The following is a 116,709-nucleotide window of genomic DNA, read 5'->3' on the forward strand; positions in this document are numbered from 1 at the left end:
AAGCAGAACTGCCAGGTTCCATACCAAAGAAACAGGTTAATTAAAGGTGGGCAATACTGGGGATGTGGGTGGGGAGAAAAAGGTTTGCTAACCTAAGGATACGATAACCCTGAAAGGCGCGCCTTCTAGAACAAAGGTAAAATCACTAGGACAGATCTGTTAGGATTTTCCTTTCCCTCTTAGAGTAGGGTACTGATCTAATCGGGAGTTTTGAAGTGTGGAGAGCAGGAGGGGGGAAAAAAAGGAAACGAGAATTTTTAATTTCTGAAACAACAGCTATTTATCTATTGCACGCACCACTGTATTATGCAAATCAACCTTTTAGAAAATTTAGACACAGAAGGGAACAAGACAGTTTCCCTCCCGGAGAGATGAAAAGCTTTTTGGCTCTTAAGTCTTTGATAAAAGGCGTACATAATTCTTGTGTCTACTGTACAGAATACTGCCTCTAGCTGGATTTCTGAACTCTGAGTTGCTATCACTCTGCAATCCAGACAGGGTTCAACCCTCCATCTTATGCACCTGCATTACAGGACTTAAACACATAATCCAAGAATTTCTTACACTAATTTATACATTTTAATTGGTTGCATATATTAACATGTACTATAAGATTCTTTTCTAAGAAGCATTACATAATAAATGGATACTGTAAAAAGATCTGATTAGTTAAAAGTAACAAGCATTAACAGATACATACAAAACAGCCTAATCAGACTGGGTGTGAGCCTGTAATGAAACATGGGGCACCAGCCTTCCCAAGTTGTAGCCTTCACAAGGAGGGAGGGGTGAGGTGGGGTAAAAGACCACAAGACCATTAAAAAAATGAGATAACTAATTAGACACAGATTAACTGTAAACAGTTCTCTCTCTCCAGTAGACAAAAAGAGTAAGCTTCCAATGCCGACTCCACACCAGAACAGATTTCCAGGCCAGCCTGTCCTGCTGCCATAGCTGAGGGCTGAGATGGGGGGTGGGCGGGCAGACCCCGAGGGAGCTGTGTCACAGGCGTGGGCTCAAGCTTGTCTGCTTGTATCAGATCTGTGTGTGTGTTGTGTTTGGGGGTGAACGTGTTTGGTGGAGTTTCTTTTGGCAGCTGGATATGAGAGATCAATTTATGTTTTGTTTTGGAAGAGGAGAGGGGGCTTGTGTTTGAAGGCCTAAGTGTGTTCTTGGTTTGTGAAGGACTCTGTGCTCTACTCTCACTGCCCCTTCAGCAACTGCAGCCATCTGCTGAGGTCCTGGGCCGGTCGTTCTTGTCCAGTTTGATGGGTTCAGGGAATTCGTTGTACAGCTCCACCTCCGTTTCCTGGACAGGGAGAGAGAAAGGCTGGTTACACTGGGCTTTAGGGCACAGGGGGATTCCAGTTCTCAGCTCTGGCACCTTCCAACAGAGGTGTGCTTTTGCTTGGGCACAGTGGGTAGGGAGTGGAGGACTGAACATGAGCAAGCAGTGAAGGGAGGCTCTGGCAGAGCTGCTCAATTCAAAGGGTGAGGGAGAGGAAGACCGGTTTATGAAAACTTCAGATCAACGTAAAAAGAAAAATTCAGCTAGGAAGAGCAGCCTTCTATACTGAGAATCAGATAAAAGATGACTAATATTCTCTCTCAGATTGCAATTGGGTGGCCCTGGGGCCACGTGCAGCTCACTGATGCTTTCTGTATGGTTTATAGGGCTACAAACACTCAACAAAAAATTACATGTAAACATGTTCTAGATTTTTGGCTTCTCTCAAAGATCTGGCAATATTCCCGCAAGGCAACATTGCGCTGGAGCTGAGTGCCAGCTGCGCTTTCAGACACAGAATCTTTCTCCAGTTCCCCATTTCTCACTTATTTTTCCGGACCTATGATCTGTTTCCTACTTCTTCCAAAAGTTCAGGCGAGCTGCATCTCTCACATGCTGCCTGCTTAGAAACACAGCTGTAGGTAACCCATGGGGATGAATTTTACCACCCTCTGTGGTGGGAGATCAGAGTAAACTGACTGTGGTTATTTTGGTGGGACTTTTAACATATTTCCAGTGAGGAGCTAAACACTGAGCACCTACATGCCAGGAACTGTTCCGGACTTTGGAGATAAAGCAGGGAATGTTTCAATTTATTAGAAAGTTCTCCAGGAAAAATTATTCCATTCATAATACAGATAAAACTCCTAGGAATACATTTTCAAAAAAAGTCTTATTTGAGACATTATTCACACGCCATAAAATGTACAATGCAATGGTTTTTAGTATTTCCCAAAATTGTGCAGCCATCACCACTATCTAATTCAAGGAACATTTTCATCAACCCAAGAAGAAACCCTGGCTTGTTTCACTCAACACGATGTCATCAAGGTCCACCCATGATGTTATACAATTATTAACAATGCAAGGTGTCAATAATAGGGTATACGGGAATCCTGTACTTCATTCATGATTGTTCTCTATAAACCCACAACTTCTCTCTCCAAAAAAAAAAGAAAAATTGTAAAATTTTATTGAGAGATATAAAACAAGACCTAAAATAATAGATAAACACAATGCAATTTCAATTACAATCTCAACAGGGTTTCATTTTGGGCAGGGTAAGGGAAGAGTTGTCATTGGAACAAAACTCTTAATCTAAATGGAAATGCCCTCAAATAGCCAAGAAATGATTTAAAAAAAAAAACAAAAAAACACAAAGAAGACTAGTTAGGGGAGTCTTGCCTTATCAGAGATCAGAAGATAATATAAAGCCAGTCAAACCAGGATGACACTGCACAGGAACAAACATCAATGGAACAGACTGGGGAAACCAGAAATAGATCCCAATATATATGAAAATTTAATACAGCAAAAGTATTATTTCAGTTAATGGAAGAGGGTTTACTTAATAACTGGCTACTAATATTTGAAGCAACTGCCTATCCCTCAGGAAGAAAGTTAGGTGCTTACTTCCTGTCATAAGCCAAAATAAATTCTAGCTGAAATCAGAGACAACACAATCCAGACTAACAGGAAACCTAGAAATGTAAAATGACATAACTGACCGAAAACTGCTTTCATATTATGTCCAAAGGATACAGAAAGACAACAGAATAAACCCTCACATACCTATGGCCAAGTCCACTCAGTGGGGAAAGAACAGCCTCTTCAACAAATGGTGCTGGGAAGAGTGGATAGCCATACACAAAAGAATGAAATGTGGACCCCTGCCTCACCCATACGCAAGTTAACTCAAAATGGATCAAAGACCTAAATATGAGAACTAAAACTGTAAGACTCCCAGAACACAGGACCTTATGTTAGGGTGATGGTTTTTTAAGACTTCACACCAAAAGCACAAGCAACAAAAGAAAACATAGATAAATGGAACTCCAAAATTAAAAACTTGTGTGTGCCAAAGCACTTTATGAAGAAAGTAAAACAACCTACAGAGTGGGAGAAAATATTTGAAAACCACTAATCTGATAAGGGTTTAGTATCTGTAATATCCAGAATATATAAAGAACTCCCAACAACTCAACAACAAAAAGACAAAGAGCCCGATTTAATATATGGGAAAAAGACTGGAATACACATTTCTGCAAAGGTATACAAATGGCCAATAAGCACATGAAGATACTCAATATCAGTAGCCAACAAAGAAAAATGCAAATCAAAACCACAATGAGATCCTAGTTCACATATACTAGAATGGCTACAATTAAGAAAATGGAAAATAACAAGTGTTTAGAGAGTGTGGAGAAACAGGAACCGCTGTACATTGTTGGTGGGAACATAAAATGGTATAGCCGCTGTGGAAAATAGTTTGGAGATTCCTCAGAAAGTTAAGCATAGAATTACAATAAGATGTGGCAACCCCTCTTCTAGGTATATAACCAAAAGAACTGAAAGCAGGGACTCATAAACAGATATTTACCCACCGATGTTCAAAGTGACAATATTCACAACTGTCAGAAGATGGAAGTAACCCAAGTGTCCATCAACCAATGACTGGATAAACAAAATGGGGAATATACATACAATGATTATATTATTTGGCACTAAAAAAGAATGCAGTTCTGATTCATGTGACAACGTAGATGAACCGTGAACCGTGGAGACATCATGTTGAGTGAAATAGGCCAGACACAAAAAGACAAATACTGTTTGATCTCACTGATGTGAAATAAACAGAATATGTAAACTCATAAAGTCGGAAACTAGAATACAGGTTACTAGGGGCTGAGATGGGAGAGGGGAATGGAAAGTTAATGTTTAGTTGGTATGGGGTTTCTGTTTGTGGCGATGGGCAAGTTTTGGCAATGGATGTTGGTGATGGAGGTACAATTTTGTGAATGTAATCAACACCACCGACTTGACTATTTTGAGAGTGGAAAAAATGGGCAATTTTAGGTTGTATATAAGTAACGAGAATAAAAGAAAAAACCCACAGATTGGTACAACCCAAAAGTGAACCCCAAGGTAAACTATGCGCTACAGTTAATAGCATAATTATAATAATAATGCTGTTATCATTTGCTACAAAGGTACCACACTAATGCCAAAGTTAATAGGGAAAACTGCATGTTTGTCAGGGGGGTGGTTTATGGGAACTCTACTTTCTGCATGATTTTTCTGTAAACTCACAACTGCTCAACTGCTCTAAAAAAAAAAATATCATGTGACTATCCAACTTCTATTTCAGTAGCAAACCCTTTCTTGAAATAAACTCTTATGTAGAACCCAAATAAATTTCTTTAAAAAATTAAGTGGAAAAAAAAAAAAAAGACAGCAGAATTGGGAAAATCACTGGCAAAACAAGCAAAGAGAAAGAGCTCTTTGAACTGACAAAAGCCCAGGCCAGCACTTCCTTCTCAAACAGAAGCACTGGCCACCGCAGCAGAGAAAATCCAAATGGCCACACCTATGGAGACAGGGCGAGGGATTTAAGAGGGACTAGCAGCTAGGAGGGTGGCAATTTACATAATCAAAGATTCAGTTACAGCTGAAACCTATTGCTTGCTGGTATGAAGGCAGGAGGAAAAAAACTCACCTGGCTGGGGAAAACTACTGAAGTTTATCGCCCTTGGGGAAAGGAGCCTGGCACCAGCTTTTATACACCTTTCAATCTTACCCCTGTGGGGCTAGCTTTCAGAAATAAAGGCACTATTATAAGGTTATAAGGACAAGAACTCCAAGAGTGCCATCAGTCAACAGGGAATGGCTGGGAAAAAATCCCCCTATTTGGATGTGGAGTCCCAAGAACATCAGAAAAAGCACACTAAATAAAACGAGGTGTGAGGGTGGATTAAAGAAGTGGAAAGAGGGAGGTGCGACACTGTCCAAGTCTGCATCTTAGTTCCATTCCACCCTTTCAGTGTTGCTCAGCAGGGCTCTCCTGGACTGTAGAGTACTGTCCCTCTCATTATAGAACACCTAGCCCCCACCCCCACTCCCCATTCCAAACACATCCTTGCCCACAGGGCCAAATGCCCTGTCCTGCAGAGAACCACTGCCTTCCATAAACCCAGTTACCTGGAGCTGGCAGAACCTTTTGTCCTTGTGTGTTTGGGCACAGTTTGCCCCAAGTGTTCTCCCTACGTCCCCTGCAACCCGTCTCACCCCTGAATAACATTTACCCCCCACCCCCTACACACATACTGGGTGGGACTAATACAGGACAGATGATGCTTCATGACCTGCCTTAACTCACCACTGGCTCTAACAGGGCTTCTAAAGCAAAATAGCCTCCCTGCTTCCAGGACTATTACATACCAACAAGATGGGACTTTTCTAGGGGGAAAAGTTAAGTGAACAACATAAGGAGAATGCAGGGAACTTTTATTCAAGGAAAATAATTCCTAGTGCTTATCAACCTTTCCTGCATCAAATATAACCATCTGAATGACAAAGGTAAACCCATCTCATTTAATCTTTAAAATCTAGCCTGTAATGCACATGAGGGAATGGAAGCTCACATGCAGCCAGATTTAAAGATTGTTAGTAGAGCTGGGATTCAAATTCACGTATATCTCTTCCTTAAGCAGCAGGAACAATTTGATCAGGGGCCTCCTCAGGGCCTGATCTCCTAAAAGCATGTAAAGATAATAAGAACATGTCTAGGCAAGCAAGAGTGGCCACTTCACTGCCCCTGCAACTTTTAGTTTATTCACAAACAAGGAGAATTTCTGGAAGCTTAAGTAGAACATGTCCTTATTTTCCCAGATGAACACATAGGTTTTTCTGGCTGCACAGAAAAGAGAGCTGGCTAGGGAAGATTATGGGTAAGGCATCTGAGTGGGGCTGGATGGGTGTTTAGACAATCACCAGAGATAGCCAGACAGCCCTCAGGGACCTACCTGTTTAAGAGCATTCCGTGCAATTGTCTGGAATGCCTGCTCCACGTTGATGGCCTCCTTGGCACTGGTCTCGAAGTAGGGAATATTGTTTTTGCTGTAGCACCAGGCCTGTGCTCGCTTTGTGGCCACCTGCAAGAGGAAGCAGGGCACAGGTGTGCTCACAACAGCGGCAGTTGGCACTGAATCCAGGTACAGCCAGGACCATTCCTAGGCACAGCTGGCCCAGGTGTACGGGCAGACTCAGGGGAGAAGCATGGGGGCGGGAGGATGACCTGCAGACTGCAGACCCCAAGGTGTCCTGCTGACCAGTATGTGGTATAGCTAGAATTCAAACCCAAAGCCCCTTCTGTATATAACCCAGAACACTTCTGACCCTTAGCTAATTCAAAGCAGACTGTGAAGGGGGCATAAGAAGCCCAGACCAGGAAAACTAAGAGAGAAATGAGTTGTCTTGCCCAGAACCCCAGCATGGAAAAATATCTGGCAGCTTGGTCTTAAGGCGTGACAGGCTCTTCCCCATTTCTGCTAATATGGCAACACCTGTGGCATGCACTCACGTGCCATGGAACTCTGTAGCTGTCATGGGCACCCGAGTCCTCACATCCTAAAACACTCCTCCCTTCCCCCTAATTCCTAGCCCATTGTCAACCAAGAGGTAAGGGCAGGCTAAGTCAATAAGGAAGGGGAGAAAAGAAAGCAACGGTCAGAAATAATTCCAGCTCTATTAGAGGCAGAGTCTGTTTCCAAATGTAGCAAAATGTTAAAAGTGGGTAAATCTGGGAATTTGGGTAGGGGTTCTCTATGTTGTTTTTGTATTATTTTTGCAACTTTCCTGTAAGTTGGAATTATTTCAAAATTTAAAAATAAAATCAAAGCCCTATTTCCAACAGAAATACTATTTCAAAGTAAACCACAGCAACATAACTCAAAGCCCAAAACAATCTTCTGCACACATGGAGATCCAGGCAGGCCATCGAGGCACGAGATATTTGGAGTTGGGAGGGCACTTGAGAAATACAAAATTTATTCCCTCCTTTAAAGTGCAAAAAGGGAACTGAAGCCAAGAAAAGAAAGGCAATGGACCAAAGTCACAGCCAGTTAGGGGCAAGCCTGGGGATTTAAGCGGGTCTCCTGGGCCCTGGTCCTCAAAGGCGGCTGGCCTTAGTGCAGGTCCAGAGCGGTTCACCATGCCACCGGCACCTGCCAGAACCTTTCCAGGCTTAGCACAGACCTCTCCAAATTCACAGAGGCACCTCAGAAGCAGGTCTCTCCGATAAGAGAGGAAAACACTGATGGGCCAACTAGAAAGCCACCATTTCCCAATATTCCCTCAAACTGATATGTCCTGAGGCTTCCGGGTGCACTGCCATCAACTCAGGAGGGATGGCAAGGTGTCCTCATGATGAGAGTGACAATTCACAAGCCAAAGAGTTCTTCCAATTTAAAAGTGCAAGCGCCAGGCTTTAAATTCAAGTCTGCCTTTAAATCCAGAAGGCAAAAATGTAAAACACCACACTGCCTCAAGAGTGCCATCTCACTTCGACCAACTGGGAAGGCCAGTACGGGAAAAGCCACAAAATGGATTTGCTACTTTGTTAGCATAACTTCAAGGGAAACGCCACGTCAGACTTCTACAGTCCCTATTTTGTCACTGGGAAAGCCAAGATGGTATGCCCGTACTAGGTGAGGGAGCAAAGACCTATTCCAAGGGCTGGGCAGGTATCTAGTCAGTCGTCTCTTCTAACTCTGAAGTTCATGGCCCACACCCCCCACTCCCCATGGAGGCACACATATACAGACATAGAGCACTTTAGGGGTACTGGTGACTTTTTATCGAAGCTATAAACAGCACCTGATACCCCAAAGTCAGTTGCCTCTAGAAGAAGCCAGAACACTCATGAGAGGAGGTTCTTAAACCTTCATGTTGCTTACGATTTCTACCATCTTCAGCACTTACTTGTCTGTTTTCGAGGTCAATCTTGTTTCCCAGCACAACAAAGGGGAAGTTTTCAGGATCCCGGGGACTGGCCTGGATGAGAAACTCGTCTCTCCAGCTATCGAGGGTTTTGAATGTGTTGGGGGCAGTCACATCAAATACCAGAACGCAGCAGTCTGCGCCTCTGTAGAAGGCCACACCGAGAGACTGGAACCGTTCCTGTCCTGCTGTGTCCCAGATCTGTGAAAGACAAATATTTATTCCATGAAGGAAATGCTGGGCAGAGCACCAGGAGTGGGGTGGGGGTGAGGGGTGTGGAATGCCAGAAGAAGGGAAAAGTACAAGGGCTGGATTATGAGGCCACCCAGAAAGACATGACTGCATTATGTAGGAAGCAGATTTCAGGACCAGAGTACAGCCCTGAAAAAAATTATGTGTGAGCGTGTTGGACACGCGAAAGGATGACAGTGAGTGGAGAGAGGCATAACAGAGCCCTTTCTGCAGTACTAGAAATGTGTTCTCTCTTGATCCAGATGGTGGTCCACAGATATGTATGTATATAAAAATTTGAGCTGTTAACCAAGATTCGAGTACTTTGGGAACTTTCTGGGGGTGATGGAAGTATGGGGAGTGCTCACTGAACTGTATATTTACATCTATGCATTTTTCTGGATGTCAATTTTACCTGAAGGGGGGGGGTGTCAGTATATTTTATTTATATTATATCTCAAATAAGAACAAAACAAACAAACAAACAAACAAAAAAACACATAACCCAGACAGAAATCAAATGACAATGAGAACACACAGTCAAGTAAATACGAAAGTCAGTTCTGAATCAAAATAACACCAGGTACTTCTGACCAGCTCAAAGACTTTTACATCATCGACTGCCATACTAGGTCCAAGAGCAAGGAGGATTTCTTCTCTGCCCTAGATACTTAAAAGTGCCACCCTCGTCAGACTGGAGAGAAGAAGAGTGTTCTGAAGACTGCTTGCACAACCCTGGGTACTCCGCCAGACTGAATAGAGTGCCTGGGCTACCACGTAGGGATAATACTCCAGCTGACAAGGGTCTTCAACTGTTTGCAAGGAAAGAAACCCACTTAGTTTCAGAATGAACTGAGAACCTGGACTACCCTTCAAACAAGTTTCTCCTTTATGCCCAAACTGCCAACCAATTGCCCCAAAGGCCAGGGGTTCTGACCACAATGGGGTATGGACCAGGCCATTAGAGTTACATCTCTAGAACCAGATTTTGCAGAAGGGGGATTGAGCTGCTCCCCAAAGCCTGCCTCCCTGTGACTCCAGAGCCCATGGAGAACACACTGACTGTGCCCAGTGCCTGCACACACTCAGCACCTACTATGTGACAAGCATGAGCTGACAGGATAGGCAGAGCCTCATGAGACAAAATGAGGGGGTGGGTGCTTGCTAGAGAAGTAAATACACACAAAAGCTACAAACTAGAATGGGCAGTATCATGGGGTTCATGTTCCTCTAACACTACCAAGGCAAACAAAGCTCATGATATCCCAAACCCCACAATACCACTAGAGGAATTATCCAATAGGAGTCCTAAAACCCTATGTGCAGATGTACAGGTAATTGCTGGTTTGCTCTTGGTGCTTGGCTAAAATGACACAGTGGCAAGGAGGAGAAGAGCAGGAACTTGAATACCAGAGAGAAGGCTGGAATTGGCAATGTTAGCACTCTTTGAAGAAGTTCCAAGAAAGCAGTATGACCACACAGGCTGAACTCTGGACTCACAGATCAGCCAAGAGCCCAGGCCAAAGGCATGCAGGAAGAGGGTTACTGTAGTTCCCAGTGTCACTACTGGGAAATGAGTGCCGCCTCAGCTTCACTGAACAATTACTAAGAGCCTAAGAGGGGAATGGCTCTGAAAAACCTACCTCAGCCTTTTCCTCTGATGTTCCGGGTCTTCTACCATCAGTAAGGGACTGTGATCAATCAGTCTCTCGTCTATACCTCTGGTAATGGAACTCTCTCATGGCAGCCCACTCCATTCCCAGGAAACCTAATCAATACAAAGCCACTCCACGAAAGACTTTATGAAACAGAACATGACCTACCAGCCACAGGGAGGTCTGCCCTGACTGCAGAAGGGTGGACTAAGGATGTTTTTACAATGCCCAGGTGTGGCATAGAAGTCTTCAGGTCAGCGGGGAAGGGAACAGCCACTCAGGAACAGAAGAACTTGGTGATGGGTTAGTACATGGATGAAGGGCAAAAAACAAAAATAAAAACAAAAACAAAACTAGTCCATATTTTACCTGCCATAGTCTATAGGGTGACACACTAAATGCTGCACCCCTTCCTCCCCTCAGTACAATAAACAAAGTACATCCATATTTATATATAAAAAGATTTATATGAACAGTAGATAACCAGCAGTGAAACTGTTTTTGATGCTTGTCTTTGAGCTTTTCTGGTACAGCTCTATCTTGAATATATATCTTTTCTCATGAAAGGGACAAAGATGGGGGAAACCCAGAAGAAGTTGGTCACATAATAAGAAAGTAGAAATAGAAAACTCCCCCTAGAAATAGAAAACAGGCAAGTTTTAAAAACAGAACTTTTTCTGTTTTCATTGAGGCTTGGGCAAATTTTTAAAAACAAGTTTCCATTAAAGAAGCATTGTTACTATGTAAACATCTGGAAAATAAAGAAACAGCAAAGCAAAAAAAATAAAAATAAAAAATACAAAAAAACAAAACTAGAAACCACACGAGGACATCATTTGCTCATGTCTTAGTGTAGTCACACACATCTGAGAGTTTCATATTGGTAAAATGTTACCCCGTATCACTCATTCCTCTTTCCCACATGAAGACCACAGTCCTCTATGCCAACAGCTCGCATCTTTACTGGTACCCAACAAACACAGAAACACACCCTCTATTCTGCTTTTTAAATAATTCTGCCAATTTTCCATAATCACACATAACTCGGCAAAGAATATTAATACAGAAAGCTTTTCCTGCATTTCAGATTGCTTCTTTAAGATGGAATCACAAGATAGTGTGAAATAAGGACTCTATTACTCTTAGGTTAAGTCAAATGGATAGTCAGAACTCAGATATACAGAGAAGGCAAAGTAAAGAATTATAACAGAAAGCTGAAAAATTGGGGGATTATTTTAAGTAAATTTCCAAAATTAATACCATTCAAATTTAGAAAAAATACATTTGCACAGCTGACTGATTAAAAAAAATATTTATTTTTGTGGTAAAAAAATACAAAAATGCCTTTTTAACCATTTTCAAGTAAAGAATTAAGGGGCATTATATCCATAATGTTGTACAACCATCACCACTATCTATCTCCAAAGACAAAAGAGAAAGTCTGGACCTAGAAAGTAGTAACTCCACATTCTCCCCTCTATACCAAGCCATTGGCAACCTCTAATTTATTTCCTGTCTCTATGAATTTGTCTTTTCTAGATATTTCATATAAATGAAATCATATAATATTTGTCCTGTAATGTCTGGCTTCTTTCACTTAATGTTTTCAAGGTTCACCCATGCTGTACCATGGATCAGCAATTCATGCACTTTCACGGCTGAATAATGTTACATTGTATGTATTTACTATACCACCTTATATCTAACCATTCATGTCTTGATGGACACTTGGGTTATTTCCACCTTTTGGCTGCTGTGAATAATGTTACTATGAACACTGGCATCCAATTTTCTGTTGGAATCCCTGTTTTCAATTATTCTGGGTAAATACCTAGGAGTGGAATTGCTGGGTCATAAAGTCATTATTACTTTAATTTTTTGAGAAACTGCCAAATGGTTTTTCATTGCAGCTGCACCATTTTACATTCCCACCAGCAAGGTATTGAGGGCTCCAATTTCTCCCTGTCCTCTCCTATTCTTGTTATCTTCCTGATGGTCATCCTGGTGAGTGTGCAGTGCTATCTCCTGGTTTTGATTTGCATTTCCTTGATGATCAATGAAGCTGAGCACCTTTTCATGTACTTACTGGTCACTTTTATACTTTCTTTGGAGAAATTTTTACTCAAATCCTTTGTCCATGTCTAAAATGGGTTGTTCGTCTGTTGTGAGTTATTGGAATTTATATTTGCAGGTGCTCTTTATATATTCTGGATATTAACCACTTATCAGATACAGGGCTAACAAATCTTCTTTCCATCAATTGGTTATCTTTTCACTCTCTTGACAGAGTCCTCTGATACAAAAAGTTTTCAATTTTTTCTTTTGTTGCCTATTTTTCTGGTGTCATATTTAAAAAACCAATGCCAAACACCCTGAGCTCTATCTAAGACTCTATAAATGTTTTACCTAGCAAGTTTATCTTTTCAGAAACTTAAGACCTCCAGATTGTTCCTATGCCAGAAAAGCTCTGAAACCCAGAGGTACCAGTCTCTCCAAGGACATCAACCAGTTGCATCCCCCACCCCATAATGGTGACACACATTTCAACATGAAGAGGTTAGAATGGTCATTGCTCAAATATCCCTGAAGACTGAATGATCAAATGAAGGGGAGGAGCTGTAACAGAGAAGATAAGAGTTAAATGATTATGACTACTGAATCATTATACAGATCTATCTTTTTAGTCTCTAATGTATTAGAACAGCTGGAAGGAAATACCTGAACTTGTGGAACTGTAAAATACCGTACTTTGAAATTTGCTCTATAACTACTTGTTAAACTGTATTTTGAAATTTATCACTTTTCTGCATATATATATTTCACAATAAAATTTTTTTTTTTAAAAAAGAAACCATTGCCAAATTCATGGTCCCAAGAATTGTTCTCTATGTCTTCTAAGAGTTCTACAGTTTTAGCTCTCAATTTTAGGTCTTAATCCAATTTCGATACATAGTGTAAGGTGAGGGTCCCACTTCATTCTTTTACATGTGGATATCCAGATTTCCCAGTACCATTTGTTGAAAAGACTGTTCATACCCCCACTGAATGGTACCGGCACCTTATCAAAAGTCTACTGACCATGGATGTAAGGGTTTATTTCTGGTCTGTCAATTCTATTCCATAGTCCTATGTTTATTGTTATGCTAGAACAGTTTTAATTACTTTGTAGTAAGTTTCCAAAATGGGAAGTGTAATTCCTCAAACTTTCTTCTTCCCCTTCAAGATGGTTTTTGGCTATTCTGGGTCCCCTGAAATTCCATAAGAATTTTAGAATGGGTTTTTCTATTATAGCAAAAAGCACCACTAAGATGTTGATAGGGCTTGCATTTAAGATGTAGATCGCTTTGGAAGTGTTAACATCTTAAGTCTCCCAACCACAAACATGGGATGTCTTTTCTGTTTATTTAGGTCTTAATTTCTTTCAACAGTGTTTTGTACTTTGAATTCTTCATTGTTAATGTACATAAACAGAACTGATTTTTCTGGATTGATTTTGTATCCTATACCTCTGTTGAATTTGCTCATTTGTTCACAAAATTTGGTCATTTTGTGTGTGTGGACATTCTTTGAGTGTGTGTGGAGAATTCTAGATATAAGGATTATGTCACCTGCAAAGAAACAATTTTACTACTTCCTTTCTGCACTAATCAGGGATTTCCAGAGAAAAAGAACTGACAAGCTATGTATGTGTATACATATACAATGTATGTATATACGTATATGAGAGAGTGAGCCATGGGGATTGGCAAGTCTGAATTCTGTAGGGCAGGCCACAAGCTGGAAACTCTGATGAAGGTGAAGTTGGATTCCCCAGGAGAAGCTGGCAGCTGAAGAAGCAGCAGAAACTCTTCTTTCTGACTTCTGAAATCCTGAGGTCCTGAGACCTCCAAATGATTGGATGAGGAGACTCCGCACATTGCTGGGGGCAATATCCTTTGTTGGTTGTAAATGCAATCAACCAGACAGGCAACCAATTGATTTTAGATGCAAATCCATTTATGAAATATTCTAACAGTAATAATGAAGTCAGTGCTTGCTTGACAAAACAACTGGACATCATAACCTACCTAAGGCTCAGTCATGGACTTAAACATCACACTTTCCAATGTGGACATCTTTTCTTTTCCTGGCCTTATTGCTCTGAATAGAACTTCCAGGACTCTACTGAATACAGTTAGAGAATGTGGGTATCCTTGTCTTGCTCTTGATCATAGGGGAAAAACTTTAAATCTTTCACCATTAACTATGATGCTAGTTGTGGGTTTATTTAGCCATATTTAAATGGCTTCTTTCATATTGACAAAGTTCCCTACTTTTTTACTTTATTGAGTGTTTTTTAGGATGAAAAGGTGTTGGAGTTTGTCAAATGCTTTTTTGGTACCAATTGATAGGATCACGTTTTTTTTTTCCCTCATCAATCTATTAATCTTACTATGTTGACTGAATTTAGTGTGTTGAACCACCCTTACCGTCCTAGGATAAATCCCACATTATCATGATGTGTAACCCTTTCAATATGCTGCTGAACTTGGTTTGGCAGTATCCTGTTGAGAACTTCTACATCTATATTCATAAGACACAGTGATCTGCAGTTTTTTTTCTTCCTTATAGTATCTTTGTCTGGCTTTGTCATGGCCTCATAGAAAGAGAAGCGTTTCCTCCCTTTTGATTGTTTATAAGAGTTTTGAGAAGGATTGGTGTTACTTCTTTTGCATCAAGTCCCTGCTAATCTTTATTACTTCCTTCCCTCTGTTAGCTTTGGGTTTGGTTTTTCATTTTCTAGTTTCTTAAGGTGTGTACAGTTAGGTTATTGATTTGAGATCTTTCTTTCACACTTGTGAATTTTCCAGTTTTCCTTCTATTACTGATTTCTAGTTTCTTTACATTGTGGTTGGAAAAGATATTCTGTATTAAGACTTGTTTTGTGGCTTAACATATGGACAATGTTCCATGTTCATTTACGAATGTGTACCCTGTTACTGTTGAGTGTCGTGTTCTGTATGTGCCTGTTAGGTCTAATTGGTTTATAGTGCTGTTCAAGTCCATTATTTCCTTATTAATTCTCAGTCTAGTTGTTCTATTTTTATTAAAAGTGAGGTACTAATGTCCCAACAATTATTGGAGAAATGTCTATTTTTCCCTTCAATTCTGTCAATATTTGATTCAAATATTTTAGGATCTGTTATTAGGTACATAAATTTTTATAATTGTTTTATCTTCTTGATGGACTGAACCTTCTATCAATACAAAATGTCCTTGCTCCTTGGTGTCCTTATGGCCAAAAATCTATGTTTGATGATAACAATACTGCTATTCCAGCTGTTTTGGTGGAATATCTTTTCCCATCTTTTATACTCAACCTATTTGTATCTTTGTATTTAAAGTGAGTCTCTTATGGACAGGAGATAAATGGACTAGGTTTTTTATACATTCTACTAATCTGTGCCTTTTAATTAGAGATTTTAGTCCATTAACATTTAAAGTTATTACCAGTATGGACTCAATCCTGCAATTTAGCTATTTGTTTTCCCTATGTCTTACATGTTTTTGGTCCCCATTTTTTCCACTACTGGCTTCTTTGGTATTTAGTTGATTTTCTGTAGTATGCCATTGTGTTTCCTTTCTTCTTTCTGTTCCATATGTTTTTTTAGTTATATTCTGAGTAGTTAACCTGGGGAATATAATGAACATCTTAAACTTACAACAAACTAGGTAGAATACCAATTTCGTTTTAGCATATAAAACATTCTACTCCTATACAGCTGTCCCTCCCTCCTGTATTTTTACAGATTACATCTTTAAATATTATGTGCCCATAGTTTTATAATTATTATTTTATGAATTTTTAAAAAATAATATAGGACAATATGAGGAATTACAATCCCAAAGTACAATGACTTTGGCTTTTATATTTACCTACGTAGTTACCTTTACTGGTGTTCTTTATTTCTTCATATGGCTTTGAATTACTGTCTAGCGCCCATTCCTTTCAGCCCAGAAGACTCCCTTTAGCATTTCTTGTAGGGCAAATGTATTCTAACAAACTCCCTTAAGAGTTTTTCCAGATGCAGAATTCTTGGCTGATAGCTTTTCCTTTCAGCACTGTTCTAGTTTGCTAATGCTGCGGAATGCAAAACACCAGAGACGGACTGGCTTTTATAAAAAGGGGGTTTATTTGGCTACACAGTTACAGTCTTAAGGCCATAAAGTGTCCAAGGTAACACATCAGTAATCGGGTACCTTCACTGGAGGATGGCCAATGGCGTCTGGAAAACTTCTGTCAGCTGGGAAGGCACATGGCTGGCGTCTGCTCCAAAGTTCTGGTTTCAAAATGGCTTTCTCCCAGGATGTTCCTCTCTATGCTGCAGTTCCTGAAAAATGTCACTCTTAGTTGCACTTGGGGTATTTGTCCTCTCTTGGCTTCTCTGGAACAAAAGTCTGCTTTCAACGGCCGTCTTCAAATTGTCTCTCATCTGCAGCTCCTGTGCGTTCTTCAAAGTGTCCCTCTTGGCTGTGGCAGCTTGCTCCTTCTGTCTGATCTTATATAGCGCTCCAGTAATTTAATTCAAACCCACCCTGAACGGCTGGGCCAACACCTCCATGGAAATTATCCAATCAGCATCATCACCCACAGCTGGGTGGGGCACACCTCCCCAGAAATACTCAAAGAATTACAATCTAATCAACACTGATAACATCTGCCCACACAAGATTATATCAAAGATAATGGTGTTTGGGGGGACATAATACATTCAAACTGGCACACCCATAACAAATAAATTGGTCTGTAAGGCTCTGTTCATTTTTCCTCATTCTGCTCATCACTACGGATAATTTCAATGGTCTGATGTTCAAGTTCATTGACTCTTTCTCTTGCCTGCTCTAATCTGCTGCAAACCTCATGTATTAGCTAGGGTTCTCTAGGGAAACAGAATCTACAAGAGATATCTGTAAATATAAGATTTTATAAAGGTGTCTCACACAACTGTGGGGATGCAAAAGACCAAATTCTGTAGGGCAGGCAGCAAACTGGCAACTCCGATGAAGGTTTTTGATGAACTCCTCAGGAAACACTTCACTGGTCAGCCGAAGAAGAAGTGAAGGTCCTCTCTCTCTTTTCCTTAAAAGCCTTCAACTGATTGGATTAAATCCAGCTGACTGAATTCTCTTGTGGAAGACATGCCCTTCCTTGCTGTAATCAGTCACAGGTGCAGTCAATGATGATTTAATAAACCAGCCTTCCTTGCAGTAAGGGTTAGGACAGTGCTTGCTTGACCAGATACCTGGACACCATCACCTGGCCAAGCTGACATGTAAACCTAACCATCACACCCCGCTAGGGACTTTTTCATTTCACTTATTTTAATTTTCATCTACAGATTTCTACTTGGTTCCTTTTTATAATTTCTATATCTTTGCTTACATTACATTTTGTTTATAAATCATTTTTTATTTACTTTAGTTCTTTATTCCTGGTTTCCTTTGGTACTCTTACATAAGATAGATGGCAAAGTCCAATATCTGTGTTTCCTCAAGAACGGTTTTTTTTTTTGAATGGGACACACTTTGCTGTTTCTTTCCATTCCTTGTGTTTTTTTGTTGTTGAAACCTGACATTAGAATATTTTAGTGTGGTAAACTCTGGAAATAAGGTTCTCCAGAGGTTTTGCTGTATTCCAGAAAGTTTGATGCTCTTGATTAGTGAAGACTCAGCCTGTGAAGCAGCCAGTATTTTGACAAAGAATTTTTTGATTGACAGGAATGTAAACACAAAACCAACCAGCCAATCAAACAAAATACCTCTCCCAATCTTTACAAATTGGCTCTGTGACAGGGCATTCCTTTAACACTTAGCCAGACCACTTACAACAACTCTGCTTGGGTCTTCATTTCCTGCTTGTTCTAAGGCTAAAGATCAGACAGTGATAGAAGCTCAGGGTCTTTTCAGGTCTTTTCTGAGCATGGTGACTGTCCTGGATATGTGCCATGGCTTTTTTTTTTTAATTCATTTTACTGAGATATATTCACATACCACGCAGTCATACAAAACAAATCGTACATTCAATTGTTCACAGTACCATTACATAGTTGTACATTTATGCCCCAGATCAATCCCTGACACCTTCATTACCACACACAAAAATAACAATAATAATAATTAAAGTGAAAAAGGGCAATTAAAGTAAAAAAGAACACTGGGTGCCTTTGTTTGTTTCCTTCCCCCATTTTTCTACTCATCCATCCATAAACTATACAAAAGGGAGTGTGGTCCATATGGCTTTCCCAAACACATGTGACCCCTCATAAGCTACATTCTTATATAATCGTCTTCAAGATTCATGGGTTCTGGGTTGTAGTTTGATAGTTTCAGGTATCTATCGCCAGCTACCTCAATTCATTAGAACCTAAAAAGCGTTGTCTATATTGTGTGTAAGAGTGCCCACCAGAGTGACCTCTCGGCTCCTTTTGGAATCTCTCTGCCACTGAAGCTTATTTCATTTCCTTTCACTTCCCCCTTTTGGTCAAGACGATGTTCTCCATTCCACAATGCCGGGTCTACATTCCTCCCTGGGAGTCATATTCCACGTTGCCAGGGAGATTCACTCCCCTGGGTGCCTGATCCCATGTAGGGGAGAGGGCAGTGATTTCACCTGTCAAGTTGGCTTAGCCAGAGAGAGAGGGCCACATCTGAGCAACAAAGAGGCACTCAGGAGGAGGCTCTTAGGCACAGTTATAGGCAGACCTAGCCTCTCCTTTGCAGCAACAGTCTTCCCAAGGGCAAATCCTGTGGTAGAGGTCTCAACCTATCAAACCACCAGTCCCCTATGTCTGTGAGCATATTAGCAACCATGGGGGTAGGGGGGGCAGCCCAATACCCCTGCATTCTCCATCAGCTCCTCAAGGGGGCTCTGCACTTTATTTTTCCTTTTCTTTTTTTAAATCAACTGTAAAAAAGAAAATAAAAAAAAAAAAAACATACACTAAAAGAACTTTTCAAACAGACCATAACAAGGGAGTAAGAAAAAGACAACTAACCTAAGATAACTACTTTACTTCCAACAAGTTCCTACTCTACCCCAAGAAAGTAACCTAATATAGCAACATTTCTGTGAACTTGTTCCTACTATACCCGTCAGAAATTAACAGACCATAGTCACTCCTGGGCATTCCCAGAACGTTAAATTTACCCATGATAGCTTATCTGTTCTTATTGGACTATCGTTCCCCCTTCCTTAATTGCTCTCTATCACTAGTTTCCCTACATTCTACATTATAAACCATTTGTTTTACATTTGTCAATGTTCACATTAGTGGTAGCACACAATATTTCTCTTTTTGTGCCTGGCTTATTTCGCTCAGCATTATGCCTTCAAGGTTCATCCATGTTGTCATATGTTTCAGGACATCGTTCCTTCCTACTGCCGTACAGTATTCCATCATGTGTATATACCAAGTTTTATTTATCCACTCATCTGTTGAAGGACATTTGGGTTGTTTCCATCTCTTGGCAATTGTGAATAATGCTGCTATGAATACCGGCATGCAGATATCTGTTCGTGTCACTGCTTTCCGATCTTCCGGGTATATACTGAGAAGTGCAATTGCTGGATCGAATGGTAGCTCTATATCTAGTTTTCTAAGGAACTGCCAGACTGACTTCCAGAGTGGCTGAACCATTATACAGTCCCACCAACAGTGAATAAGAGTTCCAATTTCTCCACATCCCCTCCAGCATTTGTAGTTTCCTGTTTGTTTAATGGCAGCCATTCTAACCGGTGTTAGATGGTATCTCATTGTGGTCTTAATTTGCATCTCTCTAATAGCTAGTGAAGCTGAGCATTTTTTCATGTGTTTCTTGGCCATTTGTATTTCCTCTTCAGAGAACTGTCTTTTCATACATTTTGCCCATTTTATAATTGGGCTGTCTGTACTACTGTCATTGTAGGATTTCTTTATATATGCAAGATATCAGTCTTTTGTCAGATACATGATTTCCAAAAGCCATGGCTTTTTAAATCCTCAGTATATGATGGTCCTTTTGACTATCCTAATGTCCCAAAGAAACTACCCCAACCCCTTACTGCTTTTCCTCCCAGACATTAGTCCATCTCCTATTTATCTCAACCACCTTCTGCTCCAGGCAACTGCAGAACTTTTGTTCACCTTATAATATTTCTAAACACTCTCAGTTGTTTTGCCACCCTCAGTGGATTCCAAATTTGGTGAAACCAACTGTTTCTTGTGTACCTATGGTTAACACATGAAGACAGGGTAGAACACACAAACACAACAATTTGTAAAAGTAAGGTATGATCTGCTCCTATTGAAGCCAGGGACCATAGTGGGAATGTGGGCTGTCGTCATCCGGACTGCTACAAAGCAGAAGGAGTGGGGCAAAGACAAGTAAAATGCCCAAGGCTTTCCAACCGTAACTCACCCATTTTAAACTTTTTTTATTTTGAAATATTTTCATACTTAGAGGACAGTTACAGAAAGAATACAAACCTCATACAGAGAATTCCAACATACCCAACCCCCGATACCCAATTCCACCAATTTTAACATTTTGCCACATCTGCCTTATCAATCTACTTACTGAAGTATCTATTCATCTCTAGCTATCTATTTTCCAAATACTTGAGGGTAGATTGCATACATTTTGTTCTATGAATACTTAACACTGCCATGTGCATTTCCTAAGAAAAAGGTTATTCACTTGGTTAGTCTTCAGGGAAAAAGCATCGCCTTAATGATGCCTTAATTTGGACTTCTATCTAAGCTTGAAAATCATGAGTGATTTTATTCCCATTGTGTAACCAACCTCATTTCATGGCATTTGCTTGAGGAGCCCTGGAAACTAAAACGGCATGTGACAGTTTGACTATGATATGCCACGGTGTGGGTCTATTTGGATTTATCCTGTTCGGAGTTCCTTGGCATCCTGGATGTGTATGCCTTTTGTTATAAGTTAGGAAGCTTTCAGCCATTATTTCTTTGCATATTCTCTCTACCCCTTTCCCTCTTCTTCTGGGACTCTCACAATGCATATATTGGTATCCTTAATGGTGTCCCACAGATTCCTCTGGCTCTGTTCAATTTTCCCCATTCTTTCTTCTTTCTGATCCTCATTTGTCTTGATTTCACATGTTTTATCTTTATGTTCACTGACTTTTTTCTTCTGCCAGCTCCAATCTGCTTTTGAACCCCTCTCGAGAATTTTAAATTTCTATCACTGTGGTCTTAAGCTCTGTTCAGTTGCTTCTCATAATTTCCATCTCTCTACTGATATTCTCTCATGTTCATCTATTGTTTTCCTAAAATCCTTTAGTTCTTTGTCCATATTTTCCTTTAGCATTTTGAGCATAATTAGAAGCATTTTTTTCAGTGTTTGTCTGACATGCCCAACACTTCTCTTTGATGGTTTCTAATGTTTGAATTTTCTCCTTTGCTTGGGCCATCACTTTCTGTTTCTGTGTATATTTTACTATTTTTTTAAAAAACTGGGCATTTTGAAATTTTAATGTTATTGATGGAATTTAGACTCTGAGGCATCTGTGTTATGACAGAACTTTCTTTGAATGCCAGGAGCCAACAAAAACAGGAAGGAAAAATGAAAACACCTTTCCCAGTCTTTGCAGACTGACGTGTGTGAGTGCTGTCTTTCAGAACTTATCCAGACAAAGTGTTGAGAGAATAGCTCCAGGCCAAAGCATAAAGGCTCCCTGATCCTTTCTGCACATACATGCATCTTGTCTTGGGTTGTGTGTGGGGCCCTACGAATGGCCCCTCTTCCCCAGGAAACAGTTTCTCAGTCCCAGGCACTGCACTGTACATCCTATAGGCAGCAACCCCTTGCCCCAGGCAGCACAAGTTGCCCCACAGCATTATGTAGGCGGGTTCCATGAGTTGCCTTCTACATGCAGAGCAAGTTCTGGGCAGGTGATTCTCTCCGGCCACCATAAGGTTGAGTCAGACATACCTGTTCTCAGTATGAGTTTGAGAGTTATTTTGCTCCCTCTGGAACCAGAACCAGGAACCGCACTGGAAGCACGGGCTGGCTCAATGCCGAGCCAGTGAGGGGTAAGGGAAAGGCACAGCCAAGGCATCATGAGAGCCTAACGCTTTTTTTTTTTAGGTTCATACTATTTCATTGTAATTTTACTTCTAAAAGTTCATCCCAAAGAAACTAAACAAAGCAAAAACAAAACAAAACGATTACACAGCTTTTCCATACAGCAGTGACCATATGTTTTAAAAAATGAAAATAATCTAAGTACCCAATACTGAAATATTTTAGTAAATTATGGTACATCACCAAAGTAAAATGTATGGATTAAATAATAATTAGGAACACTTCATACCACTTTTTAAAGTGGCTTTTTTCTTGATTTGGCACTCACCATGTTACTTTTTTCTGGAGCTGTGAGAAAGATGTTTTGCCAGTTCTTGCTGGTTGATCTAAGATTCTGTGGGGGATGGAGCCCTCCAGTGTCTCATTCCATCATCTTGATTGGGTTGGGGCCTTTCACAACATTTCTAAGTTGTCTTTTTCCTGATTCAGTGTTCAATTGGTTGCTGTAAATTTCTGTTTCCCAGAGTTGGGCCAAGTTGGTTCTAACAGTTCCTGCTTGTTTTTTGATGTTTCTTTGGAGGGGTGGGAGTCTGGAACTGCCTATTCTGCCATTTTACTGATGTCACTTTCTCAATGATCTTTATACATTTTAAATATTTTAAATGAAAAAACTTTTTGAAGATATACTTAATCCCTCCATATAATTTCCTTTTCTTCCTCCCTAGAGGTAAATATCCTCTGAAAATATGTCTCTAGGCTGTATACCTAGGCACAGAATTGTTAAAATTGCTCGGTATACTTACTTTCAACTCTGTAGAGCAAAACGGTAGTGCCCAATAAAGCAGTTGTACTAATACACTCCCATCATCAGCTTAAGAATGATCTACTGTAGATATTAGCAAGATAGATTTTGTCGGTCTTTAAAAATTTGCAACTCCCTGAAGTCAATTCACTGGCCACTAAGGTTTCTTCTGTGAACTGCCTCTTCACATCTTTTGTCTAGTTCTCTGCTAGACGGTCTGCCATTTGGATACTAACCCTTTGTTAGTTATGCATTATAAACACTTTCTCCTGGTCTATGTCTTGTCTTTGTTATTAGGAATGTTGTTACTCAGATGTTCAATTTAACGTGGTCTACTATCTTTAACCTTCAGTCATTTGTGCTTTATCTTAAATGCTATCCTTAACATTAAAAAGTGAAAATAAAGAATATTTTTTAAGTCTTTACTTTCTATTTTTTCCACATTCAGGTCTTGAACTCATCTGGATACCCCCATGCCATGGAAGCCACTGTCCCAGCTCCATTTACTGAATAATTCCTGCAACCCCACAGTTCTGTGAATCTGCTTCTCCACCAAGCTCCCATTTTTGTGTACGCTGTTTCTGTGTCCTCTGTTCCCTAGGTCTGTCTAGTCTTGGTCACTATCACACTGGTTAAATTACTATGGTTTCATAATAAGTTACCTTTAAATTTTTCATGCATACTTGACGCATCTAACATTTAATATGAATTGATTTCTAGCTTCTTCCAGAACTATGTAAGGAACTTAAAGAACACAGTTTCAGTATTGGTTTCCTAATACCAGTTTGGAAGTTACGTACTCTGAATATCAGGTTCATCATTCTAAAAACACACACGTGTACTTCCCTTCTTACATCTGAGACTTTCCAAATGAAGTTACTTAACTTTTACCTGAACTACATCCTCTAGAATTTCTAACATAGCACTGAAGGATACACTCTTATCTGACAATGACTTCATTTCACGGTCATTCTTGAAGGATTTTTTTCCCCAGCGATAGAATACTCTATGAACTGTGCGTGATTTTCTTTCAGAAGACATTCCATGGCCTTTTGATTTCCATTGTTACTACCGAGAAGTCAACTGTCAGCTTGATTGTTGCTCTTTTAATGTCATCTTTCTCCTCTGGCTGTTTTGAAGTTTTGTTTTTGTTTTCGGTAGTTTCATTAGCATTCATGTAGATTTTTTTTTTATTTACACTTCTTAGAACTTGGACTTCCTAAATCTACGGACTGGTGTCATATCAGATCTGCAAAATTCTCAGCAAATATTTTCTTTGCTCTATTCTCTCTTTTCTCCTTCTGTGACTGATGAAAAGTAGGCCAGAGTTTCTCAACAAATCCTGTCTCTTGTATTTCCCACCCTTTCCCTTCTTTCTAACCCTCTTCTGGTGTGTCCCATCTGCTGCCAAAACTCTCTCTGAATTTTGAATTTTGGTTATTTTATTTCATTTTTAGAAACTGTTTTTTTCCTCATCAAATCTGTCACCTGTTCAGCTTTTTTCTCTGTAGATATATAAGCTTGCCTTATTTCTATAAATATAACAAGTACACTGGAATGATTATGCAGTTTTCACTGGTTCCTTCTTACGATGTCTTGTTTTATGATTTTCTCTTACTGTGAGCTGCTAAAAGCTCTTGGAAAATATATAGGGATTCCTCAAGATCTTGGATGAGAATGCTTTTCTCCAGAAACGATGATTTGCAATTATTTCTAATCTTTTAAGGGCACTTGTAGTTCAGCATCGTTCTAAAATAATTGCACAAAAAATTATCATACTCGAAGTGTGGTCCTTGGACTGGTGACATCAGTATCACCCAAGAGCTAGATCTCAGGTCCCAATTCAAACCTACTAACCAAAATTTCCATATTAATAAGATCCTAGATGGTTCACAGGGGCATTTAAGTCTGAGAAGAAATAACTCAGCCACACAAATTTGCCTGCAAATCATGAGAGCCAGCCATTGTTTCGACTTCTCAGGAAAATTTTCTTTTCCACTCTTTCCAGACTTTCAGGGCCCTGTGGCTCTCCAGACATGGTTTACTCCGTAAGGGCAGCACCCCAGGGTCCCAGCTTAGCACTGTGTGTGGGCTCTATTATAACTCTCAACCCAGGAGGGGCTGGGCTCTGACTTCCAAATCCTTCGGCTGGTGCGGCTATCACAACCACAGCTTTGTTCCACGACTCCATTTCTCTTAGTAAAGAAACCCAAAAGTTATTCCATTAGCTTCTGGCCTCTGCTGTTGCAAAGAACACAGTCTAAACATTGTTCTCTTGTAAGTAATGTGTCTTTTCTGTTTGTTCTTATGATTTTGGTGGGTTTTTCTGTTTTTGGTGTTTTACAGTTTGAGTCTTCTTCTAGATAATTTGCTCAGTTCTTACAGTTTACTATTTTTGTCAGTAGTGTTTAATTTGCAGTTATCTGAATTTAGTTTATTCCAATGACTAATTTTTTTTTATTTTTTATTTTACTTGAATCAAGATCTAAAGGGGCATTCATTGTAACTTCTTGGTTTACCTTTAAATCTCTTTTAAGCTATAGATTTCTCCCTGTATCTACTTTTTGTATTTGTTTTTTTTTCCATGCATGTCAATGACTAATTTTTCACTTCTTGAAAGTTCTAAGTTTTCCATATCCTCATTTTTGTAGGGTCCCATTTCGATTGTGATTTCTATTCCTTTTTAAAAAATCTCTTAGTCATTGTGAACATTTCTTGTGGTACGTTATTTCCTCATGTGGCTATGAGCTCATTATCAGTCAAGATTATTCCTTCTGTCCTAACGTTCTGTGTGTTCCTATAGAGAGGCTTTATCTTTGTTTTTGCCAGGAGTAACAGGCATTTACGTGAAATTCTGTACCATACAGTTAAAATTTAGAATTCACACATGTAGGTATTGGGACTGTGATTCTCCAGCAAGGAGGCAAACATGCAAGGTCCCAAGCTTGTACTTCTGACAGAAGCTTTGCCACTTCCTTGGGTCAAGGTCTTCTAGACCTGCTTTCCCTGAAGAATATCTTTCCAAAGTCCTAGACAAGTGTGTGTGTGTAAGAGGATTCTTGGTTCTGGCTCCCCCACATTGTGCAGTCTCATTTCCTGCCCCCTGTACAATTGATACAACTGTTAGACCCTCCCAATTCACCACGGCAGGAGCCCATGAACTTATCACTGGTTTTCAGTTCCCTCTTCATTCTTGTAATCTGGAAATTTCCTTTTCTTTCGAGTTTGTCTTCTTTAAACTTAATATACATTTGAGCATTTCTGTATGTGTGTGCGGGTGAGGTAGTGCGGGAGGAGATCCACGTTAGCACTGTCCTGGAAGCATGAGTTAAATGAGGGTTGAACAGTTTCAACAGCCCCTATCCTCCCATGGGAGCAGGTCAGTTCAAGATCCACACACATAAAAATTTCCTTACCTTCAACCTGTATTTCATTCAAGGACTTGCCAGGTATTTGCTAGGACTACAATGGAGAAGACCTTGTATTTGACAGCTAGAGGCTTAGCCTCCTGGGGAAGGTATTTACATTATATAGGAAGGAGCAACCATGGTGGAGTAGGAGTAACAAAAGCAACATTTGAGTTAAAAGCGGGAGACCTCAGAATGAATGTGGATTTGACAAAGGGGCCTGCCTGGAAGGAAAGACATGTGCAAGGACAGGTTTGGAATATCAGCACATGATTTGGAAGGACTGGCAAGAGATTAAAAAAAAATAAATAAAAGAACAATAGTTTGCAGCTAGAATGTGAAGGCCATACCAAGGAACCTGTATCTTATCTTAAAAGTTGAAAGGGAAGCCCTTGAAAGATTAAGTCGATTAATGAAAAACCAGTTTGCTTAATGGAAATACAACTTTGGAGGGCATATATAGGATAGATTAAAAGAAGTCAGATGCTTGTTGAGCTGTACTTCAAGAGCTGACACCTTTCTGTATGTATGTTCTATTTTACAATAATGGAAATGGCTGAAGTTGTGGAACTGTGACCAGACATTTTTTGAAATTTTCCAGCTACTTGTGAAATCGTACTTTGAAAGTTGTCACTATTCAGTATATATGTTAAAGTTCACAATTTGAGGAAAAAAGAAAGTCAGAAAAAATAAGGAAGTGTCTGTAACAAGTGTTGTAAGAACCTTGGAGAGAGTCAAAGATTCTTGATATAAAGCACTGAGTAAGGCTATTAAGACATTTGGGATAAACAACAGTAAGTACCAAATTTAGCATAAATAGTAAAAAAACAAAACAAAACAAAAAAACAACAAAAAATGACGTCCACTTAAATTTGAAATTCAGCTAAACGATGAAAAATTTTTAGTATAAGTATGCCTCACACAATACTGGGACACAGATACGTTAAATACTTATAGAGACTTACACTGTTCATCTGAAACTCAAATTTAACTGGCCGTCTTGTATTTTTTCTGGCAACCCTACTTGCAGCCAATTATTCATGAATGCAATAGTGAATATGAACAATAGGGAAGGAAAATGCCTAAAAGCGAAGAAAAACAGATTGAGACTATATGAACTTATAATAAGGCTTGGTTAACAAAGCCGAGATATGTGCTTACCTGCATTGTAACTAGTCTGTCATCCACCATCACCTCCTTTGTCAGAAAGTCTGCTCCTATTGTGGCTTTGTACTGATTACTGAATTTCTTGTTCACATACTGGTTCATGAGTGATGTCTTACCAACTCTGAAATTAGAGAAAAACCACAAGTATAAGCCACACAGGAAGGTACAGAAAACTGATTCTTAAACTTGCAGCTTTAAAAGGAACCTGTTTTGAAGGAGAACAAGGAACTAGCCTGAAAATAGAGGGCAATGCCAGCAAGCTTCCCAGCATTACTCATCTGAGGGGTGTCCTTTCTCTCCTGGGATAAAAATACAGGATACAGATGTGGGCCAGATATTGAAGTCCTGCCAAGCACTCGTACAGGCAACTCAAATGATAGAATCTAGCATTTTTTTCCCTCCAAGAATGATGCCAGTAAATATCCTCCTTTGAAAGAAGCTTCAGCAATAAGATAGTCCAACTATTCTAAAAATATCACTGCAGTCTCTGGTGTTTCTCCATTTAGTGGTTACTATTCAGTTTGATAAAGTAAAACCAGGAGGGATCCAACGGTTTCAAAAGCAGAGACAAATAAACCAGCCAGCTAACTTGCTGCTTTACAATGCTTAAAATCTGAATCAGAAAAAGCACCAATATTCCACTGAATCACAATCTACTTCAATGTTTTTCAGCAAAAAGAAAAGAAAAAACAAAACAAAAAAACCACATACCTCATTAAGAGACAATGTATGGTTTTTTGGGTTTTTGTGAGAAGGCTGGGGCAGGTAAAAGCCCCTGAAGATAATGCAAAAGGCTTTAATATACACAATAACAGCACCTTCCTTTCCAGCAAAGGAAGACATTAATTTAGCTTTTTCATATGTGGAGAATCTGGAAGAACAAATATAGCCCAAGGCAGTGTTCTCCAATTTCCAGAGAACAGATAAGGGAATCTGTGTACCTAACAAGGGCTTGGTGATTCTTCTCAGGCAGGTGTGGGTAACAATGGCCTAAAAGCAGTGCTTTTCAATCCCAGCAGCACACCAGAATCATCTGAAACGTGTGTGTGTGTGCGCATGCACAAACAAGAATTGCAGACGACAGGGGAGATCACTGTTTTATTAAAGGAAGGGCAGGAAACTTTGGAATAAAGAGGCACACCCTCATATATCATAAGTATTACTAACGTGCAGGTCCCAGTCAGTCAGTGCTTTCACAGGTCACTTCAGACGCAGGTCTGAAAAGCAGGGCCACCGAATCTTAAGAGCTACTAAAGAGGTTATTCCAGCCAGGGCAGATCTAGGATCCAGAGTCCAGTTCTCAGTCCCAGGCTCTTTTGCATTTAGGCCTGAATCAGACACAGCAGAAGGGTACTGCACAGTATAACCAAAACCCATCGTGTAACCAAAACCCACTGTAGGTGTGTTGCCAACAACAACAAATCTAAATTAAACAGGACTCCCTAGTCTAGCCAGCTTGGAGAAAAGGGATTCCATGAAAATGCCTTCCATTAGTCATGTATGTTCAAATAGCCACCTTTCCCCTCACATCATGCTAAAACTCAGGGAATGAAGGATAACATTTCAAGGGATCATTCACATTTCCACCCTGCCCTGAAACAGCAGGGAGACCTAAGGCCCTATGCCATTGCTACTGGAAAGGAAGGGGCAAACATCAGAATGGAGGGCAGAGGCTCCAAGAAGGTCAAGTTTAAATCCAAGCCAAACAGCTAAACTCCAATTCATGAGAAAGACTTACCCGGAATCCCCCAGGATGATAACTTTCAGCAACACTTTCTTCCTAGAGGTCATCTTTCAAACTAAAGAGGAAAGAAGAAAGAACTGTGAGAATGAAGGGAATACAAAAGTGAACCACCCCCCTGGTCACCATCAACAAAGCAGCCCCCAGGTCCTGTGCCCTGAGCCTTTCTGGCTGTTTTCCTACCATCGCGGGGCCCTGATACAGAGCAGCATCAGCCATCAGAGCTCTGGTGCCAAAAGCGAAGCAAAGTAGTGTGGCAGGGTCATCCTGCCCCAGGAACACTCCGAACGAAGTCCCCAGAGCTAAGCAAAATAGCCTGGCAGGGCCATCCTGCCCCTAGGACACTCCGAACGAATGTATTCTCTAGCTTGGATGCTGCTGCTATCGATTTGGATTAATGCACCCACTTACTCAATAGCTTGTTCTCTCTCTATTCAGGTCTCTGCTCAAATATCACTTCCTCAGAGAGGTGACTACTTAATCTAAACTACCACACACACACACCCATTTATTTTCTATCTCTTTATTCTGCTTTTTCTTCAGAGCATGTAATACTACTTTAGCATTTCTGTGTTCTGAATTCATCCGTCTTCTCCTTTTTTAATAATCTCCATGAAGACAGTTTTATTCCCCACCTTATCTCCAGTGCCTAGTACAGAATTATCAAATACTGGTTTAGTGCATGAATGAGATTTGACTTAACAGCTCTAGGGATGACCTTTTCCAGAAAACCTTTCAGGCAGCGATCTCTACCCAGGAGCAGACAATAAGTAAGATGTCTCATCTTTGCTCAACCCTCTTCCAGCACTCCCCACGTGTCAAAATAGGGCTCCTGCCTTATTTACCTGAGTCGTCAGAGCCTGGTTCAGTGACTTTCAGAAAATGAGTGGCTTTCAGAAAAACAGGAGTTCTAAATTCTGAATCCCAATGTTACTGACTTATCTAAGGCTTGCTGGAGGAACACACTTCTTCAGGCAGGCAGAATCCCTAGCAGGAGGCCTATGCCCTCTCCTAACATCAGAAATTCAAGATTGAATGTGAGCGTCCTCAAAAATGACCAACATCGTTTGACACAGCCTTGGCCCTGCATCCTCAGCAGACATTTAAGTAGTCAGGGCCGGATATGAGGAATAACAAGGCAAGGGTCTACATTAGTCACTGCCTTCAGTGAAGCTGGAGGAGATAAATGTTTACAGATTAAAAAAAAGCAATTAAGTGGGTTCAATAAAGCCTGTTAACTCTTCTACAGCTTGGGAAAACAAGATAGCCCAGGTCTCAGAAAAGCTACTTTTTAGTTTCATCTTTAATCGTCTAGCTTCTTGAAGGCTGGGGCTGTGGTACTGCCTACAGTGGGTGTGATTTAAGCATGCAAATACTTCTGAATCCTGATGATCTGGATTTTTATTCTGGTTTTGCCACTTATGGGGTGACGTCTGGCAAATCATTTAACCTCTTTATTAGGATAGGGATAGATAGCATCCTAAGGATGCTGAGGACTGAGTAAAATGCTCAAGACAGCTACTAGAATATACTGTTGAATAAATCTTGGCTGCTATCATTTTAATGTGTGCCAAATACAGACATGACTAAACAGAACAAGGAGCCTCGAAGGCAGAGAGAACTAGAAAGTTACAGGACTTAGGCGAAGTAATTAAGCTCCACCACCCTTTTTCATATGCCTGGCTGTCAACTGTTCTCTTTCTGAACAGGTGGTATTGCACCAAAGACTACACACTGAAAGGAATTATTAGAACTGACTGTTCCCCAAGGCAAGAGTAGATAATGAGCCCTATGACAGCAGCTGTCTTCTGTGGGTTCAGAGTCTTTCTTGTGGCTGCAGCAACAGTGTGGACTGGGAGCCAGGCTGGAGGCATAGTTTACCAGGCACTTACACAGGGCCCATGACCTACACCAAGGGTTCACGCTGTCCCACTGCCCCAAGCCTTGTGCTCATGGTTGGATTATAAGGATACCAGCATTTGTGGATAAATATCCTGAAAGTGTTAGTTAGGGGAGAAGAGAGGCAATGCATGTTTCCTTCAGGCTTCCATCATATCATCATATCTAGAATTTTCTTTTTAGCAGCAGTGAGAGGTATACCACAAACCATCCATTATTTGTGGATCTCCACTACCCCCATCTTCCTACCCTTGGACTCCCTTAATCCCTCTATGGTCTGGTACCACATTCTGAGCCAGAACTCACACTGTGACACTTTGGGCAAGTTTAAATTCAAAAAAGAGTAAATTAAAGAAATACACTTCACCCTCCCTGCATTGGAACAAGAGATTTCATTTTTGTCCCCTTCCTTTTGTGTTATCTCTCAAAGAGGCTGGTGTGGCCCCCTTGCCTGGCAAGCAGAGCTCCCACCCCAAGCTGCTTTCCTCATCTGCAAACCACAAACCATATTAATTCCCAAAACTACCCGAAGATGCTGCATGGAAATCTCTTAATTCCCACTACAGCAAGCACACATCCTCAGCCTATAACCTGGTATTTTTTTGTTCCTCCCACAATATGATTTATCCTTGTTTCCAGTGCTTCCGAATTACCATCTTAACAGCTAATATTCCTTTGAATGAATTAAGCATTTAATTAGTCATTCTTGTCCTTAATTTAAAATATCATAAATGTTCTGCAAAGAACATCTTTGAACTTCTCTGCCCATGGGATCGTTTCCTCAGGAAACAGTAATGCCCCAGGAAGGGTCTTCTCAGATTTAATAAACACTCAGACTCACAAGACTACTGCATCACAACTGACACCAGTCTACTGAGAAGGAAGTGGGGCAGGAGCACGGCCTACAGCAGGGCAGTAGCAGGTGGGCTTCAGTGAGAGTTTTTGCCAACAGTCCCCACAGCAGTCCAGCTCAGGTGCAAGGACACTGTGTGGATACACACATGGCAGAGACACAGGAGACTCAGGGACTCAGAACCCTCATTCCTGAAGGGAGCCAATCCTTAGGCAGTGATCAGGCTCCCCCAAGAGATATGTCCAGTGTAAGAGTATGTCAACGCTCAGCAAAACCCAAAGCATGGAGTTCCCATCAGGCATTTACATCCCTTTCAGTCCAGATGCAATTTACCAACCAGGGAACATTTTATCATAAGCAACACCACCCAGCAACATAGTTGACATTATGCTTTTACATAATTCCCAGGGCTACAAGAGCTACAAAGTTACCATAAAGCAAAATTCTCCTGCAGAGGAAAGGGTTTTATTAATCTCAACCCACAGACAGTGTTTAGGAAAGGGGTTACCAAGTTAAAAGTATAAATATTTTCATGACGTTTGCTAATTCATTTTCCTGAAGACTCACTTTCTCAGATTATACTGCAACCACTGGATTAACAGGGTAAAGGACCTAAATGAGTTAAAAGACAATTTTCCTGAGACAAAGAAAATGTGAATAAATGAAGAGATATTTCCAAAAAGAATCATTAATGTAAAGATGCTAATTTTCTCCCATTTAAACAATTCGAAGGATTTTCGCATGTATGTTATAAAAATATAGTATTAATAGCGTGGGGCTGGAATACAAATAAACCAATCAATGAAAGAGAACCCAGAAATGAACATATTTGACAAAGATGGCATCATAAAATTCAGCAGCAATAGGATGAACAATTCAATAAATAGAGCAGAAAAACCTGTGAGAATTAAGATTAGACTCTTACACCTCAGATCCAAAACAGGTTATCAATGGAATAAAGATTTAAATGTAAAAATGGCTATGCATGAAGCTGAAAGTGCTACACACAAATATTAGTAAGTTTTTCTGGGTGATGGGATTATAAATGGGTTTGCTTTCTTCATACTTAACTGTGACTTCTAGAGAAGCACATTACCTTTACACTCAATTAAAAAGCTATTTCCATTTTGGAGAAAAAAAAGTTACCTGCTGACTTCTCAAGTAACTTTTCTGATTACAAAAACATTGCTTGTTCATCATGGAAAAACTGCAGTTGAATGCAGATTTTCACCTTCATTTAGGACTTGCTAAACATCCGAGGGTTGTTAACAAATGGTACTTAAGAGCCAAAGGAATCCCACATCTGGTTTCACTAGGATGTTGATGGCTTTAAATTGGCAAAAAACTTAGGAACTACGTTTTTATACTTAATGTTCTCCAGGACCAAGTAGGAACACTTGTTTCTGGAAGAACTAAGGAGAAACAAAAACAAAAACAAAAACAAACCTTGAAGGGAGCTTTTGCCCAAGAAGCTGCCCAAGAGTGTGCTTCATAATCCCTACTGGCAGTTTCTACTTCTGTAACCATTTCCATTACCACCTTCATGGATTTCTGAAGACAGAAACTATTTTTTAAAATGCTACAACATTTGAAATTTCTGCCTGGTAAAAAGTTCTCTAAATCATAAGACCACTTCCTTTCACAGGAGAATCTGAAGCAGGCAGAGTAGAGAGGAAGAAAAGGTTTCCAATGCCTTTGACACTCCAGTCCTTGGAAATGAGCATTTTGGATAGCATCCATTAAAACACGGATAAACTCTAAAATCTTTTTAGAAAAGGTATACTCAGAACAAACTTCCCTCCTTTTGCTATCAAACCAAACCCTGTCTTTGAAAGAACAAGCATTTTTTGAACCAAACACCAACAGTACTCTACATGCCAAAACAATTCTTTCCTTCGAAGATAACGTTTCTTATGTAATAACCAAATCAAAAGCTAGAATTTTCCTCCATTAGCCTGGAGTTATTACTTTCTTCATCTCAGAAGCTACAAAAAGAAAAAAAAATTCAAATAAATTGGTCAGTGAAAATACTGTTCAGATGACTGACCAAGGGGTCTGGGCTGGGCAGAAGTGCGGGTGGTCAGAGAAGTAGTGACAGAGAAAGCAAAGGGCTGGCAGGGGAAGGGCAACGAGAACAAAGGACTGCTGCAGCCAAAACAAGAGTAGCAGGGAGGAGTAGAATGTTGGGGGTCAGTGGGCAATTTTAAAGTCTGAAATTCCTGGCAGTAGAACCATTTTGTGCAGTTATCAGGAAAACAAGATGATTGTGAGCACTCAAGTGGAGGTGGAGGCTGGATGGTGTTCAAGGAGCAAGGAACCGAAAGCGAAATGTCTGCAAAGCCACCAAGACAATAGTGTAAAGTGGAGGGAATGAAGCCAAACCATGTCATCAGGTCCAAAGTCACAGAGCAATTAAGTGGCAAATGTGGAAATATGAGTGTCAGCCCAAGCTCCAACACCTAACTATGACGCCATGCTGCAATACTAGCTCCCACTGCAAAGGGGATTGTGGTCACTAGGGCTAGGGGTGAGTGGTGGGTTGGGCATTAAAAAAAGTCTCCTGTGGTGATGGTGGCACATACACACACCAGTTCTAGAAACCAAAGACATAAGGCCTACAATCCACTGTTCTGATTTACATGTTGCATTCAATACAAAATTGTAATGATGGCATTAAAAACTGGAACAAATGCTAAAGGTTCAAAATCACTGCAACAGAAATTAATTGTGGTGATGAATGCACAGCTATATGATGGTGCTGTGGACAGCTGCTTGTTGCTTGTACACTGTGGATGATCATATGGAATGTGAATATATCTTAATAAAATGGAATTAAACAAACAAACAAACAAACAAAAAACCCCACTGCAACAGTTAAACCTATTAACTTTCTCTATTTCATTGACATAATCATTGGCTTGGCCTTTCCAAATTGCCTACCCTTAACAGCCAGGTCCTATACACACCATTGGCTTTGCTTTCCCATTCCCCATTACAGTACTGCATTGTATAAAATTTGAGAAGGTAAAACAGAATGAAGCAAAGAAAAAACGCCACCCACAATTCCATCTCCAAGAAGCAATCACTATTAGCCTCTGGAATATGTCATTTCTGTTTGCCTTTAAATGGTTGAGATTACACTGTATACAACTTTGTATCTTGCTTTTTGTACATTAATTATCTCCCCACATTATTAAAAAAGTCTTCATTACCGTTAAGATTAAGATGCATGACATTTCAGCATATGGATATATCCAACCTCTCCCTTGTTATTAAACATGCTGTTGTTTTTTACTTTGCTGAGATGAACCTCTGTACATAATGTCAGCTTAATTATCAGACTCACAAATGTGTGATTACTCAGTTAAACTGTATGAATATTTTAATGGCTCTTGAAATGTACTGGCAAATTATTTTCCAGAATATCTTTGTTTGTTTCCACCCTCACCAGAAGGGAACTAGTATTCCCATTTCAACATACCCCAACTATCACTAGCACAAATCACTGCTAATCAAATAGAGGAGAGTGTCAAACCAGTTCCACTTAAATTTCTTGGATTAGCAGACTCATCTCTACATGTATGTCTCAGCTGTCTGATAATCTGCCTATTTGGTTACTAGAATGTGATCTGTTGAGACACAGTATAAATATAGCTTTCTGGAAGAAGCATCATGTGAACATGGATTTCAGAAGTCATAGGTTTCTGAACAGATTCAAAAGTACCATTCTAAATTTTAACCAAAGACAATTTCTTCTGAGACTCCGTGCTCTGACTGACCACAGAAGAATCAGCAGATCTCCTGCCTTCAAAACTGATGGATTTCAAGGCTCAGAGTGAGATAAGCAAGCAACATTTGCTGATCACATTTTGGACAAAGCCACAGAGAACACCGGGAAGGCATTTTTACGTCATAGAATACTACTGGGCTGATCATCAAGATGAACAGTAGCATCTCTTGTAGGCAGACTCTTCAACATTCCAAAGGAATCAGTTTAGGGCGAAAAAGGTAGAGGAGTATATACAGCCCATGAAGCAAAAAGAAATAAGCACTATTTACTGAACATTCACTCTGTGCCAGTCATTGTACTACAGGCTTCACCTAGGTTACTTCATTTAATCATCAAATAAGCCTGTGAGGTGGACACTAGAAATTCTCATTTAATAGGTAAGGAATTAGAGGCTCAGGTGGTAACCAGGTTTCTAAAAAATATTCAGAAGTGAGACTGGAGCCTAAAGATTGATTACAAAGACCTTCATCTCAGCTACCAGGTTGAGTTGATCATGAAGAGCAAAACGACGTTTCAAGTTTCGAAATAATTCAAAGGATGAGAGGAAGCACAGACAAAACAAGACTGGCCGTGAGCTGATAGCATGGGGGTTCATAACACTGTTCTCGCTACTTTTGTACATTATCTGTAATTTTCCATTACAAAAATTGTAACGTATTTCATACTTTATTTGCAAAACAAGAATATCCATAAGAAAATCAAGAATGTGGACATTTTCACTAATACACTGACATAGCTTCTAGGGCAAACATTCCAGATTAAGGTTTTATAATCAGCCTCTGGTTGGAGGACAAGATTGCTAGTTCTGTAGACAGAAAAATCTGAAAAGACAAATCAGAGGTTAGAAACATTTAGCATACACCTTCTAAAAAGAAGGCTTATACACAAAAAATCTGATTATGGTAGCTTTTTAAAAAATCAGTTTCTTTGATAAAGGGAGAAAAGAGATAATATGAATGTGAATGAATTTGCATTCCTGCCCCAGAGGAGCTTAAAGCGGAAAGAAAAAAGTTCAAAGAAGAGCAGAATTTTAAAAAAAATGACATCACACCATGAGTTCCCATTACAAAGGCTAAAAGGCACTACTAAAGGGTGGTGGAGTAGCAGGAGGTTGCTGGGGACGCCCTTTCCAGGGACATCAGTAATCACACAGCGAAGAAAAAGCAACCCTAAAAAGCACCCGCAAAGCCAGGAGGTGGAAGGGAACAAGTACTGCTGGTTGCAGAAAGTAGGTCTGCTTGGTCTGCTTGGCAGGCACAGAGATAAATAAAGGAAAAATAAAAATTTAGCTACACCAAGACCCAAGCTCAAACAGCAACCATTGTGATGTAAGCTCTTATCACCAACTGCCTCTCTTACTAGGCTTACTAGGGCTCTGTATCATCTCAGCTGAGGAAGCATGGAGCTTAAGACAATTTAGTGCTATTTATGAGATATTTTAAGGGTGCTAGGTGTGTTCTCTGGGGATGGAGATCTAAGAGCAGCCACGTTATCAATACGAGGACTGGCAAATCCAGGAAATACTACAAGAAAGAAATGAGGAAAAAGGACAGATCCACGAAAGACTGGCTTCAGTTAAAACTGAACTTCAAAGTTCTAAGCCCAGGGAAGAGTCAAGAAAAAGTGTCACTGAGTAATGGAAACGTACTGAATTAAAATTGAATCCATAATTTCAAGTAGTAGCAAAATGAGAAGAATAAAACTGGAGATGTTTGGGAAACTCCCCGATCAGCTGGTACAGGTGATGTGGGTACAAGAAGTGCAGACAGAAAAATGGAGGAGGCCATAGCCACATATTTCCAGGAGTACCCAGAGAAGGGGACAACAGAGAGGCAAGAGGTTTCTTCCGGGGATGGGGGCAGGAGTAGAAAAACCACCAGTGTGGTGAGGAGAAGAAAACTGGATGAGTTAATAACGGCTTTGGCAAAAGCCATCTCCGTAGAATGATAACGTCAGCTTTTAGAAGTTAAGGATAGTGTTGGTCCTGCAGAAATTAAGACAAGAGGATTAGTCAGCAAAGCAGAATTGGGCAATTGGTCAGGATGATTACTGACAACGTATAGCTTGTATTATCTGATTTCTGATCATGGCATGAATAGAGCTCTTAAAGCCTCAGGACTACCAATCAGTGTTATATTAATCTTACTACATTTATTCACTGAACAGATATTGAGGGAAACAGACACTGTGCCCCCTAGATTAAAGGAAAAAAATCAAACAAAACACAAAAATAAAATACTATTGTGATAAGACATGCATTAAGTTAATTTTAAGGGTAACTGTCCTAGCTGGGAGAATTACGGAAGGATTCCTCCAAGATAGACCAGCTGAACCTGGATCTGAATAAGGCAAAGACGACAGCAAAGTGATTTCCCAGCAGAAAAAATAACACAGGCAAAGGCACTATTGTAGGAAGAAACAAAGTATAAAGCATGGAAAGCAAGCTGGGGTGGGTGGAAGGCAGAGGGAGAGCAGGGCAAGAAGCAGCTAGAGGTGCAGGGGCCAGACACATGGGACCATGAAGGCCAGGCCAAGGTCTTCAAACCACAGAGAAGGAGAAGCCCACCTTCTGAGATTTGTAAGCAGCAGTGTCCAAATGGTGAAGCATTCACCTTACCTGTGATGTGGGAGCTGGAGCAGAAGGAGGGAAGGCCCCCTGACAGAACGGTGAAGAAGGGGGCTGTCAACTTCAGACAAGAGATGGCTGCAATAGAGCTTGGTGAAAGCAGGAGGAAATGGGGAGCATTTTAGAGGATTTTAAGTAAAAATGGATAGCATTTAGTGTTGGACTAGATTGGGAAGGATGCAGGACATGAGAGGAATATCAAGAAAGTCATCTAAGGTTAATGTTTTAAGCAACTAAAAAGATTTTTTGTATCATGTATCACTGGAAAAGAGCCAGGTGTTTTTTTGGGAGGGAATTTTGTTTGGTTTTAGACATGCTAGGTTTGAGGTGACTTTGACACACAAAGAACAGATGATTTTTATTCAGTTAAGTGTGTATTTCATTTGGTTAAATGCCCATGATATCTTTAAATGGAAAATCAATACTCTATGATGTATAATTGAGGGGAGGATAGACACAGACCAAAAATACAGGTGAGAGAAAGGATCTGAATAACAGTTACTGTGCACTGTAAGAAAAATTCAGTCAAAGCAGAGGTACCATTTAAGTGGGGCCAAACCAGATTGGAATTTGTCAAAAGGGGGAACCCACACTTAGGGTCCAAACGGACAGGGCAGTGAGCAGGGTCTGTTTGAATTTCTTGCCTTGCTGAAGCAGTTTGTACCCTGAAAAGTTTGAGAGCCACTGACTGCTTTAACAGACTCGAGGATCTGGAAACAAACACTTACATGAAATACACATTCAACTACTTCCATGCTACACAGTTCATTCACAGGGATTTCCAAGACTAAGAAAAATAACAGCTCTGTTGAATTTAACATATTCCCCTTCTCCAATATTAGAGGGCTTGGGGCAATCTAGCAACCAAATCTATTTTTAAAAGATACTTTTATATTGAGTTATATCTTAAATTCACTGTTAACTGAGGGAATGCTTGTTTGTGCTTGGATTTTATGGCTTACGTCTAGATGCCTGTGCTAAAACGGGAATGTCAGCATGTGCCCAGACACTGAGAGCAATCCAAACAGAAGGCTGCCCTTGCCTTCTAGAGGTTTGCTGTTTGGTTAGACAAGGTGACGTAAACAATCACTACACAGGGCAGTATAAAAACGGTGCTTCAAGAGTAAGTAGTACAGCCAGGAAGAGAACATTCCCAGCCAGAAATACTGAATGTTTTCAAAATCAAGACTAAGCAACTATTAAGGAAGGCGTGTTCAGCGTGTCAAAATTAATTGGCCAGGACATTTTGCTTGTTTTCATTTCCTTACAAGCTTCAGACAAGTCCCCGAGAAGCACAGTGGAAAATGTTAAAGGACTAAAATTAGAAAGAGCAGGACTGTGAAGCCTGATCTAGAAAACAAAAGCTAATGCCAGGCTGCTATGGGTGCTCCAGATGACCATGAAGGGGAGACACTTTGTCTCAATCCTTGCTACCTTTCTCCAGAAAATGCCTCATTCCCACCCCCAAACACCTGGTCTTGGGTAAGTTTGCAGCTCCTGCAGGCCCACACATCCTTCATGCCTTTGTACCCAGGAGCCTGCTCATCTGGAAGGGGGTGATATCTAGAGAGGCTCTCTCCCCACCCCCAGAGCATCTGGGTTCCAGGGCACCCTTTTATCATACTGAATCATGACAAATGTTTATTTGTCTATGTCCTAGCTGGGGGAGGGGAAGGTGGAGGTGGTGGTGGGGAGAGACAAGTTCTCCTTAAAGCTAGTTTCCCCTTCATCCCTGAATACCCAAACCCAGCAGTGCCATCATACGTGAGGACTTGGTAAACAACTGATGAACAGGCAAGTGCACAAGCCCTGACGACAAGGAAGGGACATGGAGAGCAGCAGTCTTTCTTGGTTTACATACAAATTTTCAAGTTGCTGCCCCTGTAAGTGCCGTCCTCTAGGTTCCCCAGAACCAATGAGGCTAAGTTACTTACCACAAGGCTATCTTTTATTCAAATGAAGACTATAAGGTCTTGCCCACCATGGCACCATATATATGTATATATATCACTTAGCAGGAAATGCTGGCTGGCAATTCTGGCCAGGGAGCATTCTCTGAAGTAGTAATATTAAGTAATAGGTACGGTCTGTGTAATCACTTAAGACATTCCTTCCTTGTGCTCATGGACCTTGATCTTTTAGCAGTGAGCAGCCAGAGAGAGCAGAAAACCCAGAAAGGTTATACAAGACATAAAGAAATGCCTTAGCAACCCCTCCTTTCCTTCATCTTTGCTGACTGCCCCACCTCTCCCTAGAGCCTATCACGGACAAATCAACTGGCATGCACTGCAGTGATGCAGTGGCAAAATGTGAGAACACAAAGGTACTTTTTTTTTGCTTTACAGCAGGCCTTAGTACCATAAGTCCTGCTGCCCCTGAACCCTAGCCCGGGTAGAATATGGGGTATTATGAGAGGTGATCCTCTTGCACACTGATTACAGGGCAGGAAGGCAGACAGCAAAGCTCCCCACTCACATGGGTGTTAGCCTGTGCCACAGGGAGGATTTTTCCGGCACATGCAGCATTTGTCCATTCAGCCAGGGTTCAAACGGCAGCTTCTTCCTTAGAACTCAAGACTTATGCACAGAAAAGAAAAAGAACTTGTTTACAACCACCATAGTCATTTGTGGAGCCTGGATTTGAACTCAGGCTGTCTGGTGGCTGGTTCTTGACCATTCAAATGTTCACTGGGTACCTTAAGTGCAAAATACAAGACAATGTTCTATATTATAGTTCTGCTTTGATTATCCCATTCAAAGAAGATGCTAAGGACTTGAGATCACAGTCCTTACCATACGATGCCCAGAAGCAGATGCTCCCAAACTCTCAGGGAGAAGGCTAAATGGTTGTGCCGAACAACAGGCAGAGAAAGATGACTAGAAATTGCCAAAATAAGGCAACATAAGCCCACCCTCGATGAAGGAGGCGAGATAGCAGTGGGAAAAGCATGGGCTTTAGGGTCCCAGCCATGGTTTAAATCCCATCTCAAACACATTCAACTGTGTGCGTGAAATGAGCCTCTGCTTTCATGTGAAAAAAGGCTACTTCTAAACTCTACAAATTAGATAATGCAGAAGAAAGCTCCTAGCATATCAACTAGCACATGAAAGACATTCAGTAAGTGGCCATGATGAAAACCTTGTGCCTAGTATACAAATATTATTCCACCTACCACATCTCACTACTGCAGTTTCTCGTACTACCTTTCCAATCTTTGTGATATCCACACGTCAATTCACTGAAATGCGTCTGAGGGACTAGCTGTATTTCTAATATTTGTTACACATTCATCCACATACCACCTAAAATTATAATGTGTATCACCACTGATGCGCTGCACCATACTTCAGCAAGCACTGCAGTGGAGAGCCGTATAAAGCATAAGACCCTTGCCATTTGAGAAAAACATAGGGAGACCTTTGTGAACTTTTAATTGGCTAACACCAGAAGAAAAGAAAAACAAAGCAGCGCTAAGAAAGTGGTGCTGGGCCACTAAGTGACTTATTCTCATTATACCAATTTGAACTGACTCAGCCTCTACTGATTTTGCAGTGACAGTATAGGCACGTGAGGCCTACGGCTGGGAGCTAGCACTCACGCGATCCTACCCACATAAGCTGTTGTTATTTCCTCACCTTCTGATCCTCTAGGACCATCTCAGGCTAAAATATCCTATGCCCTGACATCTCTCCTCTATGCCCCACTTCATCATATTTGGCATGTGTCTGATTCTATGGTCACTAACCATGGGCTGGGGGTAAACACGCCTCATTCAGTTCGAACACCTGCTGCGTGCCCACTCAGTATCAGTGACAGGGTTAGACGCCACGGCTGACCTTCCAGAGACTGCAAATGCTTTCTTACTTCACAAGCTGATAAGTAAACCATCCTGTTTTGTAGTTTTGCAAGTGTTAAAACTGGAAATTTCAGGGGCCAATTCAAAATCCGTTAACCAGACAAGAGGTTCTATGTAATTCTATATATTTAGAAATATCTAGTCAGTTGGAAGAGAAGTACAAAACCAAATTACCCTAAATTCAACTGCAGTGGGTCCTTAGAAGTCATTTTATCTCAACTCAATAGGAGAGACACCACCACAACACTGACACCACCCAGTTTCTCTCTGGACACTGCCAGTGACGACAAAACCACCTCCTGTGCAGTCTGTTCCATTTTCAGACAACTTTAATTTTTAAAGTGATTTAGTTAACTGAAACCTATCCCTATGTTTCCTCTACCTACCTTGTCCTCTGAAGCAGTACAGTGCCAATCTAATCCTTCTCCAGCCAGACATCATTAGTTGCAGACACTCAGTTTCTCCATCACCAGATCAAACATCTGGGGTTCTCTCAACTCTTCTCCATGCAACATGGCTTTCTAGATCCCTTAACTTCTGGCTGCCTATCTCTGGATTAGATTCTGCTTGCTAATATGTCTTTTAAAATATCTGTATCTTTGTACAACTTCCATACATAACTAAAAAACATTGATACTTTTAAGAATGTCAACTCAAGACAAAAAAGGATGGCTGATGGAGAATTTTTCAAACTTCCAAGAACTTACTGTGAAGGTGTGAACTGCGTTCCTCACAGGTACCAGTCTTAGGAGTCATTATAATTGCCCAAGGATGCCAACCCTCAATTAGTCTAGACCATGCATTCCCAATGGAGTGATATAACAAGGGTTTGTGGCCTTCTTGGAGCCATAATCTATAAGCAGATATCTATGGTATTAAAATTTCATTGCACTATGTGATGATACTGTGAGTGACTGATTGTATACTTTGGAAGGATTGTATTGTGTGTGAATATATCTCAATAAAACTGTATTAAAAAATTTCATTGGAGGAGGGGAAACAATTCGGAAAAAAATATATGTCTAAAAAGGCTGGGGGAAGGGGCATACACACACAAAAAAAGTTTGAGAAACACTGGTCTAGACCTAAGCTACTGTCTAGAACAGTGGTTACTAGCCACTGATGTCTAACTTTAAATGACATTTAATAAAATATAATACAGTTCCTCAGTAGTACTAGCCACATTTTAAGTGCTCAAGAGGTACACATGGCTAGCAGCTATCACACTGAACAGTGCAGATAAGGAAGAATTCCATTATCACAGAATGTTCCATTCATTACACACTGCAATTCTAGACAATTCTGGGGGCATTTTACTAGAATTAATAAATATTCTTCCAATATCTCCAGTCTCAACTTATGATCATTACTCATTTCATTACCTTATACTTGGATAACCCAACTTCTTTCACTCTTTTTATCCCTTCCCTCTTGAGAGCACAGTAAAGATAATGGTTCTTCAAGAGCAAACTTCAGGTATTATTCAACATATGAAGTCTTCATTAGACGCAAATATTAAACTGTGAACAGTGAGATAATGGTTGCATCACAGCTACTTCAGAATCCAAAATACTTGAAAATATTTGTCCTGGCAGACCAGGAGTCCAAACACTATACCGAGATCTTTGTAACCTCTTTGAGACTGAGGTTCAGTTAACTGCTTCACAATCACTGACTTACGGGAAAGGAGGGGAGCACAGAAGCAAAGGGACATTCAAGTCAAAGCATGCACTACCATTAACAACACAGGAACACCAAGGACCAGAGGCTGGTCACTTCAATCTACTGCACAGATTATAGAATCCGTGTCTGAGCAAGATAAAGTTATGAAAACTTAAACACAAGTCTTACAATCCTGCACAACACTCATACTCTGAGTAGGTGTGAAACTCTGCTGGTTACAGTTTAGATAGTTTCATTAGATCTGAGAAGGTCCTCTTGAGAAATGCAATTTTGTAAGGGGCTCATGTGTATTTTATTCTCAAGCACTCTTCTAAAAACCATGGCATACTGAGGTGTTTCACAGGACTGGATTTATATTCCTCAATAATTTCTTCCTCACCGTTTCCCGAAACAAGATTTCAAAGTAAAAGAAATTCAGTAAGGTATATGATCATCTGTCTCCACACTTGGAATTTTTTAAAACTCCAAAACAAGAATAGCAAATAATGTACAATGATGATGATGATGATGATGATGATGATGCTTGCTGGGTAATAATAATAATAATAATAATAATAATAATAATAATAATAATAATGATGTGCCTGCTGGGGCCAGATGCCAAAAAATAGTCTTCAATCTTCTGTTGAGGAGCCCCACAGTTGAGGAAATTTTCTACCAACATAGAACTTAAAGCATATTCTTTCTTTCCATTGAAGGGTAGGTAAAACAGTAAGAGTCTAATGAGGAAATAACCATCAACAATGAACAAACACAACCTTGAGGAGTAGCAATGTGCCTGAGCCAGGACACCTGTGCCCGAGTAGGGCTCTAAATCGTAGATGCTTAACAAACTAGTCGGGCGGGCCATGATTCTGGCTCACTGAGTGCTCAACCATGTGACACAGATTTTAAGTCCCCTTAGGAATTTAGGAAGTAAGAGAGGAAACACAGGCTAGAAAGAGAAGGAAGGAAGCAGAAATCAGACAAGGACCTAAAGACTAGGAGTGTTTGGATGACAGGGACAAGGACACTGGAGAAAAGGGAGTATGTATTGATCAAATGCTTCCTCATCCCAAGCACAATAGGATTCCTTCTCTAGCAAAGCAGGGCATGAAGCCAGGAGAGAGAACTAACTCCTCACGCTGTGAAGGTTCTGATGGCCTCAGCCACCTACATTTTTTCAACAGGGAGCCAGCCACACATACCCAGAGATGGAAGACACGGTCCAAGCACAAAGGAAAAAAAGCCAGTAGCCCAGGAAACTCTTTAAAATCACAAGGAATGTTGTTTAGCTGAAGACTTCCTCTCCCCTAAAAATTTACCATCATCTATCAAAAATGCCCATCCAAGGTAAGCAGGAGGGGTATTATAAAAGCACTGCTTTTAAGTCAACTCCCAAATAAGGAAAAGAAGAGTAGTATTTACTTCAAAAAAAAAAAAAAAAAAAAAAAAAAAAAGTCATTTCGACTTGGATTTTTTTCAGCAAGAGAAAAATGGGGGATTTGCCTTCTTAATTATATTTTTCTTAAGCTGTTAAAATTGTTTTTTTTTTCCTTTTTGTTTTCATTTGTCAGAAAAAATTAGGCTCAAAAAACGAAGAAAGATGGAGGGCGGGGAACCTCCCATCATTTTAGAGTTGACCGAGCCAAGCAGCCTAGTAATAGAGGTTGCTGCACATAACTGACAGATGACTGCGCAGTTGATTATCTTCTTTTATAATAGGCTTCTCTATTTCCCCTGATGATTTCTGTCTCTCCAGTGTATCCAGTGAGGAAGACAAATCGTAAATGTAAATGTCTTCTGGGTTCCTAACTAGGACCCTGGCCTGGTTTAAAATTTGAGCTGGTTTCAAGAGGTTGACAGAAACTTCTATCAGGCAGATTTCATAGGTATCATACCAAAAGCACAATCTACAGAAGAAAAAACTGATGAGACTTCATCAAAATTAAGCTTCAAAAGACACTGTTAATAGAACAAAAAGACACACACTGGGTGAAAATATTAGCAAATCACACATCTGAATATAAAAGAACCCTCAAAGCTCAATAAGAAAACGAACACTAAAAAAGGGGACAAAGATTAAACAGATACTTTCATTAAAAAAAAAAATGACAAATAAGTACATGAAAAGATGTTCAACATCATCACTCATCAGGGAAATGCAAATTAAATTTAAGGACTGTACCAAAGCACTGGTGAGAATATGGAGCAACTGAACTCTCATACACTGCAGGGAATGTAAAATGGTAAAAGCATTTAAAAAATTTAAAATTACATTTTGAGGTGATGAAAGTGTGCTGGAAATTAGTGGTAATGGTTGCACAATCCTGAGACCATACTAAAACCACTCAACTGTATGAGTTAAAAAGAGTGTATTTTATCTCAACTAAAAAAATAGAAAGGTAAATAAACACCTACCACATGCCCCGTCAATTCCCTTCCTAAGGATTTACCCTGAGAGAAATGAAAGCATAAGTCCATACAAAGATTTGTGCATAAATGTTCACAGCAGCTTTATTTGTAACAGCCCCAAGATGGAAACAAGCCAAATGCCCATCAATAAGAGAATGGATAAACTATTTGGGGTTTATATATACAACACTCAGCTATAATAAGGAATGGACTATTAAAACATGCAATATGGATGATTGTCAAAATAATGATAGTGAAAGACACCAGACACCTCCTCCTAAAGAGAGTACATAGTGTAAGATTCCATTTATATAAAGATTCTAGAAAATGCATGCTAGAAAGCAGATAAGAAGTTGCCCAGAATGGAGATGGGTAGGGCGGCAAGACAGAAGGAAATGGGTATGTTCGTTATCTTGAATGTGGTGATGGCTTCACAGCTGTATACATATGTCAAAACTCAAAGTGTACAGTTCAAATATGCACAGTTTATTGCATGTCAATTATACATAAATAAAGCTGTTCTAAAAAGCAGGTAGAGGCCAGCTGTTTGCAGATTATTTGAGGGATGGCATATAAGAGGCAGTAAGCTTGCTTTACTTCAGTTCTCACTTCACCCAGAGCCAGAGGAGACCAAATCTGGATTTTCAGCTTAGATTTTTCTTAATTATTTGCTGCATACACATATGCTGTGTTCTACTAGCACCTAAAAAGCCGTAACACATATAAAACCCTTCCACCCACCCAAATCTGTCCTTCCTAAGGGGAACATTCTCATCCTGTTCCCAGACTCAAAACCATCTCCTATGTTCCTTTACCACAACCACCACATCTGGTCCAGTCCTATCCATGCTAATCTTCCCCACATCTCTCCTTTCCATTTCCTAGGTTTAGTCCTCATTACTTCTTGATTCTCAATTTATTTCCTTACCCCTAGGCTCTCTCTACTCTGTAGTCTGTTTTGCTAAATACAGTATTAGCTACTAAAATTCAGAGCTCCTTGTTCTAATACTTCAGGTCCTCCAAGAGCTTGATCCCAACTACCTTTCAAGGCTACTACAGCACAGGTCTATTTGTTTGCCATACCCAACTTCCCCTTCTAGCTTCACTGGTCTCCCCACACTTTCCAGACCCAAGAAGGAGAATCCCTGTTGTATGCTGTGACTCAAATCCAGCCAGCAACTCCTGATTAGACCTGACCAAAGGGGCAACCAATCCATAGCTTGGGCTGAGCCACTCCAATTCTCACTGAGTAATCTGAAGTTACTAGCATGGTTAAATGGTGGCAGGAACTAGGTCTGAAGGCTGAAGCCAGAGCTTGTCTCACAGCAAGTGAGAACCAGGTGCAAATCAAAAGAAAAGGAGAACCCACTTCACACCCACCGGAATGGCTATAATTTAAAAACAACAACAAAATCTAGCAAGTGTTGACCAGAATGTGGAGAAACGTGAACTTTCATATATTGCTAGTGGGAAGGTAAAATGGTGCAGCTGCTTTGGGAACAGTTTGGGAGTTCCTAAAAAAGTTAAACATAAGGGTTACCGTATGACCCAGCAATTCCACTGAAACTTATATCCATGAATGTTCAGAGTATCCTTATTCATAATAGCCAAAAAAAAGGAAACAGCCCAAAGGTCCATCAACTGATGAATGGAGAACAAGCTATGAGTAAGCAAAATAAACTGGGCCCTCACAGGAGTAAAAAAGTCAAAGGGAGAACAGACGAAAGACCATGAAATGTCACACAGAGATTATGCCCTCCCCATTCCCAAAGAGCTGGGTGGCAAATGAATTTCCAAAGATTTCCTCCTCTATCCTTCTCATAACCCTTCCCACCCAAGTCAATGTGGGTGATGAGCAGTGTGCCAGGAGCCCTGCTCACACTCCATGCCTGCCCCCTACACCCAACAGAAGCTCCTCTAGCCACGACTTCTCACTATCGCCAGAAACTCTTCCCGTCCAATGCTCTAGACTTCTATCCCTGAGTCCACCAGTGACACTGTGTCCAACTGGAATGACATTCCTGCCCCTTTTCACCATCCCTGCTTCTCACACTTTACCCACCCACCCTTTCTAACCCAACTCAAACAATATCAATTAAATGAGATTACACCAACTAAATGAAGAAATCCCTAAGTCTTCAGCTGACCCGGTCACTCACACATGCACAAATGTAAAACGTAACTCTGATGTGCTTCACTGAATGAATACAGGGGCTCAAACATGACACCCTGAATACAGTTACAATCAATAAATATTTGCCAAGTGGCATTATTCCAGAGGACAGAATCTGAACCAGGTTTTCAACAAGCAAATTTCAAGACAACAAAACAATCTCAAAAAGGAAGCAGGATACTTCAAGAAGTACCGAGTACATTCATCACAGGAAGCAGAAGATGGGTCTTTCATCAAGATAGCAGGTATAGGACTGGACTAAATCTACCATATGACTCCTTTCTGGCTTTGTGATGTTCAAATTAGCTACCAAGGATACTTGAAAATAAAAATCAAGAGCTGACCATGATTTTCTGTAGGGAAGAGGAAGTAGCTCCTAACCAAAGATTACTTTTACACCAATTCTGATGAAAAAACCAACATGATTTTATTAAAAATGACTACTCCATACAGTAACTCTTTACTCTGAAAATCAGTAATTACAGGAAAAAAAAATAACGTATCCTGTGTTTTTAATAGGAGCTTTACCAGTTGACAAACGGAAAACAAAAAACAAAAAACTGATGAATGCCAGTAGAAGGAATATAGAAGGAATGCTAAAATAGGGAAAAAAAAAAAAAACAACAAAAAACATTTTGTAATCCTCAATGAAAACAAAAGGTTCAGGTACAGATCATCAATGATGCTAAAACCATAGGTGAGAGGTGGATGGGGAACTAGAGATTGCGTGGCACCATGAGATCACTTCTTAACCACAAAGCCTGGGGGGTGGGGAGGACAAGTATCTTTACAGTGCACTGATATGGCTGTGACAACCTTAATACAGTGATTAAACACAGCATCACTAATACTGGGACCCCCAGATATCATATGCCTTCAAGGGGATTCAGTATGAAGTACGTATGAACTATTCTTGTCAAAAACATGTAGCCTCAATTTGTTCAGTCTTTAGACTTAACTTCCAGCTCACAAGATATATTATGGATAAAGGAACACATTAAACACAAAAAAGGGTGCCACCAAAACCAAACTCAGAATGTGGAACATTCTGTTAAGACAAATGGCTTGATCTTTCAAAGGTAAAGTTAAATGACATAAAAAGAGGGGAGAGGCCCCCCTACGTGGGACCAGACACCCAGGGGAGTGAATCTCCCTGGCAACGTGGAATATGACTCCTGGGGAGGAATGTAGACCTGGCATCGTGGGATGGAGAACATCTTCTTGACCAAAAGGGGGATATGAAAGGAAATGAAATAAGCTTCAGTAGCAGAGAGATTCCAAAAGGAGCCGAGAGGTCACTCTGGTGGGCACTCTTACGCACACTTTAGACAACCCTTTTTAGGTTCTAAAGAATTGGGGTAGCTGGTGGTGGATACCTGAAACTATCAAACTACAACCCAGAACCCATGAATCTCGAAGACAATTGTATAAAAATGTAGCTTATGAGGGGTGACAATGGGATTGGGAAAGCCATAAGGACCACACTCCACTTTGTCTAGTTTATGGATGGACGAGTAGAAAAATAGGGGAAGGAAACAAACAAACAAACAAACAGACAAAGGTACCCAGTGTTCTTTTTTACTTCAATTGCTCTTTTTCACTTTAATTATTATTCTTATTATTTGTGTGTGTGTGCTAATGAAGGTGTCAGGGATTGATTTAGGTGATGAATGTACAACTATGTAATGGTACTGTGAACAATCGAATGTACGATTTGTTTTGTATGACTGCATGGTATGTGAATATATCTCAATAAAATGAAGATTAAAAAAAAAAGAAAAAAAAAAAAATAGGGGAGAGGGACCACACTCTAAATTAAGAGACTTGAAAACAACCCAAATGCATGATCTTTGGTTAAATCCTTTCTTTCCTAAGGTTATAAAAGACATTTGGAGGACAGCAAGAACAATTGTGTATGTGGGATGTTTTAGATGGTACAGGGGATTACTGTTAATTTTTTTTTTTAGATACTGGTGTGGTTATGTAAGAGAATAAATTTTTGGAGATGCATGAAGTATTTAGAGGTGAAGCATCATTACATCTAATTTACTTTGTAGTAGTTCAGTCAAAAGAGCAGATAAAGAAAATGGACAAAACATTAACTGCTGAAATTAAGGTAGGAGTGTGCGTGCTTGTATGCATGTGTGTATCGCTTCACTTTTTGTGTGATGGGAATTTTTTCATAATACAGCATTTAAAAAAAGAGATTGACCACTACACATTTGAGGATGGGTGGCTTCCTAAGTTAACGTTAAATAGCTCCTGATCCTTGCCTCCCAGGTCCCCCTATCAGCACTGCCTGTTAGACCCATCCCTGGCAGCTACTCAAGAGGCAACTTCAAACAGACAGAAATGCTTCAAACTGACCTTCCCAAAGTATTTCAGATGTGTTTAACCAAGAATTCTCCTGACCCCTCTCCTTTTAGAAGACAAGAAGCCACTCACTACTTACTCAGATTTAAATTATCCTTCATGTCTTTATACAATTCTCTCCTCCTTTTTTGTGTGTGTGTGTGTGCATGTGCATGTGTGGTAAGACTTCAGGAAGTTAAGAAAAGGTGGGTGTGAGGGGAATTTGTAAAAAGGAATAAATGAGATAGTTTGCTTAGTTTATTGTGTTGGTTATAATGATTATATAATAATGTAGTCTTTATAATATTTAATAATATTAAAGCTTATATTATTACAGGGAATGAAACATTTGTTAAGCAGTTTTTCCAAATCTTTGGCAAGAGTAAGCAGAAACCCTCAAAGTTTCCACTCTTCCCTTCCCTTGTCCCTCTGCCTTAGACTTTTCCATCTCTCATCTTCAGGCAGCAAAGCCTACCTACAGACTGGAACAAACTGACTCATCATTTTTAGCTCAATGCTGCTTGGAGTGTTTTATTCCCCAGGTTTTCAAATTTGTTAGCAAAAAGTCATAGAAGTATTTTACTTCATTGTAATTATATGATCACCTGTTCAGTTTATTTTTAACAGCAGATTTAACATCTCACTTTAAGACAACTGGTAAACACAGGATTAGATATGGTGCCAAGTGCAGAAGAGAGGCAAAAAGCGAAGGCCAGGCTCCACGCTTTCGGTATAGTGCACAATATATGTCTGTTCATACGGACAATGCCATACACTGGCAAGCACTGTCGTAAATGAAAACATTAAATGCCTAACTGCTTTCCAGTAATACCTAAAATACTCACAGTCTTATTCAGATCACTATTTCAATATACTGGTTGAGTTCTGAATAATAAGATCATGTACCTGTAATTTAACAAAAACTCAAATTAATTTTAAAAACAGGATTATAGGCTGACAGCTATTACTCTAGAGCAGATGTGCCCCATTTTTCAAGAGGAATCTATTACACAGACTAAGTCTAGCATAGAGTTCAGATCAATTCAGACAGATAGGCTTTGGTACCTAAGGTCTGTTCAGAGGCTGCTGACCTTGGAACAGTCATTTCCCAAGCACGGGGCCATATGTATAGAAAGGATCAGGGAGGCCCCTGCACTTTGGCCTCTACACTCATTGATGGATAAGCTCTGAAGGAGAGCACAGCACCAGGTCAATCTGCCAAAGTGGAGTAGGAGGCCCTGACCAAGATGGCAGAGCGAGAAGTTCAGAGCTGTTCCCCTACCGAAGCTCTGAACAACAGCAAGAATTGGCAGAAATTTCTTTCTCAAAGCTCCAGAAAACATTAAAAGAACAGGGAGAGTGGTGAATAAAGAAAAATGACACTTAAAAGTGTAAGGACCTCATGCGGCCTGGCTGGGGGCACCCTATCTCCTCACTGGCTCAGTGCGGTCCCTGGTCCCAGTTCCAGAGTAACCCTCAGGCACATATTGGAAGCATGTATGTCAGGCCCAATCTGTCTGGTGGCTATGGGAGGGCAGTCAAGTTGTGCTGCTTAGGGCAAGGGATTGTTGCCTGCAGGACACACAGTGCAGTGCCTGGGACCAAGAGTAAACTGTTTATCTGAATAAACAGGGGAATTCCTAGGCCCACACACACATGACCAACACAGGACACATGTACAGAAAGGATCAGGGAGGCCCCTGAGCTTTGGCCTCTAAAACTCATCTGTATGGATAAGCTCTGAAGGTAAGCACAGCACCAGGTCAATCTGCAAAGACTGGGAAATGTGTTTTCATCCCCCGCACCCCCTTTTTTTTGTTAGCTCCTGACATTGAAGGAAAGCTCTATTAGAACACTGGCTGGATACAAGCTTAAGGAACATACCCCTCAGAGTCTAAATTCCAGCAATAACACACTAAAATATCAAAATGTTCAGGTTTCAGCAAAATATTACAAAACACACAAAGAAAAAAGTGGCATTCCAGGCAAAGATTAAAGCCTATCAATAAGGAGGACCAGACCTGGGACATTCCAGGCAAAGACTTTTAAGAAATGGTCCAATTATGCTCAAAGAACAAAGAGAGCATCAATGGAGAGATGGAAATTATGAAAAGGAACCAAACAGAGCTGAAGACCACAGCAACAGAAATAAAAACTTCCCTAGAGGGGTTCAACAGCAGACTGGAGCTGGCAGAAGATACGGTGAACATGGAGATAAGACAATTAAAATTATCCAGCCTGAGGAGCAGAAAGAGGAAAGAACGAACAAAGGTGAACAGAGCCTGAGGAACCTGTGGGACACCATCAAGTGCACCAATACACATATTATAGGAGTCCCAGAAGGAGAAAAAAGAATAAAAGCGGCAAAGACACTATTCAAAGAAATAATGGCTGGAAGCTTTCCAAATTTAATGAAAGATATTAAAATACACAGCCAAGATACTCAACGAACCTTAAACAGAATAAACTGAAATAGACCCACACTGCGCCATAATCAAACTGCCAAATGCCAAAGATTAAGAGAGAATTCTGAAAGCCACAAGAGAGAAATAATGTGTCATGTACAGGAGAGCCTCAATAAGATCAAGTGCTGTGGAGGTAAGAAGGCAGTGAAAGGACATATTTAAAGTGATGAAAGCAAAAAAATTACCAACCAAGAATCGTGTATCCAGCAAAACTGTCTTAAAAAATGGAGGCTTTATCAAGAGGATAGACAGAAGGAAAAGGAAAAAAAAAATCACTGCTTTCTCCCAATGCTACATGACTATAATGCTCTGGAATTAGCAGAAAGCGTAATTCAGAAATATGAATTAGTAGAACTTAATCATAACCACGTGCCATATAAGCTTACCTAATAATTATTTCTCTATTCCTCAACTGGAGGTCTTTCAAAAAATAAGAATTTATCATTAAAAAAAATGGAAGGATTAAGACATTCTGAGATAAATAAAAGCTGAAGGACTGCCTCACCACTAGACCAGCCCTACAAGAAATGCTAAAGGAAGCGCTGCAGGTTGAAAGGAAAGGGCATTAGACAATTGACACAAAAAATGCCACACGAAGAAATAAAGATAATGACATGGGTGCTGCCAGTATTACTAGTATTTTTCATTTGTAACTCCACCTTTGACTTCATACAGGATGCATAAAAAGTAATGATAAATCAATAGTATGGGACTCCTAATGTATAAATATGTAATTTGTGACAAGAACTACATATAGGTGAGGGGATGGAGGGGTATAGGAACATAGTTTACGTATGCTACTGAAGTTAAGTTGGTATCAAAGCAAATGACATGGTTATAGATTTAGGATGTTGCATTTAAGCCCCATGGTAACCACAAAGAACGTATCAGAGACTATGCAAACTCAAGAGACAGAAAGAGTACAGGGGAGGGGGGCAAGGGCAATGGGGAGTTAATGCAAGATGAGTGTAAGATTTCTGTTTGGGGTGAAAGGAAAGTTCTAGTAATGGATGGTGGTGAGGGTACTGAAACATTATATATGTGATTAGTCCCACTGAATAGTCTTTTCGGGAGGGGTTGGGATGAGATGATTTTTGTTGTATGTATGTTTCCACAATTAAAAAAGAAAGAGAAACTAAATAGGTAATGACAATTGAATGCAATACATGATACTAGGTGAGATCTAAAAATGGTGGAGAAAGGGCTCAAAAGAACATCACTGAGATATAAGACAAAATTGGAATATAGACTGTAAGCATTATATCAATGTTAAATTTCTTGACATTGATACCAGTATTAAGTGGAAGTATTACGTGTGCAACCTGCTCTCAAATGTTTAGAAAACAGACAGATAAGACAGAAGGAAGGAAGGGAGGAAGGGAGGAAGGGAGGGAGGGAGGGAGGAAAGGTGGAAGGGAGGGATGGGTGGATGGTAAAGATGGCAAAATGTTAAATTTGGTAGATGTGGATATCTGGGGCAGTTGTATGTTGGAGTTCTTCTGTTTTCAACTATCCTTTACACCTGGATGTATTACAAAATAAAAATTTCTAAAAAAAGCAGGGGAGGAAAAAGGCTAAATAATCGGAGGCGGGGCAAGATGGCGGACTGGTGAGCTGCATGTTTTAGTTACTCCTCCAGGAAAGTAGGTAGAAAGCCAGGAACTGCGTGGACTGGACACCACAGAGCAATCTGACTTTGGGCATACTTCATACAACACTCATGAAAACGCAGAACTGCTGAGATCAGCGAAATCTGTAAGTTTTTGTGGCCAGGGGACCCGCACCCCTCCCTGCCAGGCTCAGTCCCGTGGGAGGAGGGGCTGTCAGCTCCGGGAAGGAGAAGGGAGAACTGCAGTGGCAGCCCTTATCGGAAACTCATTCTACTGATCCAAACTCCAACCATAGACAGACTGAGACTAGACACCGGAGAATCTGAGAGCAGCCAGCCCAGCAGAGAGGAGACAGCCATAGGAAAAAACAACACGAAAAACTCCAAAATAAAAGCGGAGGATTTTTGGAGTTCTGGTGAACATAGAAAGGGGAAGGGCAGAGCTCAGGCCCTGAGGCTCACATGCAAATCCAGAAGAAAAGCTGATCTCTCTGCCCTGTGGACCTTTCCTTAATGGCCCTAACTGCTTTGTCTCTTAGCATTTCAATAACCCATTAGATCTCTGAGGAGGGCCCCCTTTTTTTTTTTTTTAATCCTTTTTTCTGTTTCTAAAACAATTACTCTAAGAAGCCCAATACAGAAAGCTTCAAAGACTTACAATTTGGGCAGGTCAAGACAAGAGCAGAACTGAGAGAGCTCTGAGACAAAAGGCAATAATCCAGTGGCTGAGAAAATTCACTAAACACCACAACTTCCCAAGAAAAGGGGGGTGTCCGCTCACAGCCATCATCCTGGTGGACAGGAAACACTCCTGCCCATCGCCAACCCCATAGCCCAGAGCTGCCCCAGACAACCCAGTGTCACGGAAGTGCTTCAAATAACAGGCACACACCACAAAACTGGGCGTGGACATTAGCCTTCCCTGCAACCTCAGCTGACTGTCCCAGAGTTGGGAAGGTGGAGCACTGTGAATTAACAAAGCCTCATTCAGCCATCATTTCAGCAGACTGGGAGCCTCCCTACACAGCCCAGCAGCCCAGAACTGCCCTGGGGGGATGGCACTCATCTGTGACATAGCACAGTCACCCCTCAACAGAGGACCAGAGGGTGCACAGCCTGGAAGAGGGGCCCACTTGCAAGTCTCAGGAGCCATACGCCAATACCAAGGACTTGTGGGTCAGTGGCAGAGACAAACTGTGGCAGGACTGAACTGAAGGATTAGACTATTGCAGCAGCTTTAAAACTCCAGGATCACCAGGGAGATTTGATTGTTAGAGCCACCCCCCCTCCCCGACTGCCCAGAAACACGCCCCATATACAGGGTGGGCAACACCAACTACACACGCAAGATTGGTACACCAATTGGACCCCACAAGACTCACTCCCCCACTCACCAAAAAGGCTAAGCAGGGGAGAACTGGCTTGTGGAGAACAGGTGGCTCGTGGACGCCACCTGCTGGTTAGTTAGAGGAAGTGTACTCCACGAAGCTGTAGATCTGATAAATTAGAGATAAGGACTTCAATTGGTCTACAAACCCTAAAAGAACCCTATCAAGTTCAGCAAATGCCAAGAGGCCAAAAACAACAGAAAATTATAAAGCATATGAAAAAACCAGACGATATGGATAACCCAAGCCCAAGCACCCAAATCAAAAGATCAGAAGGGACACAGCACCTAGAGCAGCTACTCAAAGAACTAAAGATGAACAATGAGACCATAGTACGAGATACAAAGGAGATCAAGAAGACCCTAGACGAGCATAAAGAAGACACTGCAGGACTAAATAAAAAAATGGATGATCTTATGGAAATTAAAGAAACTGTTGACCAAATTAAAAAGACTCTGGACACTCATAGTACAAGACTAGAGGAAGTTGAACAACGAATCAGTGACCTCGAAGATGACAGAATGGAAAATGAAAGCATAAAAGAAAGAATGGGGAAAAAAATTGAAAAAATCGAAACAGACCTCAGGGATATGATAGATAATATAAAATGTCTGAATATAAGACTCATTGGTGTTCCAGAAGGGGAAGAAAAGGGTAAAGGTCTAGGAAGAGTATTCAAAGAAATTGTTGGGGAAAACTTCCCAAATCTTCTAAACAACATAAATACACAAATCATAAATGCTCAGCGAACTCCAAATAGAATAAATCCAAATAAACCCACTTCAAGACATATTCTGATCACACTGTCAAACACGGAAGAGAACGAGCAAGTTCTGAAAGCAGCAAGAGAAAAGCAATTCACCACATACAAAGGAAACAGCATAAGACTAAGTAGTGACTACTCAGCAGCCACCATGGAGGCGAGAAGGCAGTGGCACGATATATTTAAAATTCTGAGTGAGAAAAATTTCCAACCAAGAATACTTTATCCAGCAAAGCTCTCCTTCAAATTTGAGGGAGAGCTTAAATTTTTCACAGACAAACAAATGCTGAGAGAATTTGCTAATAAGAGACCTGCCCTACTGGAGATACTAAAGGGAGCCCTACAGACAGAGAAACAAAGAAAGGACAGAGAAACTTGGAGAAAGGTTCAGTACTAAAGAGATTCAGTATGGGTACAATAAAGGATAATAATAGAGAGAGGGGAAAAATATGACAAACATAAACCAAAGGATAAGATGGCTGATTCAAGAAATGCCTTCCTGGTTATAACGTTGAATGTAAATGGATTAAACTCCCCAATGAAAAGATATAGATTTGCAGAATGGATCAAAAAAAATGAACCATCAATATGTTGCATACAAGAGACTCATCTTACACACGGGGACACAAAGAAATTGAAAGTGAAAGGATGGAAAAAAATATTTCATTACAACCAAAAGAAAGCAGGTGTAGCAATATTAATCTCAGATAAAATAGACTTTAAATGCAGGGATGTTTTGAGAGACAAAGAAGGCCACTACATACTAATAAAAGGGGCAATTCAACAAGAAGAAATAACAATCATAAATGTCTATGCACCCAATCAAGGTGCCACAAAATACATGAGAGAAACACTGGCAAAACTAAAGGAAGCAATTGATGTTTCCACAACAATTGTGGGAGACTTCAAGACATCACTCTCTCCTACAGATAGATCAACCAGACAGAGGACCAATAAGGAAACTGAAAACCTAAACAATCTGATAAATGAATTAGATTTAACAGACATATACAGGACATTAAATCCCAAATCACCAGGATACACATACTTTTCTAGTGCTCACGGAACTTTCTCCAGAATAGATCATATGCTGGGACATAAAACAAGCCTCAATAAATTTAAAAAGATTGAAATTATTCAAAGCACATTCTCTGACCACAATGGAATACAATTACAAGTCAATAACCATCAGAGACTTAGAAAATTCACAAATACCTGGAGGTTAAACAACACACTCCTAAACAATCAGTGGGTTAAAGAAGAAATAGCAAGAGAAATTGCTAAATATATAGAGACGAATGAAAATGAGAACACAACATACCAAAACCTATGGGATGCAGCAAAAGCAGTGCTGAGGGGGAAATTTATAGCACTAAACGCATATATTAAAAAGGAAGAAAGAGCCAAAATCAAAGAACTAATGGATCAACTGAAGAAGCTAGAAAATGAACAGCAAACCAATCCTAAACCAAGTACAAGAAAAGAAATAACAAGGATTAAAGCAGAAATAAATGACATAGAGAACAAAAAAACAATAGAAAGGATAAATATCACCAAAAGTTGGTTCTTTGAGAAGATCAACAAGATTGACAAGCCCCTAGCTAGAATGACAAAATCAAAAAGAGAGAAGACCCATATAAACAAAATAATGAATGAAAAAGGTGACATAACTGCAGATCCTGAAGAAATTAAAAAAATTATAAGAGGATACTATGAACAACTGTATGGCAACAAACTGGATAATGTAGAGGAAATGGACAATTTCCTGGAAACATATGAACAATCCAGACTGACCAGAGAAGAAATAGAAGACCTCAACCAACCCATCACAAGCAAAGAGATCCAATCAGTCATCAAAAATCTTCCCACAAATAAATGCCCAGGGCCAGATGGCTTCACAGGGGAATTCTACCAAACTTTCCAGAAAGAACTGACACCAATCTTACTCAAACTCTTTCAAAACATTGAAGAAAATGGAACACTACCTAACTCATTTTATGAAGCTAACATCAATCTAATACCAAACCAGGCAAAGATGCTACAAAAAAGGAAAACTACCGGCCAATCTCCCTAATGAATACAGATGCAAAAATCCTCAACAAAATACTTGCAATTCGAATCCAAAGACACATTAAAAAAATCATACACCATGACCAAGTGGGGTTCATTCCAGGCATGCAAGGATGGTTCAACATAAGAAAAACAATCAATGTATTACAACACATTAAAAACTCGAAAGGGAAAAATCAATTGATCATCTCAATAGATGCTGAAAAAGCATTTGACAAAATCCAACATCCGTTTTTGATAAAAACACTTCAAAAGGTAGGCATTGAAGGAAACTTCCTCAACATGATAAAGAGCATATATGAAAAACCCACAGCCAGCATAGTACTCCATGGTGAGAGACTGAAAGCCTTCCCTCTAAGATCAGGAACAAGACAAGGATGCCCGCTGTCACCACTGTTATTCAACATTGTGCTGGAAGTGCTAGCCAGGGCAATCCGGCAAGACAAAGAAATAAAAGGCATCCAAATTGGAAAAGAAGAAGTAAAACTGTCATTGTTTGCAGACGATATGATCTTATATCTAGAAAACCCTGAGAAATCGACGATACAGCTACTAGAGCTAATAAACAAATTTAGCAAAGTAGCGGGATACAAGATTAATGCACATAAGTCAGTAATGTTTCTATATGCTAGAAATGAACAAACTGAAGAGACACTCAAGAAAAAGATACCATTTTCAATAGCAACTAAAAAAATCAAGTACCTAGGAATAAACTTAACCAAAGATGTAAAAGACCTATACAAAGAAAACTACATAACTCTACTAAAAGAAATAGAAGGGGACCTTAAAAGATGGAAAAATATTCCATGTTCATGGATAGGAAGGCTAAATGTCATTAAGATGTCAATTCTACCCAAACTCATCTACAGATTCAATGCAATCCCAATCAAAATTCCAACAACCTACTTTGCAGACTTGGAAAAGCTAGTTATCAAATTTATTTGGAAAGGGAAGATGCCTCGAATTGCTAAAGACACTCTAAAAAAGAAAAACGAAGTGGGAGGACTTACACTCCCTGACTTTGAAGCTTATTATAAAGCCACAGTTGTCAAAACAGCATGGTACTGGCACAAAGATAGACATATAGATCAATGGAATCGAATTGAGAATTCAGAGATAGACCCTCAGATCTATGGCCGACTGATCTTTGATAAGGCCCCCAAAGTCAATGAACTGAGCCATAATGGTCTTTTCAACAAATGGGGCTGGGAGAGTTGGATATCCATATCCAAAAGAATGAAAGAGGACCCCTACCTCACACCCTACACAAAAATTAACTCAAAATGGACCAAAGATCTCAATATAAAAGAAAGTACCATAAAACTCCTAGAAGATAATGTAGGAAAACATCTTCAAGACCTTGTATTAGGCGGCCACTTCCTAGACTTTACACCCAAAGCACAAGCAACAAAAGAGAAAATAGATAAATGGGAACTCCTCAAGCTTAGAAGTTTCTGCACCTCAAAGGAATTTCTCAAAAAGGTAAAGAGGCAGCCAACTCAATGGGAAAAAATTTTTGGAAACCATGTATCTGACAAAAGACTGATATCTTGCGTATACAAAGAAATCCTACAACTCAATGACAATAGTACAGACAGCCCAATTATAAAATGGGCAAAAGATATGAAAAGACAGTTCTCTGAAGAGGAAATACAAATGGCCAAGAAACACATGAAAAAATGTTCAGCTTCACTAGCTATTAGAGAGATGCAAATTAAAACCACAATGAGATACCATCTAACACCGGTTAGAATGGCTGCCATTAAACAAACAGGAAACTACAAATGCTGGAGGTGATGTGGAGAAATTGGAACTCTTATTCATTGTTGGTGGGACTGTATAATGGTTCAGCCACTCTGGAAGTCAGTCTGGCAGTTCCTTAGAAAACTAGATATAGAGCTACCATTCGATCCGGCGATTGCACTTCTCGGTATATACCCGGAAGATCGGAAAGCAGTGACACGAACAGATATCTGCACGCCAATGTTCATAGCAGCATTATTCACAATTGCCAAGAGATGGAAACAACCCAAATGTCCTTCAACAGATGAGTGGATAAATAAAATGTGGTATATACACACGATGGAATACTACGCGGCAGTAAGAAGGAACGATCTCGTGAAACATATGACAACATGGATGAACCTTGAAGACATAATGCTGAGTGAAATAAGCCAGGCACAAAAAGAGAAATATTATATGCTACCACTAATGTGAACTTTCAAAAATGTAAAACAAATGGTTTATAATGTAGAATGTAGGGGAACTAGCAGTAGAGAGTAATTAAGGAAGGGGGAACAATAATCCAAGAAGAACAGATAAGCTTTTTAACGTTCTGGGGATGCCCAGAAATGACTATGGTCTGTTAATTTCTGATGGATATAGTAGGAACAAGTTCACAGAAAGGTTGCTATATTATGTAACTTTCTTGGGGTAAAGTAGGAACATGTTGGAAGTTAAGCAGTTATCTTAGGTTAGTTGTCTTTTTCTTACTCCCTTGTTATGGTCTCTTTGAAATGTTCTTTTATTGTATGTTTGTTTTCTTTTTAACTTTTTTTTTCATACAGTTGATTTAAAAAAGAAGGGAAAGTTAAAAAAAAAAAAAGAAAGAAAGAAAAACAAGGAAAAAAAAATGATGTAGTGCCCCCTTGAGGAGCCTGTGGAGAATGCAGGGTTATTCGCCTACCCCACCTCCATGGTTGCTAACATGACCACAGACATAGGGGACTGGTGGTTTGATGGGTTGAGCCCTCTACCATAAGTTTTACCGTTGGGAAGACGGTTGCTGCAAAGGAGAGGCTAGGCCTCCCTATATTTGTGCCTAAGAGTCTCCTCCTGAATGCCTCTTTGTTGCTCAGATGTGGCCCTCTCTCTCTGGCTAAGCCAACTTGAAAGGTGAAATCACTGCCCTCCCCCCTACGTGGGATCAGACACCCAGGGGAGTGAATCTCCCTGGCAACGTGGAATATGACTCCCGGGGAGGAATGTAGACCCGGCATCGTGGGACGGAGAACATCTTCTTGACCAAAAGGGGGATGTGAAAGGAAATGAAATAAGCTTCAGTGGCAGAGAGATTCCAAAACGAGCCAAGAGGTCACTCTGGTGGGCACTCTTATGCACACTTTAGACAACCCTTTTTAGGTTCTAAAGAATTGGGGTAGCTGGTGGTGGATATCTGAAACTATCAAACTACAACCCAGAACCCATGAATCTCGAAGACAGATGTATAAAAATGTAGCTTATGAGGGGTGACAATGGGATTGGGAAAGCCATAAGGACCACACTCCACTTTGTCTAGTTTATGGATGGATGAGTAGAAAAATAGGGGAAGGAAACAAACAGACAAAGGTACCCAGTGTTCTTTTTTACTTCAATTGCTCTTTTTCACTCTAATTATTATTCTTGTTATTTTTGTGTGTGTGCTAATGAAGGTGTCAGGGATTGATTTAGGTGATGAATGTACAACTATGTAATGGTACTGTAAACAATCGAAAGTACGATTTGTTTTGTATGACTGCGTGGTATGTGAATATATCTCAATAAAATGATTAAAAAAAAAAACCAAAAAACAAAAACATCACCCTAGTGACTTCAAAAACGTCAAAATACTAGAAGTGAAATGAAGTACTAAGACGTGGTTGACAAGGACCATGGCATATAATTTACTCAAAGAGTCTTTACTCTGGTAGCAACTGCTCAGTGCTGTGAAGCTGCATTTGGAGTTACAACTTCAAACTTTATGCCCATCACACATTAGAAACTCAGCTTCCCTTGCCGTCTTCCTCCTCCTTCTGGAAGCCTACGTAAAAAAGGATACAATGAATAGTCCAGGCAAGGAAAATACTTAGCACTCACTCTGAAAACCTTCTTTAACCTTCTCTCTTTAAAACATGCCTTTTTTGCAATAATTAATGTGCATTAGTAGAGTAAACCAGGAGTCGCCAATATAATGCTTGGGAAATTGATGTTCTCATAGTGAGTCAGCAACTCCCACCAAACAAGGTCTTCTTCCCCAAACAGCCAAATTACATCAACAAACTGACCAGTCCATCCACAAACACGAAGTGATCATTGGTGAGCAGTAACCAAAGTTGAGAACTTCTCTTTCGTTATCACCAGAAAATGATAGGAACTAGGGAACCACACCAGGCCTCGGGGCCTTACAAGCATCCGAGGTTAAGAATCCCCTTTGTCAGGAGCAGTCAGGCCTGCTTCCTCCTTCACTGGCTCTCTGCCATTTGCCTGTGCCCACTCCACATCAAAGCCTGTTAAATAGGCTTCCTTGGATTTATGGCCACAGCCACCATCTTAGACCAGGCTCACACACCTCATACCCGTGCTACTTTAATTGTAAATCTTTTCTGCCAGAATCATCTCCCTCAGATGGCACCTTCCTGTCATTTCCTTCTAAATATTTAAATATAGGTAGATAATGAGAAAATGTGGTTAACATAAAAACCATTTGTATTTTGTCATGTTACATGCTTCCTAACTTGGTTCTTGAATAGTAACATACCTGAAAAATGCAAAGCCAACTGCACTTGAAATAATCAGCATATTTCTGCATACCATTCTTGCTTTACCACCATCTCAAATCACTGCCCAAGTGTGTCTGCCTAGCTAGACAGTCTGCTTTCAGGTTCTACCATATAAACATATTCAAAAGGCCATGGTCCACTTCTCCTTTCCTCTCCTGAAGCTCCCCTCCCAGCAAGAAAACACAAGTGGGAACAAAATTCTAGATGAGGCAGACCTCATACAATACAATAATATCTGCATTATTAGTGGAACATTCTTGGACATGGTAAAGATTTTTTTCAAGTAGGATACAGAAAAAGGAATGCTCCCACTTGTCTTTGTCATTAGGTTGAACCCTATGAAACTGCCATATTTTTTTGTTCAAAAACCAGCAATTTTATAGGGTTCAACTAAGAAAAACAAAGAACCTAGTGGTTTCCTCTAGGGAAGTAAGGTTTGTGGGGAGAAAGACTTGTTTGCAACTGGCTTTATCAAGTATATTATTTCCTATCCCCTTCTCTCGGTGCTCTTCCTGTGCACTGGCACAGCCAAACAGGTAAATTCTTCCAGGACAGGACTTGGCTGAGGCAGCTGGCATTTTCCAGGCCCAGCATCCCCCCATCACTCTGGGGGCGTGCCTGACTCTACTGGCACTTCCCCTGTGTCACCAGAGAAGAACTCGATGTTCCCAAGGGCTGTTGATGTTCCCAAAGGCTGTCGGCAGTGTGAAGCAGAAAAGCAATGGCTTCTCCAATCCTGACACACACTATTTGCTTTTGGCTCTTTACAGCCACATGTGATTCATTAACTGCATACACCATCTGCCCAGGGGTGGGGGCTGGAGGGGGTGTTCATTACAGGGGCTGTAATGTAACCTCTCAGCCCACTTATACACCGTCAAGGGGAAATCATTCTAAAACTGCTTCACCTCTTCACTTGGCCAACAGAAGCCACCCTCCTCCCAGCAGACCGTGGGTGCTCATAGGATCACAAGCCACAAAAGACAGCCATTTAGTAGGGGCAGGTGGATAGTTGCATGTAGAGGGATTTCATGAAACAAAGTGCAGCAATGGTTAGCTACACCTTTAGAAGACAACAAGCAAGAGGAAAAAAAGTCGACTTGGCTGGACCCAGTGTACTTGTTTCCTGTCTAAAGGCAATAGTTTTTCCTGATTCAGACTGTTACCGTTCCTTCAAAAGCATCCAAAAAAAAAAAGTTCTGGCCCAATGGTCTATTTATCTGTGAAAATTAACCCCCCTCTTTATCTGTTGAAATTAACTAATAAAAAGGCAGGAAGGAAACATTTTTAATGTATGCAAAGCCTGGGGCATTCCTGTGAGATCTGCTATTAAGAACCCTCAGCCAGGAATGATAAATCTAATTTGTCAAACAAGAACAGTTAACTTTCTAGTCTAAAATTCATCTAGACTGTATATGAAGTGATTGTGTATGTTCAAATATTGCAAGGAAAGACCAAAGAAAGCAATACATGAAATGCTTACAGCTTCAAGACATAATTAAAAATTTAATACTTGCTTTTCAAAATCTTTCTTCAATCCATTACACAAGGATTAAAAGATATGCATCATTGCCCCTATCAAACCGAAGTCTTCCCAGGGGCCAGGAACCAGATTTTCCACCATTTGTACAGCCACATCCTTGCACATCCTTGCACAAGGCCTGGGACATGATAGGTGCTCAATAAAACATACAGACCAAACAAACAATACTATGTATAGTATTTGTCCCCAATACACTGGGAGGGAAAAAAAACTGGGCTTCTTCCCTCTGCCAGGGCACCTTGGAAAGGCTTCCTCAAAATTTCTTCATGAATGCATCTGCCAGGAAAACTGATTAAGGACCAGTACCATAAAGGGAGAAACAGAACCAATTTAACCAGGAGTAAGCATATATTTGAGCCCAAGTTAAGCACAGTCCCTGAAAGATAGAAAGTTGTCCAGTTTATCAAACTATATTATGGAACAATGGCAAATAAGTCAGTGGTATTGTCCCAGAGACAAAGAAAGGAGCAGAAGAGTTTGCGCGAAGAGTCTGAAAAAGACACACGTAGGTGGGAAATTAGTGTATGGTAATAAATTTCTAGTCAGGGATGAAAGGATGTGCTAAGCACTAGAAGAAAACATTTTTATCGTTTTGGGGATGGGGAAGGCCTAAGCATAATATGAAACCCAGAAAGCAAAACCAATTGATAAATGTGACTTTCCCATTGCTTTGCTTTCTGTTTGGAAATGTTTTTTTATTTGCTAAGGAAAGTTTTTTTTAAAAATGTGACTATAAAGTTTCTATACTACAAAAACAGGCCATCAACCAAAGAGAAACAAGCCAGGAGCAATGTTTGCAGCATGACAACATTCTTGCTATACAAAAAGTTTACAAATCAGTAAGGGGAAAATAAACCTCACTTGGACGCTAAAGAACAAGAACTAATTCACGAAAGAAATAAAAATGGCAAACAAATATGAAAAAAGTTTAATCTATTTATCAAAGAAATACAAGTTTTAAACAATGAGACATTTGAATTTTTCCCATTAAACTAGCAAACATTAAGGCTTATTGACAACTGTTAACTATGTAAGTGGAATCCTAAAACCTTGCTGGAAGCAGACTGGCAATGAATACCAAATTTTAAATATGTGTAACCACTATATTAAGGAAACAATCAGATAAGTGGATAAAGATATACATTAAGTAATTTTCTTACAAAGAAGAGTTGGAAATAACTGAAATGTTCATTGAGAAGATGGCTAAACAAACTATGGTAAATACAATATTACACAGTCTTTACATACGTTAGGAAAATTATTACATGTATTGTGTAATACAATATTACACAGTATACACTAACATGAAAAGCTGTCTATATAGTTTGAGTTTAAAAATAATCAACTTGCAGAAAAGCAGGTACTGTATGATTCCATTTAAATATTTAAATATTTAAGTTTGGAAATAAGCAACTAAATTACCTAGAAGGATGACATAGAAAATGATTCTAAGACTATTTCCATACTGTTTGTTACTTAGAAACAAGTCCACTTTTTTTATACCTTTTTTTATATTCATTTTATTGAGATATATTCACATACCATGCAGTCATACGAAACAAATCGTACATTTGATTGTTCACAGTACCATTACATAGTTGTACATTCATCACCAAAATCAATCCCTGACACCTTCATTACCACACACACAAAAATAACAAGAATAATAATTAAAGTGAAAAAGAGCAATTAAAGTAAGAAAGAACACTGGGTGCCTTTGTCTGCTTGTTTGTTTGTTTCCTTCCCCCATTTTTCTACTCATCCTTCCATAAACTAGACAAAGGGGAGTGTAGTTCTTATGGCTTTCCCAACCCCATCGTCACCCCCCATAAGCTACATTTTTATATAATCGTCTTCAAGAATCATGGGTTCTGGGTTGTAGTTTGATAGTTTCAGGTATCTACCGCCAGCTACCCCAATTTATTAGAACCTAAAAAGGGTGGTCTATATTGTGCGTAAGAGTGCCCACCAGGGAACCCAGAGCCGGAGCCAGAGCGCTAGCGAGGCCAGCTTTGCCAGGCAGATGCAGCAAGTGCTGCCGGGGCTTTACCTGGGTGGGGCCGCGGCCGTCGCAGAGTTGGACCTTCTCAGGGAAATGGGCGTCACGGCCGTGCTGACGGTGGACTCGGAGGCGCCCAGCTTCACAGCAGGGCCTGGGGTCGAAAGAATGCGGTGCCTCTTCGTGCCAGCGCTGGACGAACCCGAGACGGACCTGCTCAGTCACCTGGACCAGTGCGTGGCCTTCATCGACCACGCCCGCGCCGAGGGCCGAGCAGTGTTGGTGCACTGGAGTCAGTAGAAGTGTTGCTGTAGTGACTGCTTTTTTGATGAAGACTGATGAACTTACCTTTGAAAAAGCTTATGAAAACCTCCAGACTGTCAAACCAGAGGCTAAGATGAATGAGGGATTTGAGTGGCAACTGAAATTATACCAGGCAATGGGATATGAAGTAGACACCTCTAGTGTAGTTTATAAGCAGTATCGTTTACAAAAGGTTACAGAGAAGTATCCAGAATTGCAGAATTTACCTCAGGAACTCTTTGCTGTTGACCCAACCACCACTTCGCAAGGATTGAAAGATGAGGTTCTCTACAAATGTAGAAAGTGCAGGCAATCCTTATTTCGAAGTTCTAGCATTTTGGATCATAATGAAGGAAGTGGCCCTATAGCCTTTACCCACAAGAGAATGACATCATCTTTCATGCCTATGACAGGAAGTCAGGCTCAGTGTACATCTTATCTCATTGAACCTGTACAGTGGATGGAATCGGCTTTGTTAGGAGTGATGGATGCACAGCTTCTTTGCCCCAAATGCAGTGCCAAGTTGGGTTCCTTCAATTGGTGTGGTGAACAGTGCTCCTGTGGTAGATGGATAACACCTGCTTTTCAAATACATAAGAATAGAGTGGATGAAATGAAAATGCTGCCAGTTTTAGGATTACAAACAAGAAAAAACACAAACTTGTGACATTTGATAACTTAGAAAGAAACTTACTAATGATATATGCTACCCTTGCTTATTGTCATTAAGGCAAATTGTCTAATTTTTAGGCCATCAACATTTCATTTGGAATGTGAGAAGCTAAAAATCACTTGATTTGACTTGGAAGTTATGCTTTGTTAGCCTGCTATATTATATAGGAAGAATAATTCATATGGAAATCAAGCATATAGATTTTATTTTGTTTGGTATAGGAATCTTTTGTAACCTAGATATTTTCTTTGTTTCATATATTTTAAAAAGTTCTGACTTTTGGAATGTTTAGTTATGTGATCTTAAGTTCTGGGTGGACAAAATTACGTACCAAAATTGGTAACTGTCATATTTCAAAAGGTATTCTTTTACCTGCAGAAATGTAAAGCAGATTTATTTGGTCATATTTTGAAATTTCTTTCTCCTTCTCTTTTTTAAAGGAACATTAGGAAACCTTAGTTTGTCCAGATGTTTCTTGGAAATGTAGAAAAGAAAAGACCATAAGTAGGGCACTGATTAAAATGTGATTTTCTTAATTACTGCTCTGGAATCCCAGTCATCTCAATTATTTATTAAAGTTTGTTTGAGTTACCTCTTGAAGTAATCTACATAAGGAAATGAATTGGTGTTGGTATGTTTCTATTGATAAAGAAAACAGATTCTTAAAATGTGGAGTTACTACATATCAACTATGTTTTTAGCCTGATATATTAGAGTACTGGGAAACAGTAATATATCCAGATTAGTTTTCTGACCTGAACTCTGGAAACTGGAACTTATTTTATTCATTACTAATAATTAGAATTGGACCTAATTAGCTATTTGAACATTTATGTGAAACCAGAATTAACTAATAAAGAGAAATATAGTCTATGTTCTCAAGACATTTTGCATATTTACACGTGTATATGTGTCTTATGTGTATATAAACATAAAAATGGCAGTATTTAAAAATGCATAAAGAAAATGTGAATAATGACCCTCTTAAAAAATGCTTAGCTTAATTTTTGAAATATATAGGAGTGTTATGGATAATTCTTGAGAAAATGTCAACAGGACCTGAAGCCTTTGGCAACTTCTATATAATAATATTTTCTTATGAAAAGCATCGAGTACTACTATTAAAGCTCACTAGTGTTTTTAAGTTAGTTTTTTTTCAGCCAAGTTGCTATGTCCTTCCAGTTCTCCCTCAAAATAAATGACACATACAAATTCTCTTTAAAAAAAAAAAAAAAAAAAAAAAGAGTGCCCACCAGAGTGACCTCTCGGCTCGTTTTGGACAAGTCCACTTTTAAAGAAAACTACCCGCCTAGCAGTGACGTTACTCTTACTCCTCATAAAGAAGTGAATGGGCAGGGCTCCCTGTGGGTGACAGCTTTTGAAAGGGCTGAGAAGTTCCTTCAAGTTCCCGTCACCTTGCCAGAGTTTGCAAAAGCCACTGCGGTATGACCAAGAGAGCTTCAAAATGAGAAGGGACCTTGAGGATAGCCAATCCAGTACTCTCATTTCTCAGAAGTGGAAACTGAAGCTTGGTAACTCACTTGAGTGCCATACAATGGCCCTGCTTAAGAAAGCCTCCACGCTCCTATAGCTTCTAGTCTGTTGAGTTCAAACAGTGAGGAATTTACAAGCACTTCTTTTTTTCAGCCAGGGAATGCAACAGATGTGCGTGTATATGTATACTGATCAAAAGCCACTTGGGGTACATGCTTTAAGTATACACATTCAAATGATTAACCTTTGGGGAAATGCACAGATGTATCAGCCTGGAACTCCCCTTAAGGTACTCTCATAGGACAGGAAAGACACATGTACACAATCCCTGGCACAAACTATTCTGTGGCAGGTCACAAGGATTCAGGGGGAGGTGAGAAATATGGGCTGAAGTGTTGAAGAAAAGCTTTAAAATTAGAGCTGACAGATGTGGCCTCTGTCTTCAAGCCAACTCTGCAGGTAAACTCATTGCTGTCCCCCCTATGTGGGACATGACTCCCAGCAGTGTAAATCTCCCTGGCAACGTGGGACATGACTCATGGGGATGAGCTTGGACCTGGCACAGTGGGATTGAGAAAGCCTTCTTGGACCAAAAGGGGGAAGAGAAATGAAACAAAATAAAGTTTCAGTGGCTGAGAGATCTCAAACAGATTGAAGAGGTCATTCTGGAGGTTATTCTTATGCATTATATAGATATCCCTTGTTAGTTTTTGGTGTATTGGAATAGCTAGAAGGAAATACCTCAAACTGTTAAATTGTAACCCAGTAGCCTTTATTCTTGAAGACGATTATATAACTATATAGGTTACACTGTGTGACCATGTTACTGTGAAAACTTTGTGGCTCCCACTCCCTTTATACAGCGTATGGACAGATGAATAGAAAAATGAGGACAAGAAGTAAATGAATGATAGGGAGGGATACAGGGTATGGGATGTTTTGGGTGTTCTTTTTTACTTCAACTTTTATTCTTATTCTTTTTTGTGTGTGGTAATGGAAATGTTCAAGGATTGACTGCAGTGATGAATGCACAACTATATGATGGTACTGTGAATGACTGTACACTGTGGATGATTGTATGGTATGTGAATATATCCCAATAAAATTGAATTTAAAAAAACTGGAGCTGATATCTGGAATTAGAGCATGGAGATGAAGAGAAATGGCAGGAACCAAGACGAAACGGAACAAAGTGTGATAAGGAAAGGGTGAGTAAAGCAACTGAGGGCAGCACGTGGTCTGCATCAAAAGAAGGGTAAAGCCAAGAAGGCAAGCTGGGGACAGTCTGCAAAAGGCCTCAGCCAAAGGCAAAGAGTTTTCTGCATGGGTAAGGGACTTTACAAAAAGGATCTCTAATGGCAACTGTCGGGGTGGGGGAGGAAATCGGTAAAATGATACCCAGTAAGTCTACAGAATTCCAAGACTCAAAATGTGGAAGGCAAGCAATGGCTCAGAGTCCCAGCCCCTCTACTCAATGGCTCCATGATACTGAACTTGTCCTTTAAGTCTCAGTTCCGGAATCTGAAAAAAGATGGTGACAACTCAGCTGTTGCTCAGTTTGAACAAGGTAATAGTTGAGCTCTATAAAATGTAGAGACTGCTTATATACTTTGTTCCAGTTATCCCATTCATGGGGGGAGGGGAAAACTAAGGCAACTTACACAAAGAAGCAAGTTCCTTGGAAAACAACCTTAAGAGAACTTTGCCTCCCGTGTCAATAAATGCTTGAGTATGATGCTTCCACCTGGGAACCCAACTAAGGCCTAAGAGCTGTACTGTCTTTAATAAGAACCAGGATGAATACAGAAACTTTTTTCAATAGCTCAAAGCTCCTGATTTCAACCCTAGATGATCTCAGATGCCCATAAACTGCTAAGACTATCTCACAGTGGGCTGGCTGGCCAGCTAAAGAGGAAAACCAAATTAACTGCTCTCTTCCTCCACCCCTCCCCCTAAACCAGCTCCTTCTCTTAAATCTGCCCTTGAAGGCACTTCTGAGGAAACACCACTTCCTTGCATTTCAGTTCAGGGCCCCAGTGATTTTAGTGTTTCTTCAGGCACACTACAACCTCAAAGTCTTTCCTCATTCGTAACTGGAGTACCACCTGCCTTTCTCAATAGGGTTGTGAAGCTGAAGTGAAAGCATTATGTCCTGTCTATCCTACATTATTCAAATGGAGGACCCTTTTGTTAAACACTTCAACACGGTGTGACATTGCATCTCTCCCCACCAGAATCTGGCCCCATCACACCTATAGTCATTCCCAAACTGGAGACAGTGTGGTTTCCATCTGCCTTAGCATTTCCTACCTGCATTCATTTGCTTATGCCATTCTCTCTGACAATAATGACTTTCCCAAGTCTCCACTCCAAATCAACTTATCCAAAAATCCACTAACCACCCCAGCCATTGAACTCTAGCATCTTCTTTAGGCTATTTTGGCAACTCTTATTTGCCTTATTTTACAACTATTCTCGAACCTCCAGTGCTTTTATTTTACACTCCCCAGAGCTGCCAGAAGTCTTTTGCTTATACTAAACAATTAAAAATCTGTCAAATGAACACAGAAATTCAAAATGGTTTATCACTCAGGACAGCTATACATATTAATCACTCTCCCAGAAGTGTAACTTACATGCTACAAATAGTAATTTACTCTGCATTGTTAGAACTGATTATTTTTTTAACAGAAGTTTACTAAGTAACATTTCAAAAACTGTTCTTCAGTAATGATTCATTCCTTGCCGTCATGGAGCTTAGAGTGGGAGGGGGCAAAACCAAGTAATATTTCAAACTAAGTTTTAAAGTGGATGTGTAAAGTTCAAGGTTACACAGCCAGAGAGCTGGTGGTCAAATGCCAACTAATATCTACATATGCAGTCAGAACATGCAAAAGAGAAATATTTCTAGCAGTGTATATGAGGGAATCCAGTATTTTAAGGAGTTAAGTGTCAGACTAAATAAGAATTCGAGCGAAAGCACTGTCTACTGTGGCCAGATTTATGCCCCACAGATGATAATTCTGGGCCAATTCCACTACCAGAAAAGAGTCCAGATTATAAAAGCAAAAGGTAATCCACAGGGCTCACTGCTCACTAGACTGAAGCTATCCACTGCAACTCTGATTTTCTAGCCTCAATGAATTTTAAGTAGCATGAATAAAAGATAGACTCAAACTAGCACACATTTTGCTCCAAAAATAGGCCCCTCCACCCTGGCAAAAGGTTTCTCTAGGCTCGTAAGGAAATTGGCTATACCATGGGGACAAAAAGAAACAAGTTACTACCAGAGTGGCTAAGATTTTGTAAAAGAAAATAACAAGTGTTTATAAGAATCTGGAATTTTCATAAACTGTTGGTGGGAATGTGACACAGCACAATGGCTTTCTTTTTTAACTGTGGTAAAATATACATAATATAAAATTTTTACCACTGTAAAGTGTAAAAGGCAATGGCATTAAGTACATCCTCAGTGTAGTACAACTATCACTATTATCTGTTTCTAGAACTTTTCGATCACCCCAAACAGAAACTCTGTACCTATTAAGCAATAACTCCCCATTCCCTCCTTCCCCCAGACCTTGGTAATCTCTAACGTACTTTCTGTCTCTATGAATTTGTCTGTTTTAGATAGTTCCTATAAGTGGAATATTAACGATATTTATCCCTTTGTGCTTGGTTTATTGCACTCAAAATGTTTTCAAGACCCAGAACTCCACTCTTTTTATAGCCAAATAACATTCAGTGAAGTTATATATTGCATTTTGTTTATCATTCATCTGTTGATTATTGTGAATAATGATGCTCTGAACATTGATGTACAAACTGAGACCCTGTAATGAATTACTTTGAGTATATTTACCTAGAAGTAGAACTTCCAGGTCATACGGTAACTCTAGGAATGGCCAAACTGTTTTCACAGCAGCTGCACCTGTTTACATCCTTACCAGCCATGCATGAGGGTTCCAATTTCTCCATATCCTCTACAACATTTGTTATATCCCATTTTCCATTTCTGTAAAAACTGCCATCCTAGTGGGTGTGAATGTGGTTTTGTGTAGCATTTTCCTGGTGACTAATGAAGCTGAGTATCTTTTCATGTGCTTATCGGCCATGTGTACACCTTCTTTGGAGAAATATCTATTAAACGCCTTTGACCATTTTTAAACTGGGAAGTTTTCTTTTTGTGGTTGAATTGTACGAGTTCTTTATATATGGTGGATATCAGACACTTATCAAATATATAGTTTGCAAAAATGTTCTCACATTCTGTTGGGTGTCATTTCACTCTCTCAATAGCGTCCTTTGCTGCACAAAAGTTTTAAATTTTCTTGAAGTTCCATTTATCTTTTTTTTTTCTCTTGTTGGTTGTGCTTTTGGTGCCATCTGTAAGAAACCACTGCCAAATTCAAGGTCATATAGATTTGCCCCTATCCTATGTTTTCTTCTAAGAGTTTCATAGTTTTAGCTCTTAATTTTAGGTCTTTAATCCATTTTTAGTTAATTTTTGCATATAAAGTAAGGGTCCAACTTCATTCTTTTGCAAGTAGATTTCCAGATTTCCCTGTACCATTTTTTGAAGGGATTCTTTTTTCCCTACTGAATGGTCTTGGCACCCTGTCAAAAGTCAACTGACCATAGATATGAGGATTTATTTCTGGACTCATAATTCTATTCCATTGGTCAGTATGTCTATCCTTATACTAGTACCACACTGTTTTGATTATTGTAACTTTGTAATAAATTCTGAAACCAGGAAGCGTGAGTCCTCCAACTTTGTTCTTCCTTTTCAAGATTTTTTGGGCCATTTGGGGTCCCTTGAAATTTCATATGACTTTTAAGATGGGTTTTTCTATTACTTCAAAAACGCCACTGGGATTTTCATAGAGTTGCACTTATTGTATAGATCGCTTTGGGTAGAACTGACATTTTAACAATATTAAGTCTTTCGATCCATGAACACGGGATGTCTCTACTTATTTAGGTCTTCCTTTAATTTCTTTCAGCAATGAATTGTAGTTTTCAGCATACAAGTCTTGCGCCTTCCTTGGTTTTACATTTATTCCTCAGTATTTTATTATTTTTGATTCTAAATGGAATTGTTTTCTTAATTTCCTTTTCTGAGTCTTCATTAGAGTATGTAGAAATACAACTGATTTTTGTTAGCTGAAAGCATAATGACTTTGGAAAACTGGCAGTATCTTTAAAGATATTTTAATAGATATATACCCTAAAACTGCCATTCTACTCCTATGTATTAACCCAATGGAAATGTGTAATCAAAAGACATGCACTAGAATATTCATAGCAGTATTATTCGTAATAGCTACAAAGTACAAGCTAACCCAATATCCATCAATGATTTAATAACTAATTATGGCATATCACATATCCATCAATGATTTAATAACTAATTATGGCAATGAAAATGAAGCTACAACTGAACACAACAAAGACAATTTCATAATGTTGAGTCAAAGAACAAGATACAGAAGAGTACACTGTACATGAATCCATTTACAGAAAGTCTAAAACAAGCAAAATTAATCTATAATGTTAATCAGCAGACTGATTTACCTTGGGGGGATAATAATGACTTGAAGGGTGCATAAGGGGGCTTCTGAGTTTGAGAAAATTCTCCACGTTGTTCACTTATTTGTACATTTTTCTGTATCTATGTTCTACCTCAATTAAAAGCCTACTAAAATATAGAAGAAATGACAAATTACTTAAAAATAAGGGCATGCTTTACTTATCCCATGTCACCATGGCAAATAAACCTTATTCTGGAGCTGCACTCATCAGATTCTTTACCTGATGTTATTAAACATTCCAAAATACAGCTAACCCCATGATCTCCAGGAAAGGATCTGCAGCTTCGCATTATTGTCCATTAGGAAAGGTCCCACAGGTCAAAGAGTCCAAGTGTCCAGTCCACTCCACAATTAAATTCTCATACCATTTTCTTTGCTCAATTTCATTAAAGGAAAATATTAAGTAAATATTCACAGGAAGAAAATAACCAGTTAACACATTCTGTTCTTCCTCTGGTAACTGGGTAGTTAATCAGATTTTTCTTCTGTATTTTCCTAATTTTTTTAAAAGTACTTACTAGTTTTATAATTACAAAAAGAGAAATGTCTTTTAAATAAAAGGTGGCAAAGAAAAGAAGCATCTTTATTAAGGGTCAAATGCTGAGGCAATCATGTATAATTGAAAAGGCAGGATGGTACATGAGAAAGGGTTTTAGGAGACTTGGATTAGCATTCTAGCTGGGCCATCTGAGCAGCCAGCCTCAGCTATCTTAGGCAGAAATACAGAAATGTCTGCCCTTTAAGCCTACAGAGTTGTTTTGAGCACCAAATGAAATCACATGTAAACTGTAAGCACTACACAAATATTAAAAAGCATATAAAAGGAAAGCTGGGCAGGAAGGTTTCCACAAAAAGTTAATAATCCTTAACAACCATTAACTGAATGGTGCAGGTCAGATGATTTAAGAATAGCTCTCAACCTGGGGACTGCCCCGATGACCCAGTTATTTCAAAGGGTCCCCAGATCTGTGAGTACGAGAATTGTTGGTAGACTGACTAAATATCATATAAGAAGTACTATTTTTCATATTAAGCCTATGCTGCCATAGAATTAATTAAAAGGCTAATTTTTAGCAGCTTTGCCATTAGGTACTCTCAAATAACTGTAACTGAAAAGTTTATCAAACAGGAGTTAAATTTTTTTATTACACATACATGCAAGGACTGGAAACCAATGATGTAACTATCTGTGTCACAATAAAGGACCCCTGAACTGAGCTGGATAACTCCAAGGAAAACGGTACTAACAGAAAGCTTCCTTTACTGTATCTGGCAGCAGTCACAAAACCGTTTGAAAACCAGGCAAGGTTGCAGAATTCCTTCAACTGCCCAGGTTCCCAAGCCTTCCTTAGATTTAATCTTTTCCGAGGGCAAGCAGTTCTCGGCAAGCAGGGAAAGGACAACCCAATCAGGCAGACTGATCTAGCAGGGATGACCTCACTAAAACAGGGAGTCCTAGGCGAGGCTTTCGGGCCCCTGCACCCAGTGCTGCGTCTTCACGCAAATAAACGAACAAGGCCAACACTGTGTGTCACCACTGGAACTAACTCCCAAGCTTTCTTCCTCCCCCACGGAGACATTTTGCAAGTAGCTATTCTTAAATTTGTTTTTGAAACCCCAGCCTGGAATACTAAAATTGAAACTAGTCAGAGATGTGGCAAAAAAAAAAAAAAGCCTGTTCTGATTTCACTCACGTTACTTTTACCTTTAATCCACAAATCACGCTGACCACAACCACCATCAAGAAGTTTTAAAACATAAATGCAAAGTATATTTCTGTCTGTAAGGCTATACGTGGGAAGGAAAAAGCAAAGCATAGAGATGTGAGAGCAAATAACCGAAAAGATCAACACTTTGCATTGTGTTTCTACAGCAAATGGCAGTCAGATTAAGCAGAGATCAGATGGCAGTAATAGGTAAGTTGTATAGTAATACATAGGAATGGAACCCTGAGAATACAATGGCAACCTTATATGGGAGACAAGAATGAGCAGAAAGCCAATAGCTGCAAAACGGGGATGACATCAGTGCCAAGGGGAACCGATGTTTAGCCTTTCTCAGGAGGACAGTTCCTCCTTACTTGCCCCCAAAACCTTGCCTTACAGCTCCCAGGTCAGTATCTGGACAAATCTATCCAGCCATATTTGTTGAATTATAATGGAGACTTTGATAATTTGTCATAGAATTAACAGTAAAACATTTATATCAAATCCCAAAAGGAACAACAATGTATAAGACTACTGTCACACTACTACTGTGTTCTGGGTTTGTTACACTTCTGCACAGAAAGGCTCATGTCAAATGTAAGTGCAAAAGCGTTACTAACGCATACCTCTTTGAACACTTATTAAAAGATAATCAAATAACCAAAACTCTTCTCCTTACTTGAAAGTAGGGAGAGGAATCTCATTTAAAACCACACTTTGCTATAAAGCAATGTTCTCTGATTATGGGGCTTGGGGGAATAGGCAAGGTTGGCCCCCATAAATAAATACGTAAAGAGGCAAATAGATAAACAAATAAAAGTGTTGTTCCCAAGTAGTTGTTAACAATTACCTGGACGTACATACCAGTAAAACCATTTTTAGCGTCTTCCCCTACATTCCACCCTTTCTTGTTTACCCATGCAGTTCTACCACAAAAGCAAAACCCTAATTTCCTTTTACAGAAGTGGAGACAATTGTGGGAGATGGGATGACACCTGTTTTGTCTAGGATGTTACCGGTACTGTGACTGATAGGGGCTACATTAAACTTTGTCTGTCAGCTGAAGAAAAAAAATCCAGCATGCCAAGTGTACTTTGTTCAAAGAGCACCGCAACATCTAACCTTTGCAGTGCAATGGAATAGCAGTGACATCGATTCCCTCTTGAAAGAAAAAAAAAAAAAAAAAAAAAAAAATGCCACTACAGCAAAAGAAACAAGTTTGGTGTTGAAGGTTACTCTTCAAAAGACATGATCAATTGGAAACTGTCTTCTAAACCCTTCAAGAGCAAACCACACAAATGCTGTTGTTAAAATTAACAAAGCTTTCAATTCAGCTAGAACACCAGACTCTTTGGATTACTACGGATTCATTTGCAGAGAGGAGAAATAACTCCTTCTTCCAAAGCCTCAAGTTCTACTGCCACGTCATTCCACAACAGAATTCCTAGCCAAGACCACTCACTACTTTAAAATTCCTTCAAAACAGGAACCATGTCAGTCTCTTCTAAATCAATACCCAGCAATGTCTGATACCCTGTAGACACTCAGAACATTTGGTGAATGAATGAATGTTGCCCATCACTACCCTCCTTTAAACCCAAACATTATTTTATTTATAGCCAAAATACTTACTACTCACTTAAATATATCAGGTTTATTAGTAAAATTAAAAAGGACAAATGAGAACACAATGGGGTTGTGAGCACAAAGCTTCAGCTTGGATAATATCCTCAGGATGAGAAATACTCATAACTCTTGTTCCAGTTCTTAGACTCAAACCTGAACAAATCCTCCAAAGTTTGAAGAGAGGACACACTAACAGGAGACTTTATTAATCCATGGATGGGAAGTCATGTGGCTGATCAGCTGCTTAAATCACAAGGAAGAGACAAAAGTCTGTTCTTTCGGAATCCAAAGAGAAGACAGAGTATTCTCAACAGGGAAGAACCAATTGGCTGGACACTTATTTCCTAACTCCGCATCTTTGCTAAAGGTAGTAAGTTCACATGGCAGGCTTGACAAAAGATTTAAATAAAACAATTTTCCAAACCTAAATTAGCAAGTACTTCAAGGGCTCATATAACACAACTACAATAATATGTGTTAAGTCCCAATTGCAAAAGGAATGACTTACGGCTTTAAAGAAGAACTAAGGCTACCTGAGGAGGCTTTGAAATGACATCGCTATAAAGAGAGGACTGGAGGGGCAGATACTAGGTGGCATAAGAGAAATCACAAGCCTCAGGAGCACCTGAAAGCAGAATAACCTAAAAGCAGAAAACAAGACTCTAAAGTCTGACTACATGAACTTAAATCTCAGCTCCATAACTTATTAACTGTGTGACCTTGCACAGGTAACTTAACATCTCTGTTCTTCAATTACCCTATCAATATGTGGGCAAAACAACGGTACTTCAGAGAGCTGTTCATAGAATTAAACGATGTGTACGGAGGTCTCGACATGATGTCCAGCACACAATAAGCGCTCAAATATTTGCTATTCTTATTCTCAATATCCCCACTTTTACAAAGTATTATGCTTTGAAGGCCCCAGTGCAGTCAGAATTCCAAAGTAGCTCTTCGGCCAACCACCAACTTCCCCCCCCAAAAGTTTGAAAACTTCTTTCAGTGTTAAGCATAACAGGCTTATCACAAAAAGCTCCCTGTCTCCCACAGCCAGAGGCTTCTCCCATGTATACAAGTCTTTGAGGCAAGCCCAGTGCACGTGACTTGACTCACTGCCTTGACTCAGTTGTCGTCGGGGAACCTCTCCCACCAAGAGCAGGCTGTTCAACTGAACAGGACAGATGGGAACGTGGCTCAGCTCCGGGAACCTGTCACCAGGGCCCGCGCGATCGGCGGTGCCTGGGTCAGCGTATCCCGACATGGGCACGGGAGGGATCGGCTCCAACACCCGCTTGCTCGCAGCTCCAAGGGATTCAACCGGCTGGCGCGTCCCGCCGCGGGCCAAGCACCCCCACTCCTTCCCCGCCCCATGCCCAGGGGCCACCCAAGTCAGGAAACCCTCTCTGGTCTCGGTTCTTGACGCCACCAGTAAGCAAGGCGCGGGAAGACTACCCGCCCGGCGCCGGCACCCTGGGCAGAGGTCACACCCGGTGACCTCTGACCTCTCCCCGACCGGGCGCGGTCCAGGCCTGCTCCTCTGGCCCAGAGCGAGGCGAAGTTTCCCACGGAGGCCCGGAGTGAGAACCTGCCCAGGAAAACAGGAACGACGCGAGGCCCAGCCGACCGAGGGGCGGAGAAGGGGGATGCGGCCAAGCAGACCGCCGGGCTGGGCCCGCTGCTTACCACGGCCGCTCCGCTGGAGGCTCTGGGCCGGGCGCGTTGCGAGGACTCCCGCCGAGGAGGCAAAACAAGGAAGTTGAGGGACAGAGAAGTCCAAGTTCTGCTACCGGTGAGTCGCTCCGCGCTCTTAAAGGTCCAAAGCAGCCGCTGCCTCCGCCTCGGGCTTTATGGCCAAGACTCCTGCCCCGCTCCCACTTCCGCCACCGCCGCCGCCCCGAGCGGAAGTACCTATCACGAGACGCTCGACGCCTAGGGTGCGTTGGCGGGGCCCCGCCTCAACTTTGCGTCACGTTCCGGCCGCCTCTGGCCTGGGCCTGGGTCATACAGTAGAAACATGTCGGCCCCCGATCGGTAGTCGCCATCTTTAATGTTCGTACAAGAAGCAGGACGGCGCCATGATGGATCCACAAAAGGACTCCAGCTACCTGGATTCTCAGCCTGGGGAGAGAGGACGAGGTAAACTTGTGTCACTCTCTGGAAGGCACTGATTACGCAACCAAGTAGTCCTACTGTGTGCTCCGAGCTCTTCAGGATCCGCAAAGCCTCCGCTAGGAACGAGCTTGCCCAGTGACACATCTCAGGTCCTTAGAGACAAAACCTGACCATTTGACAGACTAACCCAAGGGTAAAGAAGAGCATTCATCTTCATTGAGGACCTGCTGTGCTATAATATACTAGTCACTTTGAACGTCTCCATTAGTGCTTATTTTAACCACTTAAGAAAAGGGTATTATTACCACCGTTCTGCAAATGGAAGCTGAGATCAGTACAGAAGGTCACACAGTAAGTAGCAGAGCCAGGATGCCAACTAAGGTCTTTTCTGATGCCAATGTGTGTGATCTTTTTAATAGACGACAGATAACTGCACCAATTGTTTAGCTGGGTGATAGAGATACACGAGTAATTAGACATCGCCAGATAGCCCAAGGAAATTGAACAGGAACTTAAGTCTCCGTAAATTTAGTATTAAAAGAGAGGCAATAAAGATGGTTGTGGTAGATCTCTTTGCAAGGTGGGGCACTCTCTCAAGCCCCAACTCTATTGAATACAATTAAGATCTACTCAGAATTTTATATCCATATTCAAAAACATGGTCTTCTCATAGTGTTTATACTATCTTGGTTCTTGCAAACTCCATTTTTTCTGTTACAGTCCAAAACCTTTGGAATAAATTTTTTTGCATGTTAGTATGCTATCATATATTTAAAAATAATATACATACATAAATATATTTGATTGCATAAACATGAAGTGTCACAAAAAACAGGTAACAATTGTAAGGTAACCTGAAGAATGAAAGTGAAGGGTTGGAGGAAGGGGTAGGAGGGAAACTAAGTTTTCACTTTATATCCATATTTATATTTTTGTGCCTTCAGCAATTTATATAAATACAGTTATTAATCATTTAGTCTGCTTTTTAATTTTTTTTAAATGTAAATATTTATTTTTAATTCTGGTAAAATATACATAACAAAAATCATTTTAACCATTTTAAGTGGACAATTCTTTGACATTAAATACATTGAAAACACAGTGTAACTTTCCCCAGTATCTGTTTCCAGACTATTTTCATCATGCCCAAACCAAAATTCATACTCATTTAGAAATAAGGTGGCTTACCACTTGTGGTAACCACTCTTCTGTTTTCAGTCGCTATGAATTTGCTTATTCTAAGTATTCCATTTAAGAGCAATCATACCATATTTCTCCTTTTCTGTCTGGCTTATTTCATGCAACATGATGTCTTCAAAGTTCATCCATGTTGTAGCATGTACCAGCACTTCATTTCTTTTTAATACTGAATAATGCTCCTTATGTTATATGGATATACCGTATCTTATTTATCCATTCATCAGTTGATGGATACTTGAGTTGCTTCTACTTTTTGGATATTATGAATAATGTTGTGATGAACAGTATAGTCAAATATTTGTCCAAGTCCCTGCTTTCGGTTCTTTGGGGTGTATACCTAGGAATGGAATTCCTGGATCATGTGGTAATTTTATGTTTAACTTTCTGAGGAATCACCACACTGTTTTCCACAGTGGCTGCACCATTTTACCTTTCCCGCCAACAATGTCTAAGGGTTCCTATTTCCCACTCCTCATCAATACTTGCTATTTTCAGTATCTTTAATAATAGCCATCCTAGTGGGAGTAAAGTGATAGCTCATAGTTTTAGTTTGCATTTCTCTATTGGCTAATGATGTTGAGGATCTTTTCATATATTTATTGGTCATTTGAATATCTTCTTTGGAAAAATGTCTATTCAATTCTTCTGCACGTTTTTTAATTGGGTTGCTTGTCTTTTTGTTGTAGTTCTTTGTATTTTCTGGATATTAAACCCTTATCAGATATATGGTTTCCAAATATTTTCTCCCATTCTTAGGTTGTCTTTTTTTTTTAATTTTAAACTTTTTATTTTGAAATGCTTTCGAACTTCCAGAAAATTTACAAGAATAGTACACACCCCTTTCAGAGAATTCTAACATACCCCTATCCTCCCAGATACCCAGATCCACAAATTTTAACATTTTGCTACCTTTGCCAAATCATTCTATCTATTCATCAATCTGCCAGTCCATTTGTCTATCCATGTATCTATCTATCAATCCATTTTCTGAACACTTGAGTGTAGGTTGTATACATCATGCTCTCTAAACACTTAATACTGCCATGTACATTTCATGAAAAACAGGATATTCACATATGTACGCACCTTAAGTGCATTTACCTAGTTCAAAAAATTTAGCATTGATATAAAGCTTACAGTCAATATTCCAGTTTTTTCATATGTCCCAATAATGTTCTTTTGAGCCTTCTCTCCTCCCATCTAGGATCATGTATTGCCTTTAATTGTCATTGTCCCTCTAGTTGCTCTTATTCTGTAGGTTGTCTCATTTTCTTGTTAACATCCTTTGATGCGCAAAAGTTTATAATTTGATGAAGTTCATTTTGTCTATTTTTTCTTTTGTTTTTTTTTTTTTTGTTATTTTAGTGAAAATTCTAAAAATCCTTTGCCTACTACAAGGTCCTGAAGATAGTTCCCTATGTTTATGTGGGAGGTTTTTACAGTATTAGCTCTTATATTTAGGTCATTTATTCAGTTTGAATTAATTTTTGAATATGATAAGTAGGGGTTCACATTATTTCTTTTACATGTGGATTTCCAACTGTCCCAGCACAATTTGTTGAAGAAAATATTATTTCCCAGTGAATGGACTTGGCTCCCTTGTCAAAAATCAACTGCTTATAGATGTATGGATTTAGATCTCGACACTCAATTTTATGCCATTTGTTGCTACTTCTATCCTTATGCCAGAACCAAACTGTTCTAATTACTGTAGGTTTGTAGTAAGTTTTGATGTTAAAAAGTCTGAGTCCTCCAACTTTGTTCTTCTTTGAGATTATTTTAACTTGGTGAGGCCTCTTATAATTCCATATGAATTTAAGGATCAGCTTTTCCATTTCTGCAAAAAAAGGATGCTGGAATTTCTGTAGTTAATACATTGAACATATGGATTGCTTTACACAGTACTGATGTCTTAACAATATTAAGTCTTCCAATCCATGAACATGGGATGTCTTTCCATTTATTTAGGTCTTCTTTAATTTCTTTCAGCAACACTTTGTAGTTTTGAATGTACAAGTCTTTCAACTCCTTGGTTAAATTTATTTCTACATATTTCATTCTTTTAAATGCTATTGTAAATGAAATTGTTTTCTTGATTTCATTTTAAGATTGTTCATTACTGGTGTATAGAAACCCATCTGACTTCTATGTATCTATCTTGTATCCTGTAACTTTGCTGAATTTGTTTAATAGCTCTAGTGGCTTTCTTGTGTATTCTTTGGGATTTTCTGTATATAGGATCATGTCATCTGCAAATAGGGATAATTTTACTTCTTCTTTTCCAGTTTGGATTTCTTTTATTTCTTTCTGTTGCCTGACTGCTCTGGCTAGAACTTCCAGTACAATGTTGAGTAACAGTGGTGACAGAGGGTATCCTTGTCTTTTTCCTGAGCTTATGGGAATAGTTTTCAATCTTTCATGATTGAGCATGATATTGGCTGTGAATTTTTCGTAAATACCCTTTATCATGTTGGGAATGTTCCCTTCTATTCCTAATTTTCTGAGTGTTTTTTATCATGAAAGGGTGTTGGATCTTTTTTTTAATTAAATTCAGTTTTATTGAAATACATTCACACACCATACAATCATCCATGATATACAATCCACTGTCCACAGTATGATAACATAGTTATGCGTTCATCACCACAATCTATCTGAACATTTTCCTTACATCAGAAAGAACCAGAACAAGAATAAAAAATAAAAGTGAAAAAAGAACACCCAAATCATCCCCCCATCCCACCCCATTTGTCCTTTAGTTTTTATCCCCATTCCTCTACTCATCCATACACTAGCTAAAGGGGGTGTGATCCACAAGGGGTGTTGGATTTTGTTACATGCCTTTTCTGCAATGGTTGAGATAACCATGTGGTTTTTTCCTTCATTCTATTAATGTGGTGTATTACATTGATTGGTTTTCTTATGTTGAACTATCCTTGCTTCCACCAAAGAACATGACAATGATTCCATTTAACTAGAAGTTAAGACTGCTACCTGGCCATTTTGGGTTCCTCATGCCTCTGAATCAACAGGTAAAGAAGGGGATTACTGAACTGGCTGGAGTGATTGATCCTGACTATTAAGGGGAAATAGAACTGCAGGTACACAATGGAAGTAAAGAAGAGTTTGTGTGGAATACATGAGATCCCCTAGAGTGTCTCTTAGTACTACCATGCCCTGTAATTAAAGTCAATGGAAAACTGCAACAACCTAATCTAGGCAGGACTACCAATGACCAAGAAACTTCAGGAATGAAAGTTTGGGTCACCCCACCAGACAAAGAACCACGGCTGAAATGCTAGCTGAGGGTAAAAGGAATATGGATTGGGTAGTGGAAGAGGTTAGTGATAAATATGAGCTATGACCATGTGACCAGTTACACAAACAAGGACTGTCATAGCTATGAATATTTCTTCCTTCTTTAGTTATGAGTATGTTTGTATGTATATATAAAGCAAATATCTTTGTTTTCTTCCCTGTCTTATCCCCTTAACACAAAACTCAATTGTCCTGCATACAACCGGAAATGCACTAACTCTCCCCAGAATAGGGAACAAGTCCTTGGGTAATATTTACTCTTAAAGTTGATATCCTATAACTTAAATACTCGACATGAAGCTAACACCATTATGACATATGATAAGACTGAAGACAAAAATGCACCCTTCAAACAGTGTAGTTATATAGCAGTATGAATGGAAAAAGATGTCCCAGTGCTGCCCCAAAGCCTGAGAAGAAAGATGGGGTGTCTTTCTGTGCTGAACATGCCCATAGGCGTGACCTGGCATTTCATGCTCAAATGAAGATCAACCCAGGGCCTGTGGGTGCAACGCTCTTGTGCCAGCTAAGCTTTTATGCTAGGACAGAGCTTCGTTCTCAGACTCTAGAAAGTAGCTGCAGTGAAGCCCCCTGTGCCAATTTGGATGTATTATCTCCCCCAAAACACCATTATCTTTGATGTAATCTTGTGGGATCAGATGTCTTAGTGTTGATTAGGTTGGAACCTTGTAATTGAGTGTGTCTACGGAGATGTGACCCACCCAACTGTGAGTGACACCTTTGATAAGGGTGTGACCCCTTGATTGAATGTTTTCATGGAGGTGTGGCCCCACCCATTCAGCATGGATCTTGATTGGTTACTGGAGTATCAACTTTAAGAGTAAACTAATCAAGGCCCATGCTGAATGGGCGGGGCCACACCTCCATGGAAATTATCCAGAATTATCACCCACGGTTGGGTGGGGTGCATTTCCATGGAAACAACCTAATTCAAATGTTCCAACTTAATACCCACTAATATGTCTGCCTCCACAAGATTGCATCAAAGAACATGGCTTTTTCTGGGGGACACAATATATGCAAACTATATATTGTACCCTATTGTCAGTGTCTTACTGTGGACACTTTATGGCCTTAAGACTGTAACTTTGTAGCCAAATAAACCCCTTTATAAAAGCCAATCCATTTTTGGTATTTTGCATGACAGGCAGCATTAGCAAACCGGAACACCCCCCAAAATTCTGGATGAAGACATCTGGAGAGATAGGGAGCAGGAACCCATTACTGTGGATCAGACATGGAGAGGTGACCCTGACAACGAAGCTAACAGCATAGACAGTGATCAAGAAGACCCCCTAAAACATACTGGTGTCCACACAGCAGAAGAAGTGGCCCTGATTATGCGTGAGAAGGTAATCCATTTTCAGTCTTTGCACAATGATCAATTTAAACAACTTCAGAATCTGCTCAAAGAGGAGCAGTGTCGTTACTTACACAATCGCAAAGTGGCACACAAAGCTCTTAGGTAGTAGCCTCTTGACTGGCCCAGAGGGACTTTTGGCCAAAGAATGAGAGAACTTAAAGCAACTAAATTGCCTCTGGTGATATCGCCAGCGCTATGGAGTGGCCGCCCTGCTACACAGGCAGTTGAAGGGATCCAGAATGCTCGCTGTAGGTGGTGCTACCCCACGGGTTCATGCCACTTGTTCCAGTCAGAGGTGTTTAGCCTTTCTGGATGATGTTCATTGTTCCAGTCAGTCTCTTCCAATGACCAGACACACCTTACCCATATCTTTTTACTTGGCCTGTTCAGGCTCTGATTTCCTTGCTAGAGTGAGGGCTAGTGGGAATGTCTGCTAGTCTTTTTAATTGAGAGTCTTTGTTTTCCTTTGGCCCTGAATCAAGGCCAGCATTTTGATGGAGCTTTTGGTTTCAGCAAGAGCCTAAAGAAATGTCTTCGTATGGTCTGTTGACCATTTCAGAACTTTGGAAATGTCAATTCATTAGAAAGAAACATCTGAGTCATTGGTGATAGACGTGAGCTAATATTTATTTGTAGTCTTAATAAAAACTGGAAATCCAAAACATAGGGATCCTTGATTTAACATGTTCATTAGAATTATAATGCCATCAAAACTATTACCAAAACCCACTGTGGAAAGTATTTTCCATCCAAAACAATGGGACAGTTCTGGACTGTGACCTTCCTTTGGGTGTTGTCCCTTATTGTATGGTCAGATCCCTAACCTATATGTTTTAAACTTTATTCAATAGTGAGAAACTTTGTATTTCCCAAAATGGGCTATTTTTTTTTCTCCTTTCAGTTAATTTGCTTTTGAAACTATCATAATTTTTCTTGATTCTGTTATGGGACTATATTTACCTAATATGGTAATAATGGACTACAAAAATTTTGAGTTGTTTATTGGGTTGTGAAAGTGCATCTTTATTATGGACATTGGTTGAAAAAGTTGATTTCACTGGACAGGCACTAGTTAATTAAATGTGATGATCTTCATTATATGAGAGGCACAAATTTTACTGAATTTCTTACTGATTGTAAGAGATATCAAATATCTGGAAAGTAAAGTGTATTTTTCTTTAGTAGGAAGATGAGAAGGAGAACTTTCTCTTTTTTTGACAGGAAAAGTGAATTTTTATATTGCTTGTTAAATATTTTGCCAATTTATTAATTATTGCAACAATAATGTTGATAAAAGATTACTATCCCTAATATGCAAAATGCTTGTGCAAAGTAACTAAACACTAAAATAAATGCTTAAAACATAATTGGACAAAGGCTATTTATGGACAGATTTAAAAGAAGATGAAAGTGGCTGATAGTTAAAGTGTTTATCCTCAGTATCAATAAATGAAATAAGGACATTTTTTAATCTGTAAATTTAATATTTATTTATTTTTAAATATATATATATTTTAAAGAAATTTAAAAATATAAAATATATTTTTTAATGAGTAAATTTCAAAATATGGTAAGAATAAGGTGAAATAGTCCCTCCTAAACCCCACCAGTGGAAATATAGATTGATACAAGCTTTTTGGAAACCTTTACTACTCTTTGATGTAGTAATTCCATCTCTGGGAATTCATTTTAAGGAGACAATAAAATACAACCAGTATTTTTACATAAAAATATTTATCCAACTGGAGACAGCCTTAAAATTTTCAGAGATGGGGAATGGAGAAGTAAATTTGGCATAACAATGTGAAATATGTTAAGCATATTAAACATATTTAGCAATGTTTATGAATCACATAGGAAAACATTTGATAGTGACAAAAATAGGGTATGGAATTCTGTAGATTGTGACACAATCTATGTTTTAACTGCATGGAACTAAAGACTGAGAGGGATGTAATAAATGTGATTGTTTTTGGGAAAAAAAATAATGGTGGAATGAGAACATACACTTAAGAAACTAATAAAAGTAGTTACCTGGTATGCTGGTTTGGATGTATTATGTCCCCCAAAATGCCATGTTCTTTAATGTAATCTTGTAGGGGCAGATGTATTAGTGTTGATTAGGTTGGAATTCTTTCACTGAGTGTTTCCATGGAGATGTGACTCAATCAACTGTGGGCCAGACCTTTGATTGGATAATTTCCATGGAGACCTTTGATTGGATAATTTCCATGGAGGTGTTACCCCACCCTGAATGGGTGGGTCTTAATTGAATCACTGGAGTCCTATAGAAGTGTTCACAGAGAGGAGGGAGTGCTGCAGCCAAGAGGGACACTTTGAAGAATGCACAGGAGCTGAGAGTGGAGCTGAAACACAACCTGGGCGTAAGCATACACCAGCCACGTGCCTTCCCAGCTAACAGAGGTTTTCTGGACACCATCGGCCATCCTTCAGTGAAGGTACCCTATGTTGATGCCTTACCTTGGACACTTTATGGCCTTAAGACTGTAACTTTGTAACCAAATAAACCCCCCTTATAAAAGCCAATATATTTCTGGTATTTTGCATAAGGGGCAGCATTAGCAAACCGGAACACCTGGTATGTCAGTCAAGATTTTCCAAGAGAAATAAAACCGCTATGAGTGATTAGAATAAGGAAATAATTATAGGGGTCAGACTGTACACAGTTGTGGGAGTTGGCCAAAAGTCTAGGCAAGCAGTTGCTTCTGTGTTTCAGTGTTGAGATCAATGTCAATCACTACAAGTCAGGTAGACCAGAAGCCAGGAAGAATAGCAGGCATGAGAGCAATGCGTTGTGGGAATTCATGAAGACCAACAGGAACTCGTGTCTCTCTCTCCTCACCTCTAACCCAGGGCCACGAGTGGGTGACCTGCTGCAGATCTTCATCACAGAACTACACATGGCCCAAGATTCAGGAAAGCTGAAGGATGGGTTCTGGTGTGGGCTGGAGAAGATGGGTGTGGCCTATGTCAGCCAGGCCAGGAGACCCCGTGACACCATCCACAAGCTGCCCCAGTGCCCGGAACCCTGCATGAGCTTCAGAGTGTAAACAGCATGACTGCAGTTTCACTTTCATCTGCCAAATCGCAAGCAAAACATCTCTTATGATGAACACGAATACAGAACCATATAGAGAATTCTGGGAAACATAGTTCCAGCTTAGCTAAGTTGACACCAGGCAAAGTCACCACCCCTAAGGACTGAGGACAAGGGCAGGAGCTAGATTCTCAGTGCATATCTTCTGTAATATCAAGTTTTAACCAGGAGTCTGTATTAACCATCAAACATTTCAATAAGAAAAGGAAATCCACAAAGAGATCAATTGGGAGGCAGATGAAATGGTGCAGTGACAGAAGTTGGAGGAGAAGCAGTATTAGACATTCTTGCTGAGAAGGTGACATTTGAGCAGAGACCTCCCTGACAAGATGAAGCCAGCCTGTTGAGAATACTTGGGAAGAAAATGTTACAGCCGGAGAAATCAGCAAAGGCAGAAGCAAAAACACACACGATTGGGAAAACCTTGTGGCTCACACTCCCTTTATCCAGTGTATGGATGGATGAGTAGAAAAATGGGGGGATGGAATGATTTGGGTGTTCTTTTTTACTTTTTTTTATTCTTTTTGGGATAAGGAAAATGTTCAAAAATAGATTGCAGTGATGAATGCACAATTATATGATGGTACTGTGAACAGTTGATTGTACACCATGGATGATTGTATGGTATGTGAATATATCTCAATAAAACTGAATTTAAAAAAAAAAAGAGAGACACATAGCATATGTATGTTCACATGAAGTACTAAAACAGGCTAACCTAGTCTATGGTTAAAAAAAATCAGAACAGTAGTTGCCTATAGGGATTTGGGGACAGGGAACTTTCTGGGGTGATAGTAATGTTCTAAATTTTGATAGGAGTTTGCATTATGCAGATGTATAAAACTCACCAAATCATACAGTTAAAATCTGTGTGTTTCACTAGATGGGGATATTTAACCTCAAAGGGAAAACAAAACAAAACCATAAATAAATACTGGACTCGAGGATGTACATGCCAAAGAGTTTAGGGGGAAGTATGCCAGTGTCTGCAACTTATTTTGAGATGTATCCCAAAAAAAAGATGGATGGACTGGATAAGGATATGTGATAAAACAAAAATAGCAGAATGTGAGCAATAGCATCTAGGTGGTGGGTAAATGGGTATTCATGTACAGTTCTTTCAACTTTGCTTTATGTTTAGAACTCTTCATAATAAAATGTGAGGGGGAAACACACACACACACATACACACACACACAAAACACAACCAAGTGTCCCGTTGAAGGAACAGCAAAGAAGCCAGTGTGGTTGGAGTAGAATCAGCAAGGGGGAAAGTGGAGAAGAGGTGAGATGGGAGAAGCGGGCAAAGTTAAGTTATCTGGAGGCTCAGTGGTCATGGTAAGGCCTTTGTAATTTATAAAATGGGTGATGTGAAGTCCCTGGAGGGTTTTAAACAGACTGTGTGTGTGTGTGTGTGATTGAGAGAGAGAAAAGAAATGAGTGCCTCCCCCAGGCCCTTACCTGCAGAGCCTTTCCTGACCCCACCCATTGCTTCTCTGTTCCCATGGTGATCCCCTCAGCCCTGGTTTGTCCCTGCCATGGCTCCGTGACAGCTCCTTCCCTGTCTGCTCATTCATCTGCCCCTCATCCAGACCAGGTTGCTCCTCAAGGGCTGGCACCTTTCTGATCTGCCTTGATGTCCCCAGAGCCCCACTGGTCACCGGAAAACTTACTGCATGATTGAACAATTCAAAGTGGAATAAAATGTGGAATTATCCTAACACCGCTTTGCATGATTTATGAAGTTCTCTGGGTTCTGCCCTTTAAACATGGCCAATTTTGCTCAAGGGTTGCTCCCTCGGCAGTGTTTACTAAGCCAGGAGTTGCTGGCTGTCCCTAGGTGCCCTCACTCACCGGCTCCACCCCCAGCCTTCCATCCTTGGTTACGTCCTAGGGCTTCCAGCACCCAGTGTAAGTGCCTGTGTCCTTCAGCAACTCACTTGAGCTCTCTGGGCCTCATTATGCTCCATTTTAAATGGAGCTAAAAAATCCCACTTCTATGAGTGATTGGTGGAATCAGATATGAAAGTGATTTGTAAAGTGCTCTGCCCTGTTTAAGGGAATGATTGAAAATACACGTCAGTTGCAGGATGAGCTAAATCTCAGGAGGTGGCCTCAGGTACTTTTCCACTAGGTGGTGTGAACGGAAGCAAAGATTCATTCATTCATTCAAGCATTTGTTCAAAAGGAATCAATCCCTGGTTTCCAGGGTGTGACCTTAGGGACACAGAGATGAACCAGCCACTGTCCCTGTGCACCTGGAGTTCCCGGTCGTGTATATGTGTGTGGTCGGGGAGCAACTCATAAAAAGACAAGCACATATCACACTACAGTGTAACTTCATACCGCTCTGCATCACGACACTCACCATGGGCTACTTTCTGAAGGCTCCCTGTGCACAGTTGCTGCTCTCTGCCCATAGAGACTTGTTTAGAGATGGGCACTTGACCAGATCCAGGCCCCTCAGGGCGAATACCTCTTAAGTCTGGGTTTTTTTGGGGGTGGAAGGAGGCAGATCTGTTGGAAGAAAGAAGACCTTTCCCCCAGGTAGAAAGAACATAGCATGTCTAGAATTGCTGGAGGCTTACTTATCACCTTGAGGGGGGAAGCTACCAGAGAACGAAGCCAAAAGAGAGAAAAGCAAAGAGATGGAGAGAGGCCTGGCTTTTATGATAAAGTTTTTTGGCACCTGTATCCAGCTATACCTGGCTCCACCTTCCCACTCCCAGGCCTGCATCACTTGCTTAATGGAAAGTCACAGCCGCTCCCAGGGGCTGATCTCAGCAGGAGCTGCAGCAGCTTTGGTGTCCTACCTGACTGGACCCACAGAAGCTTTTGCTTCCTCAGTGGCTGCCCACAAGGGGCCCGGTAATAGAATCCAGAAATGTGGGAGAGTGAACATCCCCATGGGTAAAGCTTCCGGAAGGTATTGAGAGCAGACGGACAGCTACATGTAGAGGGTAGGAGAAGAGAGAACATGTCATAACTCATTGCAGAAACTGCTGACGATTCAGTGCTTCTAGAGGACAGATTTAGAGGGAAGGAAGGGGGAGCAGCAAGGAAACCCAAGCAGAAAAACCAGGCCACAGTAGGTCACAAATTCCTCTGATCCGGATGTTGAGAGGGTCTTTTCCTGTTTTCCTGGCGTTGAGAACTAGGATCCAAAATTGAGGCTAAAGAGCACTGAGGATCTCACATGTAAGAAAGATTTAAAGACGTCCGTCAAGACTGTGCAAGAACAGGCCCCAGGAGTGTACAGACAGGTGGTGGAACCGGCCCTACCACAATCACTCACTCCCACCCCACCCCATAGGAGCAAAAGTGTGGGAAGAGGGAAGGGGAGTCTACATAGGTCATTGGCCCACTGGGTAGTATTGCTTTCTTTTTTTTCCTTTCCCCAAAGTGAGGGGGTTAGTTTCCAATGGACTTACTCTTAAAGCTTGGGTTGGGGCCTATAAGAGGAAGAGATGAACATTGTGGTGTCCAGTGGAACCTCTGGTTAGGCAGTAGATGTGTTGATCCTGCCTTCTGATCACCCTCCCTCCCCCTGGCAGGGAAAGGAAATACAGGAAGAGGGGAAGCTGCAGGGCAGCTGCTTGCAAGTCTCTCTGGGCTAAGGCTAATGTGCCACAGTTACCTAGGGTCAAATGGAAAGTGCAGAAGGGCTTCAGGCTTGAGCCATTGCAAGAATTATTAGGTTACAGATTTACAGTTCAAAGGCCATAAAAGTGTCCAAACTAATACCTTCACTGAAGAAAGGCTGATGGCGTCTGGCACACCTCTGTCAGCTGGGAATGCATATGGCTAGCATCTGCTGTTCCTTAGCTCCCGGGTTCTGGTTTCAAAATGGCTTTCTCCACAGTGTCTCTGGGCTTCTGTCTCTCTTAGCTTCTCTCTCTCAGCTCCTGTGGCATCCTTGCTTGTTCTCTCAGGGCGTTTCTCTCTTAGCATCTGGGGGTACTCTCTTAGCTTCTCCAGGGCAAATACTGGGCTTCATCTTTTAGCTTAGCATCTCCAAACGTCTTTCTGTCTACATCTCCAAGCATCTGGGTCTGTATTGGCTCTTAGCTTCTCCTGGGGCATACTCTGGATTACATATCTTAGCTTCTCTCCAAAATGTCTCTTTCAGATCCTCTGAGCTCCTTCTCTCCATGAACACTCTTAAAGAACTCCAGTAAACTAATCAAGACACACCTTGAATGGGTGAGAGTCACACCTTCATGGAAATAATATAATCAAAAGGTCTCACCCACAGTTGAGTGGGTCACATCTCCATGGAAACAACCTAATCAAAAGATCCCACCCATAATAAGTCTGCCCCCACAAGATTGCATTAAAAAACACAGTCTTTCCTGGGGTACATAACAGTTTCAAACCTGCATAGGCTACATTTGGGTTACCTTTTGTAATCAACTCATATGATTGCTACAAACAAGAGAGATAATCAATACTAGGCAGGATGATATCATAGTCAGTGGATGACTTCTAATCTCCACTCCTTAAGATCTTTGAGTCAAGTCTACCTCTTGGGAGGCTGAAATGAAATGCCAAGCTGTTCCTAACAGTCACTAGAATACTTAATAGTAGTTAATTGCCAGCTATGTGGAAGGAAGCAGGATAAGCTATACTTGATGATTGTCTCAAGGAGAGGAAAGAGAAAAGGATGAGCTCTTTGACAGGCAACTGCTTCTCACGTAATTTCACTAGGTTTTACAAGTGAAGATGCATTGTAGTTCTTGGAAAACCCTCATTTTGGAACTTCTAGAATGTTGCAGCTACCTAGTCACCCTCAGCTGTGACTCCAGGAAGGTGCTCATACAACTGAAACACTGAGCCCAGCATTCCACAGACTTGTGGGGAGCATTACTCTAATCTGCCTGAGAAATGGTAGTTTATGAGTACAAATGAGAACACCTTATAATAATCTCACGTAATTTGCAACCCAACAACCTGATCCAAATGCCAATGGCATAGCAATCTCAGGAGCAGAATCTGGTTGGGACACAAGTGACCCTGGGACTTGGGGTCAAATTTAACAATTACAAAGAATACATCATAGCAAGGATGCAGAAGGGAGTCCCAAGACCAAAAAGTTTTTAAAAGGTCCGGGAGGTACAACAAGGGTCAAAAGAAAACCTGTCCACTTTTCTCAAAAGTATTTGAGGCACACAGGTAATATACTGATCTTGATCTAGAACACCCAAATAATATATGACTAGTCAATATGACCTTCATTAGTCAAAGTGTTCCTGATATCAGAAAGAAGCTGCAAAGGTTGGAAGAGGGTCTAGGTATGCCTGTGTCTCAGTTGGTTGAGATTGCCTTTAATGTCTGCATCAACCAAGATCGGGTTCAAAAGGAACAAAAGCAGCAAAATATAAGACGTCAAGCCACTCTGATGGCTACTGCTTTAGGCTGCAATTTGCTGGAAACAAGGAGGACGTTATCTGATATGGACAAGCGATCATGGGTAAAACCCCTGGGGCCCCCTGTACCCAACTGAAAGATCACTTCAAATAGGGCCATGGCAATGTGCCTACTGCATTGGAAGCAAGAGCGCCCTGTTCTGGTTTGCTAATGCTGTCATTTTGCAAAACACCAGAAATGGATTGGCTTTTATAAAGGGGGTTTATTTGGTTACAAAGTTAGAGTTGTACAACCTGGGAGCAGGCAGATGCCAGCTCCGTGTCACCCCAGCTAACAGAGGTTTTCCAGATGCCAATGGCCTTTCTTCTGTGAAGGTACCCTATTGTTGATCCTTTAGCTTTATGATTTAATTAAGACCCATGCTGAATGATGGGCAGAGCCACAGCTCCATGGAAATAATCTAATCAAAGTTATTACCCACAGTTAGGTGGGTCACATCTCCATGGAAACATCCAATCAAGAGGTCACACCCTAATCAACACTAATACATTTGCTCCCACAAGATTGCGTTAGAGAACATGGTGTTTTGGGGGACATATTACAACCAAACCAGCACGTTCCACCCCCCCGAACCCCAAAATGACATGATCTTTCCATATACAAAATACATTCATCCAATAACACAATATCACAGGAACTTAAATCATTTCAGTAACAATAGGTAAGTACAAGATCTCATCAAAATCAGTTACAGGCATGGTTGTCCTAAAGCAAAATTCCCCTCTAGCTATGGACCTGTGAACCTCAGAAAAAGTTATCTGCTTCCAATATACAAAGGAGGGACAGTCATAGGATAAATGTTCCCATTTCCATAGGGAGAAATTGAAAGGAAAACAGGGTTCACAGAACCAAAACAATTCCTAAAACCCACAGGACAAACTCCATTAGATTTCAAAGTCTGGGAGTCATTTATAGAATGAGATTGTATCCTTGAGGCTTGAGAGAGCAGCAGTTCCACACTTTCCAAAGGCTTATGCAGCAGCCCTTTTCTCTCCAAACACTGGGGTGAGTGTTCCAACATATCCACGCATTGGGGAGAACACCTTCTTCTCGGCCCCACCCTCCTCAAACATTGGGGCAGCATGTGGACTCTCTTCCATCTCCAGGGCACACTCTCAACCCCATCACAACGGTGGGGTGACCAGGCTCTCCCCAATCCCTGGGGAATGTGCTCCACCTTCTCTGAAGCCTGGGGCAGCAAGACTATTTCTAAACAGCAGAGCAGTCAAGGTCCCCTCAATTCCCCAGGCATCTGAGAACCCTTAGGCGGCAGGTCCCACAAGGAGCCCCAGGTAACTATGATGGCGGCGGGGCGGGGAGCTCTTTGACATTTTGGTAGACACTGGAGCAACCTACTCTGTTCTAAATAAAAGACAGGATCCTCCTTTTTCAAGAACATTGGCTGTCACTGGAGTATCAGGGGACATGGCCCATGAACCTTTTCTATACAGTTTCCTTTACATGCCTGAGTGCCCTATACCATTGTAATTTCTCATCAGAGAAAATAAACACTTACTTTCCTCCGGAGCAAACCTGTGCTCTTCAAGCAGCTTTGCTACAAGTGGAGAGAGACATAGATCCCAGAATTTCTGGTGAGAGCCAGAATAAGGTAAGGCGTGTAGTGTAGGCCGATGGGATGCCAGGAAGGGCTAGGACAGCTGACCCGGTTCAAATAAAGTTCCAACCAGAGGCAAAGACCAGATAGGAGAGAAGTGTTAGCTAGAGTGACTATACCAACCCCCAAGAGGCAGTTTTGGGAGCTTCTAGGAATGGCTGGATTTTGGAGTATCTGGATCCCAAATTTTGGACTTCTAGCCAAACCTTTGTATGAGACCCTTAATGGAAAGGATAATGAGCCACTAACTTGGACTGCTGAATGCCAGCAGGCATTTCATGCTATTAAAAACTTTTAACTTGACCTTGTAGACATAAGGAAACCCTTCGATCTGTTTGTACATGATTGGCAAGGGCTAAGCCTTGGGATACTGATACAAAATTGGGACTGAACACAAAGGCCTATTGCTTGCTTTTTCAAACAATTGGATATAGTGACCCAAGGATAGCCAGTATGCTTCACAGCAGTGGTTGCCATTCGGTGATCTGCTGTAGGAAGCTGAAAAGTTTACTCTGGGAAAACCCACAGTAGTGCATACTCCTTGGATGATACTCCTTCTTGGCTTACTTCTGGGAGGCTAGGAAAATACTAAGCCATATTACTGGATACTCCAAAAGTAAAGATGAAGTCAGTCTCTTCCTTAAATCCTAACACTCTGCTTCCCAGTGTGCAAGAAGAACCCATCCATGACTGAATACAAATAATTGAAGAAGTCTATTCTAGCCAACCAGATATCATGGACTGTGCCAGTTTGAAACTGTTATGGACCCCAGGAGAGCCATGATCTTTTAATCCAATCTTTTTGGGTGGAACCTTTTGATTGAGTGTTTCCATGGAGATGTGACCACGCCCATTCAGGTGGTGTTGATTAGTTCACTGAAGTACTTTAAGAAAGGCACAGAGACAACAGCTCAGAGGAGCAGAGAGAGAGAGAAGCAGAGAAGACAAAATGCCCCAAGAGAAGCTGAGTGACACAGACCCAGACGCTAGGAGATGCTGGGAGATGCAGACAGAATGACGTTTGGAGATGCTAAGCTAAGAGATGAAGCCCAGAGTTTGCCCCAAAGAAGCTAAGGGAGGACCCCCAGATGCTTAGAGAGAACCCCCAGATGCTTAGAGAGAAATGCTCCAGGAGAACCAAGCAGAGAGCTGAGAGAAGCTAAGATAAACGGAAGCTCAGAGATATTCTGGAGAATGCCATTTTTTTAAATCAATTTTATTGAGCTATATTCACATACCATGCAGTCATACAAAGCGTACATTCAATTGTTCACAGTGTCATTATATAGCTGTGCGTTCATCATCAAAATTAATTTTTGAATTTTCATTACCACACACACAAAAATAATAAGAATAAAAATTAAAGTGAAAAAGAACAAAAAGTAAAAAAGAACACTGGGTGCCTTTTTTGTTTTTCCCCCTCATTTTTCTACTCATCCATCCATACACTGGACAAAGGGGAGTATGGTTCATATGGCTTTCCCAATCACATCGTCACTGTCACCCCACATAAGCTACATTTTTATACAATCAACTTCAAGATTCGAGGGTTCTTGGTTGTAGTTTGATAGTTTCAGGTATTTACTGCTAGCTATTCCAATTCATTAGAACCTGAAAAGGGTTGTCTATATTGTGCGTAAGAGTGCCCACCAGAGTGACCTTTCAGCTCCTTTTGGAATCACTCTGCCACTGAGCGGAGAATGCCAGTTTGAAATGCAACATGGGAGCAAAGGACCAGCAAATGCCAGCTGTGTGCCTTCCCAGCTGACAGAGGTGTTCCAAAAGCCATCAGCTTTTCTTCAGTGAAGGTATCCTCTTTTTGATATCTTAGTTTGGACACTTTTATGGCCTTAGAAGTGTGAATATGTAACCTAATAAATCCCCTTTATAAAAGCCAGTCCATTTCTGGTATTTTGCATAATGGCAGCTTTAGCAAACTGGAACACAGACCAACCCCTGGAGGATCCAGACTTAGATGTTCTCTGATGGGAGTCGCTTCATGGACCATGAACTCTGAAAAGCAGGGTATGCTATAGTGACTGTGATGGTTTGAAGCTGTTTGTACCCCACAAAAGATCATGTTCTTTTAATCCATTCCCGGTGGTGGGGTAATACCTACTGTGTGTAGGACCTTTTGATTAGGTTATTTCAATTGAGATATGACCCACCTCATTCAAGGTGGGTCTTAATCTTCTTACTAGGGTCCTTTGCAAGGAAACAAAAGATACAGAGAAGTTCACAGAAGATAGCCCCAGAGAAGTTCAGAGAGAAGCCCCATAGAAGCTAAGAGAGACAGAAGCTAAAAAAGAGAAATATGCAGAAGCTTAGAGAGGAAGCCACTGAAGCCAGAAGCTGGAAGCAATGAAACTGGGGAGAGAAGGCCCAACAAGTATCACCATGTGCCCTGCTATCTGACGGAGGAGACCAAGCTTGCTGGTAGCCAGTCTTCATGGTCCAGGTATTGTCCTCTTGATACCTTGAACTGGACATTTTTAAGGCCTCAGAATTGTAAACTTGTAAGTTAATAAATCCCCATTGCAAAAGCCAACCCATTTCTGGTATATTGCATTTCTTCAGCTTTTGCAAACTAAAATAGATTTTGGTACCAGAAGAGTGGGGTGCTGAGATTGCAAATACCCAAAATGCTGCAACAGCTTTATAAATGGGTAAGGGAAAGATTCTGGAGGACTTGTGAAGTGCTGGATAGAAAAGGTCTAGGTGAAACTAGTGCCTTTTCACAAGGACGACGACCCCAAGCCAACCTATGGGAATTGGATGGGAAGCAGGCTTCATGGACAGGGGAAACTGTAGGACCTAAATGCCTGAACATTGGATAGGCATGGGAACCTACTTAAAACTTTTCATCTCTTGAGTATTCTCGTGAGCCAGTGACTGACCTTAAATTGCTCTTTAAGAAAAAGACACCACAAGATAAGTAATGATTGAACTTTGGTTCCTTAGTCTGACTGTTTGCTTTATAACTTAATGTACCTTTGTAAACTGCTTAATGTATGTAACCATTTTCTAGGTTGTCAGTAAGGATAGAAAATGGCACCTATTCTTACAATATTGGTACTTGTGCTAATTGATGTTCTCGTGTATCCTAATACAGCAGTTTGCCAAGACCTTACAAAGGGAAACAAAGTTATTAGAAGGTTACTTTTACTCATATTTTTTGGAGGCCCAAGAAGGACTGAGATTGGGACTAATGTATAATGACCCAAACAAATGGGGCAAATGGAAAAGTTCATTTTCTTTCCTCAAACCCCAGTCTATGCCCCTAATCAGCTTGAAGTAGTCAGAGTGGCTGCCGTCCTATATCCCTCAAGACTGAGGAGTGATCAAAAACACGAGGGGGAAATGACACAGCCCCAAAGCTACTCTTTAACCCCTTAGCAACACCTTCTCCTTTTCAGCTTGTTTAGCAGGCCAGTGTAACCTGAGCATGTGCAGAAACCCAGACTGGGTATCCTTAGATGACCTCCAAGACCCCAGGCCAATCTGATACATGAGGCCCTTCAACAGGGAAAATCTGGTGGAAAGCCTGTGTTTACCATATATGGGCAAATCTATGCCCAGCCAATCAAACCATGTCAATGCCTACCTCCCATCCCATAAAATCTCCCTCGGCCCTCAAGTCTCCTTGCTGGTTGACTTAGCAATAAAGCTCTTTCTTTTCTCAAAATCCTGATGTCATAGAATTGGCTCTTGTATGCATTGGGCAATGAGCCTTTTCTTGGTAACAGTTCTAGTGAATTACTGAACCCAAGGGGGTGGTGGGAACCCCTGAATTTGTAGCTAGTTGGTCAGAAGTGTTGGTGACCTGGGCCCCCAGGGTTGTGGATGGTGCCTGAAGGACAGTCTTGTAGGGGATGGCCCTGAACCTGCGGAGTCTGGCCTAACTCTGGGTAGTTAGTGGTCAGGATTAAATTGATTGACTCAGCAATCTTTGCAGTTGCTGGTTGAAGTTTCTGCTACCAATACAATTGGTTTCAGAAGCTATTGTAGAAGTTATAGGTTTTTCTTGATAACTTACACAGTGGGTCAGGAATTCAGACAGAGTACAGGGTGTATGACTTGTATCTACACCATGATATCTGGTTCCTCAAAACTGTCCCCTCCGAGGCTAGGGTCTAGAATCATCCAAAGGCTTGTTGGAGGATCTGCTTCCAACGTGGCTCATTCACATGGCTGGCAAACTAGTGCTGCCAAATTGCTTTCTCTCAAGATGGGCCTCTCCAAAGGGTTGCTTGACTGTCCTCATAACATAACAGCTGACTTCCCCCAAATGAACAATCCAAAGGACCAAGGCAGAAGCTATAATGTCTGATGGGCCCAAGTTGAAGAAGTCACACTCACGCAGACCAGTCTTGATTCAGTGCGAGACGATACATGAATACAGTGAGGTAAGGATCAGTCATCTTGGAGGCAGAGGACCACATCTGTTGGCTCCTCACCAAAGAGGGCTAGCCAGGGATGAGGGACCCAAGAAGCAAGGGGTGTACGGCCTTTGACAGGAGATGAGAGGCAAGGAAGGATTCGTGCCTGAGTCAGACCTCCCTTATTCTGGCTCTGAGCTGTAGGGGGGCCCCAGAGGACCCTGTGTGGGAATCAGGCCCCGCTGAGGATGGCAATGACCAGTGAGCATAGCAATGACCCCATACCATCTATTTAAAAGACCATCCTTTCCCTGCTGCACTCCTGCATCCCTGTCATAAATCAGATAACTGTATATTTATGGGTCTGTTTGCTCTGTCCTGTTCCATTGATCTGTTTGTTCTCATGCCAATACTACACTGTTCTGATGACTATAGCCCATAATAGGTCTTAATAACTTGTAGTGTAAATGCAACTTTTTTCTTCCTTTACCAGATTGCCTTGGCTATCGGTGGATCTTTGTTTATCCATATAAATTTGAGACTCATCAATTTCCATGAAAAATTCTGCTAGAATACTGACTGGAATTGCACAGCATTTATAGATCCATTTGGGGGGAATTTTATCGAGCTGAACATTTAGGATTTGAACACTTTTCTCCATGGATGACACACTTTAAAAACTTTTAAAATACGTTATTAAGAAATCTGTTACCTAGAGCAGTTTTCGTATTTGTATTATGAGGCACTGAGGTTCTTCAACAAACTAACTACTAAATTTTCAGAACCACTTAGATTTTTCTTGGGGGTTTGTGATTCCACCAAATTCTGTTATTTGCATACCACCTTCATTATTTTCCATACATCCAGGGTATTGATGTTGATACAATCCATGGGTCTCTTTCAGATTTCCTCAGTTTTACTTGTATTCATATGTGTGCCTGTGTATATTAAGTTTCTATCACTCATCTAGTGTCCCCATCACCAGATTCTGTGTGTTTTCTGTATATGTGTTTGACATAAAAGTGCTGTATTACCAGAAATTCACAAATCTGTGGACAGCACACCCAAGTAAGGATTTCGTGTCATTGGGGAAGGAGGACAGGGCAGTGCACATCACCTGGAGGCAGGGACAGGGACAGAGCCCTTGGGCCCACTGATCACCCAGCCTCACATTGGGGGTATTGGGGTGTGAGAATGGGAAGAAGGAATACAAGGAGGGTGGTGCAGCCCAGCCTTGGGTTCTGGAGAAAGAATGCGTATCTCATTAAAATTTTCCATCCTCCCCCACCCTTTTTTTAATTAAAAAAAAATGGTTTTAAATGTGCTCGGCTTTGGGCCACTGGGATGTCTGCCCAGCACAGGTCAGTGCTTTCCTGCCTCCACTTTAAGTTTTCTGCCTTCTTGTCCTAGTGGGGAAATTTCTAGATGGGGTCTGGGGAAGATGGGGGAGAAGGAGGACCTGTGGAGGGATCATGGGTGCTGAGACAGACCATAGGGGTGCCTGGGAAGGGCCCTACTCTTTGCATCCCCCTTCTCTGGTTAAGGTTTTTTCTGCTGAAAGGACTACGGGAAGTGTTCTTGGGTCTAAACCCCAGAGGCCACAGTTCCTTTCCTGGGGACTTGGAAGTCATAGCCGTGTAGAAGCAGGGCTGGGTATTGGGGTTCCAGGCCCCTGTGGCCTCTGCGAGATCCTCAGATCCAAATGCGGAAAGTGCTGGGAAAGTGGGGGGCCCTGGAGATCATACTCTCGGGGTTAGCCAAGCCCAGCTTGCTGTCAGCATCCAGGTTGGCCTCCTCAATGACCTTGACCCCCACGAGGACACCTCCTCCTTGTCCAGCTCCCACTTGGTGAGCCGGGCCAGTGTCAGTGCCAGGCCTCCTTACAGACGAAGGTATCGGTGTGGAAGTTGTAGAGTTGCCGTGTGTTCCTGGCGAGCCCACTTGCAGAGCACAGAAAACATGTCCATAAGTTGTGGAAGCGAGGCTCTCCTCACCATCCTCAGAAACAGCCTCCACAATCTTTTCTTTGAAGGAATTTTCCTGGAGCTTTTCTTTTTTTAAACATCACTAAAACATTTTTTTTCACTCGTTTTCCTTTTCTTTTACAAGAGGATAATCACTGTATTAATATTATACTACAAAAGCATGTAGACTCCATAATTAAAAACAATTAAATGTCAGATAATCACAGTTTTCACAATTTTTACAATTTCTGCTATTTGGGAACAAACGCTAAAATTCCCACAATTTAAGGATCATTAAATATAAACTATAACACTCAAAGAATGATTAGGCTCACTGACTCGCGGATGATGGGGCCCTTCTTGTGATCCATTGGGACTAGGGTGGGGCTAACTCATAGAACTGGGTGTAGACCTTGAGACTGTCCTTATTGGAGGAGGGCCAGGGAGTTGTCCTGCTGGTCTTGGTCATCAGTGGCCACCTGAGTCCTGAGCCCACAGCCCTTGCCAAGCCTGTGGTGGGTGGTGTCCACTCATGGCCAGACCATCAGTGTTAAAAAACACACAGTGTCTTGTTCCACGTTGTCCTCCACCTTCTGGCACATCATGGGCCGTGTCAGGGGCGTGTGAGTATGGAAACTCATGGTCCAACTCTTGAAGGCCTCTACCAATGGACTATGTGTCACCTCCACTCATGTTTCATGAGACAAAGCCTGTCCCCTGGGCACTCCTATCTTCTAGGAGTTAGGGAGACACGATCCAACAATGTTCCTGGAAGGAGAATTGTATCATTAATGAATAGCTCCAATCTCTGCCATCACACTATTTACACATTTCTCTCCCAGCGTGTCCATTGGTGAACACTGTAGAATGCCAAGTCTCTGATCTATTCTTGGGGGAACACGGCAAGTGGAACACAAACAGCAATGGAAAGCTTATAAAATAACTTAATATGATTAATGCTTCCACTGTGAAGGAGTAGTCCGATTTCCTTTCTCAGGGGTCTTTGATGATTATGTTGCACATGGTACAGTTATTTTGGCTAGCTCCATCTTCCCTTTTATTAAACCAGGTACCAGGATCTACCCATCCAGCCTCCTAATTCTCTCCCAGATTCATCCCTCCTCCTCCAGGCCCCTAACTACTGCCGTCTGCACCCCGTATGGGACCACCCAGCACCCTCCTCCTGGGGGCTGGCCTCCACTCTGCCTCCCTCCAATGTCTGCAGAGTGATCTTCCTTGTTTTCAATGTGCCAGCCAGGTGTAACCTGATAACTAAACCACATGACTACTATAAATTTGATATTCAAAAGAGAAACCGTGAAATCAACTGTGTTGAGTTTCCCTTTCCAGGTTTTGTTCAAATGCAGGCTGAATTTGTATGCAACAATAATAATAGCATACGTAGAATTCTTATATTGCTTATTTTCATCCAATGTTATAGCAAAAGCACCTATTATATTACCAAATAGTCCCCGAGCATCCTAAAAATTGGTATTGGTTTTTCCTTGACTATGTAAATAACATGTGTTCCTTGTTGCACATTTTGGAAATTCAGGAATCTATTAATAGGAAAATATGGCACCCACAATCATACCATGTAGAGATAACCAGTAATATAATATGCGGTATATATATATCATTCATTCTTTTTGTCTATATTTGAGATAGTTGCATTGGTTCACTTTAGCTACTTATCAAATCACCCCAAAACTTAACAACTTAAGACAAGCATTTATTTTCTCTTAGTTTCTGTGGGTCAGATATCAGGAATCAGGGGGCAACTTAGATGAGCATATCTGACTCAGGTCTACAAGTCTGCCATTAAATTGTTGTTGATGTTCTCACAAATATTGAGGACTGGCAGTTTGATGTGCCAAGCCCTCTATCACGGGACTTGCCCTTATGAAGCTTGTTATTGCAAAGGAGAGGCTAAACCTGCTTATAATTGTGCCTAAGAATCTCCCCAAGTGCCTCTTTGTTGCTCACATGTGGCCCTCTCTCTCTCTAGCTAAGCCAACTCGGCAGGTGAAATCACTGCCCTCCCCCTACATAGGGTCTGACACCCAAGGGTGTAAATCTCCCTGGCAACGCAGGATATGACTCCCGGGGAAGAATCTGGACCCGACATTGTGGGATTGAGAACACCTTCTTGACCAAAAGGGGGATGTGAAATGAGACGAAATAGTTTCAGTGGCTGAGAGATTTCAAATGGACTTGAGAGGTCACTCTGGTGGGCATTCTTATGCACTATATAGATAATCCTTTCTAGGTTTTAATGCACTGGAATAGCTAGAAGTAAATACCTAAAACTATCAAACTGCAACCCAGTAGCCTTGACTCTTGAAGACAATTGTATAACAATGTATCTTACAAGGGGTGACAGTGTGATTGTGAAAGCGTTGTTGATCACACTCCCTTTATCTAGTGTATGGATGGATGAGTAGAAAAATGGGGACAAAAAACTAAATGAAAAATAGGGTGGAGGGGATGATTTGGGTGTTTTTACTTTTATTTTTTATACTTATTTTCACTTTTTCTGGTACAAGGAAAATGTTCAAAAAACAGATTGGGATGATGAATGCACAACTATATGATGCTACTGTGAACAATTGATTGTACACTTTGGATGATTGTATGGTATGTGAATATATCTCAATCAAATTGAATTAAAAAAAGTAAATGAACAAAGAGGGGAGGAGGGGAATGGAATGTTTTGGATGTTCTTTTTTATTCTAATTTTTATTTTATTTTTTGGAGTAATAAAAATGTTCAAAGATTCATTGTGGTGATCAATGCATAACTATGAACAACTGATTGTAAACTTTGAAGGATTGCATGTTATGTGAATATATCTCAATAAAATTGCATTAAAAAATAATATAGGTAAGCAAAATAAGCCAGAAACAAAAGGTCAAAGATTGCATGGTCTCACATGTATGAACTAACTATAATGAGCAAACTCTAAGAACTAAATTCGAGAGCGTAGGTTACCAGGAGATAAAAAGTGGGAAGAAATTGAGCAATTGATGACTAAGGAGTTCAGAATGTTCAATAAGGTTCATTGTAAAGGTTTGGAAATGAATAGCACAATATTGTGTGATTGTAGTACAATACTGTAAGCATAATTAACTAAGCTGACTGTGAGTATGGTTGAAAGGGGAAGGCTAGAGTCACATGTCGTCAGAAGGAAAGCTAGAGGATAAAAACTGGGACTGTATAAGTTAGCAAAACTCAGAGTGGGCCATGATGATGGTTGATCATATAAGTATAAGAGAGCTCTTACATGAACTAGAACAAACATATGTCACTATTACAAGGTGTTAATAGTAGGGTGTTATATGTGAAAAAATACAATTAATATAAACTAAGGCCTGTAGTTAATAGTAACATTGTAATAGTCTTTCATTAATTCTAACAAGGCACTATACCAAAGTTAAATGTCAATATAGGGGGATATAAGGGTATGGGATTTTTTTCTTTGGAAGAAATGAGAATGATCTCATATTGACTGTAGTGGCGAATGCATAACTATGTGATTATCCCAAGAGCCACTGATTGTACACTTAGGATGGACTGTATGGTGTGTGAGTAAAACTTAAAAAAAAAAAAAAAAGCCATTAAGGTATTGGCCAAGGCTGTGGTCACCTCCAGGCTTGACGTGGGGAGGATCCAAGCTTACCCATGTGGCTGTTGGCAGGTCTCTGTCTAGTCTGGAGACCTCAGCTTCATGCCACATGGGCCTCCCTATTGGGCTGCTTTTATGCATGATGCCTGGTTTCCCCCAGTCAAGGAACGCACGTGAGAGGGAGGAGGGGAGATTGAGAGAGTGCCCAGGATGGAAGCCAGAGTCTTTTTGTAACCAAATGGAAGAAGTGACATTCCATCACTTCTGCTATATTCTTTGTTAGAAGCAAATCACTAATCTGGTCCACACCCAAAAGGGAGGGGATTACACAAGGGTGTGAATAGCAGAAGGTAAGAATCCCTGGGGGCTGTCTTGGAGGTTGGCCAACTACCACATATACAAAACATTTTACTTTTTGTAGCCTTCTTGTTTTTTGTTTGTTTGTTGAGATATAATGCATGTTTTCATTTCCTGGCTGCTAAAACACATACCATGCAATGGGTTGGCTTAAACAAAGGGAATTTATTGATTCATGGTTTTGAGGCTAGAAGTCCAAAATCAAGGCATCATGAAAACAGTGCTTTCACCTAGGAGACTGGAATATACCCAGGTCGCATGGAATACACATGGAGGTCTCTCCTGGTTCTCTCTCCCTCTGACTTTCACTCTGCCTATAAAGGATGCCAGAAATCTGGATTAAAACACAACTTGATTCATTGGGGTCACACCTTAACTGTCTGGAAGAGATCTTATTTACAATGGGTCCACACCCACCAGGATGAAGACAAAGACCAAGAACATGTCCAAACGGGTACACAATTCAATCCACCACAATAAGTGTACAAGTCAGTGGTTTTTCATATATTCTCTAGGTTGTGTAACTGTTACAACTAATAGCTGAAGATTTTCATCACCTCGCAAAAGAACTCTATATCCATTAGCAGTCACTCCCTATTCCCTGTCCCCTTAGGATTTTCTATATACGAGATCATGTCATTTGCAAAAAGCAATAGTGTTGCTCATGTTTTCCCAGGCTGGTTGCTTTGCTTTTCACTTCTTTTCTTCTCTAATTTTCTTGGCTAGAACATCCAATACAATGTTGAATAGAAATGGTCAGACTTGACATCCTTGTCTTGTTCCTGATCCTAGGGGAAATCTTTCAATCTTTCAACATTAAGTATGATGTTAGCTATGGGTTTTTCATACATAGATGCTCTTTATCAGGTTGAGAAAGTTTCCTTTTATTCCTATTTTTAAAGTGTTTTTATCATGATAGGGAGGTGGATTTTTGTCAAATGTTTTTCCTGCATCTATTGAGATGATCATGTATTTTTCCCCTTTATTCTATTAGTATGGTGTGATACATGAATGCATTTTCATAAGTTGAAGCAACCTTGCATTCTGATCATGGTGTAGAATCCTTCCATAAGCTGCTGGTATTTTGCTAGTATTTTGTTGAGGCTTTTTGTGTCTATGGGCATAACAGATATTGGTCTGTAGTTTTCTTGTCTTGTGATGTCTCTGCCTGGTTTTGTTATCGGTAATAGTGACTTCATAGAAAGTGTTCCCTCCTCTTCTGTTTTTCGGAACAGTTTGTGATGATTTGTTGGTACTTCTTCTTTTGGTAGAATTCACCAGTGACGCTATAGGGTTATGGGCTTTCCTTTGTGGGAAGTTTGTTTGTTTTCACATCTTTTGTTGTGAAATATATATATATAGAAAACTGATAACTTTCAAAGTACAATTTAACAAGTAGCTATAGAGCAAATTTCGAAGCATGTTATATGTTACAGTTCCACCATGTCAGTTATTTCTGTCTAGCTATTCTAGTACCCTAGAAACTCAAAAAATATATATTTATATAAATATTCAGTATTCATAATCCTTTGTTAAATCCTATCTTGTCTGTTGCTACTCCTCCCTCTCGTTTGATCACTTTCTCAATCTTCAGGAATATTTGGACAGTGACCACCCTAATCTGTTCATATTGGAAAGGGCGTGCTGACATCCTGGGGAAAGAGGATGCATCTAGTTGATGTTCTTGAAGAGGCTGTTGCCTCTGGGTTTTGGGACTTATCTGGCATAGGAACACTCTCAGGAATTTCTTAAAAGTAAACTTAGTGAGTGAAACTTTTATAGATACTAGGTATTCTTTAGTATTTTCAGGAATACTATTGATTAGGACTTGGCATACTGTGGCCGTTTGGCATATCTAGCTGAAGCTTGCGTAAGAGTAACCTCCAGGATAGCCTCTCGACCCTATTTGAAATCTCTTAGCCACTGAACCCTTGTTTTGTTACCTTTCTTTTCTCCCTTTTGGTCAAGAAGGCATTCTCAACCCCTTGATGCCAGGGCCAGGCTCATCCTAGGAGTCATGTCCCATGTCCCCAGGGAGACTCACTCCTCAGGGAGTCATGTCCCATGTAGGGAGAAGGGTAATGAATTTATTTGCAGAGTTGGGCTTAGAGAACCAAGGCCACATCTGAGCAACAAATGAGGTTCTCTGGAGGTGACTTCTAGGCATAATTGTAGGTGGGCTTAGCTCTATTCCCTTTACAGCCATAAGTTTCGCTAGAGTAAGCGTCAAGATCGAAAGCTTGACTTATCAGGTAGGGGGTTCCTAATTTCACATAGCATATATTCTGTCCAAGATAAACAATGTCTCATATTATCTTCACTTGGTTCTACAATCATTATCACTCTTAATTTTAAACAATTATCATAACCCCAAACCCCCAAAGCTCTTATCAGCCCCTAATTATTTATCCCTACTATTAGTGTGGTACTGGTAAGGTATTTCTATTAAATATAGTCTATAATTTGCAATAGGTAGTTTTTTCCATATACCACTCTGTTGTTAACTCTTTGTACCAGTATCATACCGTAGAAGTAGATCATGCAAGCACTTTTTTTTTATTTGTAAAGTTAATCTGTGGGATGCATGCCTTTAAACAACCCCTTTCAATCACATTCACCTTCAGTGCGGCACTTATATTATATTACTTATAATATAATTATATAATATAATATATATAACAATTATATTATATTACTTATAATCCCATTAACGAACTATCGTCTCCTCTGTCTATTTTGGGAAGTTTATCGATTACTAATTCAATCTCTTTACTTGTTATAGGTCTATTCAGATTTCCTATTTCTTCTTGAGTCAATTATGGTAGTTTGTGTCTTTCTAGGAATTTGTCAGTTTCATCTAAATTATCTAATTTATTGGCATATAGTAGTTCATAGTGTTCACATCAGGGCCTTCTCAGGGATAGTTCTTACTGACTGCTTTTTTTACTTTGGTATGGAGTATATTTTCTTGTTTCTTTGCTTGTCTTGTAATTTTTATTTGGAAACTGGACATTTAAAATGATATAAATTGGCAGCTTTAGAAGATGGCTATCCATCTTCCCTAGGGTTTGTTGTTTTACTGCTTTTTGCAGTTGTTGCTGTTTGTCTGTTTGGTGACCCTCCTGAACTAATGCTGTAAAGTGATGTGAGACCACTGACATCTCTACTTGGTTAGCTTAGTGGTCAGCTAATGAAGGGACAGTAATTTCTTTAAACACTTAGAACCAATTATCGCCCAGACTTTTCAGAGGGGCTCTGAGTGCATGTTGGAACTTGCTTTCTACATTCAAGCAGTTGACAACTCCACCTTAGCTTTCACTTCTTGTTTATGCAGACCACAAGGTCAGCCAGAGGTTAGAACTTCTCAAGTCTTTCCTGAGCATGCACATATCCATGGGTATATAACCCTACACTTATGCATGCCCTCCTAGTTTCCTAGGAATTTCAGAGCTTTTAAAGCCTCCATGAACACCTCATTCTTCAGCTTTTCCTTCTAAGATTTGTTTAGACTATTGTTTGCCCCAAATGTTATTCACCACCTCAGGCAGCTTGACCTTAAAACACTTCCTGTAAGTTTTTTCCTCTTACCCTCAGGCATTAGATTTTTCACACTGGGTGAATTGCAAGTCAAGTCAAATACACACAGCCTTGCAAATGGGGTCTTCCAGGGAACCATTAGACAGGTTGAACAGTGACAAATTCTTTGTGAATGGGCTTTGAAAATACTCCATTTCTGTCCTGCTCCCTCCCATGGCTTCCAGGCTGCACCGGTAATACAGGCTCTTATTTTTCAATAACGGAGCTGGAGAGCAGAGGATAGGTCTAGGGCAAGTCTGAGCACCTTGAAGCTTACAGTTCATACTGAGATTCATCCTTTTTCTTGAATAAATGCTCTCTGCTGGCTGCAAGCCTTTGGTCATTTTCCACATTCTCAGAAAGTTGATTCTGATTATTTTTTTTCCCAAGTTTTCTAATTGCTTTTATGTAGGAGAGAACTTTTGGAGTCCTGACACTGTCGTTTTCACTGAACTATCTCTCCCTACTTGTTTTTCATATTTGAACATGAACCCTGAACTTTTCCCATGTGGCTAATTATTCTAAAGTATGATATTTTCATGACTGCATAGCATTTCATTATATAAATGAATTATTGTTTATTTAATAACCCCTTCCTAGGTTTTAGACATGAGGGGGTGGGAGGCTCCAGGGATGTGCTGAAACCAGCTCCCACTGGCTCTCAAGAGCCAATTGTGTATATGTCTTCCCAATTCTGTGTTCTGTGAAATTGCATTGGAGCTTGAAATTACCCATGGTGGAAATGTTTACACCACAGAAACTGGCAACAGCTACAAAATGTTCCCTCCCATCCCCAAATGATAAGTGGTTGTTAAATATTTACCAGCACACCATTGGGTTGCTCTCAGTAAAAGAATTTTGGGGGCAGTTACCACAACAGAGAGCCATATTGGGAGGATATTTTATTTGTTTGTATATCCTTAAGACTCAGCAGAAGGTCTAGCACACAGTATGTAATCAGGATATTTTTGTTCCTTTTGTGTTAAGGATATTTTGTGTTCTTTTTTGACACAGTTGGGTTCCCAATTTGAGTGCCATTTTATAATCTCTTTTTCTTGATTTAGCATTACTGCAATGCTTAATAATCATCATTTTAATGACTGCAATTTTCCCTTGAATGAATGAATCATTATTTATTCTACCACTCCCATGTTGATTTAATGCTATGTTATTTCTGATGTTTCATTAGTGTATATAGCACAGTGATGAACATCCCTGTGTAATGAACTTTTTGTGTCTTTTTGAAGCTCCTTTAAGGCTGGGAATAGGCTACCTTGTCAAAACAGTACCTGAGACCGCGTAAAAAGCACAAATAACCTCCAAAGCTCATTAATTCCTTTATATATTAAATGGTCTCCCTGTGCTTGAGTCTAGCCTCTGTTAAAGACAGCCCAGAAAGGAGTTCACATTCACAAAAATGTCCTACATTTAGACGTATTATGCGGTCTCCAAATGAGTTTATACAAACAATTGCAGAGATCCATGACAAGGATGAAAGACAACAGTGCTCTTTAGTTCTGGCCCTTGATTAATGAGGATACATGTTTAGTTGTGCTTTAGGCAAATTCAGGTCTCTTTCTCATATATTAATGGTTCAGCTTCACAGTATCAGGGAGCCAGGCTCCAACTATGATGTTCCTGAATCACCTCTATGTGTGTCCCAGTCTGTGTGGCCCAACGTGACTCACCACCTTATAAAAAGTAAACCAGTTAGAAGGGAATATTAGGTATATCATAGTAGACCTGACATGATGATATTGCAAAAACCATGCAGTAGCATGCAAATTCCTGACATTTGGAAAGCCTGCTGCAAATCTCATTTAGTCCTCATGACAACCTAGGAATTTCATTCCCATTGTAGAATGGAAAGTGTGGGTCCAAAGATTGAAATGACCAGTCATGAGCACATAGATGGTAAAGGACAGTGGCAAAGTTGAGATTCAATCCTGGCTGATGTCTTCTTCACCCCACTTCCACCCCTATCTTGTTTGTCTTAAATAGACTCCAGGGCTTCCTCTGTGAAAGCCTTTTAGTTAGAATATCTTTGGAGAAGTGAAAAACCCTTCCAGACCACTTCCTCCTGGAGGCTGTGGTCATCCACCAGATATTGGTTCCTCTCTTAATGGAGCTGGTCCATTGCAGGGAGAGCACAGGAGATCTGACAGGTCCTTGGACTGGACGTCAAACTCGGCTGCCTCCCCTCAGGAAGACACTGGAAGGAAGCAGCAGCCTTGAGGCTCAGGGTCAGAAAGGAGGGATGGGCCTGGCTAGGTCTCTTCTGCTTCTCTTTGACCTGTCATTGGGCTGCAGTCTGTATCTCAGGAAAACAGAAGAGAAAGTGGAGCTGGAATGACATGGCAGGGAGGAGGTGTTGATTGCTACCTGACCAAAGGCTGGGAGTTCCCTCTCAAAAGCCAAATGACTCACTTGTTCCCAAGACCCAGGGCCAGAACTATGTGAGGCAGTACATGGAAGAGAGGTGACATCCCAACCAGCCATCCTGAGGAGCCAGTACCCGGCCCTGTACCTCTTGGTCCCCCTGGGGTGTAGTTTGGGGGAATTTCAGAGGCCAAGCAGTAGGGAAGGAGGTCTTTTTGGTGTGGCTTGAGCCCACTGCCCTGGCTTCAACTAATATCACTTCTGTCTTATCTATTTTAGAGACTCAAAACAGTCTGAGAACCATTGATCTAGCATCTTCTAGGAGCCTCTGGTTTGAAGGAGTGTTCCTCAGGGTTTCATTTAGCCATTGACTCTGAAGATATCCTGGGCAGAAATGGAGTAGGAAGTACTATGTGTTCCAAGAGTATGTTGTATTCAACCTACTCTTAAAGGTTCAGGAGACAGATAGATAGATAGATAGATAGACAGACAGTTAGAAGGATGGACAAATAGATTAAATGACACGACAAATGTGGCAAAATATTAAAATTCAGTAGGAATTGGGCTCAGTGGGTGGGGGAGGGCATGTTGGAGTTGTCAGTATGGGTTTTGTATAATTTTTGCAACTGTCCCAGAAGTTTGTAATTACTTCAAAATTAAAAGTTTAAAGGAAAAAAAAAAAGAAATGGACAGGTTAGAGGAGGAGAGCAAAAGTATGTGCTGACAGAGGGACCAGGAAACTTGGTCAGCAGCAAGGATAATGGGTCCCAGAAGCAGGCCTTTACCAAACCCTCTTCCAAAGACCCACATTTTAACTGCTCTACTGGTTTAAAAAAATACACATTGGTTTAGAAGTATCTCCCCCAAATTACTTATAAACTACAAAATACTAACTTCACAGTGGAAAACAATGGTGGGTCCACCTTAACCAAAAGGTCACAGTTGACATTTCCAATATTGGGATAAATTTGTGTCATGTACCTCCTGATAAGATCTACTGAAAAAGACACATCACATAAAATGTTTCCGCAAAAATTTATAACTTGAATTCTAATAAGAAGGAAATATCACACAGGCTGAAATTGAGGGACAGTCTACAAAATAAACTGGCCTGTGCTCTAAAAAATATGTCAAGGTCAATATGAGACCCCATCAAGCATACCAATATATACATTATGTGAGTACCAGAAGGAGAAGAAAGAGAGAAAGGGGCAGTGGAATATTCAAAGAAAACCTTCCCAAATTGAAGGAAAGATATGAATATGCACATTCAAGAATCCCAATGAACCCCAAACAGGATCAACTCAAAAAATACCATACCCAGATATACGGTACTCACTGCCAAGGACACGGAGAGAGTTCTGAAAACTGCAAGAGAAAAGCAACGTTATATACAAAAAAAGACCCAATAAGATTAAGTTCCAATATCTCCTTAGAAACTGTTGAGGCAAGAAGGCAATGGGATGAAATATTTAAAGTGCTTAAAGAAAATAATTGCTAATCCAGAATTTTTATACCTGGTGAGATTGTCTTTCAAAATGAGGGGGAGATTAAGACATTCCCAGATAAACAAAAGCTGAGAGTGTTCATCACCACTAGACCTGCCCTACAAGCAATGCTAAAGGGAGTTCTTCAGACTGAAAGGAAAGGACCCTAGACAGTAGATTGAAGCAGCATAAAGAAGTAAAAACCTCTAGTAAAGGTAACTATATGGGTTAATTACAAATGCCAGTATTATTGTATTGTTATTTTTTGGTATATAACTTCACTTTTTACTTCTTATAGGTTCTAAAATGAAATTGGATATAAAGTTATGATAAATCTGTGGTTTGGACATACAAGGCATAAAGATAAAATGTGCAACAAGTACAACAAAAAGGTGGGCAATGGAGAGGTGTAGGAACAGTGTATATGTTTGCTATTGAAGATAAGTTGGTATCAAATCAAACATGATTGATAAAGACTTAGGATGTTAAATTTTAGCCCTTTGGTAATCACAGAGAAAATAAAGGAAAAAATACATACAGAAGAAATGAGAAGGGACCCAAAATGATAAAAGACAAAAAATCAAATAAATATGATAGTAGACATTGACAGAAGAATTGAGGGACAAAAGACTTATAAGACTTACAAAGACCAAATAGTAAAATGGTAGAAGAAAGTCCTGAATTATCAGTAGTTATTTAAATGCAAATGGTTTTAACTGTCCACACAAAAGGCAGAGATCTAAAGAATGGATAAAAAAGCATGGCCCAACAGACCTTAAATTCATAGACAAGTAGGTTGAAAGTGGAAGGATGGAAAAAAAATATACAATACACATAATAACCTAAAGAGAGCTGCAGCTTCAGATAAAATAGACTTTAAATAAAAAACTGTTATAAGGGACAAAGAAGGTCACTATATACTGATAAGGGGTCAATTCAACGAGAAGAAACAACATGTATAAATATATATGCATCTAGTGGCAGGGCCCCAAAATATATGAAGCAAATAGTCACAGATTTGAAGGGAGAAATAGCTGGTTCTACATTAATAGTATGAGATTTCAGTATACTACATTTGATAATGGCAGAACATCTAGACAGAAGATTAATACGGAAATAGGAGACTTGAACAATACTGTAAACCATTATGTTGAGTGAAATATACCAGACACAAAGCAACAAATATTGTATGATCTCACTAATATGAACTAAATATGATGAGCAAATCCATGGAGTTAATATCTATAATATAGGTTACCAGGAGATAGAATGAGGGTAGAGAATGGGGAGCCAATGCTTAATTGGTGCAGAATTTTTAGGAAAGTTGATTGTAAATATTTGGAAATGGATAGAGGTGATGGTAGCACATTATTGTGAGTGTAATTAACAGTGTTGAATCATGTGTGTGACTATGTTTGGAAGGAGAAATTTAGGGCCCATGAGTGTCACTAGAAGGAAAGCTAGAGGATGAAACAAGAGACTGGATAACATAGTGAACCTTGTGGAGGACAATGAAGGTGGTTAATAGTACAAATCTAAGAATGTTCTTCCATGAACTAGAACAAATGTAAATCACTATTACAAGGTGTTAATAATAGAGTGGTATATGGGGGAAAATGCACCTAATGCAAACTATGGACTACAGTTAACAGTAATATTTTAATATCCTTTCATCAATTATAACAAAGGTACCACATCAATGCTAAGTGTCAATAATGGGGGGTGTGATGGTTAGGTTTATGTGTCAACTTGGCCAGGTAATGGTACCCAGCTGTCTGGTCAAGCAAACACTGGCCTAACAATTGCTGTGAGGAGGTCTGTGGCTGGTTAATAAACCAACAGGCTGGTTTATTAAATCATCAGTCAATTGACTGCAGCTGTGACTGATGACTCACCAAAGGGCGTGTCTTCCACAATGAGAGAATGCAATTGGCTGGATTTAATCCAATCAATTAGTTGAAGACTTATATGTGAGACAGATAGAGGACCTTCACTTCTTTGGCTGCCCAGCG

At 40.3% G+C, this 116,709-nt stretch overlaps 1 protein-coding gene, 1 non-coding gene and 3 pseudogenes across 2 annotated transcripts; 3 read left to right on the forward strand and 2 right to left on the reverse strand.

The window, feature by feature from the left end:
• Positions 1 to 981: 981 nt before the first annotated feature.
• On the reverse strand, positions 982 to 80,652 carry RAB7A (RAB7A, member RAS oncogene family). Its single transcript, XM_037803078.1, has 6 exons — positions 80,440 to 80,652; positions 29,357 to 29,417; positions 27,613 to 27,739; positions 8,267 to 8,485; positions 6,310 to 6,438; positions 982 to 1,309 (listed from the first exon to the last, which is right to left on the reverse strand). Exons 2-6 carry the CDS (start codon positions 29,407 to 29,409, stop codon positions 1,214 to 1,216), a joined length of 624 nt encoding a protein of 207 aa, XP_037659006.1. The 5' UTR covers positions 29,410 to 29,417; positions 80,440 to 80,652; the 3' UTR covers positions 982 to 1,213.
• On the forward strand, positions 67,385 to 68,334 carry LOC119527182 (annotated as a pseudogene).
• A 5,045-nt stretch (positions 80,653 to 85,697) lies between the features above and the next one.
• Positions 85,698 to 87,986, forward strand: LOC119527189 (annotated as a pseudogene).
• On the forward strand, positions 87,237 to 87,366 carry LOC119510666. Its single transcript, XR_005211995.1, has one exon. It is a non-coding gene; the product is annotated as a small nucleolar RNA SNORA2/SNORA34 family (small nucleolar RNA).
• Positions 87,987 to 103,001: 15,015 nt separating the features above from the next.
• LOC119529352 lies at positions 103,002 to 103,694 on the reverse strand (annotated as a pseudogene).
• Between the last annotated feature and the right edge of the window lie 13,015 nt (positions 103,695 to 116,709).

This window comes from Choloepus didactylus, chromosome 1 (assembly GCF_015220235.1).
Source record: "Choloepus didactylus isolate mChoDid1 chromosome 1, mChoDid1.pri, whole genome shotgun sequence".
In the NCBI taxonomy this organism is placed as follows: Eukaryota; Metazoa; Chordata; class Mammalia; order Pilosa; family Megalonychidae; genus Choloepus; species Choloepus didactylus.

Coding starts and splice junctions, on each gene's coding strand:
- RAB7A (XM_037803078.1), bottom strand. CDS start 29,409: ATGACCTCTAGGAAGAAAGTGTTGCTGAAAGTTATCATCCTGGGGGAT. Junction 27,740..29,356: donor ATCATCCTGGGGGATTCCGG/GTAAGTCTTTCT, acceptor CTCTAATTTCAG/AGTTGGTAAGACATCACTCA. Junction 6,439..8,266: donor TTGACCTCGAAAACAGACAA/GTAAGTGCTGAA, acceptor TTCCTCTTGCAG/GTGGCCACAAAGCGAGCACA.